At 67.1% G+C, this 120,042-nt stretch overlaps 24 non-coding genes across 24 annotated transcripts; 5 read left to right on the top strand and 19 right to left on the bottom strand.

The window, feature by feature from the left end:
* Positions 1–1,353: 1,353 nt before the first annotated feature.
* On the bottom strand, positions 1,354–1,424 carry TRNAG-GCC (transfer RNA glycine (anticodon GCC)). The gene has a single exon. It is a non-coding gene; the product is annotated as a tRNA-Gly (tRNA).
* Positions 1,425–2,444: 1,020 nt separating this feature from the next.
* Positions 2,445–2,527, bottom strand: TRNAL-CAG (transfer RNA leucine (anticodon CAG)). The gene has a single exon. It is a non-coding gene; the product is annotated as a tRNA-Leu (tRNA).
* Positions 2,528–7,754: 5,227 nt separating this feature from the next.
* Positions 7,755–7,825, bottom strand: TRNAG-GCC (transfer RNA glycine (anticodon GCC)). The gene has a single exon. It is a non-coding gene; the product is annotated as a tRNA-Gly (tRNA).
* A 1,020-nt stretch (positions 7,826–8,845) lies between these two features.
* On the bottom strand, positions 8,846–8,928 carry TRNAL-CAG (transfer RNA leucine (anticodon CAG)). The gene has a single exon. It is a non-coding gene; the product is annotated as a tRNA-Leu (tRNA).
* A 5,236-nt stretch (positions 8,929–14,164) lies between these two features.
* On the bottom strand, positions 14,165–14,235 carry TRNAG-GCC (transfer RNA glycine (anticodon GCC)). Its single transcript has one exon. It is a non-coding gene; the product is annotated as a tRNA-Gly (tRNA).
* Positions 14,236–15,255: 1,020 nt separating this feature from the next.
* On the bottom strand, positions 15,256–15,338 carry TRNAL-CAG (transfer RNA leucine (anticodon CAG)). The gene has a single exon. It is a non-coding gene; the product is annotated as a tRNA-Leu (tRNA).
* A 5,224-nt stretch (positions 15,339–20,562) lies between these two features.
* Positions 20,563–20,633, bottom strand: TRNAG-GCC (transfer RNA glycine (anticodon GCC)). The gene has a single exon. It is a non-coding gene; the product is annotated as a tRNA-Gly (tRNA).
* Positions 20,634–21,653: 1,020 nt separating this feature from the next.
* On the bottom strand, positions 21,654–21,736 carry TRNAL-CAG (transfer RNA leucine (anticodon CAG)). The gene has a single exon. It is a non-coding gene; the product is annotated as a tRNA-Leu (tRNA).
* Positions 21,737–26,977: 5,241 nt separating this feature from the next.
* TRNAG-GCC (transfer RNA glycine (anticodon GCC)) lies at positions 26,978–27,048 on the bottom strand. The gene has a single exon. It is a non-coding gene; the product is annotated as a tRNA-Gly (tRNA).
* A 1,020-nt stretch (positions 27,049–28,068) lies between these two features.
* TRNAL-CAG (transfer RNA leucine (anticodon CAG)) lies at positions 28,069–28,151 on the bottom strand. Its single transcript has one exon. It is a non-coding gene; the product is annotated as a tRNA-Leu (tRNA).
* A 6,318-nt stretch (positions 28,152–34,469) lies between these two features.
* Positions 34,470–34,552, bottom strand: TRNAL-CAG (transfer RNA leucine (anticodon CAG)). The gene has a single exon. It is a non-coding gene; the product is annotated as a tRNA-Leu (tRNA).
* Positions 34,553–40,879: 6,327 nt separating this feature from the next.
* On the bottom strand, positions 40,880–40,962 carry TRNAL-CAG (transfer RNA leucine (anticodon CAG)). Its single transcript has one exon. It is a non-coding gene; the product is annotated as a tRNA-Leu (tRNA).
* Positions 40,963–47,294: 6,332 nt separating this feature from the next.
* Positions 47,295–47,377, bottom strand: TRNAL-CAG (transfer RNA leucine (anticodon CAG)). The gene has a single exon. It is a non-coding gene; the product is annotated as a tRNA-Leu (tRNA).
* Positions 47,378–53,715: 6,338 nt separating this feature from the next.
* Positions 53,716–53,798, bottom strand: TRNAL-CAG (transfer RNA leucine (anticodon CAG)). The gene has a single exon. It is a non-coding gene; the product is annotated as a tRNA-Leu (tRNA).
* Positions 53,799–60,113: 6,315 nt separating this feature from the next.
* Positions 60,114–60,196, bottom strand: TRNAL-CAG (transfer RNA leucine (anticodon CAG)). The gene has a single exon. It is a non-coding gene; the product is annotated as a tRNA-Leu (tRNA).
* Positions 60,197–66,528: 6,332 nt separating this feature from the next.
* On the bottom strand, positions 66,529–66,611 carry TRNAL-CAG (transfer RNA leucine (anticodon CAG)). Its single transcript has one exon. It is a non-coding gene; the product is annotated as a tRNA-Leu (tRNA).
* Positions 66,612–72,951: 6,340 nt separating this feature from the next.
* Positions 72,952–73,034, bottom strand: TRNAL-CAG (transfer RNA leucine (anticodon CAG)). Its single transcript has one exon. It is a non-coding gene; the product is annotated as a tRNA-Leu (tRNA).
* A 6,273-nt stretch (positions 73,035–79,307) lies between these two features.
* TRNAL-CAG (transfer RNA leucine (anticodon CAG)) lies at positions 79,308–79,390 on the bottom strand. The gene has a single exon. It is a non-coding gene; the product is annotated as a tRNA-Leu (tRNA).
* Positions 79,391–85,718: 6,328 nt separating this feature from the next.
* On the bottom strand, positions 85,719–85,801 carry TRNAL-CAG (transfer RNA leucine (anticodon CAG)). The gene has a single exon. It is a non-coding gene; the product is annotated as a tRNA-Leu (tRNA).
* A 13,509-nt stretch (positions 85,802–99,310) lies between these two features.
* Positions 99,311–99,382, top strand: TRNAD-GUC (transfer RNA aspartic acid (anticodon GUC)). The gene has a single exon. It is a non-coding gene; the product is annotated as a tRNA-Asp (tRNA).
* A 6,341-nt stretch (positions 99,383–105,723) lies between these two features.
* Positions 105,724–105,795, top strand: TRNAD-GUC (transfer RNA aspartic acid (anticodon GUC)). Its single transcript has one exon. It is a non-coding gene; the product is annotated as a tRNA-Asp (tRNA).
* Positions 105,796–112,146: 6,351 nt separating this feature from the next.
* Positions 112,147–112,218, top strand: TRNAD-GUC (transfer RNA aspartic acid (anticodon GUC)). Its single transcript has one exon. It is a non-coding gene; the product is annotated as a tRNA-Asp (tRNA).
* Positions 112,219–118,530: 6,312 nt separating this feature from the next.
* Positions 118,531–118,602, top strand: TRNAD-GUC (transfer RNA aspartic acid (anticodon GUC)). The gene has a single exon. It is a non-coding gene; the product is annotated as a tRNA-Asp (tRNA).
* A 778-nt stretch (positions 118,603–119,380) lies between these two features.
* Positions 119,381–119,452, top strand: TRNAG-UCC (transfer RNA glycine (anticodon UCC)). Its single transcript has one exon. It is a non-coding gene; the product is annotated as a tRNA-Gly (tRNA).
* The last annotated feature ends 590 nt before the right edge of the window (positions 119,453–120,042 follow it).

Raw genomic sequence — 120,042 nt, 5'->3', positions numbered from 1 at the left:
TAGAAACGCATGGGTGGCCGGGCTCGGTATTTATTTGAGAGAGGTGCGAGTTAGCCGGTCACAGGCTGCAAAGTAGATGGCAAACCTGTCGGCTTAAGGTGGGCCCTCAAGACTAAGCCTCGAGAAAGGACCACAGCCCGGTCGTGTCTCTCCTGTGCCTTTCTGTCCCACTCCCCAGTCCCACATACTCTCTGGTACCTCTCAAACAGCCCCAAATCCCCCCCACCCCGCACCCCCACCGCCGCCCTACTTAGACTACTCCCACCACTACCAACCCCAGTCAAGCTGGCAACCAGGGCGTGTCACTGGGCAAGTAGCTCAGGTGAACCAGTGGGGGGCAGATGGAGGGCAAGGGAGCCCAAGGGGCATCAAGAATGAGAGTGAGATTCAGTGAGCTAGAGAGGCGCGGGAGCAAAGGCAGAAACAGTGGCGGAGATTGATGGGATGGGAAGGGAAGGGAAGGGGAGGAGAGGGGAGGGGAGGGGAGGGGAGGGCAGGGGAGGGAGAAAATATGAGGAAAGGGCAGGCAAGGGGTAGCACACACTCAACTGGCTGGAGTAGCGTGTGAGGCGGGTGCTTGGGATGGATGGGCGTCGGGCGTGGGGGCGGGTGGGCCTTGGGCAGACTCCGTGCAGGTTGAAATAGCCTCCCCCACCCCTCTCCTCCTTCAGCCCTCCACTCACGTGTGAACAAATGACCCCACAGACCGTCCACCCAAAGTCAGGCGAGGGGACCCAGGCACTATGGCAATGGGCAGATTGAAGAAGAGGTGGTGGCTAGGTGTGGCAGAGTGCCTCTGCAATAGGGACTGTCCTTGGTCTGTGGTGGGAGAGGGACCGTGATCAGCATGTAGCCCAAAGGACCGAATCTCTCTGTGGAGTTTGAGTGCGTGCGTGGGCCTTCCTGGGAAGGATGGGGTCGTTTTTTGCAGTGTGAGCAGGATTGCGCCGCGGAGATGGGAAGGGTGTCGAGCCCTGAAGGGCCGCTGCTTCAGAGTGTTTTAGCATGCTGTCTGGGACTGAAGGGAAACGTGAGGTGAAGGTTGTGTGGGATCCTGAAGACCAGAAAGGAAACGGGGAGGCTGGGCAGAAAGAAGGGTGGTTGGAGGTGGGGCGCGGCAGGGATGGCGGCGGGTGGAGCGTGCTGGCGAGGGGTGCGCTGGTAGGGCCTTTGGGTCCTTGGTCTCTGCAGAGGCGGGCGTCGTGGGCAGCGGGCAGCGGGCAGCGGGCAGCGGCAGCCAAGAGAAGGGGGTAAGCGAGACTGGGTGTGGGCTTGTCAGAGCTGAGCAGAGCTGAGGTCAGAGCAGCCCTCCGTGAGCCTTTGATGTGGCAGGACCAAAAGGGGACCGTGGGCTGCATGGGCCGGGAATCGAACCCGGGCCTCCCGCGTGGCAGGCGAGAATTCTACCACTGAACCACCCATGCGCTGCTACCTCCTCGACAGTCTGCCAGCTGCAGCCTGTGGGCCTGCCTCCTCCCGGCCGCCCCGCTGCCACTGGTGGAGGAGCGCCAGACACTGCTCACTGCCCGACTGGCCTACCGGGCGAGTTCTTGGGCGCGGGTGCGAGTGGTGGTGGGAGCGGGAGCGGAGCTGGCAGTGGGAGGGAGAGTGGGCGCGACATGGCGTGGGGACGTGGCGTTGGGACCCCCACTCCCCTTGAGTAGCAGTGCAGGCGACAGCCAGTGGTGCGCCGGGGTACAGGCGGCCCTGGAGCTTGGAGCCCAGGCATGCGCAGGGTCCCGACCTAGCGAGACCGAAGGGCAGTCTTGTGGCAGGCAGACGTTGGGAGGACGCCCAGAGTCGCAAGAAGACGGGTCCCGTGCGCGCGCGCTGCCGCTCGCCGGCTCGCTGGCGGAGCCCAAGCAGCGCGGCCAAGGTTCCCGCGGCGGTCCCAGCAGTGACCCCCCCGCCCCCAACAGCGACCGACCCACTTCGCTGGGGGCCGGGAGGGGGAGGGAACGGGTGGTGGCCGCGCCGATGCCCCTGTGCCCGTCGCTTCCCGAGGCGGCACGTCGGCAGAAGAAAGGCCCCAGCCCGCGCGTGAGCCGGGCGAGTGAGGTCCGGCCCACGCGCGCACTGGGGCTGTGCGATCCCGTGGGATCGGGTGGCGAGCGCTGCGGGGCCGAGCGCTCTGCGTGGACCCTTGCTAAGGATCCCCGGCTGAGGCTCCCCGGCTGAAGGTGGCGTGTGGCGCCCGCGGGGGTGGGGGTGGGGCTGGGGTCCTGGAGGGGCCTGTGGTTGTCCAAGCCAGAGGATTGAAGGTGTGCGGGAGCTGCAGTAGGAGCACATCTGTCAGCGCTGTGCAGATGGGGCGGCGAGACCCGCCCGTGGCCGGCGCTGGCGGCTGGAGAGGCGCAAGGAGCGCCAGTGGCCTGCCGGCCCGGAGAGGGGTGTGTGTGCGGCGGGTGGGTCCAGGCTGTTTGTTGTTGCCAAAAAGGCTGCTGTGTCAGGAGTGGGATTCGAACCCACGCCTCCAGGGGAGACTGCGACCTGAACGCAGCGCCTTAGACCGCTCGGCCATCCTGACGGCTCGCCCCAAGCGCCCACGGCCGCCTGGCTCGGCCAGGGGGCCCACACGGGTGCCGCTCCTGGGCGGCCCGAGTGGCGGCACCAAGGAAGCTGGGCTGGGGCGCCAGCACTGGAGCTGAGCCAGAACGTGGCCAGCGGAGCAGGCGACGTGCTTGAGCCCGGGCCCAGCGCCTCCAGGTGCGCTGCCTTTGGGTTGACGGGCTGCTGGGGCCCGCCCCCGACGCCGCATCCTGCACCGAGGCACTCTCCTCGCTCAGCTGGGCTTGCGCTCCAAACTGGTCCTCCTCCTCTGGCTGCCACCTGTGGCCTGCGCGCGGGAGTGGGGGCCGCCGGGCCTCTCTGCCGGAGCGACGGGCGGGCGGGCGCGCGCGCTGGCACTGGCGCTCGCCCTGGAGGCCCCAGGCAGCGGGTTGAGGCGGGCGCCAGTCGGCACGAGAGGCTGTGTCTCGCGGCGAGCGTCGCAAGCGGGTCGGGCTGGTGCGGGGCGAGGTGCGGGTTGAGGACTCTGCGCGGCGAGCCAGTGGGCCAAGGGGGAGGAGCAGTGTTGGGCGTGGGGGCGCAGCGACGGCGTCTGGGTGGGCGTCGGCGGTGGCGGTGGCGGTGGCGGTGGCGGTGGCGGCCGGAGAGAGGTCTGGCACCCAGACGGCAGCCGCCGTCCTCGTTAGTATAGTGGTGAGTATCCCCGCCTGTCACGCGGGAGACCGGGGTTCGATTCCCCGACGGGGAGGCACAGTCCCTTTTTTTGGGACTCTGCCACGGCCACCCACCAGCCCACCCGGTCCCCGCTCTCAGGCAGGCCCAGTGGCCGGCGCCCGCCAGCCGTTCTTGCCAAGCCGCCCGCCTGGCCTGCCCACCCTCCGGCCGCAGCTCCCCTGCCCTTCTTCCTGGTGCCCAGTCGCGCGCCCGCCCGCCACAGCAGCCTTCTTTCTCTGGCGTCCGAAGCGCCTGGCCAGCGGCCCGTCCCAAAGCTGTGTCTGCCTCCATCCGGCTCAGGCTGGCCGCGGGCCTCGCAGGGAGTCCCACACGCAGGTGCCAGGGCAGGTAGGGGGATCCCCCTGGTGGGCATCACCCTCCTGCTGCTCCTGAGTGCCGCCTGTGCCCTGGCTGAGGCCCGCGGAACTGGCGCGAGCCGACGCCGAAGGCAGGGAGGGCCTTGGAGAAACCCGGCGCTCCAAGTCGGGGTGTCGGGCGCCTCGGGTGCGGGGGTGCGCGGGGCTGCGGCGTCGCGGCAGCGAGAGCCCGGTCGGGCGCCCCCAGCGGCCGCGGCCGGGGCCGGGGCCGGGGCCGGGCGCGCGCTAGGTCCGCGAGAGCGAGCAGCGGGGCTTGGCTGGCCCGAGCGGCCGCTGCGGGTGGCACGGCGCCTGGCGTCCAGGAAGGACAGGGCTGCGCCGGGCGGCGGCTGCCGAGGCGCGAGCGGCGGTAGCGACGGCGGTAGTAGCAGCTGCCGCTGGCGGCGGGGAGCCTGCTGGCCGTGGTGTTGGTGGAGCCCGGGCTGTGCCGCGTTGGTGGTATAGTGGTGAGCATAGCTGCCTTCCAAGCAGTTGACCCGGGTTCGATTCCCGGCCAACGCAGTAGGTCGACCTTTTGCGGGGAAGCCCAGGGGCCTCCGTGCCAGGTGTGAGTGCGTTGCGTGTGGGAGCAGCTTGGGTCTGTGGCTCTGCCCGCGCCAGTTGCGTGGGAAGGCGGCGGGCGCGCAGTGTTTTGGGGGAGCTGCCTCCAAGTCGGAGAGGGCACCGTGCTCTCGTGGCGGGGAGGCCGCTGGCCAGGGCGCCCATGGGTGCGCGGGCTCCGAGTGCAGGTGGCATGGACGGGACAGGCGCTCCCACGTTCCCTGGTGGTCTAGTGGTTAGGATTCGGCGCTCTCACCGCCGCGGCCCGGGTTCGATTCCCGGTCAGGGAAGCTTTTCTTCTGCCTGGCGCTGCCCCCACACACACTTGCCACTCGCTCAACCTACCACTCTTTTACTCTCGCCAACGCTGGCTACCTTGAGCCACTTCACGGGCCCTGCCGCCGGCAAGGCCACGCACGTGCGCACCTGCTACGGTCCCCGGCCCCGGTGCCTATGCTCTCAGGATCCGCCCGCTCAGCCCTCAACACCACGCGCCAGGCTGACCTCCCTGCGCGTTCCCTCGACGATCACTGCCAGCGCTTGTGCCAGCAGGACAACACTAGCGAGGGAGAAAGATTCAGGAGCCCAAGGTGGCCCACCTGGGACGCGTGGACGCCGCCAGTTGGGAGGAAGGATGGTGGAAGGCTGGGGAGGGTGTGAGTGAGTGAGTGAGTGAGTGAGTGAGTGAGTTAGCTTTTGAGCGCTTGGGGGTGTGGGTGGGGAAGTGTTGGCTGCTGCGGTGGCAGCGGTGGTGGTGGTGGTGGTGGTGGTGGTGGTGGTGGTGGTGGTGGTGGTGGTGGTGGTGGTGGTGGCGGGAGGTTTTGGGATTTGGGGACAAAAGAAGGATGATGGGGAATTTGATCCGTGAGTGGCAGACAGGGTGTATGTAGGTCGCGAGTGTGGGGCGTGCAAGGAGAGGAAGCAGGTGTCTGGGGACACTGGTCTACAGGTGGCTTGGGGAGGGGTGTCAGGGAGCCGGGGACTGTTGGGTGGGAGAGGGTGCCAGCACTCACCTTTCCTCATCATTCTCACCACATCCCCTGAGCACTGCCCACACAGCTGTCCACCTAGAGAGAACGTTGCCCAGAGCACCCTTCTTGCCCTCCTCCAGACTGTCCCTCGGCCTTACTCAGCGGAAGGACGACGTGTTTCTCCCATTCCTGTCTAACTGGGGATCCTGGCACGAGTCCGAACACACTGCCACCGTGCGGTCCCAACGCCTGTAGCCAGCTCTGTAGAGACAGTCTCATGGTTGCTCCAAGGTGGTTTCCTTTGGCAATCCCATTTCCCGAAGGGGGTTGGGGCCGTGATGGGGCGGAGGGGGCTGAGGGGGGGGAAGGGTTTAGGGGGGGGTTGGGGGCGGCGATCTCACCCACAGACCTACCTCTGTGTCTCTGTTGTCCCATCTGTGTCTACTTGTGTGAAAATACACCTGAGGTCCAAGGGATCCCTACAGCCTTTTGCGAGTGCAGAACCCTGCGGTCTGACAGACAGGGTAGCATGCTGGGGCAAGCTTCACAGCGGGCAAAGCTCCTGCCAGGGGCCAGCCGAACCACACGTTTCCTGCTGCCTGACTGGCTCATTGACGTCACACACGTCTCCAAAGTGCATCCTCCCCTGAGGGTGGGCATGGGGATCAGAGCCCAGGGCACCGGGGCTTTGCATGGCCATTCCCCGGGTTCAGAGACAGAGGTTTTGGAAGGCCAGTGCGGTGGAGTGGATTCTGAGAGCCCGCGGCCCCTGGAATGGAAGAGCGGCCCTGCACCTCAGGGGGTTTCCTGGGCAGGAGGGCTCTCTCGGGAGGCGGGCAGGGCTCAGATCCTGAGAAGCACACACACACACACACACACACACACACACACACACACATTGAAGGGCGTGCAGACTCGCCTTGGGGTGCGGGCGGCCTGGTGGCGGTGGGGCACACAAGCGCACCATCTGCCCTGCAGTCAGTGCCCTCCATCGTCTTGGTGGGACCAGAGGGTGCCAGTGGGTGGGGGTGCTGTTCTGTCGTGCTCTTGGCTTGTGCCATGGGCTTGTGACAAGGGCCAGGAGGGCAAGGGTGCTGGTTGAGTGCTGGGGGGTGGGGAGTGGGGTGAGAGAAGGAGACCAGGGAGGCACAGCAGCCGCGAAGACAGCAAGGGCTAACAGAATTGTTTTTGCGCACCACTGGCACACTGGCTCTGTGGAGGCCGTGGGTTCATCGGGGCACGGTGGGGTAGGGGTGGGGAGGATTGCAGAGAGGGTGTCGGAGGGGTGGGGGCGAGGAGAGCATCTAGAAACGCATGGGGGGCCGGGCTCGGTATTTATTTGAGAGAGGTGCGAGTTAGCCGGTCACAGGCTGCAAAGTAGATGGCAAACCTGTCGGCTTAAGGTGGGCCCTCAAGACTAAGCCTCGAGAAAGGACCACAGCCCGGTCGTGTCTCTCCTGTGCCTTTCTGTCCCACTCCCCAGTCCCACATACTCTCTGGTACCTCTCAAACAGCCCCAAATCCCCCCCACCCCGCACCCCCACCGCCGCCCTACTTAGACTACTCCCACCACTACCAACCCCAGTCAAGCTGGCAACCAGGGCGTGTCACTGGGCAAGTAGCTCAGGTGAACCAGTGGGGGGCAGATGGAGGGCAAGGGAGCCCAAGGGGCATCAAGAATGAGAGTGAGATTCAGTGAGCTAGAGAGGCGCGGGAGCAAAGGCAGAAACAGTGGCGGAGATTGATGGGATGGGAAGGGAAGGGAAGGGGAGGAGAGGGGAGGGGAGGGGAGGGGAGGGCAGGGGAGGGAGAAAATATGAGGAAAGGGCAGGCAAGGGGTAGCACACACTCAACTGGCTGGAGTAGCGTGTGAGGCGGGTGCTTGGGATGGATGGGCGTCGGGCGTGGGGGCGGGTGGGCCTTGGGCAGACTCCGTGCAGGTTGAAATAGCCTCCCCCACCCCTCTCCTCCTTCAGCCCTCCACTCACGTGTGAACAAATGACCCCACAGACCGTCCACCCAAAGTCAGGCGAGGGGACCCAGGCACTATGGCAATGGGCAGATTGAAGAAGAGGTGGTGGCTAGGTGTGGCAGAGTGCCTCTGCAATAGGGACTGTCCTTGGTCTGTGGTGGGAGAGGGACCGTGATCAGCATGTAGCCCAAAGGACCGAATCTCTCTGTGGAGTTTGAGTGCGTGCGTGGGCCTTCCTGTGAAGGATGGGGTCGTTTTTTGCAGTGTGAGCAGGATTGCGCCGCGGAGATGGGAAGGGTGTCGAGCCCTGAAGGGCCGCTGCTTCAGAGTGTTTTAGCATGCTGTCTGGGACTGAAGGGAAACGTGAGGTGAAGGTTGTGTGGGATCCTGAAGACCAGAAAGGAAACGGGGAGGCTGGGCAGAAAGAAGGGTGGTTGGAGGTGGGGCGCGGCAGGGATGGCGGCGGGTGGAGCGTGCTGGCGAGGGGTGCGCTGGTAGGGCCTTTGGGTCCTTGGTCTCTGCAGAGGCGGGCGTCGTGGGCAGCGGGCAGCGGCAGCCAAGAGAAGGGGGTAAGCGAGACTGGGTGTGGGCTTGTCAGAGCTGAGCAGAGCTGAGGTCAGAGCAGCCCTCCGTGAGCCTTTGATGTGGCAGGACCAAAAGGGGACCGTGGGCTGCATGGGCCGGGAATCGAACCCGGGCCTCCCGCGTGGCAGGCGAGAATTCTACCACTGAACCACCCATGCGCTGCTACCTCCTCGACAGTCTGCCAGCTGCAGCCTGTGGGCCTGCCTCCTCCCGGCCGCCCCGCTGCCACTGGTGGAGGAGCGCCAGACACTGCTCACTGCCCGACTGGCCTACCGGGCGAGTTCTTGGGCGCGGGTGCGAGTGGTGGTGGGAGCGGGAGCGGAGCTGGCAGTGGGAGGGAGAGTGGGCGCGACATGGCGTGGGGACGTGGCGTTGGGACCCCCACTCCCCTTGAGTAGCAGTGCAGGCGACAGCCAGTGGTGCGCCGGGGTACAGGCGGCCCTGGAGCTTGGAGCCCAGGCATGCGCAGGGTCCCGACCTAGCGAGACCGAAGGGCAGTCTTGTGGCAGGCAGACGTTGGGAGGACGCCCAGAGTCGCAAGAAGACGGGTCCCGTGCGCGCGCGCTGCCGCTCGCCGGCTCGCTGGCGGAGCCCAAGCAGCGCGGCCAAGGTTCCCGCGGCGGTCCCAGCAGTGACCCCCCCGCCCCCAACAGCGACCGACCCACTTCGCTGGGGGCCGGGAGGGGGAGGGAACGGGTGGTGGCCGCGCCGATGCCCCTGTGCCCGTCGCTTCCCGAGGCGGCACGTCGGCAGAAGAAAGGCCCCAGCCCGCGCGTGAGCCGGGCGAGTGAGGTCCGGCCCACGCGCGCACTGGGGCTGTGCGATCCCGTGGGATCGGGTGGCGAGCGCTGCGGGGCCGAGCGCTCTGCGTGGACCCTTGCTAAGGATCCCCGGCTGAGGCTCCCCGGCTGAAGGTGGCGTGTGGCGCCCGCGGGGGTGGGGGTGGGGCTGGGGTCCTGGAGGGGCCTGTGGTTGTCCAAGCCAGAGGATTGAAGGTGTGCGGGAGCTGCAGTAGGAGCACATCTGTCAGCGCTGTGCAGATGGGGCGGCGAGACCCGCCCGTGGCCGGCGCTGGCGGCTGGAGAGGCGCAAGGAGCGCCAGTGGCCTGCCGGCTCGGAGAGGGGTGTGTGTGCGGCGGGTGGGTCCAGGCTGTTTGTTGTTGCCAAAAAGGCTGCTGTGTCAGGAGTGGGATTCGAACCCACGCCTCCAGGGGAGACTGCGACCTGAACGCAGCGCCTTAGACCGCTCGGCCATCCTGACGGCTCGCCCCAAGCGCCCACGGCCGCCTGGCTCGGCCAGGGGGCCCACACGGGTGCCGCTCCTGGGCGGCCCGAGTGGCGGCACCAAGGAAGCTGGGCTGGGGCGCCAGCACTGGAGCTGAGCCAGAACGTGGCCAGCGGAGCAGGCGACGTGCTTGAGCCCGGGCCCAGCGCCTCCAGGTGCGCTGCCTTTGGGTTGACGGGCTGCTGGGGCCCGCCCCCGACGCCGCATCCTGCACCGAGGCACTCTCCTCGCTCAGCTGGGCTTGCGCTCCAAACTGGTCCTCCTCCTCTGGCTGCCACCTGTGGCCTGCGCGCGGGAGTGGGGGCCGCCGGGCCTCTCTGCCGGAGCGACGGGCGGGCGGGCGCGCGCGCTGGCACTGGCGCTCGCCCTGGAGGCCCCAGGCAGCGGGTTGAGGCGGGCGCCAGTCGGCACGAGAGGCTGTGTCTCGCGGCGAGCGTCGCAAGCGGGTCGGGCTGGTGCGGGGCGAGGTGCGGGTTGAGGACTCTGCGCGGCGAGCCAGTGGGCCAAGGGGGAGGAGCAGTGTTGGGCGTGGGGGCGCAGCGACGGCGTCTGGGTGGGCGTCGGCGGTGGCGGTGGCGGTGGCGGTGGCGGTGGCGGTGGCGGCCGGAGAGAGGTCTGGCACCCAGACGGCAGCCGCCGTCCTCGTTAGTATAGTGGTGAGTATCCCCGCCTGTCACGCGGGAGACCGGGGTTCGATTCCCCGACGGGGAGGCACAGTCCCTTTTTTTGGGACTCTGCCACGGCCACCCACCAGCCCACCCGGTCCCCGCTCTCAGGCAGGCCCAGTGGCCGGCGCCCGCCAGCCGTTCTTGCCAAGCCGCCCGCCTGGCCTGCCCACCCTCCGGCCGCAGCTCCCCTGCCCTTCTTCCTGGTGCCCAGTCGCGCGCCCGCCCGCCACAGCAGCCTTCTTTCTCTGGCGTCCGAAGCGCCTGGCCAGCGGCCCGTCCCAAAGCTGTGTCTGCCTCCATCCGGCTCAGGCTGGCCGCGGGCCTCGCAGGGAGTCCCACACGCAGGTGCCAGGGCAGGTAGGGGGATCCCCCTGGTGGGCATCACCCTCCTGCTGCTCCTGAGTGCCGCCTGTGCCCTGGCTGAGGCCCGCGGAACTGGCGCGAGCCGACGCCGAAGGCAGGGAGGGCCTTGGAGAAACCCGGCGCTCCAAGTCGGGGTGTCGGGCGCCTCGGGTGCGGGGGTGCGCGGGGCTGCGGCGTCGCGGCAGCGAGAGCCCGGTCAGGCGCCCCCAGCGGCCGCGGCCGGGGCCGGGGCCGGGGCCGGGCGCGCGCTAGGTCCGCGAGAGCGAGCAGCGGGGCTTGGCTGGCCCGAGCGGCCGCTGCGGGTGGCACGGCGCCTGGCGTCCAGGAAGGACAGGGCTGCGCCGGGCGGCGGCTGCCGAGGCGCGAGCGGCGGTAGCGACGGCGGTAGTAGCAGCTGCCGCTGGCGGCGGGGAGCCTGCTGGCCGTGGTGTTGGTGGAGCCCGGGCTGTGCCGCGTTGGTGGTATAGTGGTGAGCATAGCTGCCTTCCAAGCAGTTGACCCGGGTTCGATTCCCGGCCAACGCAGTAGGTCGACCTTTTGCGGGGAAGCCCAGGGGCCTCCGTGCCAGGTGTGAGTGCGTTGCGTGTGGGAGCAGCTTGGGTCTGTGGCTCTGCCCGCGCCAGTTGCGTGGGAAGGCGGCGGGCGCGCAGTGTTTTGGGGGAGCTGCCTCCAAGTCGGAGAGGGCACCGTGCTCTCGTGGCGGGGAGGCCGCTGGCCAGGGCGCCCATGGGTGCGCGGGCTCCGAGTGCAGGTGGCATGGACGGGACAGGCGCTCCCACGTTCCCTGGTGGTCTAGTGGTTAGGATTCGGCGCTCTCACCGCCGCGGCCCGGGTTCGATTCCCGGTCAGGGAAGCTTTTCTTCTGCCTGGCGCTGCCCCCACACACACTTGCCACTCGCTCAACCTACCACTCTTTTACTCTCGCCAACGCTGGCTACCTTGAGCCACTTCACGGGCCCTGCCGCCGGCAAGGCCACGCACGTGCGCACCTGCTACGGTCCCCGGCCCCGGTGCCTATGCTCTCAGGATCTGCCCGCTCAGCCCTCAACACCACGCGCCAGGCTGACCTCCCTGCGCGTTCCCTCGACGATCACTGCCAGCGCTTGCGCCAGCAGGACAACGCTAGCGAGGGAGAAAGATTCAGGAGCCCAAGGTGGCCCACCTGGGACGCGTGGACGCCGCCAGTTGGGAGGAAGGATGGTGGAAGGCTGGGGAGGGTGTGAGTGAGTGAGTGAGTGAGTGAGTGAGTGAGTGAGTTAGCTTTTGAGCGCTTGGGGGTGTGGGTGGGGAAGTGTTGGCTGCTGCGGTGGCAGCGGTGGTGGTGGTGGTGGTGGTGGTGGTGGTGGTGGTGGTGGTGGTGGTGGTGGTGGTGGTGGTGGTGGTGGTGGTGGTGGTGGCGGGAGGTTTTGGGATTTGGGGACAAAAGAAGGATGATGGGGAATTTGATCCGTGAGTGGCAGACAGGGTGTATGTAGGTCGCGATTGTGGGGCGTGCAAGGAGAGGAAGCAGGTGTCTGGGGACACTGGTCTACAGGTGGCTTGGGGAGGGGTGTCAGGGAGCCGGGGACTGTTGGGTGGGAGAGGGTGCCAGCACTCACCTTTCCTCATCATTCTCACCACATCCCCTGAGCACTGCCCACACAGCTGTCCACCTAGAGAGAACGTTGCCCAGAGCACCCTTCTTGCCCTCCTCCAGACTGTCCCTCGGCCTTACTCAGCGGAAGGACGACGTGTTTCTCCCATTCCTGTCTAACTGGGGATCCTGGCACGAGTCCGAACACACTGCCACCGTGCGGTCCCAACGCCTGTAGCCAGCTCTGTAGAGACAGTCTCATGGTTGCTCCAAGGTGGTTTCCTTTGGCAATCCCATTTCCCGAAGGGGGTTGGGGCCGTGATGGGGCGGAGGGGGCTGAGGGGGGGGAAGGGTTTAGGGGGGGGTGGGGCGGCGATCTCACCCACAGACCTACCTCTGTGTCTCTGTTGTCCCATCTGTGTCTACTTGTGTGAAAATACACCTGAGGTCCAAGGGATCCCTACAGCCTTTTGCGAGTGCAGAACCCTGCGGTCTGACAGACAGGGTAGCATGCTGGGGCAAGCTTCACAGCGGGCAAAGCTCCTGCCGAACCACGCGTTTCCTGCTGCCTGACTGGCTCATTGACGTCACACACGTCTCCAAAGTGCATCCTCCCCTGAGGGTGGGCATGGGGATCAGAACCCAGGGCACGGGGGCTTTGCATGGCCATTCCCCGGGTTCAGAGACAGAGGTTTTGGAAGGCCAGTGCGGTGGAGTGGATTCTGAGAGCCCGTGGCCCCTGGAATGGGAGAGCGGCCCTGCACCTCATGGGGTTTCCTGGGCAGGAGGGCTCTCTCGGGAGGCGGGCAGGGCTCAGATCCTGAGAAGCACACACACACACACACACACACACACACACACATTGAAGGGCGTGCAGACTCGCCTTGGGGTGCGGGCGGCCTGGTGGCGGTGGGGCACACAAGCGCACCATCTGCCCTGCAGTCAGTGCCCTCCATCGTCTTGGTGGGACCAGAGGGTGCCAGTGGGTGGGGGTGCTGTTCTGTCGTGCTCTTGGCTTGTGCCATGGGCTTGTGACAAGGGCCAGGAGGGCAAGGGTGCTGGTTGAGTGCTGGGGGGTGGGGAGTGGGGTGAGAGAAGGAGACCAGGGAGGCACAGCAGCCGCGAAGACAGCAAGGGCTAACAGAATTGTTTTTGCGCACCACTGGCACACTGGCTCTGTGGAGGCCGTGGGTTCATCGGGGCACGGTGGGGTAGGGGTGGGGAGGATTGCAGAGAGGGTGTCGGAGGGGTGGGGGCGAGGAGAGCATCTAGAAACGCATGGGGGGCCGGGCTCGGTATTTATTTGAGAGAGGTGCGAGTTAGCCGGTCACAGGCTGCAAAGTAGATGGCAAACCTGTCGGCTTAAGGTGGGCCCTCAAGACTAAGCCTCGAGAAAGGACCACAGCCCGGTCGTGTCTCTCCTGTGCCTTTCTGTCCCACTCCCCAGTCCCACATACTCTCTGGTACCTCTCAAACAGCCCCAAATCCCCCCCACCCCGCACCCCCACCGCCGCCCTACTTAGACTACTCCCACCACTACCAACCCCAGTCAAGCTGGCAACCAGGGCGTGTCACTGGGCAAGTAGCTCAGGTGAACCAGTGGGGGGCAGATGGAGGGCAAGGGAGCCCAAGGGGCATCAAGAATGAGAGTGAGATTCAGTGAGCTAGAGAGGCGCGGGAGCAAAGGCAGAAACAGTGGCGGAGATTGATGGGATGGGAAGGGAAGGGAAGGGGAGGAGAGGGGAGGGGAGGGGAGGGGAGGGCAGGGGAGGGAGAAAATATGAGGAAAGGGCAGGCAAGGGGTAGCACACACTCAACTGGCTGGAGTAGCGTGTGAGGCGGGTGCTTGGGATGGATGGGCGTCGGGCGTGGGGGCGGGTGGGCCTTGGGCAGACTCCGTGCAGGTTGAAATAGCCTCCCCCACCCCTCTCCTCCTTCAGCCCTCCACTCACGTGTGAACAAATGACCCCACAGACCGTCCACCCAAAGTCAGGCGAGGGGACCCAGGCACTATGGCAATGGGCAGATTGAAGAAGAGGTGGTGGCTAGGTGTGGCAGAGTGCCTCTGCAATAGGGACTGTCCTTGGTCTGTGGTGGGAGAGGGACCGTGATCAGCATGTAGCCCAAAGGACCGAATCTCTCTGTGGAGTTTGAGTGCGTGCGTGGGCCTTCCTGGGAAGGATGGGGTCGTTTTTTGCAGTGTGAGCAGGATTGCGCCGCGGAGATGGGAAGGGTGTCGAGCCCTGAAGGGCCGCTGCTTCAGAGTGTTTTAGCATGCTGTCTGGGACTGAAGGGAAACGTGAGGTGAAGGTTGTGTGGGATCCTGAAGACCAGAAAGGAAACGGGGAGGCTGGGCAGAAAGAAGGGTGGTTGGAGGTGGGGCGCGGCAGGGATGGCGGCGGGTGGAGCGTGCTGGCGAGGGGTGCGCTGGTAGGGCCTTTGGGTCCTTGGTCTCTGCAGAGGCGGGCGTCGTGGGCAGCGGGCAGCGGCAGCCAAGAGAAGGGGGTAAGCGAGACTGGGTGTGGGCTTGTCAGAGCTGAGCAGAGCTGAGGTCAGAGCAGCCCTCCGTGAGCCTTTGATGTGGCAGGACCAAAAGGGGACCGTGGGCTGCATGGGCCGGGAATCGAACCCGGGCCTCCCGCGTGGCAGGCGAGAATTCTACCACTGAACCACCCATGCGCTGCTACCTCCTCGACAGTCTGCCAGCTGCAGCCTGTGGGCCTGCCTCCTCCCGGCCGCCCCGCTGCCACTGGTGGAGGAGCGCCAGACACTGCTCACTGCCCGACTGGCCTACCGGGCGAGTTCTTGGGCGCGGGTGCGAGTGGTGGTGGGAGCGGGAGCGGAGCTGGCAGTGGGAGGGAGAGTGGGCGCGACATGGCGTGGGGACGTGGCGTTGGGACCCCCACTCCCCTTGAGTAGCAGTGCAGGCGACAGCCAGTGGTGCGCCGGGGTACAGGCGGCCCTGGAGCTTGGAGCCCAGGCATGCGCAGGGTCCCGACCTAGCGAGACCGAAGGGCAGTCTTGTGGCAGGCAGACGTTGGGAGGACGCCCAGAGTCGCAAGAAGACGGGTCCCGTGCGCGCGCGCTGCCGCTCGCCGGCTCGCTGGCGGAGCCCAAGCAGCGCGGCCAAGGTTCCCGCGGCGGTCCCAGCAGTGACCCCCCCGCCCCCAACAGCGACCGACCCACTTCGCTGGGGGCCGGGAGGGGGAGGGAACGGGTGGTGGCCGCGCCGATGCCCCTGTGCCCGTCGCTTCCCGAGGCGGCACGTCGGCAGAAGAAAGGCCCCAGCCCGCGCGTGAGCCGGGCGAGTGAGGTCCGGCCCACGCGCGCACTGGGGCTGTGCGATCCCGTGGGATCGGGTGGCGAGCGCTGCGGGGCCGAGCGCTCTGCGTGGACCCTTGCTAAGGATCCCCGGCTGAGGCTCCCCGGCTGAAGGTGGCGTGTGGCGCCCGCGGGGGTGGGGGTGGGGCTGGGGTCCTGGAGGGGCCTGTGGTTGTCCAAGCCAGAGGATTGAAGGTGTGCGGGAGCTGCAGTAGGAGCACATCTGTCAGCGCTGTGCAGATGGGGCGGCGAGACCCGCCCGTGGCCGGCGCTGGCGGCTGGAGAGGCGCAAGGAGCGCCAGTGGCCTGCCGGCTCGGAGAGGGGTGTGTGTGCGGCGGGTGGGTCCAGGCTGTTTGTTGTTGCCAAAAAGGCTGCTGTGTCAGGAGTGGGATTCGAACCCACGCCTCCAGGGGAGACTGCGACCTGAACGCAGCGCCTTAGACCGCTCGGCCATCCTGACGGCTCGCCCCAAGCGCCCACGGCCGCCTGGCTCGGCCAGGGGGCCCACACGGGTGCCGCTCCTGGGCGGCCCGAGTGGCGGCACCAAGGAAGCTGGGCTGGGGCGCCAGCACTGGAGCTGAGCCAGAACGTGGCCAGCGGAGCAGGCGACGTGCTTGAGCCCGGGCCCAGCGCCTCCAGGTGCGCTGCCTTTGGGTTGACGGGCTGCTGGGGCCCGCCCCCGACGCCGCATCCTGCACCGAGGCACTCTCCTCGCTCAGCTGGGCTTGCGCTCCAAACTGGTCCTCCTCCTCTGGCTGCCACCTGTGGCCTGCGCGCGGGAGTGGGGGCCGCCGGGCCTCTCTGCCGGAGCGACGGGCGGGCGGGCGCGCGCGCTGGCACTGGCGCTCGCCCTGGAGGCCCCAGGCAGCGGGTTGAGGCGGGCGCCAGTCGGCACGAGAGGCTGTGTCTCGCGGCGAGCGTCGCAAGCGGGTCGGGCTGGTGCGGGGCGAGGTGCGGGTTGAGGACTCTGCGCGGCGAGCCAGTGGGCCAAGGGGGAGGAGCAGTGTTGGGCGTGGGGGCGCAGCGACGGCGTCTGGGTGGGCGTCGGCGGTGGCGGTGGCGGTGGCGGTGGCGGTGGCGGCCGGAGAGAGGTCTGGCACCCAGACGGCAGCCGCCGTCCTCGTTAGTATAGTGGTGAGTATCCCCGCCTGTCACGCGGGAGACCGGGGTTCGATTCCCCGACGGGGAGGCACAGTCCCTTTTTTTGGGACTCTGCCACGGCCACCCACCAGCCCACCCGGTCCCCGCTCTCAGGCAGGCCCAGTGGCCGGCGCCCGCCAGCCGTTCTTGCCAAGCCGCCCGCCTGGCCTGCCCACCCTCCGGCCGCAGCTCCCCTGCCCTTCTTCCTGGTGCCCAGTCGCGCGCCCGCCCGCCACAGCAGCCTTCTTTCTCTGGCGTCCGAAGCGCCTGGCCAGCGGCCCGTCCCAAAGCTGTGTCTGCCTCCATCCGGCTCAGGCTGGCCGCGGGCCTCGCAGGGAGTCCCACACGCAGGTGCCAGGGCAGGTAGGGGGATCCCCCTGGTGGGCATCACCCTCCTGCTGCTCCTGAGTGCCGCCTGTGCCCTGGCTGAGGCCCGCGGAACTGGCGCGAGCCGACGCCGAAGGCAGGGAGGGCCTTGGAGAAACCCGGCGCTCCAAGTCGGGGTGTCGGGCGCCTCGGGTGCGGGGGTGCGCGGGGCTGCGGCGTCGCGGCAGCGAGAGCCCGGTCAGGCGCCCCCAGCGGCCGCGGCCGGGGCCGGGGCCGGGGCCGGGCGCGCGCTAGGTCCGCGAGAGCGAGCAGCGGGGCTTGGCTGGCCCGAGCGGCCGCTGCGGGTGGCACGGCGCCTGGCGTCCAGGAAGGACAGGGCTGCGCCGGGCGGCGGCTGCCGAGGCGCGAGCGGCGGTAGCGACGGCGGTAGTAGCAGCTGCCGCTGGCGGCGGGGAGCCTGCTGGCCGTGGTGTTGGTGGAGCCCGGGCTGTGCCGCGTTGGTGGTATAGTGGTGAGCATAGCTGCCTTCCAAGCAGTTGACCCGGGTTCGATTCCCGGCCAACGCAGTAGGTCGACCTTTTGCGGGGAAGCCCAGGGGCCTCCGTGCCAGGTGTGAGTGCGTTGCGTGTGGGAGCAGCTTGGGTCTGTGGCTCTGCCCGCGCCAGTTGCGTGGGAAGGCGGCGGGCGCGCAGTGTTTTGGGGGAGCTGCCTCCAAGTCGGAGAGGGCACCGTGCTCTCGTGGCGGGGAGGCCGCTGGCCAGGGCGCCCATGGGTGCGCGGGCTCCGAGTGCAGGTGGCATGGACGGGACAGGCGCTCCCACGTTCCCTGGTGGTCTAGTGGTTAGGATTCGGCGCTCTCACCGCCGCGGCCCGGGTTCGATTCCCGGTCAGGGAAGCTTTTCTTCTGCCTGGCGCTGCCCCCACACACACTTGCCACTCGCTCAACCTACCACTCTTTTACTCTCGCCAACGCTGGCTACCTTGAGCCACTTCACGGGCCCTGCCGCCGGCAAGGCCACGCACGTGCGCACCTGCTACGGTCCCCGGCCCCGGTGCCTATGCTCTCAGGATCTGCCCGCTCAGCCCTCAACACCACGCGCCAGGCTGACCTCCCTGCGCGTTCCCTCGACGATCACTGCCAGCGCTTGCGCCAGCAGGACAACGCTAGCGAGGGAGAAAGATTCAGGAGCCCAAGGTGGCCCACCTGGGACGCGTGGACGCCGCCAGTTGGGAGGAAGGATGGTGGAAGGCTGGGGAGGGTGTGAGTGAGTGAGTGAGTGAGTGAGTGAGTGAGTGAGTTAGCTTTTGAGCGCTTGGGGGTGTGGGTGGGGAAGTGTTGGCTGCTGCGGTGGCAGCGGTGGTGGTGGTGGTGGTGGTGGTGGTGGTGGTGGTGGTGGTGGTGGTGGTGGTGGTGGTGGTGGTGGTGGTGGTGGCGGGAGGTTTTGGGATTTGGGGACAAAAGAAGGATGATGGGGAATTTGATCCGTGAGTGGCAGACAGGGTGTATGTAGGTCGCGATTGTGGGGCGTGCAAGGAGAGGAAGCAGGTGTCTGGGGACACTGGTCTACAGGTGGCTTGGGGAGGGGTGTCAGGGAGCCGGGGACTGTTGGGTGGGAGAGGGTGCCAGCACTCACCTTTCCTCATCATTCTCACCACATCCCCTGAGCACTGCCCACACAGCTGTCCACCTAGAGAGAACGTTGCCCAGAGCACCCTTCTTGCCCTCCTCCAGACTGTCCCTCGGCCTTACTCAGCGGAAGGACGACGTGTTTCTCCCATTCCTGTCTAACTGGGGATCCTGGCACGAGTCCGAACACACTGCCACCGTGCGGTCCCAACGCCTGTAGCCAGCTCTGTAGAGACAGTCTCATGGTTGCTCCAAGGTGGTTTCCTTTGGCAATCCCATTTCCCGAAGGGGGTTGGGGCCGTGATGGGGCGGAGGGGGCTGAGGGGGGGGAAGGGTTTAGGGGGGGGTGGGGCGGCGATCTCACCCACAGACCTACCTCTGTGTCTCTGTTGTCCCATCTGTGTCTACTTGTGTGAAAATACACCTGAGGTCCAAGGGATCCCTACAGCCTTTTGCGAGTGCAGAACCCTGCGGTCTGACAGACAGGGTAGCATGCTGGGGCAAGCTTCACAGCGGGCAAAGCTCCTGCCGAACCACGCGTTTCCTGCTGCCTGACTGGCTCATTGACGTCACACACGTCTCCAAAGTGCATCCTCCCCTGAGGGTGGGCATGGGGATCAGAACCCAGGGCACGGGGGCTTTGCATGGCCATTCCCCGGGTTCAGAGACAGAGGTTTTGGAAGGCCAGTGCGGTGGAGTGGATTCTGAGAGCCCGTGGCCCCTGGAATGGGAGAGCGGCCCTGCACCTCATGGGGTTTCCTGGGCAGGAGGGCTCTCTCGGGAGGCGGGCAGGGCTCAGATCCTGAGAAGCACACACACACACACACACACACACACACACACATTGAAGGGCGTGCAGACTCGCCTTGGGGTGCGGGCGGCCTGGTGGCGGTGGGGCACACAAGCGCACCATCTGCCCTGCAGTCAGTGCCCTCCATCGTCTTGGTGGGACCAGAGGGTGCCAGTGGGTGGGGGTGCTGTTCTGTCGTGCTCTTGGCTTGTGCCATGGGCTTGTGACAAGGGCCAGGAGGGCAAGGGTGCTGGTTGAGTGCTGGGGGGTGGGGAGTGGGGTGAGAGAAGGAGACCAGGGAGGCACAGCAGCCGCGAAGACAGCAAGGGCTAACAGAATTGTTTTTGCGCACCACTGGCACACTGGCTCTGTGGAGGCCGTGGGTTCATCGGGGCACGGTGGGGTAGGGGTGGGGAGGATTGCAGAGAGGGTGTCGGAGGGGTGGGGGCGAGGAGAGCATCTAGAAACGCATGGGGGGCCGGGCTCGGTATTTATTTGAGAGAGGTGCGAGTTAGCCGGTCACAGGCTGCAAAGTAGATGGCAAACCTGTCGGCTTAAGGTGGGCCCTCAAGACTAAGCCTCGAGAAAGGACCACAGCCCGGTCGTGTCTCTCCTGTGCCTTTCTGTCCCACTCCCCAGTCCCACATACTCTCTGGTACCTCTCAAACAGCCCCAAATCCCCCCCACCCCGCACCCCCACCGCCGCCCTACTTAGACTACTCCCACCACTACCAACCCCAGTCAAGCTGGCAACCAGGGCGTGTCACTGGGCAAGTAGCTCAGGTGAACCAGTGGGGGGCAGATGGAGGGCAAGGGAGCCCAAGGGGCATCAAGAATGAGAGTGAGATTCAGTGAGCTAGAGAGGCGCGGGAGCAAAGGCAGAAACAGTGGCGGAGATTGATGGGATGGGAAGGGAAGGGAAGGGGAGGAGAGGGGAGGGGAGGGGAGGGGAGGGCAGGGGAGGGAGAAAATATGAGGAAAGGGCAGGCAAGGGGTAGCACACACTCAACTGGCTGGAGTAGCGTGTGAGGCGGGTGCTTGGGATGGATGGGCGTCGGGCGTGGGGGCGGGTGGGCCTTGGGCAGACTCCGTGCAGGTTGAAATAGCCTCCCCCACCCCTCTCCTCCTTCAGCCCTCCACTCACGTGTGAACAAATGACCCCACAGACCGTCCACCCAAAGTCAGGCGAGGGGACCCAGGCACTATGGCAATGGGCAGATTGAAGAAGAGGTGGTGGCTAGGTGTGGCAGAGTGCCTCTGCAATAGGGACTGTCCTTGGTCTGTGGTGGGAGAGGGACCGTGATCAGCATGTAGCCCAAAGGACCGAATCTCTCTGTGGAGTTTGAGTGCGTGCGTGGGCCTTCCTGGGAAGGATGGGGTCGTTTTTTGCAGTGTGAGCAGGATTGCGCCGCGGAGATGGGAAGGGTGTCGAGCCCTGAAGGGCCGCTGCTTCAGAGTGTTTTAGCATGCTGTCTGGGACTGAAGGGAAACGTGAGGTGAAGGTTGTGTGGGATCCTGAAGACCAGAAAGGAAACGGGGAGGCTGGGCAGAAAGAAGGGTGGTTGGAGGTGGGGCGCGGCAGGGATGGCGGCGGGTGGAGCGTGCTGGCGAGGGGTGCGCTGGTAGGGCCTTTGGGTCCTTGGTCTCTGCAGAGGCGGGCGTCGTGGGCAGCGGGCAGCGGCAGCCAAGAGAAGGGGGTAAGCGAGACTGGGTGTGGGCTTGTCAGAGCTGAGCAGAGCTGAGGTCAGAGCAGCCCTCCGTGAGCCTTTGATGTGGCAGGACCAAAAGGGGACCGTGGGCTGCATGGGCCGGGAATCGAACCCGGGCCTCCCGCGTGGCAGGCGAGAATTCTACCACTGAACCACCCATGCGCTGCTACCTCCTCGACAGTCTGCCAGCTGCAGCCTGTGGGCCTGCCTCCTCCCGGCCGCCCCGCTGCCACTGGTGGAGGAGCGCCAGACACTGCTCACTGCCCGACTGGCCTACCGGGCGAGTTCTTGGGCGCGGGTGCGAGTGGTGGTGGGAGCGGGAGCGGAGCTGGCAGTGGGAGGGAGAGTGGGCGCGACATGGCGTGGGGACGTGGCGTTGGGACCCCCACTCCCCTTGAGTAGCAGTGCAGGCGACAGCCAGTGGTGCGCCGGGGTACAGGCGGCCCTGGAGCTTGGAGCCCAGGCATGCGCAGGGTCCCGACCTAGCGAGACCGAAGGGCAGTCTTGTGGCAGGCAGACGTTGGGAGGACGCCCAGAGTCGCAAGAAGACGGGTCCCGTGCGCGCGCGCTGCCGCTCGCCGGCTCGCTGGCGGAGCCCAAGCAGCGCGGCCAAGGTTCCCGCGGCGGTCCCAGCAGTGACCCCCCCGCCCCCAACAGCGACCGACCCACTTCGCTGGGGGCCGGGAGGGGGAGGGAACGGGTGGTGGCCGCGCCGATGCCCCTGTGCCCGTCGCTTCCCGAGGCGGCACGTCGGCAGAAGAAAGGCCCCAGCCCGCGCGTGAGCCGGGCGAGTGAGGTCCGGCCCACGCGCGCACTGGGGCTGTGCGATCCCGTGGGATCGGGTGGCGAGCGCTGCGGGGCCGAGCGCTCTGCGTGGACCCTTGCTAAGGATCCCCGGCTGAGGCTCCCCGGCTGAAGGTGGCGTGTGGCGCCCGCGGGGGTGGGGGTGGGGCTGGGGTCCTGGAGGGGCCTGTGGTTGTCCAAGCCAGAGGATTGAAGGTGTGCGGGAGCTGCAGTAGGAGCACATCTGTCAGCGCTGTGCAGATGGGGCGGCGAGACCCGCCCGTGGCCGGCGCTGGCGGCTGGAGAGGCGCAAGGAGCGCCAGTGGCCTGCCGGCCCGGAGAGGGGTGTGTGTGCGGCGGGTGGGTCCAGGCTGTTTGTTGTTGCCAAAAAGGCTGCTGTGTCAGGAGTGGGATTCGAACCCACGCCTCCAGGGGAGACTGCGACCTGAACGCAGCGCCTTAGACCGCTCGGCCATCCTGACGGCTCGCCCCAAGCGCCCACGGCCGCCTGGCTCGGCCAGGGGGCCCACACGGGTGCCGCTCCTGGGCGGCCCGAGTGGCGGCACCAAGGAAGCTGGGCTGGGGCGCCAGCACTGGAGCTGAGCCAGAACGTGGCCAGCGGAGCAGGCGACGTGCTTGAGCCCGGGCCCAGCGCCTCCAGGTGCGCTGCCTTTGGGTTGACGGGCTGCTGGGGCCCGCCCCCGACGCCGCATCCTGCACCGAGGCACTCTCCTCGCTCAGCTGGGCTTGCGCTCCAAACTGGTCCTCCTCCTCTGGCTGCCACCTGTGGCCTGCGCGCGGGAGTGGGGGCCGCCGGGCCTCTCTGCCGGAGCGACGGGCGGGCGGGCGCGCGCGCTGGCACTGGCGCTCGCCCTGGAGGCCCCAGGCAGCGGGTTGAGGCGGGCGCCAGTCGGCACGAGAGGCTGTGTCTCGCGGCGAGCGTCGCAAGCGGGTCGGGCTGGTGCGGGGCGAGGTGCGGGTTGAGGACTCTGCGCGGCGAGCCAGTGGGCCAAGGGGGAGGAGCAGTGTTGGGCGTGGGGGCGCAGCGACGGCGTCTGGGTGGGCGTCGGCGGTGGCGGTGGCGGTGGCGGTGGCGGTGGCGGCCGGAGAGAGGTCTGGCACCCAGACGGCAGCCGCCGTCCTCGTTAGTATAGTGGTGAGTATCCCCGCCTGTCACGCGGGAGACCGGGGTTCGATTCCCCGACGGGGAGGCACAGTCCCTTTTTTTGGGACTCTGCCACGGCCACCCACCAGCCCACCCGGTCCCCGCTCTCAGGCAGGCCCAGTGGCCGGCGCCCGCCAGCCGTTCTTGCCAAGCCGCCCGCCTGGCCTGCCCACCCTCCGGCCGCAGCTCCCCTGCCCTTCTTCCTGGTGCCCAGTCGCGCGCCCGCCCGCCACAGCAGCCTTCTTTCTCTGGCGTCCGAAGCGCCTGGCCAGCGGCCCGTCCCAAAGCTGTGTCTGCCTCCATCCGGCTCAGGCTGGCCGCGGGCCTCGCAGGGAGTCCCACACGCAGGTGCCAGGGCAGGTAGGGGGATCCCCCTGGTGGGCATCACCCTCCTGCTGCTCCTGAGTGCCGCCTGTGCCCTGGCTGAGGCCCGCGGAACTGGCGCGAGCCGACGCCGAAGGCAGGGAGGGCCTTGGAGAAACCCGGCGCTCCAAGTCGGGGTGTCGGGCGCCTCGGGTGCGGGGGTGCGCGGGGCTGCGGCGTCGCGGCAGCGAGAGCCCGGTCGGGCGCCCCCAGCGGCCGCGGCCGGGGCCGGGGCCGGGGCCGGGCGCGCGCTAGGTCCGCGAGAGCGAGCAGCGGGGCTTGGCTGGCCCGAGCGGCCGCTGCGGGTGGCACGGCGCCTGGCGTCCAGGAAGGACAGGGCTGCGCCGGGCGGCGGCTGCCGAGGCGCGAGCGGCGGTAGCGACGGCGGTAGTAGCAGCTGCCGCTGGCGGCGGGGAGCCTGCTGGCCGTGGTGTTGGTGGAGCCCGGGCTGTGCCGCGTTGGTGGTATAGTGGTGAGCATAGCTGCCTTCCAAGCAGTTGACCCGGGTTCGATTCCCGGCCAACGCAGTAGGTCGACCTTTTGCGGGGAAGCCCAGGGGCCTCCGTGCCAGGTGTGAGTGCGTTGCGTGTGGGAGCAGCTTGGGTCTGTGGCTCTGCCCGCGCCAGTTGCGTGGGAAGGCGGCGGGCGCGCAGTGTTTTGGGGGAGCTGCCTCCAAGTCGGAGAGGGCACCGTGCTCTCGTGGCGGGGAGGCCGCTGGCCAGGGCGCCCATGGGTGCGCGGGCTCCGAGTGCAGGTGGCATGGACGGGACAGGCGCTCCCACGTTCCCTGGTGGTCTAGTGGTTAGGATTCGGCGCTCTCACCGCCGCGGCCCGGGTTCGATTCCCGGTCAGGGAAGCTTTTCTTCTGCCTGGCGCTGCCCCCACACACACTTGCCACTCGCTCAACCTACCACTCTTTTACTCTCGCCAACGCTGGCTACCTTGAGCCACTTCACGGGCCCTGCCGCCGGCAAGGCCACGCACGTGCGCACCTGCTACGGTCCCCGGCCCCGGTGCCTATGCTCTCAGGATCCGCCCGCTCAGCCCTCAACACCACGCGCCAGGCTGACCTCCCTGCGCGTTCCCTCGACGATCACTGCCAGCGCTTGTGCCAGCAGGACAACACTAGCGAGGGAGAAAGATTCAGGAGCCCAAGGTGGCCCACCTGGGACGCGTGGACGCCGCCAGTTGGGAGGAAGGATGGTGGAAGGCTGGGGAGGGTGTGAGTGAGTGAGTGAGTGAGTGAGTGAGTGAGTTAGCTTTTGAGCGCTTGGGGGTGTGGGTGGGGAAGTGTTGGCTGCTGCGGTGGCAGCGGTGGTGGTGGTGGTGGTGGTGGTGGTGGTGGTGGTGGTGGTGGTGGTGGTGGTGGTGGTGGTGGCGGGAGGTTTTGGGATTTGGGGACAAAAGAAGGATGATGGGGAATTTGATCCGTGAGTGGCAGACAGGGTGTATGTAGGTCGCGAGTGTGGGGCGTGCAAGGAGAGGAAGCAGGTGTCTGGGGACACTGGTCTACAGGTGGCTTGGGGAGGGGTGTCAGGGAGCCGGGGACTGTTGGGTGGGAGAGGGTGCCAGCACTCACCTTTCCTCATCATTCTCACCACATCCCCTGAGCACTGCCCACACAGCTGTCCACCTAGAGAGAACGTTGCCCAGAGCACCCTTCTTGCCCTCCTCCAGACTGTCCCTCGGCCTTACTCAGCGGAAGGACGACGTGTTTCTCCCATTCCTGTCTAACTGGGGATCCTGGCACGAGTCCGAACACACTGCCACCGTGCGGTCCCAACGCCTGTAGCCAGCTCTGTAGAGACAGTCTCATGGTTGCTCCAAGGTGGTTTCCTTTGGCAATCCCATTTCCCGAAGGGGGTTGGGGCCGTGATGGGGCGGAGGGGGCTGAGGGGGGGGAAGGGTTTAGGGGGGGGTTGGGGGCGGCGATCTCACCCACAGACCTACCTCTGTGTCTCTGTTGTCCCATCTGTGTCTACTTGTGTGAAAATACACCTGAGGTCCAAGGGATCCCTACAGCCTTTTGCGAGTGCAGAACCCTGCGGTCTGACAGACAGGGTAGCATGCTGGGGCAAGCTTCACAGCGGGCAAAGCTCCTGCCAGGGGCCAGCCGAACCACACGTTTCCTGCTGCCTGACTGGCTCATTGACGTCACACACGTCTCCAAAGTGCATCCTCCCCTGAGGGTGGGCATGGGGATCAGAGCCCAGGGCACCGGGGCTTTGCATGGCCATTCCCCGGGTTCAGAGACAGAGGTTTTGGAAGGCCAGTGCGGTGGAGTGGATTCTGAGAGCCCGCGGCCCCTGGAATGGAAGAGCGGCCCTGCACCTCAGGGGGTTTCCTGGGCAGGAGGGCTCTCTCGGGAGGCGGGCAGGGCTCAGATCCTGAGAAGCACACACACACACACACACACACACACACACACACACACATTGAAGGGCGTGCAGACTCGCCTTGGGGTGCGGGCGGCCTGGTGGCGGTGGGGCACACAAGCGCACCATCTGCCCTGCAGTCAGTGCCCTCCATCGTCTTGGTGGGACCAGAGGGTGCCAGTGGGTGGGGGTGCTGTTCTGTCGTGCTCTTGGCTTGTGCCATGGGCTTGTGACAAGGGCCAGGAGGGCAAGGGTGCTGGTTGAGTGCTGGGGGGTGGGGAGTGGGGTGAGAGAAGGAGACCAGGGAGGCACAGCAGCCGCGAAGACAGCAAGGGCTAACAGAATTGTTCTTGCGCACCACTGGCACACTGGCTCTGTGGAGGCCGTGGGTTCATCGGGGCACGGTGGGGTAGGGGTGGGGAGGATTGCAGAGAGGGTGTCGGAGGGGTGGGGGCGAGGAGAGCATCTAGAAACGCATGGGTGGCCGGGCTCGGTATTTATTTGAGAGAGGTGCGAGTTAGCCGGTCACAGGCTGCAAAGTAGATGGCAAACCTGTCGGCTTAAGGTGGGCCCTCAAGACTAAGCCTCGAGAAAGGACCACAGCCCGGTCGTGTCTCTCCTGTGCCTTTCTGTCCCACTCCCCAGTCCCACATACTCTCTGGTACCTCTCAAACAGCCCCAAATCCCCCCCACCCCGCACCCCCACCGCCGCCCTACTTAGACTACTCCCACCACTACCAACCCCAGTCAAGCTGGCAACCAGGGCGTGTCACTGGGCAAGTAGCTCAGGTGAACCAGTGGGGGGCAGATGGAGGGCAAGGGAGCCCAAGGGGCATCAAGAATGAGAGTGAGATTCAGTGAGCTAGAGAGGCGCGGGAGCAAAGGCAGAAACAGTGGCGGAGATTGATGGGATGGGAAGGGAAGGGAAGGGGAGGAGAGGGGAGGGGAGGGGAGGGGAGGGCAGGGGAGGGAGAAAATATGAGGAAAGGGCAGGCAAGGGGTAGCACACACTCAACTGGCTGGAGTAGCGTGTGAGGCGGGTGCTTGGGATGGATGGGCGTCGGGCGTGGGGGCGGGTGGGCCTTGGGCAGACTCCGTGCAGGTTGAAATAGCCTCCCCCACCCCTCTCCTCCTTCAGCCCTCCACTCACGTGTGAACAAATGACCCCACAGACCGTCCACCCAAAGTCAGGCGAGGGGACCCAGGCACTATGGCAATGGGCAGATTGAAGAAGAGGTGGTGGCTAGGTGTGGCAGAGTGCCTCTGCAATAGGGACTGTCCTTGGTCTGTGGTGGGAGAGGGACCGTGATCAGCATGTAGCCCAAAGGACCGAATCTCTCTGTGGAGTTTGAGTGCGTGCGTGGGCCTTCCTGGGAAGGATGGGGTCGTTTTTTGCAGTGTGAGCAGGATTGCGCCGCGGAGATGGGAAGGGTGTCGAGCCCTGAAGGGCCGCTGCTTCAGAGTGTTTTAGCATGCTGTCTGGGACTGAAGGGAAACGTGAGGTGAAGGTTGTGTGGGATCCTGAAGACCAGAAAGGAAACGGGGAGGCTGGGCAGAAAGAAGGGTGGTTGGAGGTGGGGCGCGGCAGGGATGGCGGCGGGTGGAGCGTGCTGGCGAGGGGTGCGCTGGTAGGGCCTTTGGGTCCTTGGTCTCTGCAGAGGCGGGCGTCGTGGGCAGCGGGCAGCGGGCAGCGGGCAGCGGCAGCCAAGAGAAGGGGGTAAGCGAGACTGGGTGTGGGCTTGTCAGAGCTGAGCAGAGCTGAGGTCAGAGCAGCCCTCCGTGAGCCTTTGATGTGGCAGGACCAAAAGGGGACCGTGGGCTGCATGGGCCGGGAATCGAACCCGGGCCTCCCGCGTGGCAGGCGAGAATTCTACCACTGAACCACCCATGCGCTGCTACCTCCTCGACAGTCTGCCAGCTGCAGCCTGTGGGCCTGCCTCCTCCCGGCCGCCCCGCTGCCACTGGTGGAGGAGCGCCAGACACTGCTCACTGCCCGACTGGCCTACCGGGCGAGTTCTTGGGCGCGGGTGCGAGTGGTGGTGGGAGCGGGAGCGGAGCTGGCAGTGGGAGGGAGAGTGGGCGCGACATGGCGTGGGGACGTGGCGTTGGGACCCCCACTCCCCTTGAGTAGCAGTGCAGGCGACAGCCAGTGGTGCGCCGGGGTACAGGCGGCCCTGGAGCTTGGAGCCCAGGCATGCGCAGGGTCCCGACCTAGCGAGACCGAAGGGCAGTCTTGTGGCAGGCAGACGTTGGGAGGACGCCCAGAGTCGCAAGAAGACGGGTCCCGTGCGCGCGCGCTGCCGCTCGCCGGCTCGCTGGCGGAGCCCAAGCAGCGCGGCCAAGGTTCCCGCGGCGGTCCCAGCAGTGACCCCCCCGCCCCCAACAGCGACCGACCCACTTCGCTGGGGGCCGGGAGGGGGAGGGAACGGGTGGTGGCCGCGCCGATGCCCCTGTGCCCGTCGCTTCCCGAGGCGGCACGTCGGCAGAAGAAAGGCCCCAGCCCGCGCGTGAGCCGGGCGAGTGAGGTCCGGCCCACGCGCGCACTGGGGCTGTGCGATCCCGTGGGATCGGGTGGCGAGCGCTGCGGGGCCGAGCGCTCTGCGTGGACCCTTGCTAAGGATCCCCGGCTGAGGCTCCCCGGCTGAAGGTGGCGTGTGGCGCCCGCGGGGGTGGGGGTGGGGCTGGGGTCCTGGAGGGGCCTGTGGTTGTCCAAGCCAGAGGATTGAAGGTGTGCGGGAGCTGCAGTAGGAGCACATCTGTCAGCGCTGTGCAGATGGGGCGGCGAGACCCGCCCGTGGCCGGCGCTGGCGGCTGGAGAGGCGCAAGGAGCGCCAGTGGCCTGCCGGCCCGGAGAGGGGTGTGTGTGCGGCGGGTGGGTCCAGGCTGTTTGTTGTTGCCAAAAAGGCTGCTGTGTCAGGAGTGGGATTCGAACCCACGCCTCCAGGGGAGACTGCGACCTGAACGCAGCGCCTTAGACCGCTCGGCCATCCTGACGGCTCGCCCCAAGCGCCCACGGCCGCCTGGCTCGGCCAGGGGGCCCACACGGGTGCCGCTCCTGGGCGGCCCGAGTGGCGGCACCAAGGAAGCTGGGCTGGGGCGCCAGCACTGGAGCTGAGCCAGAACGTGGCCAGCGGAGCAGGCGACGTGCTTGAGCCCGGGCCCAGCGCCTCCAGGTGCGCTGCCTTTGGGTTGACGGGCTGCTGGGGCCCGCCCCCGACGCGGCATCCTGCACCGAGGCACTCTCCTCGCTCAGCTGGGCTTGCGCTCCAAACTGGTCCTCCTCCTCTGGCTGCCACCTGTGGCCTGCGCGCGGGAGTGGGGGCCGCCGGGCCTCTCTGCCGGAGCGACGGGCGGGCGGGCGCGCGCGCTGGCACTGGCGCTCGCCCTGGAGGCCCCAGGCAGCGGGTTGAGGCGGGCGCCAGTCGGCACGAGAGGCTGTGTCTCGCGGCGAGCGTCGCAAGCGGGTCGGGCTGGTGCGGGGCGAGGTGCGGGTTGAGGACTCTGCGCGGCGAGCCAGTGGGCCAAGGGGGAGGAGCAGTGTTGGGCGTGGGGGCGCAGCGACGGCGTCTGGGTGGGCGTCGGCGGTGGCGGTGGCGGTGGCGGTGGCGGTGGCGGCCGGAGAGAGGTCTGGCACCCAGACGGCAGCCGCCGTCCTCGTTAGTATAGTGGTGAGTATCCCCGCCTGTCACGCGGGAGACCGGGGTTCGATTCCCCGACGGGGAGGCACAGTCCCTTTTTTTGGGACTCTGCCACGGCCACCCACCAGCCCACCCGGTCCCCGCTCTCAGGCAGGCCCAGTGGCCGGCGCCCGCCAGCCGTTCTTGCCAAGCCGCCCGCCTGGCCTGCCCACCCTCCGGCCGCAGCTCCCCTGCCCTTCTTCCTGGTGCCCAGTCGCGCGCCCGCCCGCCACAGCAGCCTTCTTTCTCTGGCGTCCGAAGCGCCTGGCCAGCGGCCCGTCCCAAAGCTGTGTCTGCCTCCATCCGGCTCAGGCTGGCCGCGGGCCTCGCAGGGAGTCCCACACGCAGGTGCCAGGGCAGGTAGGGGGATCCCCCTGGTGGGCATCACCCTCCTGCTGCTCCTGAGTGCCGCCTGTGCCCTGGCTGAGGCCCGCGGAACTGGCGCGAGCCGACGCCGAAGGCAGGGAGGGCCTTGGAGAAACCCGGCGCTCCAAGTCGGGGTGTCGGGCGCCTCGGGTGCGGGGGTGCGCGGGGCTGCGGCGTCGCGGCAGCGAGAGCCCGGTCGGGCGCCCCCAGCGGCCGCGGCCGGGGCCGGGGCCGGGGCCGGGCGCGCGCTAGGTCCGCGAGAGCGAGCAGCGGGGCTTGGCTGGCCCGAGCGGCCGCTGCGGGTGGCACGGCGCCTGGCGTCCAGGAAGGACAGGGCTGCGCCGGGCGGCGGCTGCCGAGGCGCGAGCGGCGGTAGCGACGGCGGTAGTAGCAGCTGCCGCTGGCGGCGGGGAGCCTGCTGGCCGTGGTGTTGGTGGAGCCCGGGCTGTGCCGCGTTGGTGGTATAGTGGTGAGCATAGCTGCCTTCCAAGCAGTTGACCCGGGTTCGATTCCCGGCCAACGCAGTAGGTCGACCTTTTGCGGGGAAGCCCAGGGGCCTCCGTGCCAGGTGTGAGTGCGTTGCGTGTGGGAGCAGCTTGGGTCTGTGGCTCTGCCCGCGCCAGTTGCGTGGGAAGGCGGCGGGCGCGCAGTGTTTTGGGGGAGCTGCCTCCAAGTCGGAGAGGGCACCGTGCTCTCGTGGCGGGGAGGCCGCTGGCCAGGGCGCCCATGGGTGCGCGGGCTCCGAGTGCAGGTGGCATGGACGGGACAGGCGCTCCCACGTTCCCTGGTGGTCTAGTGGTTAGGATTCGGCGCTCTCACCGCCGCGGCCCGGGTTCGATTCCCGGTCAGGGAAGCTTTTCTTCTGCCTGGCGCTGCCCCCACACACACTTGCCACTCGCTCAACCTACCACTCTTTTACTCTCGCCAACGCTGGCTACCTTGAGCCACTTCACGGGCCCTGCCGCCGGCAAGGCCACGCACGTGCGCACCTGCTACGGTCCCCGGCCCCGGTGCCTATGCTCTCAGGATCCGCCCGCTCAGCCCTCAACACCACGCGCCAGGCTGACCTCCCTGCGCGTTCCCTCGACGATCACTGCCAGCGCTTGTGCCAGCAGGACAACACTAGCGAGGGAGAAAGATTCAGGAGCCCAAGGTGGCCCACCTGGGACGCGTGGACGCCGCCAGTTGGGAGGAAGGATGGTGGAAGGCTGGGGAGGGTGTGAGTGAGTGAGTGAGTGAGTGAGTGAGTGAGTTAGCTTTTGAGCGCTTGGGGGTGTGGGTGGGGAAGTGTTGGCTGCTGCGGTGGCAGCGGTGGTGGTGGTGGTGGTGGTGGTGGTGGTGGTGGTGGTGGTGGTGGTGGTGGTGGTGGTGGTGGCGGGAGGTTTTGGGATTTGGGGACAAAAGAAGGATGATGGGGAATTTGATCCGTGAGTGGCAGACAGGGTGTATGTAGGTCGCGAGTGTGGGGCGTGCAAGGAGAGGAAGCAGGTGTCTGGGGACACTGGTCTACAGGTGGCTTGGGGAGGGGTGTCAGGGAGCCGGGGACTGTTGGGTGGGAGAGGGTGCCAGCACTCACCTTTCCTCATCATTCTCACCACATCCCCTGAGCACTGCCCACACAGCTGTCCACCTAGAGAGAACGTTGCCCAGAGCACCCTTCTTGCCCTCCTCCAGACTGTCCCTCGGCCTTACTCAGCGGAAGGACGACGTGTTTCTCCCATTCCTGTCTAACTGGGGATCCTGGCACGAGTCCGAACACACTGCCACCGTGCGGTCCCAACGCCTGTAGCCAGCTCTGTAGAGACAGTCTCATGGTTGCTCCAAGGTGGTTTCCTTTGGCAATCCCATTTCCCGAAGGGGGTTGGGGCCGTGATGGGGCGGAGGGGGCTGAGGGGGGGGAAGGGTTTAGGGGGGGGTTGGGGGCGGCGATCTCACCCACAGACCTACCTCTGTGTCTCTGTTGTCCCATCTGTGTCTACTTGTGTGAAAATACACCTGAGGTCCAAGGGATCCCTACAGCCTTTTGCGAGTGCAGAACCCTGCGGTCTGACAGACAGGGTAGCATGCTGGGGCAAGCTTCACAGCGGGCAAAGCTCCTGCCAGGGGCCAGCCGAACCACACGTTTCCTGCTGCCTGACTGGCTCATTGACGTCACACACGTCTCCAAAGTGCATCCTCCCCTGAGGGTGGGCATGGGGATCAGAGCCCAGGGCACCGGGGCTTTGCATGGCCATTCCCCGGGTTCAGAGACAGAGGTTTTGGAAGGCCAGTGCGGTGGAGTGGATTCTGAGAGCCCGCGGCCCCTGGAATGGAAGAGCGGCCCTGCACCTCAGGGGGTTTCCTGGGCAGGAGGGCTCTCTCGGGAGGCGGGCAGGGCTCAGATCCTGAGAAGCACACACACACACACACACACACACACACACACACACACATTGAAGGGCGTGCAGACTCGCCTTGGGGTGCGGGCGGCCTGGTGGCGGTGGGGCACACAAGCGCACCATCTGCCCTGCAGTCAGTGCCCTCCATCGTCTTGGTGGGACCAGAGGGTGCCAGTGGGTGGGGGTGCTGTTCTGTCGTGCTCTTGGCTTGTGCCATGGGCTTGTGACAAGGGCCAGGAGGGCAAGGGTGCTGGTTGAGTGCTGGGGGGTGGGGAGTGGGGTGAGAGAAGGAGACCAGGGAGGCACAGCAGCCGCGAAGACAGCAAGGGCTAACAGAATTGTTTTTGCGCACCACTGGCACACTGGCTCTGTGGAGGCCGTGGGTTCATCGGGGCACGGTGGGGTAGGGGTGGGGAGGATTGCAGAGAGGGTGTCGGAGGGGTGGGGGCGAGGAGAGCATCTAGAAACGCATGGGGGGCCGGGCTCGGTATTTATTTGAGAGAGGTGCGAGTTAGCCGGTCACAGGCTGCAAAGTAGATGGCAAACCTGTCGGCTTAAGGTGGGCCCTCAAGACTAAGCCTCGAGAAAGGACCACAGCCCGGTCGTGTCTCTCCTGTGCCTTTCTGTCCCACTCCCCAGTCCCACATACTCTCTGGTACCTCTCAAACAGCCCCAAATCCCCCCCACCCCGCACCCCCACCGCCGCCCTACTTAGACTACTCCCACCACTACCAACCCCAGTCAAGCTGGCAACCAGGGCGTGTCACTGGGCAAGTAGCTCAGGTGAACCAGTGGGGGGCAGATGGAGGGCAAGGGAGCCCAAGGGGCATCAAGAATGAGAGTGAGATTCAGTGAGCTAGAGAGGCGCGGGAGCAAAGGCAGAAACAGTGGCGGAGATTGATGGGATGGGAAGGGAAGGGAAGGGGAGGAGAGGGGAGGGGAGGGGAGGGGAGGGCAGGGGAGGGAGAAAATATGAGGAAAGGGCAGGCAAGGGGTAGCACACACTCAACTGGCTGGAGTAGCGTGTGAGGCGGGTGCTTGGGATGGATGGGCGTCGGGCGTGGGGGCGGGTGGGCCTTGGGCAGACTCCGTGCAGGTTGAAATAGCCTCCCCCACCCCTCTCCTCCTTCAGCCCTCCACTCACGTGTGAACAAATGACCCCACAGACCGTCCACCCAAAGTCAGGCGAGGGGACCCAGGCACTATGGCAATGGGCAGATTGAAGAAGAGGTGGTGGCTAGGTGTGGCAGAGTGCCTCTGCAATAGGGACTGTCCTTGGTCTGTGGTGGGAGAGGGACCGTGATCAGCATGTAGCCCAAAGGACCGAATCTCTCTGTGGAGTTTGAGTGCGTGCGTGGGCCTTCCTGTGAAGGATGGGGTCGTTTTTTGCAGTGTGAGCAGGATTGCGCCGCGGAGATGGGAAGGGTGTCGAGCCCTGAAGGGCCGCTGCTTCAGAGTGTTTTAGCATGCTGTCTGGGACTGAAGGGAAACGTGAGGTGAAGGTTGTGTGGGATCCTGAAGACCAGAAAGGAAACGGGGAGGCTGGGCAGAAAGAAGGGTGGTTGGAGGTGGGGCGCGGCAGGGATGGCGGCGGGTGGAGCGTGCTGGCGAGGGGTGCGCTGGTAGGGCCTTTGGGTCCTTGGTCTCTGCAGAGGCGGGCGTCGTGGGCAGCGGGCAGCGGCAGCCAAGAGAAGGGGGTAAGCGAGACTGGGTGTGGGCTTGTCAGAGCTGAGCAGAGCTGAGGTCAGAGCAGCCCTCCGTGAGCCTTTGATGTGGCAGGACCAAAAGGGGACCGTGGGCTGCATGGGCCGGGAATCGAACCCGGGCCTCCCGCGTGGCAGGCGAGAATTCTACCACTGAACCACCCATGCGCTGCTACCTCCTCGACAGTCTGCCAGCTGCAGCCTGTGGGCCTGCCTCCTCCCGGCCGCCCCGCTGCCACTGGTGGAGGAGCGCCAGACACTGCTCACTGCCCGACTGGCCTACCGGGCGAGTTCTTGGGCGCGGGTGCGAGTGGTGGTGGGAGCGGGAGCGGAGCTGGCAGTGGGAGGGAGAGTGGGCGCGACATGGCGTGGGGACGTGGCGTTGGGACCCCCACTCCCCTTGAGTAGCAGTGCAGGCGACAGCCAGTGGTGCGCCGGGGTACAGGCGGCCCTGGAGCTTGGAGCCCAGGCATGCGCAGGGTCCCGACCTAGCGAGACCGAAGGGCAGTCTTGTGGCAGGCAGACGTTGGGAGGACGCCCAGAGTCGCAAGAAGACGGGTCCCGTGCGCGCGCGCTGCCGCTCGCCGGCTCGCTGGCGGAGCCCAAGCAGCGCGGCCAAGGTTCCCGCGGCGGTCCCAGCAGTGACCCCCCCGCCCCCAACAGCGACCGACCCACTTCGCTGGGGGCCGGGAGGGGGAGGGAACGGGTGGTGGCCGCGCCGATGCCCCTGTGCCCGTCGCTTCCCGAGGCGGCACGTCGGCAGAAGAAAGGCCCCAGCCCGCGCGTGAGCCGGGCGAGTGAGGTCCGGCCCACGCGCGCACTGGGGCTGTGCGATCCCGTGGGATCGGGTGGCGAGCGCTGCGGGGCCGAGCGCTCTGCGTGGACCCTTGCTAAGGATCCCCGGCTGAGGCTCCCCGGCTGAAGGTGGCGTGTGGCGCCCGCGGGGGTGGGGGTGGGGCTGGGGTCCTGGAGGGGCCTGTGGTTGTCCAAGCCAGAGGATTGAAGGTGTGCGGGAGCTGCAGTAGGAGCACATCTGTCAGCGCTGTGCAGATGGGGCGGCGAGACCCGCCCGTGGCCGGCGCTGGCGGCTGGAGAGGCGCAAGGAGCGCCAGTGGCCTGCCGGCTCGGAGAGGGGTGTGTGTGCGGCGGGTGGGTCCAGGCTGTTTGTTGTTGCCAAAAAGGCTGCTGTGTCAGGAGTGGGATTCGAACCCACGCCTCCAGGGGAGACTGCGACCTGAACGCAGCGCCTTAGACCGCTCGGCCATCCTGACGGCTCGCCCCAAGCGCCCACGGCCGCCTGGCTCGGCCAGGGGGCCCACACGGGTGCCGCTCCTGGGCGGCCCGAGTGGCGGCACCAAGGAAGCTGGGCTGGGGCGCCAGCACTGGAGCTGAGCCAGAACGTGGCCAGCGGAGCAGGCGACGTGCTTGAGCCCGGGCCCAGCGCCTCCAGGTGCGCTGCCTTTGGGTTGACGGGCTGCTGGGGCCCGCCCCCGACGCCGCATCCTGCACCGAGGCACTCTCCTCGCTCAGCTGGGCTTGCGCTCCAAACTGGTCCTCCTCCTCTGGCTGCCACCTGTGGCCTGCGCGCGGGAGTGGGGGCCGCCGGGCCTCTCTGCCGGAGCGACGGGCGGGCGGGCGCGCGCGCTGGCACTGGCGCTCGCCCTGGAGGCCCCAGGCAGCGGGTTGAGGCGGGCGCCAGTCGGCACGAGAGGCTGTGTCTCGCGGCGAGCGTCGCAAGCGGGTCGGGCTGGTGCGGGGCGAGGTGCGGGTTGAGGACTCTGCGCGGCGAGCCAGTGGGCCAAGGGGGAGGAGCAGTGTTGGGCGTGGGGGCGCAGCGACGGCGTCTGGGTGGGCGTCGGCGGTGGCGGTGGCGGTGGCGGTGGCGGTGGCGGTGGCGGCCGGAGAGAGGTCTGGCACCCAGACGGCAGCCGCCGTCCTCGTTAGTATAGTGGTGAGTATCCCCGCCTGTCACGCGGGAGACCGGGGTTCGATTCCCCGACGGGGAGGCACAGTCCCTTTTTTTGGGACTCTGCCACGGCCACCCACCAGCCCACCCGGTCCCCGCTCTCAGGCAGGCCCAGTGGCCGGCGCCCGCCAGCCGTTCTTGCCAAGCCGCCCGCCTGGCCTGCCCACCCTCCGGCCGCAGCTCCCCTGCCCTTCTTCCTGGTGCCCAGTCGCGCGCCCGCCCGCCACAGCAGCCTTCTTTCTCTGGCGTCCGAAGCGCCTGGCCAGCGGCCCGTCCCAAAGCTGTGTCTGCCTCCATCCGGCTCAGGCTGGCCGCGGGCCTCGCAGGGAGTCCCACACGCAGGTGCCAGGGCAGGTAGGGGGATCCCCCTGGTGGGCATCACCCTCCTGCTGCTCCTGAGTGCCGCCTGTGCCCTGGCTGAGGCCCGCGGAACTGGCGCGAGCCGACGCCGAAGGCAGGGAGGGCCTTGGAGAAACCCGGCGCTCCAAGTCGGGGTGTCGGGCGCCTCGGGTGCGGGGGTGCGCGGGGCTGCGGCGTCGCGGCAGCGAGAGCCCGGTCAGGCGCCCCCAGCGGCCGCGGCCGGGGCCGGGGCCGGGGCCGGGCGCGCGCTAGGTCCGCGAGAGCGAGCAGCGGGGCTTGGCTGGCCCGAGCGGCCGCTGCGGGTGGCACGGCGCCTGGCGTCCAGGAAGGACAGGGCTGCGCCGGGCGGCGGCTGCCGAGGCGCGAGCGGCGGTAGCGACGGCGGTAGTAGCAGCTGCCGCTGGCGGCGGGGAGCCTGCTGGCCGTGGTGTTGGTGGAGCCCGGGCTGTGCCGCGTTGGTGGTATAGTGGTGAGCATAGCTGCCTTCCAAGCAGTTGACCCGGGTTCGATTCCCGGCCAACGCAGTAGGTCGACCTTTTGCGGGGAAGCCCAGGGGCCTCCGTGCCAGGTGTGAGTGCGTTGCGTGTGGGAGCAGCTTGGGTCTGTGGCTCTGCCCGCGCCAGTTGCGTGGGAAGGCGGCGGGCGCGCAGTGTTTTGGGGGAGCTGCCTCCAAGTCGGAGAGGGCACCGTGCTCTCGTGGCGGGGAGGCCGCTGGCCAGGGCGCCCATGGGTGCGCGGGCTCCGAGTGCAGGTGGCATGGACGGGACAGGCGCTCCCACGTTCCCTGGTGGTCTAGTGGTTAGGATTCGGCGCTCTCACCGCCGCGGCCCGGGTTCGATTCCCGGTCAGGGAAGCTTTTCTTCTGCCTGGCGCTGCCCCCACACACACTTGCCACTCGCTCAACCTACCACTCTTTTACTCTCGCCAACGCTGGCTACCTTGAGCCACTTCACGGGCCCTGCCGCCGGCAAGGCCACGCACGTGCGCACCTGCTACGGTCCCCGGCCCCGGTGCCTATGCTCTCAGGATCTGCCCGCTCAGCCCTCAACACCACGCGCCAGGCTGACCTCCCTGCGCGTTCCCTCGACGATCACTGCCAGCGCTTGCGCCAGCAGGACAACGCTAGCGAGGGAGAAAGATTCAGGAGCCCAAGGTGGCCCACCTGGGACGCGTGGACGCCGCCAGTTGGGAGGAAGGATGGTGGAAGGCTGGGGAGGGTGTGAGTGAGTGAGTGAGTGAGTGAGTGAGTGAGTGAGTTAGCTTTTGAGCGCTTGGGGGTGTGGGTGGGGAAGTGTTGGCTGCTGCGGTGGCAGCGGTGGTGGTGGTGGTGGTGGTGGTGGTGGTGGTGGTGGTGGTGGTGGTGGTGGTGGTGGTGGTGGTGGTGGTGGTGGTGGTGGCGGGAGGTTTTGGGATTTGGGGACAAAAGAAGGATGATGGGGAATTTGATCCGTGAGTGGCAGACAGGGTGTATGTAGGTCGCGATTGTGGGGCGTGCAAGGAGAGGAAGCAGGTGTCTGGGGACACTGGTCTACAGGTGGCTTGGGGAGGGGTGTCAGGGAGCCGGGGACTGTTGGGTGGGAGAGGGTGCCAGCACTCACCTTTCCTCATCATTCTCACCACATCCCCTGAGCACTGCCCACACAGCTGTCCACCTAGAGAGAACGTTGCCCAGAGCACCCTTCTTGCCCTCCTCCAGACTGTCCCTCGGCCTTACTCAGCGGAAGGACGACGTGTTTCTCCCATTCCTGTCTAACTGGGGATCCTGGCACGAGTCCGAACACACTGCCACCGTGCGGTCCCAACGCCTGTAGCCAGCTCTGTAGAGACAGTCTCATGGTTGCTCCAAGGTGGTTTCCTTTGGCAATCCCATTTCCCGAAGGGGGTTGGGGCCGTGATGGGGCGGAGGGGGCTGAGGGGGGGGAAGGGTTTAGGGGGGGGTGGGGCGGCGATCTCACCCACAGACCTACCTCTGTGTCTCTGTTGTCCCATCTGTGTCTACTTGTGTGAAAATACACCTGAGGTCCAAGGGATCCCTACAGCCTTTTGCGAGTGCAGAACCCTGCGGTCTGACAGACAGGGTAGCATGCTGGGGCAAGCTTCACAGCGGGCAAAGCTCCTGCCGAACCACGCGTTTCCTGCTGCCTGACTGGCTCATTGACGTCACACACGTCTCCAAAGTGCATCCTCCCCTGAGGGTGGGCATGGGGATCAGAACCCAGGGCACGGGGGCTTTGCATGGCCATTCCCCGGGTTCAGAGACAGAGGTTTTGGAAGGCCAGTGCGGTGGAGTGGATTCTGAGAGCCCGTGGCCCCTGGAATGGGAGAGCGGCCCTGCACCTCATGGGGTTTCCTGGGCAGGAGGGCTCTCTCGGGAGGCGGGCAGGGCTCAGATCCTGAGAAGCACACACACACACACACACACACACACACACACATTGAAGGGCGTGCAGACTCGCCTTGGGGTGCGGGCGGCCTGGTGGCGGTGGGGCACACAAGCGCACCATCTGCCCTGCAGTCAGTGCCCTCCATCGTCTTGGTGGGACCAGAGGGTGCCAGTGGGTGGGGGTGCTGTTCTGTCGTGCTCTTGGCTTGTGCCATGGGCTTGTGACAAGGGCCAGGAGGGCAAGGGTGCTGGTTGAGTGCTGGGGGGTGGGGAGTGGGGTGAGAGAAGGAGACCAGGGAGGCACAGCAGCCGCGAAGACAGCAAGGGCTAACAGAATTGTTTTTGCGCACCACTGGCACACTGGCTCTGTGGAGGCCGTGGGTTCATCGGGGCACGGTGGGGTAGGGGTGGGGAGGATTGCAGAGAGGGTGTCGGAGGGGTGGGGGCGAGGAGAGCATCTAGAAACGCATGGGGGGCCGGGCTCGGTATTTATTTGAGAGAGGTGCGAGTTAGCCGGTCACAGGCTGCAAAGTAGATGGCAAACCTGTCGGCTTAAGGTGGGCCCTCAAGACTAAGCCTCGAGAAAGGACCACAGCCCGGTCGTGTCTCTCCTGTGCCTTTCTGTCCCACTCCCCAGTCCCACATACTCTCTGGTACCTCTCAAACAGCCCCAAATCCCCCCCACCCCGCACCCCCACCGCCGCCCTACTTAGACTACTCCCACCACTACCAACCCCAGTCAAGCTGGCAACCAGGGCGTGTCACTGGGCAAGTAGCTCAGGTGAACCAGTGGGGGGCAGATGGAGGGCAAGGGAGCCCAAGGGGCATCAAGAATGAGAGTGAGATTCAGTGAGCTAGAGAGGCGCGGGAGCAAAGGCAGAAACAGTGGCGGAGATTGATGGGATGGGAAGGGAAGGGAAGGGGAGGAGAGGGGAGGGGAGGGGAGGGGAGGGCAGGGGAGGGAGAAAATATGAGGAAAGGGCAGGCAAGGGGTAGCACACACTCAACTGGCTGGAGTAGCGTGTGAGGCGGGTGCTTGGGATGGATGGGCGTCGGGCGTGGGGGCGGGTGGGCCTTGGGCAGACTCCGTGCAGGTTGAAATAGCCTCCCCCACCCCTCTCCTCCTTCAGCCCTCCACTCACGTGTGAACAAATGACCCCACAGACCGTCCACCCAAAGTCAGGCGAGGGGACCCAGGCACTATGGCAATGGGCAGATTGAAGAAGAGGTGGTGGCTAGGTGTGGCAGAGTGCCTCTGCAATAGGGACTGTCCTTGGTCTGTGGTGGGAGAGGGACCGTGATCAGCATGTAGCCCAAAGGACCGAATCTCTCTGTGGAGTTTGAGTGCGTGCGTGGGCCTTCCTGGGAAGGATGGGGTCGTTTTTTGCAGTGTGAGCAGGATTGCGCCGCGGAGATGGGAAGGGTGTCGAGCCCTGAAGGGCCGCTGCTTCAGAGTGTTTTAGCATGCTGTCTGGGACTGAAGGGAAACGTGAGGTGAAGGTTGTGTGGGATCCTGAAGACCAGAAAGGAAACGGGGAGGCTGGGCAGAAAGAAGGGTGGTTGGAGGTGGGGCGCGGCAGGGATGGCGGCGGGTGGAGCGTGCTGGCGAGGGGTGCGCTGGTAGGGCCTTTGGGTCCTTGGTCTCTGCAGAGGCGGGCGTCGTGGGCAGCGGGCAGCGGCAGCCAAGAGAAGGGGGTAAGCGAGACTGGGTGTGGGCTTGTCAGAGCTGAGCAGAGCTGAGGTCAGAGCAGCCCTCCGTGAGCCTTTGATGTGGCAGGACCAAAAGGGGACCGTGGGCTGCATGGGCCGGGAATCGAACCCGGGCCTCCCGCGTGGCAGGCGAGAATTCTACCACTGAACCACCCATGCGCTGCTACCTCCTCGACAGTCTGCCAGCTGCAGCCTGTGGGCCTGCCTCCTCCCGGCCGCCCCGCTGCCACTGGTGGAGGAGCGCCAGACACTGCTCACTGCCCGACTGGCCTACCGGGCGAGTTCTTGGGCGCGGGTGCGAGTGGTGGTGGGAGCGGGAGCGGAGCTGGCAGTGGGAGGGAGAGTGGGCGCGACATGGCGTGGGGACGTGGCGTTGGGACCCCCACTCCCCTTGAGTAGCAGTGCAGGCGACAGCCAGTGGTGCGCCGGGGTACAGGCGGCCCTGGAGCTTGGAGCCCAGGCATGCGCAGGGTCCCGACCTAGCGAGACCGAAGGGCAGTCTTGTGGCAGGCAGACGTTGGGAGGACGCCCAGAGTCGCAAGAAGACGGGTCCCGTGCGCGCGCGCTGCCGCTCGCCGGCTCGCTGGCGGAGCCCAAGCAGCGCGGCCAAGGTTCCCGCGGCGGTCCCAGCAGTGACCCCCCCGCCCCCAACAGCGACCGACCCACTTCGCTGGGGGCCGGGAGGGGGAGGGAACGGGTGGTGGCCGCGCCGATGCCCCTGTGCCCGTCGCTTCCCGAGGCGGCACGTCGGCAGAAGAAAGGCCCCAGCCCGCGCGTGAGCCGGGCGAGTGAGGTCCGGCCCACGCGCGCACTGGGGCTGTGCGATCCCGTGGGATCGGGTGGCGAGCGCTGCGGGGCCGAGCGCTCTGCGTGGACCCTTGCTAAGGATCCCCGGCTGAGGCTCCCCGGCTGAAGGTGGCGTGTGGCGCCCGCGGGGGTGGGGGTGGGGCTGGGGTCCTGGAGGGGCCTGTGGTTGTCCAAGCCAGAGGATTGAAGGTGTGCGGGAGCTGCAGTAGGAGCACATCTGTCAGCGCTGTGCAGATGGGGCGGCGAGACCCGCCCGTGGCCGGCGCTGGCGGCTGGAGAGGCGCAAGGAGCGCCAGTGGCCTGCCGGCCCGGAGAGGGGTGTGTGTGCGGCGGGTGGGTCCAGGCTGTTTGTTGTTGCCAAAAAGGCTGCTGTGTCAGGAGTGGGATTCGAACCCACGCCTCCAGGGGAGACTGCGACCTGAACGCAGCGCCTTAGACCGCTCGGCCATCCTGACGGCTCGCCCCAAGCGCCCACGGCCGCCTGGCTCGGCCAGGGGGCCCACACGGGTGCCGCTCCTGGGCGGCCCGAGTGGCGGCACCAAGGAAGCTGGGCTGGGGCGCCAGCACTGGAGCTGAGCCAGAACGTGGCCAGCGGAGCAGGCGACGTGCTTGAGCCCGGGCCCAGCGCCTCCAGGTGCGCTGCCTTTGGGTTGACGGGCTGCTGGGGCCCGCCCCCGACGCCGCATCCTGCACCGAGGCACTCTCCTCGCTCAGCTGGGCTTGCGCTCCAAACTGGTCCTCCTCCTCTGGCTGCCACCTGTGGCCTGCGCGCGGGAGTGGGGGCCGCCGGGCCTCTCTGCCGGAGCGACGGGCGGGCGGGCGCGCGCGCTGGCACTGGCGCTCGCCCTGGAGGCCCCAGGCAGCGGGTTGAGGCGGGCGCCAGTCGGCACGAGAGGCTGTGTCTCGCGGCGAGCGTCGCAAGCGGGTCGGGCTGGTGCGGGGCGAGGTGCGGGTTGAGGACTCTGCGCGGCGAGCCAGTGGGCCAAGGGGGAGGAGCAGTGTTGGGCGTGGGGGCGCAGCGACGGCGTCTGGGTGGGCGTCGGCGGTGGCGGTGGCGGTGGCGGTGGCGGTGGCGGCCGGAGAGAGGTCTGGCACCCAGACGGCAGCCGCCGTCCTCGTTAGTATAGTGGTGAGTATCCCCGCCTGTCACGCGGGAGACCGGGGTTCGATTCCCCGACGGGGAGGCACAGTCCCTTTTTTTGGGACTCTGCCACGGCCACCCACCAGCCCACCCGGTCCCCGCTCTCAGGCAGGCCCAGTGGCCGGCGCCCGCCAGCCGTTCTTGCCAAGCCGCCCGCCTGGCCTGCCCACCCTCCGGCCGCAGCTCCCCTGCCCTTCTTCCTGGTGCCCAGTCGCGCGCCCGCCCGCCACAGCAGCCTTCTTTCTCTGGCGTCCGAAGCGCCTGGCCAGCGGCCCGTCCCAAAGCTGTGTCTGCCTCCATCCGGCTCAGGCTGGCCGCGGGCCTCGCAGGGAGTCCCACACGCAGGTGCCAGGGCAGGTAGGGGGATCCCCCTGGTGGGCATCACCCTCCTGCTGCTCCTGAGTGCCGCCTGTGCCCTGGCTGAGGCCCGCGGAACTGGCGCGAGCCGACGCCGAAGGCAGGGAGGGCCTTGGAGAAACCCGGCGCTCCAAGTCGGGGTGTCGGGCGCCTCGGGTGCGGGGGTGCGCGGGGCTGCGGCGTCGCGGCAGCGAGAGCCCGGTCGGGCGCCCCCAGCGGCCGCGGCCGGGGCCGGGGCCGGGGCCGGGCGCGCGCTAGGTCCGCGAGAGCGAGCAGCGGGGCTTGGCTGGCCCGAGCGGCCGCTGCGGGTGGCACGGCGCCTGGCGTCCAGGAAGGACAGGGCTGCGCCGGGCGGCGGCTGCCGAGGCGCGAGCGGCGGTAGCGACGGCGGTAGTAGCAGCTGCCGCTGGCGGCGGGGAGCCTGCTGGCCGTGGTGTTGGTGGAGCCCGGGCTGTGCCGCGTTGGTGGTATAGTGGTGAGCATAGCTGCCTTCCAAGCAGTTGACCCGGGTTCGATTCCCGGCCAACGCAGTAGGTCGACCTTTTGCGGGGAAGCCCAGGGGCCTCCGTGCCAGGTGTGAGTGCGTTGCGTGTGGGAGCAGCTTGGGTCTGTGGCTCTGCCCGCGCCAGTTGCGTGGGAAGGCGGCGGGCGCGCAGTGTTTTGGGGGAGCTGCCTCCAAGTCGGAGAGGGCACCGTGCTCTCGTGGCGGGGAGGCCGCTGGCCAGGGCGCCCATGGGTGCGCGGGCTCCGAGTGCAGGTGGCATGGACGGGACAGGCGCTCCCACGTTCCCTGGTGGTCTAGTGGTTAGGATTCGGCGCTCTCACCGCCGCGGCCCGGGTTCGATTCCCGGTCAGGGAAGCTTTTCTTCTGCCTGGCGCTGCCCCCACACACACTTGCCACTCGCTCAACCTACCACTCTTTTACTCTCGCCAACGCTGGCTACCTTGAGCCACTTCACGGGCCCTGCCGCCGGCAAGGCCACGCACGTGCGCACCTGCTACGGTCCCCGGCCCCGGTGCCTATGCTCTCAGGATCCGCCCGCTCAGCCCTCAACACCACGCGCCAGGCTGACCTCCCTGCGCGTTCCCTCGACGATCACTGCCAGCGCTTGTGCCAGCAGGACAACACTAGCGAGGGAGAAAGATTCAGGAGCCCAAGGTGGCCCACCTGGGACGCGTGGACGCCGCCAGTTGGGAGGAAGGATGGTGGAAGGCTGGGGAGGGTGTGAGTGAGTGAGTGAGTGAGTGAGTGAGTGAGTTAGCTTTTGAGCGCTTGGGGGTGTGGGTGGGGAAGTGTTGGCTGCTGCGGTGGCAGCGGTGGTGGTGGTGGTGGTGGTGGTGGTGGTGGTGGTGGTGGTGGTGGTGGTGGTGGTGGTGGTGGCGGGAGGTTTTGGGATTTGGGGACAAAAGAAGGATGATGGGGAATTTGATCCGTGAGTGGCAGACAGGGTGTATGTAGGTCGCGAGTGTGGGGCGTGCAAGGAGAGGAAGCAGGTGTCTGGGGACACTGGTCTACAGGTGGCTTGGGGAGGGGTGTCAGGGAGCCGGGGACTGTTGGGTGGGAGAGGGTGCCAGCACTCACCTTTCCTCATCATTCTCACCACATCCCCTGAGCACTGCCCACACAGCTGTCCACCTAGAGAGAACGTTGCCCAGAGCACCCTTCTTGCCCTCCTCCAGACTGTCCCTCGGCCTTACTCAGCGGAAGGACGACGTGTTTCTCCCATTCCTGTCTAACTGGGGATCCTGGCACGAGTCCGAACACACTGCCACCGTGCGGTCCCAACGCCTGTAGCCAGCTCTGTAGAGACAGTCTCATGGTTGCTCCAAGGTGGTTTCCTTTGGCAATCCCATTTCCCGAAGGGGGTTGGGGCCGTGATGGGGCGGAGGGGGCTGAGGGGGGGGAAGGGTTTAGGGGGGGGTTGGGGGCGGCGATCTCACCCACAGACCTACCTCTGTGTCTCTGTTGTCCCATCTGTGTCTACTTGTGTGAAAATACACCTGAGGTCCAAGGGATCCCTACAGCCTTTTGCGAGTGCAGAACCCTGCGGTCTGACAGACAGGGTAGCATGCTGGGGCAAGCTTCACAGCGGGCAAAGCTCCTGCCAGGGGCCAGCCGAACCACACGTTTCCTGCTGCCTGACTGGCTCATTGACGTCACACACGTCTCCAAAGTGCATCCTCCCCTGAGGGTGGGCATGGGGATCAGAGCCCAGGGCACCGGGGCTTTGCATGGCCATTCCCCGGGTTCAGAGACAGAGGTTTTGGAAGGCCAGTGCGGTGGAGTGGATTCTGAGAGCCCGCGGCCCCTGGAATGGAAGAGCGGCCCTGCACCTCAGGGGGTTTCCTGGGCAGGAGGGCTCTCTCGGGAGGCGGGCAGGGCTCAGATCCTGAGAAGCACACACACACACACACACACACACACACACACACACACATTGAAGGGCGTGCAGACTCGCCTTGGGGTGCGGGCGGCCTGGTGGCGGTGGGGCACACAAGCGCACCATCTGCCCTGCAGTCAGTGCCCTCCATCGTCTTGGTGGGACCAGAGGGTGCCAGTGGGTGGGGGTGCTGTTCTGTCGTGCTCTTGGCTTGTGCCATGGGCTTGTGACAAGGGCCAGGAGGGCAAGGGTGCTGGTTGAGTGCTGGGGGGTGGGGAGTGGGGTGAGAGAAGGAGACCAGGGAGGCACAGCAGCCGCGAAGACAGCAAGGGCTAACAGAATTGTTCTTGCGCACCACTGGCACACTGGCTCTGTGGAGGCCGTGGGTTCATCGGGGCACGGTGGGGTAGGGGTGGGGAGGATTGCAGAGAGGGTGTCGGAGGGGTGGGGGCGAGGAGAGCATCTAGAAACGCATGGGTGGCCGGGCTCGGTATTTATTTGAGAGAGGTGCGAGTTAGCCGGTCACAGGCTGCAAAGTAGATGGCAAACCTGTCGGCTTAAGGTGGGCCCTCAAGACTAAGCCTCGAGAAAGGACCACAGCCCGGTCGTGTCTCTCCTGTGCCTTTCTGTCCCACTCCCCAGTCCCACATACTCTCTGGTACCTCTCAAACAGCCCCAAATCCCCCCCACCCCGCACCCCCACCGCCGCCCTACTTAGACTACTCCCACCACTACCAACCCCAGTCAAGCTGGCAACCAGGGCGTGTCACTGGGCAAGTAGCTCAGGTGAACCAGTGGGGGGCAGATGGAGGGCAAGGGAGCCCAAGGGGCATCAAGAATGAGAGTGAGATTCAGTGAGCTAGAGAGGCGCGGGAGCAAAGGCAGAAACAGTGGCGGAGATTGATGGGATGGGAAGGGAAGGGAAGGGGAGGAGAGGGGAGGGGAGGGGAGGGGAGGGCAGGGGAGGGAGAAAATATGAGGAAAGGGCAGGCAAGGGGTAGCACACACTCAACTGGCTGGAGTAGCGTGTGAGGCGGGTGCTTGGGATGGATGGGCGTCGGGCGTGGGGGCGGGTGGGCCTTGGGCAGACTCCGTGCAGGTTGAAATAGCCTCCCCCACCCCTCTCCTCCTTCAGCCCTCCACTCACGTGTGAACAAATGACCCCACAGACCGTCCACCCAAAGTCAGGCGAGGGGACCCAGGCACTATGGCAATGGGCAGATTGAAGAAGAGGTGGTGGCTAGGTGTGGCAGAGTGCCTCTGCAATAGGGACTGTCCTTGGTCTGTGGTGGGAGAGGGACCGTGATCAGCATGTAGCCCAAAGGACCGAATCTCTCTGTGGAGTTTGAGTGCGTGCGTGGGCCTTCCTGGGAAGGATGGGGTCGTTTTTTGCAGTGTGAGCAGGATTGCGCCGCGGAGATGGGAAGGGTGTCGAGCCCTGAAGGGCCGCTGCTTCAGAGTGTTTTAGCATGCTGTCTGGGACTGAAGGGAAACGTGAGGTGAAGGTTGTGTGGGATCCTGAAGACCAGAAAGGAAACGGGGAGGCTGGGCAGAAAGAAGGGTGGTTGGAGGTGGGGCGCGGCAGGGATGGCGGCGGGTGGAGCGTGCTGGCGAGGGGTGCGCTGGTAGGGCCTTTGGGTCCTTGGTCTCTGCAGAGGCGGGCGTCGTGGGCAGCGGGCAGCGGGCAGCGGGCAGCGGCAGCCAAGAGAAGGGGGTAAGCGAGACTGGGTGTGGGCTTGTCAGAGCTGAGCAGAGCTGAGGTCAGAGCAGCCCTCCGTGAGCCTTTGATGTGGCAGGACCAAAAGGGGACCGTGGGCTGCATGGGCCGGGAATCGAACCCGGGCCTCCCGCGTGGCAGGCGAGAATTCTACCACTGAACCACCCATGCGCTGCTACCTCCTCGACAGTCTGCCAGCTGCAGCCTGTGGGCCTGCCTCCTCCCGGCCGCCCCGCTGCCACTGGTGGAGGAGCGCCAGACACTGCTCACTGCCCGACTGGCCTACCGGGCGAGTTCTTGGGCGCGGGTGCGAGTGGTGGTGGGAGCGGGAGCGGAGCTGGCAGTGGGAGGGAGAGTGGGCGCGACATGGCGTGGGGACGTGGCGTTGGGACCCCCACTCCCCTTGAGTAGCAGTGCAGGCGACAGCCAGTGGTGCGCCGGGGTACAGGCGGCCCTGGAGCTTGGAGCCCAGGCATGCGCAGGGTCCCGACCTAGCGAGACCGAAGGGCAGTCTTGTGGCAGGCAGACGTTGGGAGGACGCCCAGAGTCGCAAGAAGACGGGTCCCGTGCGCGCGCGCTGCCGCTCGCCGGCTCGCTGGCGGAGCCCAAGCAGCGCGGCCAAGGTTCCCGCGGCGGTCCCAGCAGTGACCCCCCCGCCCCCAACAGCGACCGACCCACTTCGCTGGGGGCCGGGAGGGGGAGGGAACGGGTGGTGGCCGCGCCGATGCCCCTGTGCCCGTCGCTTCCCGAGGCGGCACGTCGGCAGAAGAAAGGCCCCAGCCCGCGCGTGAGCCGGGCGAGTGAGGTCCGGCCCACGCGCGCACTGGGGCTGTGCGATCCCGTGGGATCGGGTGGCGAGCGCTGCGGGGCCGAGCGCTCTGCGTGGACCCTTGCTAAGGATCCCCGGCTGAGGCTCCCCGGCTGAAGGTGGCGTGTGGCGCCCGCGGGGGTGGGGGTGGGGCTGGGGTCCTGGAGGGGCCTGTGGTTGTCCAAGCCAGAGGATTGAAGGTGTGCGGGAGCTGCAGTAGGAGCACATCTGTCAGCGCTGTGCAGATGGGGCGGCGAGACCCGCCCGTGGCCGGCGCTGGCGGCTGGAGAGGCGCAAGGAGCGCCAGTGGCCTGCCGGCCCGGAGAGGGGTGTGTGTGCGGCGGGTGGGTCCAGGCTGTTTGTTGTTGCCAAAAAGGCTGCTGTGTCAGGAGTGGGATTCGAACCCACGCCTCCAGGGGAGACTGCGACCTGAACGCAGCGCCTTAGACCGCTCGGCCATCCTGACGGCTCGCCCCAAGCGCCCACGGCCGCCTGGCTCGGCCAGGGGGCCCACACGGGTGCCGCTCCTGGGCGGCCCGAGTGGCGGCACCAAGGAAGCTGGGCTGGGGCGCCAGCACTGGAGCTGAGCCAGAACGTGGCCAGCGGAGCAGGCGACGTGCTTGAGCCCGGGCCCAGCGCCTCCAGGTGCGCTGCCTTTGGGTTGACGGGCTGCTGGGGCCCGCCCCCGACGCCGCATCCTGCACCGAGGCACTCTCCTCGCTCAGCTGGGCTTGCGCTCCAAACTGGTCCTCCTCCTCTGGCTGCCACCTGTGGCCTGCGCGCGGGAGTGGGGGCCGCCGGGCCTCTCTGCCGGAGCGACGGGCGGGCGGGCGCGCGCGCTGGCACTGGCGCTCGCCCTGGAGGCCCCAGGCAGCGGGTTGAGGCGGGCGCCAGTCGGCACGAGAGGCTGTGTCTCGCGGCGAGCGTCGCAAGCGGGTCGGGCTGGTGCGGGGCGAGGTGCGGGTTGAGGACTCTGCGCGGCGAGCCAGTGGGCCAAGGGGGAGGAGCAGTGTTGGGCGTGGGGGCGCAGCGACGGCGTCTGGGTGGGCGTCGGCGGTGGCGGTGGCGGTGGCGGTGGCGGTGGCGGCCGGAGAGAGGTCTGGCACCCAGACGGCAGCCGCCGTCCTCGTTAGTATAGTGGTGAGTATCCCCGCCTGTCACGCGGGAGACCGGGGTTCGATTCCCCGACGGGGAGGCACAGTCCCTTTTTTTGGGACTCTGCCACGGCCACCCACCAGCCCACCCGGTCCCCGCTCTCAGGCAGGCCCAGTGGCCGGCGCCCGCCAGCCGTTCTTGCCAAGCCGCCCGCCTGGCCTGCCCACCCTCCGGCCGCAGCTCCCCTGCCCTTCTTCCTGGTGCCCAGTCGCGCGCCCGCCCGCCACAGCAGCCTTCTTTCTCTGGCGTCCGAAGCGCCTGGCCAGCGGCCCGTCCCAAAGCTGTGTCTGCCTCCATCCGGCTCAGGCTGGCCGCGGGCCTCGCAGGGAGTCCCACACGCAGGTGCCAGGGCAGGTAGGGGGATCCCCCTGGTGGGCATCACCCTCCTGCTGCTCCTGAGTGCCGCCTGTGCCCTGGCTGAGGCCCGCGGAACTGGCGCGAGCCGACGCCGAAGGCAGGGAGGGCCTTGGAGAAACCCGGCGCTCCAAGTCGGGGTGTCGGGCGCCTCGGGTGCGGGGGTGCGCGGGGCTGCGGCGTCGCGGCAGCGAGAGCCCGGTCGGGCGCCCCCAGCGGCCGCGGCCGGGGCCGGGGCCGGGGCCGGGCGCGCGCTAGGTCCGCGAGAGCGAGCAGCGGGGCTTGGCTGGCCCGAGCGGCCGCTGCGGGTGGCACGGCGCCTGGCGTCCAGGAAGGACAGGGCTGCGCCGGGCGGCGGCTGCCGAGGCGCGAGCGGCGGTAGCGACGGCGGTAGTAGCAGCTGCCGCTGGCGGCGGGGAGCCTGCTGGCCGTGGTGTTGGTGGAGCCCGGGCTGTGCCGCGTTGGTGGTATAGTGGTGAGCATAGCTGCCTTCCAAGCAGTTGACCCGGGTTCGATTCCCGGCCAACGCAGTAGGTCGACCTTTTGCGGGGAAGCCCAGGGGCCTCCGTGCCAGGTGTGAGTGCGTTGCGTGTGGGAGCAGCTTGGGTCTGTGGCTCTGCCCGCGCCAGTTGCGTGGGAAGGCGGCGGGCGCGCAGTGTTTTGGGGGAGCTGCCTCCAAGTCGGAGAGGGCACCGTGCTCTCGTGGCGGGGAGGCCGCTGGCCAGGGCGCCCATGGGTGCGCGGGCTCCGAGTGCAGGTGGCATGGACGGGACAGGCGCTCCCACGTTCCCTGGTGGTCTAGTGGTTAGGATTCGGCGCTCTCACCGCCGCGGCCCGGGTTCGATTCCCGGTCAGGGAAGCTTTTCTTCTGCCTGGCGCTGCCCCCACACACACTTGCCACTCGCTCAACCTACCACTCTTTTACTCTCGCCAACGCTGGCTACCTTGAGCCACTTCACGGGCCCTGCCGCCGGCAAGGCCACGCACGTGCGCACCTGCTACGGTCCCCGGCCCCGGTGCCTATGCTCTCAGGATCCGCCCGCTCAGCCCTCAACACCACGCGCCAGGCTGACCTCCCTGCGCGTTCCCTCGACGATCACTGCCAGCGCTTGTGCCAGCAGGACAACACTAGCGAGGGAGAAAGATTCAGGAGCCCAAGGTGGCCCACCTGGGACGCGTGGACGCCGCCAGTTGGGAGGAAGGATGGTGGAAGGCTGGGGAGGGTGTGAGTGAGTGAGTGAGTGAGTGAGTGAGTGAGTGAGTTAGCTTTTGAGCGCTTGGGGGTGTGGGTGGGGAAGTGTTGGCTGCTGCGGTGGCAGCGGTGGTGGTGGTGGTGGTGGTGGTGGTGGTGGTGGTGGTGGTGGTGGTGGTGGTGGTGGTGGTGGCGGGAGGTTTTGGGATTTGGGGACAAAAGAAGGATGATGGGGAATTTGATCCGTGAGTGGCAGACAGGGTGTATGTAGGTCGCGAGTGTGGGGCGTGCAAGGAGAGGAAGCAGGTGTCTGGGGACACTGGTCTACAGGTGGCTTGGGGAGGGGTGTCAGGGAGCCGGGGACTGTTGGGTGGGAGAGGGTGCCAGCACTCACCTTTCCTCATCATTCTCACCACATCCCCTGAGCACTGCCCACACAGCTGTCCACCTAGAGAGAACGTTGCCCAGAGCACCCTTCTTGCCCTCCTCCAGACTGTCCCTCGGCCTTACTCAGCGGAAGGACGACGTGTTTCTCCCATTCCTGTCTAACTGGGGATCCTGGCACGAGTCCGAACACACTGCCACCGTGCGGTCCCAACGCCTGTAGCCAGCTCTGTAGAGACAGTCTCATGGTTGCTCCAAGGTGGTTTCCTTTGGCAATCCCATTTCCCGAAGGGGGTTGGGGCCGTGATGGGGCGGAGGGGGCTGAGGGGGGGGAAGGGTTTAGGGGGGGGTTGGGGGCGGCGATCTCACCCACAGACCTACCTCTGTGTCTCTGTTGTCCCATCTGTGTCTACTTGTGTGAAAATACACCTGAGGTCCAAGGGATCCCTACAGCCTTTTGCGAGTGCAGAACCCTGCGGTCTGACAGACAGGGTAGCATGCTGGGGCAAGCTTCACAGCGGGCAAAGCTCCTGCCAGGGGCCAGCCGAACCACACGTTTCCTGCTGCCTGACTGGCTCATTGACGTCACACACGTCTCCAAAGTGCATCCTCCCCTGAGGGTGGGCATGGGGATCAGAGCCCAGGGCACCGGGGCTTTGCATGGCCATTCCCCGGGTTCAGAGACAGAGGTTTTGGAAGGCCAGTGCGGTGGAGTGGATTCTGAGAGCCCGCGGCCCCTGGAATGGAAGAGCGGCCCTGCACCTCAGGGGGTTTCCTGGGCAGGAGGGCTCTCTCGGGAGGCGGGCAGGGCTCAGATCCTGAGAAGCACACACACACACACACACACACACACACACACACACACACATTGAAGGGCGTGCAGACTCGCCTTGGGGTGCGGGCGGCCTGGTGGCGGTGGGGCACACAAGCGCACCATCTGCCCTGCAGTCAGTGCCCTCCATCGTCTTGGTGGGACCAGAGGGTGCCAGTGGGTGGGGGTGCTGTTCTGTCGTGCTCTTGGCTTGTGCCATGGGCTTGTGACAAGGGCCAGGAGGGCAAGGGTGCTGGTTGAGTGCTGGGGGGTGGGGAGTGGGGTGAGAGAAGGAGACCAGGGAGGCACAGCAGCCGCGAAGACAGCAAGGGCTAACAGAATTGTTCTTGCGCACCACTGGCACACTGGCTCTGTGGAGGCCGTGGGTTCATCGGGGCACGGTGGGGTAGGGGTGGGGAGGATTGCAGAGAGGGTGTCGGAGGGGTGGGGGCGAGGAGAGCATCTAGAAACGCATGGGTGGCCGGGCTCGGTATTTATTTGAGAGAGGTGCGAGTTAGCCGGTCACAGGCTGCAAAGTAGATGGCAAACCTGTCGGCTTAAGGTGGGCCCTCAAGACTAAGCCTCGAGAAAGGACCACAGCCCGGTCGTGTCTCTCCTGTGCCTTTCTGTCCCACTCCCCAGTCCCACATACTCTCTGGTACCTCTCAAACAGCCCCAAATCCCCCCCACCCCGCACCCCCACCGCCGCCCTACTTAGACTACTCCCACCACTACCAACCCCAGTCAAGCTGGCAACCAGGGCGTGTCACTGGGCAAGTAGCTCAGGTGAACCAGTGGGGGGCAGATGGAGGGCAAGGGAGCCCAAGGGGCATCAAGAATGAGAGTGAGATTCAGTGAGCTAGAGAGGCGCGGGAGCAAAGGCAGAAACAGTGGCGGAGATTGATGGGATGGGAAGGGAAGGGAAGGGGAGGAGAGGGGAGGGGAGGGGAGGGGAGGGCAGGGGAGGGAGAAAATATGAGGAAAGGGCAGGCAAGGGGTAGCACACACTCAACTGGCTGGAGTAGCGTGTGAGGCGGGTGCTTGGGATGGATGGGCGTCGGGCGTGGGGGCGGGTGGGCCTTGGGCAGACTCCGTGCAGGTTGAAATAGCCTCCCCCACCCCTCTCCTCCTTCAGCCCTCCACTCACGTGTGAACAAATGACCCCACAGACCGTCCACCCAAAGTCAGGCGAGGGGACCCAGGCACTATGGCAATGGGCAGATTGAAGAAGAGGTGGTGGCTAGGTGTGGCAGAGTGCCTCTGCAATAGGGACTGTCCTTGGTCTGTGGTGGGAGAGGGACCGTGATCAGCATGTAGCCCAAAGGACCGAATCTCTCTGTGGAGTTTGAGTGCGTGCGTGGGCCTTCCTGGGAAGGATGGGGTCGTTTTTTGCAGTGTGAGCAGGATTGCGCCGCGGAGATGGGAAGGGTGTCGAGCCCTGAAGGGCCGCTGCTTCAGAGTGTTTTAGCATGCTGTCTGGGACTGAAGGGAAACGTGAGGTGAAGGTTGTGTGGGATCCTGAAGACCAGAAAGGAAACGGGGAGGCTGGGCAGAAAGAAGGGTGGTTGGAGGTGGGGCGCGGCAGGGATGGCGGCGGGTGGAGCGTGCTGGCGAGGGGTGCGCTGGTAGGGCCTTTGGGTCCTTGGTCTCTGCAGAGGCGGGCGTCGTGGGCAGCGGGCAGCGGGCAGCGGGCAGCGGCAGCCAAGAGAAGGGGGTAAGCGAGACTGGGTGTGGGCTTGTCAGAGCTGAGCAGAGCTGAGGTCAGAGCAGCCCTCCGTGAGCCTTTGATGTGGCAGGACCAAAAGGGGACCGTGGGCTGCATGGGCCGGGAATCGAACCCGGGCCTCCCGCGTGGCAGGCGAGAATTCTACCACTGAACCACCCATGCGCTGCTACCTCCTCGACAGTCTGCCAGCTGCAGCCTGTGGGCCTGCCTCCTCCCGGCCGCCCCGCTGCCACTGGTGGAGGAGCGCCAGACACTGCTCACTGCCCGACTGGCCTACCGGGCGAGTTCTTGGGCGCGGGTGCGAGTGGTGGTGGGAGCGGGAGCGGAGCTGGCAGTGGGAGGGAGAGTGGGCGCGACATGGCGTGGGGACGTGGCGTTGGGACCCCCACTCCCCTTGAGTAGCAGTGCAGGCGACAGCCAGTGGTGCGCCGGGGTACAGGCGGCCCTGGAGCTTGGAGCCCAGGCATGCGCAGGGTCCCGACCTAGCGAGACCGAAGGGCAGTCTTGTGGCAGGCAGACGTTGGGAGGACGCCCAGAGTCGCAAGAAGACGGGTCCCGTGCGCGCGCGCTGCCGCTCGCCGGCTCGCTGGCGGAGCCCAAGCAGCGCGGCCAAGGTTCCCGCGGCGGTCCCAGCAGTGACCCCCCCGCCCCCAACAGCGACCGACCCACTTCGCTGGGGGCCGGGAGGGGGAGGGAACGGGTGGTGGCCGCGCCGATGCCCCTGTGCCCGTCGCTTCCCGAGGCGGCACGTCGGCAGAAGAAAGGCCCCAGCCCGCGCGTGAGCCGGGCGAGTGAGGTCCGGCCCACGCGCGCACTGGGGCTGTGCGATCCCGTGGGATCGGGTGGCGAGCGCTGCGGGGCCGAGCGCTCTGCGTGGACCCTTGCTAAGGATCCCCGGCTGAGGCTCCCCGGCTGAAGGTGGCGTGTGGCGCCCGCGGGGGTGGGGGTGGGGCTGGGGTCCTGGAGGGGCCTGTGGTTGTCCAAGCCAGAGGATTGAAGGTGTGCGGGAGCTGCAGTAGGAGCACATCTGTCAGCGCTGTGCAGATGGGGCGGCGAGACCCGCCCGTGGCCGGCGCTGGCGGCTGGAGAGGCGCAAGGAGCGCCAGTGGCCTGCCGGCCCGGAGAGGGGTGTGTGTGCGGCGGGTGGGTCCAGGCTGTTTGTTGTTGCCAAAAAGGCTGCTGTGTCAGGAGTGGGATTCGAACCCACGCCTCCAGGGGAGACTGCGACCTGAACGCAGCGCCTTAGACCGCTCGGCCATCCTGACGGCTCGCCCCAAGCGCCCACGGCCGCCTGGCTCGGCCAGGGGGCCCACACGGGTGCCGCTCCTGGGCGGCCCGAGTGGCGGCACCAAGGAAGCTGGGCTGGGGCGCCAGCACTGGAGCTGAGCCAGAACGTGGCCAGCGGAGCAGGCGACGTGCTTGAGCCCGGGCCCAGCGCCTCCAGGTGCGCTGCCTTTGGGTTGACGGGCTGCTGGGGCCCGCCCCCGACGCCGCATCCTGCACCGAGGCACTCTCCTCGCTCAGCTGGGCTTGCGCTCCAAACTGGTCCTCCTCCTCTGGCTGCCACCTGTGGCCTGCGCGCGGGAGTGGGGGCCGCCGGGCCTCTCTGCCGGAGCGACGGGCGGGCGGGCGCGCGCGCTGGCACTGGCGCTCGCCCTGGAGGCCCCAGGCAGCGGGTTGAGGCGGGCGCCAGTCGGCACGAGAGGCTGTGTCTCGCGGCGAGCGTCGCAAGCGGGTCGGGCTGGTGCGGGGCGAGGTGCGGGTTGAGGACTCTGCGCGGCGAGCCAGTGGGCCAAGGGGGAGGAGCAGTGTTGGGCGTGGGGGCGCAGCGACGGCGTCTGGGTGGGCGTCGGCGGTGGCGGTGGCGGTGGCGGTGGCGGTGGCGGCCGGAGAGAGGTCTGGCACCCAGACGGCAGCCGCCGTCCTCGTTAGTATAGTGGTGAGTATCCCCGCCTGTCACGCGGGAGACCGGGGTTCGATTCCCCGACGGGGAGGCACAGTCCCTTTTTTTGGGACTCTGCCACGGCCACCCACCAGCCCACCCGGTCCCCGCTCTCAGGCAGGCCCAGTGGCCGGCGCCCGCCAGCCGTTCTTGCCAAGCCGCCCGCCTGGCCTGCCCACCCTCCGGCCGCAGCTCCCCTGCCCTTCTTCCTGGTGCCCAGTCGCGCGCCCGCCCGCCACAGCAGCCTTCTTTCTCTGGCGTCCGAAGCGCCTGGCCAGCGGCCCGTCCCAAAGCTGTGTCTGCCTCCATCCGGCTCAGGCTGGCCGCGGGCCTCGCAGGGAGTCCCACACGCAGGTGCCAGGGCAGGTAGGGGGATCCCCCTGGTGGGCATCACCCTCCTGCTGCTCCTGAGTGCCGCCTGTGCCCTGGCTGAGGCCCGCGGAACTGGCGCGAGCCGACGCCGAAGGCAGGGAGGGCCTTGGAGAAACCCGGCGCTCCAAGTCGGGGTGTCGGGCGCCTCGGGTGCGGGGGTGCGCGGGGCTGCGGCGTCGCGGCAGCGAGAGCCCGGTCGGGCGCCCCCAGCGGCCGCGGCCGGGGCCGGGGCCGGGGCCGGGCGCGCGCTAGGTCCGCGAGAGCGAGCAGCGGGGCTTGGCTGGCCCGAGCGGCCGCTGCGGGTGGCACGGCGCCTGGCGTCCAGGAAGGACAGGGCTGCGCCGGGCGGCGGCTGCCGAGGCGCGAGCGGCGGTAGCGACGGCGGTAGTAGCAGCTGCCGCTGGCGGCGGGGAGCCTGCTGGCCGTGGTGTTGGTGGAGCCCGGGCTGTGCCGCGTTGGTGGTATAGTGGTGAGCATAGCTGCCTTCCAAGCAGTTGACCCGGGTTCGATTCCCGGCCAACGCAGTAGGTCGACCTTTTGCGGGGAAGCCCAGGGGCCTCCGTGCCAGGTGTGAGTGCGTTGCGTGTGGGAGCAGCTTGGGTCTGTGGCTCTGCCCGCGCCAGTTGCGTGGGAAGGCGGCGGGCGCGCAGTGTTTTGGGGGAGCTGCCTCCAAGTCGGAGAGGGCACCGTGCTCTCGTGGCGGGGAGGCCGCTGGCCAGGGCGCCCATGGGTGCGCGGGCTCCGAGTGCAGGTGGCATGGACGGGACAGGCGCTCCCACGTTCCCTGGTGGTCTAGTGGTTAGGATTCGGCGCTCTCACCGCCGCGGCCCGGGTTCGATTCCCGGTCAGGGAAGCTTTTCTTCTGCCTGGCGCTGCCCCCACACACACTTGCCACTCGCTCAACCTACCACTCTTTTACTCTCGCCAACGCTGGCTACCTTGAGCCACTTCACGGGCCCTGCCGCCGGCAAGGCCACGCACGTGCGCACCTGCTACGGTCCCCGGCCCCGGTGCCTATGCTCTCAGGATCTGCCCGCTCAGCCCTCAACACCACGCGCCAGGCTGACCTCCCTGCGCGTTCCCTCGACGATCACTGCCAGCGCTTGCGCCAGCAGGACAACGCTAGCGAGGGAGAAAGATTCAGGAGCCCAAGGTGGCCCACCTGGGACGCGTGGACGCCGCCAGTTGGGAGGAAGGATGGTGGAAGGCTGGGGAGGGTGTGAGTGAGTGAGTGAGTGAGTGAGTGAGTGAGTGAGTTAGCTTTTGAGCGCTTGGGGGTGTGGGTGGGGAAGTGTTGGCTGCTGCGGTGGCAGCGGTGGTGGTGGTGGTGGTGGTGGTGGTGGTGGTGGTGGTGGTGGTGGTGGTGGTGGTGGTGGTGGTGGTGGTGGTGGCGGGAGGTTTTGGGATTTGGGGACAAAAGAAGGATGATGGGGAATTTGATCCGTGAGTGGCAGACAGGGTGTATGTAGGTCGCGATTGTGGGGCGTGCAAGGAGAGGAAGCAGGTGTCTGGGGACACTGGTCTACAGGTGGCTTGGGGAGGGGTGTCAGGGAGCCGGGGACTGTTGGGTGGGAGAGGGTGCCAGCACTCACCTTTCCTCATCATTCTCACCACATCCCCTGAGCACTGCCCACACAGCTGTCCACCTAGAGAGAACGTTGCCCAGAGCACCCTTCTTGCCCTCCTCCAGACTGTCCCTCGGCCTTACTCAGCGGAAGGACGACGTGTTTCTCCCATTCCTGTCTAACTGGGGATCCTGGCACGAGTCCGAACACACTGCCACCGTGCGGTCCCAACGCCTGTAGCCAGCTCTGTAGAGACAGTCTCATGGTTGCTCCAAGGTGGTTTCCTTTGGCAATCCCATTTCCCGAAGGGGGTTGGGGCCGTGATGGGGCGGAGGGGGCTGAGGGGGGGGAAGGGTTTAGGGGGGGGTGGGGCGGCGATCTCACCCACAGACCTACCTCTGTGTCTCTGTTGTCCCATCTGTGTCTACTTGTGTGAAAATACACCTGAGGTCCAAGGGATCCCTACAGCCTTTTGCGAGTGCAGAACCCTGCGGTCTGACAGACAGGGTAGCATGCTGGGGCAAGCTTCACAGCGGGCAAAGCTCCTGCCGAACCACGCGTTTCCTGCTGCCTGACTGGCTCATTGACGTCACACACGTCTCCAAAGTGCATCCTCCCCTGAGGGTGGGCATGGGGATCAGAACCCAGGGCACGGGGGCTTTGCATGGCCATTCCCCGGGTTCAGAGACAGAGGTTTTGGAAGGCCAGTGCGGTGGAGTGGATTCTGAGAGCCCGTGGCCCCTGGAATGGGAGAGCGGCCCTGCACCTCATGGGGTTTCCTGGGCAGGAGGGCTCTCTCGGGAGGCGGGCAGGGCTCAGATCCTGAGAAGCACACACACACACACACACACACACACACACACATTGAAGGGCGTGCAGACTCGCCTTGGGGTGCGGGCGGCCTGGTGGCGGTGGGGCACACAAGCGCACCATCTGCCCTGCAGTCAGTGCCCTCCATCGTCTTGGTGGGACCAGAGGGTGCCAGTGGGTGGGGGTGCTGTTCTGTCGTGCTCTTGGCTTGTGCCATGGGCTTGTGACAAGGGCCAGGAGGGCAAGGGTGCTGGTTGAGTGCTGGGGGGTGGGGAGTGGGGTGAGAGAAGGAGACCAGGGAGGCACAGCAGCCGCGAAGACAGCAAGGGCTAACAGAATTGTTTTTGCGCACCACTGGCACACTGGCTCTGTGGAGGCCGTGGGTTCATCGGGGCACGGTGGGGTAGGGGTGGGGAGGATTGCAGAGAGGGTGTCGGAGGGGTGGGGGCGAGGAGAGCATCTAGAAACGCATGGGGGGCCGGGCTCGGTATTTATTTGAGAGAGGTGCGAGTTAGCCGGTCACAGGCTGCAAAGTAGATGGCAAACCTGTCGGCTTAAGGTGGGCCCTCAAGACTAAGCCTCGAGAAAGGACCACAGCCCGGTCGTGTCTCTCCTGTGCCTTTCTGTCCCACTCCCCAGTCCCACATACTCTCTGGTACCTCTCAAACAGCCCCAAATCCCCCCCACCCCGCACCCCCACCGCCGCCCTACTTAGACTACTCCCACCACTACCAACCCCAGTCAAGCTGGCAACCAGGGCGTGTCACTGGGCAAGTAGCTCAGGTGAACCAGTGGGGGGCAGATGGAGGGCAAGGGAGCCCAAGGGGCATCAAGAATGAGAGTGAGATTCAGTGAGCTAGAGAGGCGCGGGAGCAAAGGCAGAAACAGTGGCGGAGATTGATGGGATGGGAAGGGAAGGGAAGGGGAGGAGAGGGGAGGGGAGGGGAGGGGAGGGCAGGGGAGGGAGAAAATATGAGGAAAGGGCAGGCAAGGGGTAGCACACACTCAACTGGCTGGAGTAGCGTGTGAGGCGGGTGCTTGGGATGGATGGGCGTCGGGCGTGGGGGCGGGTGGGCCTTGGGCAGACTCCGTGCAGGTTGAAATAGCCTCCCCCACCCCTCTCCTCCTTCAGCCCTCCACTCACGTGTGAACAAATGACCCCACAGACCGTCCACCCAAAGTCAGGCGAGGGGACCCAGGCACTATGGCAATGGGCAGATTGAAGAAGAGGTGGTGGCTAGGTGTGGCAGAGTGCCTCTGCAATAGGGACTGTCCTTGGTCTGTGGTGGGAGAGGGACCGTGATCAGCATGTAGCCCAAAGGACCGAATCTCTCTGTGGAGTTTGAGTGCGTGCGTGGGCCTTCCTGGGAAGGATGGGGTCGTTTTTTGCAGTGTGAGCAGGATTGCGCCGCGGAGATGGGAAGGGTGTCGAGCCCTGAAGGGCCGCTGCTTCAGAGTGTTTTAGCATGCTGTCTGGGACTGAAGGGAAACGTGAGGTGAAGGTTGTGTGGGATCCTGAAGACCAGAAAGGAAACGGGGAGGCTGGGCAGAAAGAAGGGTGGTTGGAGGTGGGGCGCGGCAGGGATGGCGGCGGGTGGAGCGTGCTGGCGAGGGGTGCGCTGGTAGGGCCTTTGGGTCCTTGGTCTCTGCAGAGGCGGGCGTCGTGGGCAGCGGGCAGCGGCAGCCAAGAGAAGGGGGTAAGCGAGACTGGGTGTGGGCTTGTCAGAGCTGAGCAGAGCTGAGGTCAGAGCAGCCCTCCGTGAGCCTTTGATGTGGCAGGACCAAAAGGGGACCGTGGGCTGCATGGGCCGGGAATCGAACCCGGGCCTCCCGCGTGGCAGGCGAGAATTCTACCACTGAACCACCCATGCGCTGCTACCTCCTCGACAGTCTGCCAGCTGCAGCCTGTGGGCCTGCCTCCTCCCGGCCGCCCCGCTGCCACTGGTGGAGGAGCGCCAGACACTGCTCACTGCCCGACTGGCCTACCGGGCGAGTTCTTGGGCGCGGGTGCGAGTGGTGGTGGGAGCGGGAGCGGAGCTGGCAGTGGGAGGGAGAGTGGGCGCGACATGGCGTGGGGACGTGGCGTTGGGACCCCCACTCCCCTTGAGTAGCAGTGCAGGCGACAGCCAGTGGTGCGCCGGGGTACAGGCGGCCCTGGAGCTTGGAGCCCAGGCATGCGCAGGGTCCCGACCTAGCGAGACCGAAGGGCAGTCTTGTGGCAGGCAGACGTTGGGAGGACGCCCAGAGTCGCAAGAAGACGGGTCCCGTGCGCGCGCGCTGCCGCTCGCCGGCTCGCTGGCGGAGCCCAAGCAGCGCGGCCAAGGTTCCCGCGGCGGTCCCAGCAGTGACCCCCCCGCCCCCAACAGCGACCGACCCACTTCGCTGGGGGCCGGGAGGGGGAGGGAACGGGTGGTGGCCGCGCCGATGCCCCTGTGCCCGTCGCTTCCCGAGGCGGCACGTCGGCAGAAGAAAGGCCCCAGCCCGCGCGTGAGCCGGGCGAGTGAGGTCCGGCCCACGCGCGCACTGGGGCTGTGCGATCCCGTGGGATCGGGTGGCGAGCGCTGCGGGGCCGAGCGCTCTGCGTGGACCCTTGCTAAGGATCCCCGGCTGAGGCTCCCCGGCTGAAGGTGGCGTGTGGCGCCCGCGGGGGTGGGGGTGGGGCTGGGGTCCTGGAGGGGCCTGTGGTTGTCCAAGCCAGAGGATTGAAGGTGTGCGGGAGCTGCAGTAGGAGCACATCTGTCAGCGCTGTGCAGATGGGGCGGCGAGACCCGCCCGTGGCCGGCGCTGGCGGCTGGAGAGGCGCAAGGAGCGCCAGTGGCCTGCCGGCCCGGAGAGGGGTGTGTGTGCGGCGGGTGGGTCCAGGCTGTTTGTTGTTGCCAAAAAGGCTGCTGTGTCAGGAGTGGGATTCGAACCCACGCCTCCAGGGGAGACTGCGACCTGAACGCAGCGCCTTAGACCGCTCGGCCATCCTGACGGCTCGCCCCAAGCGCCCACGGCCGCCTGGCTCGGCCAGGGGGCCCACACGGGTGCCGCTCCTGGGCGGCCCGAGTGGCGGCACCAAGGAAGCTGGGCTGGGGCGCCAGCACTGGAGCTGAGCCAGAACGTGGCCAGCGGAGCAGGCGACGTGCTTGAGCCCGGGCCCAGCGCCTCCAGGTGCGCTGCCTTTGGGTTGACGGGCTGCTGGGGCCCGCCCCCGACGCCGCATCCTGCACCGAGGCACTCTCCTCGCTCAGCTGGGCTTGCGCTCCAAACTGGTCCTCCTCCTCTGGCTGCCACCTGTGGCCTGCGCGCGGGAGTGGGGGCCGCCGGGCCTCTCTGCCGGAGCGACGGGCGGGCGGGCGCGCGCGCTGGCACTGGCGCTCGCCCTGGAGGCCCCAGGCAGCGGGTTGAGGCGGGCGCCAGTCGGCACGAGAGGCTGTGTCTCGCGGCGAGCGTCGCAAGCGGGTCGGGCTGGTGCGGGGCGAGGTGCGGGTTGAGGACTCTGCGCGGCGAGCCAGTGGGCCAAGGGGGAGGAGCAGTGTTGGGCGTGGGGGCGCAGCGACGGCGTCTGGGTGGGCGTCGGCGGTGGCGGTGGCGGTGGCGGTGGCGGTGGCGGCCGGAGAGAGGTCTGGCACCCAGACGGCAGCCGCCGTCCTCGTTAGTATAGTGGTGAGTATCCCCGCCTGTCACGCGGGAGACCGGGGTTCGATTCCCCGACGGGGAGGCACAGTCCCTTTTTTTGGGACTCTGCCACGGCCACCCACCAGCCCACCCGGTCCCCGCTCTCAGGCAGGCCCAGTGGCCGGCGCCCGCCAGCCGTTCTTGCCAAGCCGCCCGCCTGGCCTGCCCACCCTCCGGCCGCAGCTCCCCTGCCCTTCTTCCTGGTGCCCAGTCGCGCGCCCGCCCGCCACAGCAGCCTTCTTTCTCTGGCGTCCGAAGCGCCTGGCCAGCGGCCCGTCCCAAAGCTGTGTCTGCCTCCATCCGGCTCAGGCTGGCCGCGGGCCTCGCAGGGAGTCCCACACGCAGGTGCCAGGGCAGGTAGGGGGATCCCCCTGGTGGGCATCACCCTCCTGCTGCTCCTGAGTGCCGCCTGTGCCCTGGCTGAGGCCCGCGGAACTGGCGCGAGCCGACGCCGAAGGCAGGGAGGGCCTTGGAGAAACCCGGCGCTCCAAGTCGGGGTGTCGGGCGCCTCGGGTGCGGGGGTGCGCGGGGCTGCGGCGTCGCGGCAGCGAGAGCCCGGTCGGGCGCCCCCAGCGGCCGCGGCCGGGGCCGGGGCCGGGGCCGGGCGCGCGCTAGGTCCGCGAGAGCGAGCAGCGGGGCTTGGCTGGCCCGAGCGGCCGCTGCGGGTGGCACGGCGCCTGGCGTCCAGGAAGGACAGGGCTGCGCCGGGCGGCGGCTGCCGAGGCGCGAGCGGCGGTAGCGACGGCGGTAGTAGCAGCTGCCGCTGGCGGCGGGGAGCCTGCTGGCCGTGGTGTTGGTGGAGCCCGGGCTGTGCCGCGTTGGTGGTATAGTGGTGAGCATAGCTGCCTTCCAAGCAGTTGACCCGGGTTCGATTCCCGGCCAACGCAGTAGGTCGACCTTTTGCGGGGAAGCCCAGGGGCCTCCGTGCCAGGTGTGAGTGCGTTGCGTGTGGGAGCAGCTTGGGTCTGTGGCTCTGCCCGCGCCAGTTGCGTGGGAAGGCGGCGGGCGCGCAGTGTTTTGGGGGAGCTGCCTCCAAGTCGGAGAGGGCACCGTGCTCTCGTGGCGGGGAGGCCGCTGGCCAGGGCGCCCATGGGTGCGCGGGCTCCGAGTGCAGGTGGCATGGACGGGACAGGCGCTCCCACGTTCCCTGGTGGTCTAGTGGTTAGGATTCGGCGCTCTCACCGCCGCGGCCCGGGTTCGATTCCCGGTCAGGGAAGCTTTTCTTCTGCCTGGCGCTGCCCCCACACACACTTGCCACTCGCTCAACCTACCACTCTTTTACTCTCGCCAACGCTGGCTACCTTGAGCCACTTCACGGGCCCTGCCGCCGGCAAGGCCACGCACGTGCGCACCTGCTACGGTCCCCGGCCCCGGTGCCTATGCTCTCAGGATCCGCCCGCTCAGCCCTCAACACCACGCGCCAGGCTGACCTCCCTGCGCGTTCCCTCGACGATCACTGCCAGCGCTTGTGCCAGCAGGACAACACTAGCGAGGGAGAAAGATTCAGGAGCCCAAGGTGGCCCACCTGGGACGCGTGGACGCCGCCAGTTGGGAGGAAGGATGGTGGAAGGCTGGGGAGGGTGTGAGTGAGTGAGTGAGTGAGTGAGTGAGTGAGTTAGCTTTTGAGCGCTTGGGGGTGTGGGTGGGGAAGTGTTGGCTGCTGCGGTGGCAGCGGTGGTGGTGGTGGTGGTGGTGGTGGTGGTGGTGGTGGTGGTGGTGGTGGTGGTGGTGGTGGTGGCGGGAGGTTTTGGGATTTGGGGACAAAAGAAGGATGATGGGGAATTTGATCCGTGAGTGGCAGACAGGGTGTATGTAGGTCGCGAGTGTGGGGCGTGCAAGGAGAGGAAGCAGGTGTCTGGGGACACTGGTCTACAGGTGGCTTGGGGAGGGGTGTCAGGGAGCCGGGGACTGTTGGGTGGGAGAGGGTGCCAGCACTCACCTTTCCTCATCATTCTCACCACATCCCCTGAGCACTGCCCACACAGCTGTCCACCTAGAGAGAACGTTGCCCAGAGCACCCTTCTTGCCCTCCTCCAGACTGTCCCTCGGCCTTACTCAGCGGAAGGACGACGTGTTTCTCCCATTCCTGTCTAACTGGGGATCCTGGCACGAGTCCGAACACACTGCCACCGTGCGGTCCCAACGCCTGTAGCCAGCTCTGTAGAGACAGTCTCATGGTTGCTCCAAGGTGGTTTCCTTTGGCAATCCCATTTCCCGAAGGGGGTTGGGGCCGTGATGGGGCGGAGGGGGCTGAGGGGGGGGAAGGGTTTAGGGGGGGGTTGGGGGCGGCGATCTCACCCACAGACCTACCTCTGTGTCTCTGTTGTCCCATCTGTGTCTACTTGTGTGAAAATACACCTGAGGTCCAAGGGATCCCTACAGCCTTTTGCGAGTGCAGAACCCTGCGGTCTGACAGACAGGGTAGCATGCTGGGGCAAGCTTCACAGCGGGCAAAGCTCCTGCCAGGGGCCAGCCGAACCACACGTTTCCTGCTGCCTGACTGGCTCATTGACGTCACACACGTCTCCAAAGTGCATCCTCCCCTGAGGGTGGGCATGGGGATCAGAGCCCAGGGCACCGGGGCTTTGCATGGCCATTCCCCGGGTTCAGAGACAGAGGTTTTGGAAGGCCAGTGCGGTGGAGTGGATTCTGAGAGCCCGCGGCCCCTGGAATGGAAGAGCGGCCCTGCACCTCAGGGGGTTTCCTGGGCAGGAGGGCTCTCTCGGGAGGCGGGCAGGGCTCAGATCCTGAGAAGCACACACACACACACACACACACACACACACACACACACATTGAAGGGCGTGCAGACTCGCCTTGGGGTGCGGGCGGCCTGGTGGCGGTGGGGCACACAAGCGCACCATCTGCCCTGCAGTCAGTGCCCTCCATCGTCTTGGTGGGACCAGAGGGTGCCAGTGGGTGGGGGTGCTGTTCTGTCGTGCTCTTGGCTTGTGCCATGGGCTTGTGACAAGGGCCAGGAGGGCAAGGGTGCTGGTTGAGTGCTGGGGGGTGGGGAGTGGGGTGAGAGAAGGAGACCAGGGAGGCACAGCAGCCGCGAAGACAGCAAGGGCTAACAGAATTGTTCTTGCGCACCACTGGCACACTGGCTCTGTGGAGGCCGTGGGTTCATCGGGGCACGGTGGGGTAGGGGTGGGGAGGATTGCAGAGAGGGTGTCGGAGGGGTGGGGGCGAGGAGAGCATCTAGAAACGCATGGGTGGCCGGGCTCGGTATTTATTTGAGAGAGGTGCGAGTTAGCCGGTCACAGGCTGCAAAGTAGATGGCAAACCTGTCGGCTTAAGGTGGGCCCTCAAGACTAAGCCTCGAGAAAGGACCACAGCCCGGTCGTGTCTCTCCTGTGCCTTTCTGTCCCACTCCCCAGTCCCACATACTCTCTGGTACCTCTCAAACAGCCCCAAATCCCCCCCACCCCGCACCCCCACCGCCGCCCTACTTAGACTACTCCCACCACTACCAACCCCAGTCAAGCTGGCAACCAGGGCGTGTCACTGGGCAAGTAGCTCAGGTGAACCAGTGGGGGGCAGATGGAGGGCAAGGGAGCCCAAGGGGCATCAAGAATGAGAGTGAGATTCAGTGAGCTAGAGAGGCGCGGGAGCAAAGGCAGAAACAGTGGCGGAGATTGATGGGATGGGAAGGGAAGGGAAGGGGAGGAGAGGGGAGGGGAGGGGAGGGGAGGGCAGGGGAGGGAGAAAATATGAGGAAAGGGCAGGCAAGGGGTAGCACACACTCAACTGGCTGGAGTAGCGTGTGAGGCGGGTGCTTGGGATGGATGGGCGTCGGGCGTGGGGGCGGGTGGGCCTTGGGCAGACTCCGTGCAGGTTGAAATAGCCTCCCCCACCCCTCTCCTCCTTCAGCCCTCCACTCACGTGTGAACAAATGACCCCACAGACCGTCCACCCAAAGTCAGGCGAGGGGACCCAGGCACTATGGCAATGGGCAGATTGAAGAAGAGGTGGTGGCTAGGTGTGGCAGAGTGCCTCTGCAATAGGGACTGTCCTTGGTCTGTGGTGGGAGAGGGACCGTGATCAGCATGTAGCCCAAAGGACCGAATCTCTCTGTGGAGTTTGAGTGCGTGCGTGGGCCTTCCTGGGAAGGATGGGGTCGTTTTTTGCAGTGTGAGCAGGATTGCGCCGCGGAGATGGGAAGGGTGTCGAGCCCTGAAGGGCCGCTGCTTCAGAGTGTTTTAGCATGCTGTCTGGGACTGAAGGGAAACGTGAGGTGAAGGTTGTGTGGGATCCTGAAGACCAGAAAGGAAACGGGGAGGCTGGGCAGAAAGAAGGGTGGTTGGAGGTGGGGCGCGGCAGGGATGGCGGCGGGTGGAGCGTGCTGGCGAGGGGTGCGCTGGTAGGGCCTTTGGGTCCTTGGTCTCTGCAGAGGCGGGCGTCGTGGGCAGCGGGCAGCGGGCAGCGGGCAGCGGCAGCCAAGAGAAGGGGGTAAGCGAGACTGGGTGTGGGCTTGTCAGAGCTGAGCAGAGCTGAGGTCAGAGCAGCCCTCCGTGAGCCTTTGATGTGGCAGGACCAAAAGGGGACCGTGGGCTGCATGGGCCGGGAATCGAACCCGGGCCTCCCGCGTGGCAGGCGAGAATTCTACCACTGAACCACCCATGCGCTGCTACCTCCTCGACAGTCTGCCAGCTGCAGCCTGTGGGCCTGCCTCCTCCCGGCCGCCCCGCTGCCACTGGTGGAGGAGCGCCAGACACTGCTCACTGCCCGACTGGCCTACCGGGCGAGTTCTTGGGCGCGGGTGCGAGTGGTGGTGGGAGCGGGAGCGGAGCTGGCAGTGGGAGGGAGAGTGGGCGCGACATGGCGTGGGGACGTGGCGTTGGGACCCCCACTCCCCTTGAGTAGCAGTGCAGGCGACAGCCAGTGGTGCGCCGGGGTACAGGCGGCCCTGGAGCTTGGAGCCCAGGCATGCGCAGGGTCCCGACCTAGCGAGACCGAAGGGCAGTCTTGTGGCAGGCAGACGTTGGGAGGACGCCCAGAGTCGCAAGAAGACGGGTCCCGTGCGCGCGCGCTGCCGCTCGCCGGCTCGCTGGCGGAGCCCAAGCAGCGCGGCCAAGGTTCCCGCGGCGGTCCCAGCAGTGACCCCCCCGCCCCCAACAGCGACCGACCCACTTCGCTGGGGGCCGGGAGGGGGAGGGAACGGGTGGTGGCCGCGCCGATGCCCCTGTGCCCGTCGCTTCCCGAGGCGGCACGTCGGCAGAAGAAAGGCCCCAGCCCGCGCGTGAGCCGGGCGAGTGAGGTCCGGCCCACGCGCGCACTGGGGCTGTGCGATCCCGTGGGATCGGGTGGCGAGCGCTGCGGGGCCGAGCGCTCTGCGTGGACCCTTGCTAAGGATCCCCGGCTGAGGCTCCCCGGCTGAAGGTGGCGTGTGGCGCCCGCGGGGGTGGGGGTGGGGCTGGGGTCCTGGAGGGGCCTGTGGTTGTCCAAGCCAGAGGATTGAAGGTGTGCGGGAGCTGCAGTAGGAGCACATCTGTCAGCGCTGTGCAGATGGGGCGGCGAGACCCGCCCGTGGCCGGCGCTGGCGGCTGGAGAGGCGCAAGGAGCGCCAGTGGCCTGCCGGCCCGGAGAGGGGTGTGTGTGCGGCGGGTGGGTCCAGGCTGTTTGTTGTTGCCAAAAAGGCTGCTGTGTCAGGAGTGGGATTCGAACCCACGCCTCCAGGGGAGACTGCGACCTGAACGCAGCGCCTTAGACCGCTCGGCCATCCTGACGGCTCGCCCCAAGCGCCCACGGCCGCCTGGCTCGGCCAGGGGGCCCACACGGGTGCCGCTCCTGGGCGGCCCGAGTGGCGGCACCAAGGAAGCTGGGCTGGGGCGCCAGCACTGGAGCTGAGCCAGAACGTGGCCAGCGGAGCAGGCGACGTGCTTGAGCCCGGGCCCAGCGCCTCCAGGTGCGCTGCCTTTGGGTTGACGGGCTGCTGGGGCCCGCCCCCGACGCCGCATCCTGCACCGAGGCACTCTCCTCGCTCAGCTGGGCTTGCGCTCCAAACTGGTCCTCCTCCTCTGGCTGCCACCTGTGGCCTGCGCGCGGGAGTGGGGGCCGCCGGGCCTCTCTGCCGGAGCGACGGGCGGGCGGGCGCGCGCGCTGGCACTGGCGCTCGCCCTGGAGGCCCCAGGCAGCGGGTTGAGGCGGGCGCCAGTCGGCACGAGAGGCTGTGTCTCGCGGCGAGCGTCGCAAGCGGGTCGGGCTGGTGCGGGGCGAGGTGCGGGTTGAGGACTCTGCGCGGCGAGCCAGTGGGCCAAGGGGGAGGAGCAGTGTTGGGCGTGGGGGCGCAGCGACGGCGTCTGGGTGGGCGTCGGCGGTGGCGGTGGCGGTGGCGGTGGCGGTGGCGGCCGGAGAGAGGTCTGGCACCCAGACGGCAGCCGCCGTCCTCGTTAGTATAGTGGTGAGTATCCCCGCCTGTCACGCGGGAGACCGGGGTTCGATTCCCCGACGGGGAGGCACAGTCCCTTTTTTTGGGACTCTGCCACGGCCACCCACCAGCCCACCCGGTCCCCGCTCTCAGGCAGGCCCAGTGGCCGGCGCCCGCCAGCCGTTCTTGCCAAGCCGCCCGCCTGGCCTGCCCACCCTCCGGCCGCAGCTCCCCTGCCCTTCTTCCTGGTGCCCAGTCGCGCGCCCGCCCGCCACAGCAGCCTTCTTTCTCTGGCGTCCGAAGCGCCTGGCCAGCGGCCCGTCCCAAAGCTGTGTCTGCCTCCATCCGGCTCAGGCTGGCCGCGGGCCTCGCAGGGAGTCCCACACGCAGGTGCCAGGGCAGGTAGGGGGATCCCCCTGGTGGGCATCACCCTCCTGCTGCTCCTGAGTGCCGCCTGTGCCCTGGCTGAGGCCCGCGGAACTGGCGCGAGCCGACGCCGAAGGCAGGGAGGGCCTTGGAGAAACCCGGCGCTCCAAGTCGGGGTGTCGGGCGCCTCGGGTGCGGGGGTGCGCGGGGCTGCGGCGTCGCGGCAGCGAGAGCCCGGTCGGGCGCCCCCAGCGGCCGCGGCCGGGGCCGGGGCCGGGGCCGGGCGCGCGCTAGGTCCGCGAGAGCGAGCAGCGGGGCTTGGCTGGCCCGAGCGGCCGCTGCGGGTGGCACGGCGCCTGGCGTCCAGGAAGGACAGGGCTGCGCCGGGCGGCGGCTGCCGAGGCGCGAGCGGCGGTAGCGACGGCGGTAGTAGCAGCTGCCGCTGGCGGCGGGGAGCCTGCTGGCCGTCGTGTTGGTGGAGCCCGGGCTGTGCCGCGTTGGTGGTATAGTGGTGAGCATAGCTGCCTTCCAAGCAGTTGACCCGGGTTCGATTCCCGGCCAACGCAGTAGGTCGACCTTTTGCGGGGAAGCCCAGGGGCCTCCGTGCCAGGTGTGAGTGCGTTGCGTGTGGGAGCAGCTTGGGTCTGTGGCTCTGCCCGCGCCAGTTGCGTGGGAAGGCGGCGGGCGCGCAGTGTTTTGGGGGAGCTGCCTCCAAGTCGGAGAGGGCACCGTGCTCTCGTGGCGGGGAGGCCGCTGGCCAGGGCGCCCATGGGTGCGCGGGCTCCGAGTGCAGGTGGCATGGACGGGACAGGCGCTCCCACGTTCCCTGGTGGTCTAGTGGTTAGGATTCGGCGCTCTCACCGCCGCGGCCCGGGTTCGATTCCCGGTCAGGGAAGCTTTTCTTCTGCCTGGCGCTGCCCCCACACACACTTGCCACTCGCTCAACCTACCACTCTTTTACTCTCGCCAACGCTGGCTACCTTGAGCCACTTCACGGGCCCTGCCGCCGGCAAGGCCACGCACGTGCGCACCTGCTACGATCCCCGGCCCCGGTGCCTATGCTCTCAGGATCCGCCCGCTCAGCCCTCAACACCACGCGCCAGGCTGACCTCCCTGCGCGTTCCCTCGACGATCACTGCCAGCGCTTGCGCCAGCAGGACAACGCTAGCGAGGGAGAAAGATTCAGGAGCCCAAGGTGGCCCACCTGGGACGCGTGGACGCCGCCAGTTGGGAGGAAGGATGGTGGAAGGCTGGGGAGGGTGTGAGTGAGTGAGTGAGTGAGTGAGTGAGTGAGTGAGTTAGCTTTTGAGCGCTTGGGGGTGTGGGTGGGGAAGTGTTGGCTGCTGCGGTGGCAGCGGTGGTGGTGGTGGTGGTGGTGGTGGTGGTGGTGGTGGTGGTGGTGGTGGTGGTGGTGGTGGTGGTGGTGGCGGGAGGTTTTGGGATTTGGGGACAAAAGAAGGATGATGGGGAATTTGATCCGTGAGTGGCAGACAGGGTGTATGTAGGTCGCGAGTGTGGGGCGTGCAAGGAGAGGAAGCAGGTGTCTGGGGACACTGGTCTACAGGTGGCTTGGGGAGGGGTGTCAGGGAGCCGGGGACTGTTGGGTGGGAGAGGGTGCCAGCACTCACCTTTCCTCATCATTCTCACCACATCCCCTGAGCACTGCCCACACAGCTGTCCACCTAGAGAGAACGTTGCCCAGAGCACCCTTCTTGCCCTCCTCCAGACTGTCCCTCGGCCTTACTCAGCGGAAGGACGACGTGTTTCTCCCATTCCTGTCTAACTGGGGATCCTGGCACGAGTCCGAACACACTGCCACCGTGCGGTCCCAACGCCTGTAGCCAGCTCTGTAGAGACAGTCTCATGGTTGCTCCAAGGTGGTTTCCTTTGGCAATCCCATTTCCCGAAGGGGGTTGGGGCCGTGATGGGGCGGAGGGGGCTGAGGGGGGGGAAGGGTTTAGGGGGGGGTTGGGGGCGGCGATCTCACCCACAGACCTACCTCTGTGTCTCTGTTGTCCCATCTGTGTCTACTTGTGTGAAAATACACCTGAGGTCCAAGGGATCCCTACAGCCTTTTGCGAGTGCAGAACCCTGCGGTCTGACAGACAGGGTAGCATGCTGGGGCAAGCTTCACAGCGGGCAAAGCTCCTGCCAGGGGCCAGCCGAACCACACGTTTCCTGCTGCCTGACTGGCTCATTGACGTCACACACGTCTCCAAAGTGCATCCTCCCCTGAGGGTGGGCATGGGGATCAGAGCCCAGGGCACCGGGGCTTTGCATGGCCATTCCCCGGGTTCAGAGACAGAGGTTTTGGAAGGCCAGTGCGGTGGAGTGGATTCTGAGAGCCCGCGGCCCCTGGAATGGGAGAGCGGCCCTGCACCTCACGGGGTTTCCTGGGCAGGAGGGCTCTCTCGGGAGGCGGGCAGGGCTCAGATCCTGAGAAGCACACACACACACACACACACACACACACACACACACATTGAAGGGCGTGCAGACTCGCCTTGGGGTGCGGGCGGCCTGGTGGCGGTGGGGCACACAAGCGCACCATCTGCCCTGCAGTCAGTGCCCTCCATCGTCTTGGTGGGACCAGAGGGTGCCAGTGGGTGGGGGTGCTGTTCTGTCGTGCTCTTGGCTTGTGCCATGGGCTTGTGACAAGGGCCAGGAGGGCAAGGGTGCTGGTTGAGTGCTGGGGGGTGGGGAGTGGGGTGAGAGAAGGAGACCAGGGAGGCACAGCAGCCGCGAAGACAGCAAGGGCTAACAGAATTGTTCTTGCGCACCACTGGCACACTGGCTCTGTGGAGGCCGTGGGTTCATCGGGGCACGGTGGGGTAGGGGTGGGGAGGATTGCAGAGAGGGTGTCGGAGGGGTGGGGGCGAGGAGAGCATCTAGAAACGCATGGGTGGCCGGGCTCGGTATTTATTTGAGAGAGGTGCGAGTTAGCCGGTCACAGGCTGCAAAGTAGATGGCAAACCTGTCGGCTTAAGGTGGGCCCTCAAGACTAAGCCTCGAGAAAGGACCACAGCCCGGTCGTGTCTCTCCTGTGCCTTTCTGTCCCACTCCCCAGTCCCACATACTCTCTGGTACCTCTCAAACAGCCCCAAATCCCCCCCACCCCGCACCCCCACCGCCGCCCTACTTAGACTACTCCCACCACTACCAACCCCAGTCAAGCTGGCAACCAGGGCGTGTCACTGGGCAAGTAGCTCAGGTGAACCAGTGGGGGGCAGATGGAGGGCAAGGGAGCCCAAGGGGCATCAAGAATGAGAGTGAGATTCAGTGAGCTAGAGAGGCGCGGGAGCAAAGGCAGAAACAGTGGCGGAGATTGATGGGATGGGAAGGGAAGGGAAGGGGAGGAGAGGGGAGGGGAGGGGAGGGGAGGGCAGGGGAGGGAGAAAATATGAGGAAAGGGCAGGCAAGGGGTAGCACACACTCAACTGGCTGGAGTAGCGTGTGAGGCGGGTGCTTGGGATGGATGGGCGTCGGGCGTGGGGGCGGGTGGGCCTTGGGCAGACTCCGTGCAGGTTGAAATAGCCTCCCCCACCCCTCTCCTCCTTCAGCCCTCCACTCACGTGTGAACAAATGACCCCACAGACCGTCCACCCAAAGTCAGGCGAGGGGACCCAGGCACTATGGCAATGGGCAGATTGAAGAAGAGGTGGTGGCTAGGTGTGGCAGAGTGCCTCTGCAATAGGGACTGTCCTTGGTCTGTGGTGGGAGAGGGACCGTGATCAGCATGTAGCCCAAAGGACCGAATCTCTCTGTGGAGTTTGAGTGCGTGCGTGGGCCTTCCTGGGAAGGATGGGGTCGTTTTTTGCAGTGTGAGCAGGATTGCGCCGCGGAGATGGGAAGGGTGTCGAGCCCTGATGGGCCGCTGCTTCAGAGTGTTTTAGCATGCTGTCTGGGACTGAAGGGAAACGTGAGGTGAAGGTTGTGTGGGATCCTGAAGACCAGAAAGGAAACGGGGAGGCTGGGCAGAAAGAAGGGTGGTTGGAGGTGGGGCGCGGCAGGGATGGCGGCGGGTGGAGCGTGCTGGCGAGGGGTGCGCTGGTAGGGCCTTTGGGTCCTTGGTCTCTGCAGAGGCGGGCGTCGTGGGCAGCGGGCAGCTGGCAGCGGGCAGCGGCAGCCAAGAGAAGGGGGTAAGCGAGACTGGGTGTGGGCTTGTCAGAGCTGAGCAGAGCTGAGGTCAGAGCAGCCCTCCGTGAGCCTTTGATGTGGCAGGACCAAAAGGGGACCGTGGGCTGCATGGGCCGGGAATCGAACCCGGGCCTCCCGCGTGGCAGGCGAGAATTCTACCACTGAACCACCCATGCGCTGCTACCTCCTCGACAGTCTGCCAGCTGCAGCCTGTGGGCCTGCCTCCTCCCGGCCGCCCCGCTGCCACTGGTGGAGGAGCGCCAGACACTGCTCACTGCCCGACTGGCCTACCGGGCGAGTTCTTGGGCGCGGGTGCGAGTGGTGGTGGGAGCGGGAGCGGAGCTGGCAGTGGGAGGGAGAGTGGGCGCGACATGGCGTGGGGACGTGGCGTTGGGACCCCCACTCCCCTTGAGTAGCAGTGCAGGCGACAGCCAGTGGTGCGCCGGGGTACAGGCGGCCCTGGAGCTTGGAGCCCAGGCATGCGCAGGGTCCCGACCTAGCGAGACCGAAGGGCAGTCTTGTGGCAGGCAGACGTTGGGAGGACGCCCAGAGTCGCAAGAAGACGGGTCCCGTGCGCGCGCGCTGCCGCTCGCCGGCTCGCTGGCGGAGCCCAAGCAGCGCGGCCAAGGTTCCCGCGGCGGTCCCAGCAGTGACCCCCCCGCCCCCAACAGCGACCGACCCACTTCGCTGGGGGCCGGGAGGGGGAGGGAACGGGTGGTGGCCGCGCCGATGCCCCTGTGCCCGTCGCTTCCCGAGGCGGCACGTCGGCAGAAGAAAGGCCCCAGCCCGCGCGTGAGCCGGGCGAGTGAGGTCCGGCCCACGCGCGCACTGGGGCTGTGCGATCCCGTGGGATCGGGTGGCGAGCGCTGCGGGGCCGAGCGCTCTGCGTGGACCCTTGCTAAGGATCCCCGGCTGAGGCTCCCCGGCTGAAGGTGGCGTGTGGCGCCCGCGGGGGTGGGGGTGGGGCTGGGGTCCTGGAGGGGCCTGTGGTTGTCCAAGCCAGAGGATTGAAGGTGTGCGGGAGCTGCAGTAGGAGCACATCTGTCAGCGCTGTGCAGATGGGGCGGCGAGACCCGCCCGTGGCCGGCGCTGGCGGCTGGAGAGGCGCAAGGAGCGCCAGTGGCCTGCCGGCCCGGAGAGGGGTGTGTGTGCGGCGGGTGGGTCCAGGCTGTTTGTTGTTGCCAAAAAGGCTGCTGTGTCAGGAGTGGGATTCGAACCCACGCCTCCAGGGGAGACTGCGACCTGAACGCAGCGCCTTAGACCGCTCGGCCATCCTGACGGCTCGCCCCAAGCGCCCACGGCCGCCTGGCTCGGCCAGGGGGCCCACACGGGTGCCGCTCCTGGGCGGCCCGAGTGGCGGCACCAAGGAAGCTGGGCTGGGGCGCCAGCACTGGAGCTGAGCCAGAACGTGGCCAGCGGAGCAGGCGACGTGCTTGAGCCCGGGCCCAGCGCCTCCAGGTGCGCTGCCTTTGGGTTGACGGGCTGCTGGGGCCCGCCCCCGACGCCGCATCCTGCACCGAGGCACTCTCCTCGCTCAGCTGGGCTTGCGCTCCAAACTGGTCCTCCTCCTCTGGCTGCCACCTGTGGCCTGCGCGCGGGAGTGGGGGCCGCCGGGCCTCTCTGCCGGAGCGACGGGCGGGCGGGCGCGCGCGCTGGCACTGGCGCTCGCCCTGGAGGCCCCAGGCAGCGGGTTGAGGCGGGCGCCAGTCGGCACGAGAGGCTGTGTCTCGCGGCGAGCGTCGCAAGCGGGTCGGGCTGGTGCGGGGCGAGGTGCGGGTTGAGGACTCTGCGCGGCGAGCCAGTGGGCCAAGGGGGAGGAGCAGTGTTGGGCGTGGGGGCGCAGCGACGGCGTCTGGGTGGGCGTCGGCGGTGGCGGTGGCGGTGGCGGTGGCGGTGGCGGCCGGAGAGAGGTCTGGCACCCAGACGGCAGCCGCCGTCCTCGTTAGTATAGTGGTGAGTATCCCCGCCTGTCACGCGGGAGACCGGGGTTCGATTCCCCGACGGGGAGGCACAGTCCCTTTTTTTGGGACTCTGCCACGGCCACCCACCAGCCCACCCGGTCCCCGCTCTCAGGCAGGCCCAGTGGCCGGCGCCCGCCAGCCGTTCTTGCCAAGCCGCCCGCCTGGCCTGCCCACCCTCCGGCCGCAGCTCCCCTGCCCTTCTTCCTGGTGCCCAGTCGCGCGCCCGCCCGCCACAGCAGCCTTCTTTCTCTGGCGTCCGAAGCGCCTGGCCAGCGGCCCGTCCCAAAGCTGTGTCTGCCTCCATCCGGCTCAGGCTGGCCGCGGGCCTCGCAGGGAGTCCCACACGCAGGTGCCAGGGCAGGTAGGGGGATCCCCCTGGTGGGCATCACCCTCCTGCTGCTCCTGAGTGCCGCCTGTGCCCTGGCTGAGGCCCGCGGAACTGGCGCGAGCCGACGCCGAAGGCAGGGAGGGCCTTGGAGAAACCCGGCGCTCCAAGTCGGGGTGTCGGGCGCCTCGGGTGCGGGGGTGCGCGGGGCTGCGGCGTCGGGGCAGCGAGAGCCCGGTCGGGCGCCCCCAGCGGCCGCGGCCGGGGCCGGGGCCGGGGCCGGGGCCGGGCGCGCGCTAGGTCCGCGAGAGCGAGCAGCGGGGCTTGGCTGGCCCGAGCGGCCGCTGCGGGTGGCACGGCGCCTGGCGTCCAGGAAGGACAGGGCTGCGCCGGGCGGCGGCTGCCGAGGCGCGAGCGGCGGTAGCGACGGCGGTAGTAGCAGCTGCCGCTGGCGGCGGGGAGCCTGCTGGCCGTGGTGTTGGTGGAGCCCGGGCTGTGCCGCGTTGGTGGTATAGTGGTGAGCATAGCTGCCTTCCAAGCAGTTGACCCGGGTTCGATTCCCGGCCAACGCAGTAGGTCGACCTTTTGCGGGGAAGCCCAGGGGCCTCCGTGCCAGGTGTGAGTGCGTTGCGTGTGGGAGCAGCTTGGGTCTGTGGCTCTGCCCGCGCCAGTTGCGTGGGAAGGCGGCGGGCGCGCAGTGTTTTGGGGGAGCTGCCTCCAAGTCGGAGAGGGCACCGTGCTCTCGTGGCGGGGAGGCCGCTGGCCAGGGCGCCCATGGGTGCGCGGGCTCCGAGTGCAGGTGGCATGGACGGGACAGGCGCTCCCACGCTCCCTGGTGGTCTAGTGGTTAGGATTCGGCGCTCTCACCGCCGCGGCCCGGGTTCGATTCCCGGTCAGGGAAGCTTTTCTTCTGCCTGGCGCTGCCCCCACACACACTTGCCACTCGCTCAACCTACCACTCTTTTACTCTCGCCAACGCTGGCTACCTTGAGCCACTTCACGGGCCCTGCCGCCGGCAAGGCCACGCACGTGCGCACCTGCTACGGTCCCCGGCCCCGGTGCCTATGCTCTCAGGATCCGCCCGCTCAGCCCTCAACACCACGCGCCAGGCTGACCTCCCTGCGCGTTCCCTCGACGATCACTGCCAGCGCTTGCGCCAGCAGGACAACGCTAGCGAGGGAGAAAGATTCAGGAGCCCAAGGTGGCCCACCTGGGACGCGTGGACGCCGGCAGTTGGGAGGAAGGATGGTGGAAGGCTGGGGAGGGTGTGAGTGAGTGAGTGAGTGAGTGAGTGAGTGAGTGAGTGAGTTAGCTTTTGAGCGCTTGGGGGTGTGGGTGGGGAAGTGTTGGCTGCTGCGGTGGCAGCGGTGGTGGTGGTGGTGGTGGTGGCGGGAGGTTTTGGGATTTGGGGACAAAAGAAGGATGATGGGGAATTTGATCCGTGAGTGGCAGACAGGGTGTATGTAGGTCGCGATTGTGGGGCGTGCAAGGAGAGGAAGCAGGTGTCTGGGGACACTGGTCTACAGGTGGCTTGGGGAGGGGTGTCAGGGAGCCGGGGACTGTTGGGTGGGAGAGGGTGCCAGCACTCACCTTTCCTCATCATTCTCACCACATCCCCTGAGCACTGCCCACACAGCTGTCCACCTAGAGAGAACGTTGCCCAGAGCACCCTTCTTGCCCTCCTCCAGACTGTCCCTCGGCCTTACTCAGCGGAAGGACGACGTGTTTCTCCCATTCCTGTCTAACTGGGGATCCTGGCACGAGTCCGAACACACTGCCACCGTGCGGTCCCAACGCCTGTAGCCAGCTCTGTAGAGACAGTCTCATGGTTGCTCCAAGGTGGTTTCCTTTGGCAATCCCATTTCCCGAAGGGGGTTGGGGCCGTGATGGGGCGGAGGGGGCTGAGGGGGGGGAAGGGTTTAGGGGGGGTTGGGGCGGCGATCTCACCCACAGACCTACCTCTGTGTCTCTGTTGTCCCATCTGTGTCTACTTGTGTGAAAATACACCTGAGGTCCAAGGGATCCCTACAGCCTTTTGCGAGTGCAGAACCCTGCGGTCTGACAGACAGGGTAGCATGCTGGGGCAAGCTTCACAGCGGGCAAAGCTCCTGCCGAACCACGCGTTTCCTGCTGCCTGACTGGCTCATTGACGTCACACACGTCTCCAAAGTGCATCCTCCCCTGAGGGTGGGCATGGGGATCAGAGCCCAGGGCACCGGGGCTTTGCATGGCCATTCCCCGGGTTCAGAGACAGAGGTTTTGGAAGGCCAGTGCGGTGGAGTGGATTCTGAGAGCCCGCGGCCCCTGGAATGGGAGAGCGGCCCTGCACCTCACGGGGTTTCCTGGGCAGGAGGGCTCTCTCGGGAGGCGGGCAGGGCTCAGATCCTGAGAAGCACACACACACACACACACACACACACACACACATTGAAGGGCGTGCAGACTCGCCTTGGGGTGCGGGCGGCCTGGTGGCGGTGGGGCACACAAGCGCACCATCTGCCCTGCAGTCAGTGCCCTCCATCGTCTTGGTGGGACCAGAGGGTGCCAGTGGGTGGGGGTGCTGTTCTGTCGTGCTCTTGGCTTGTGCCATGGGCTTGTGACAAGGGCCAGGAGGGCAAGGGTGCTGGTTGAGTGCTGGGGGGTGGGGAGTGGGGTGAGAGAAGGAGACCAGGGAGGCACAGCAGCCGCGAAGACAGCAAGGGCTAACAGAATTGTTCTTGCGCACCACTGGCACACTGGCTCTGTGGAGGCCGTGGGTTCATCGGGGCACGGTGGGGTAGGGGTGGGGAGGATTGCAGAGAGGGTGTCGGAGGGGTGGGGGCGAGGAGAGCATCTAGAAACGCATGGGTGGCCGGGCTCGGTATTTATTTGAGAGAGGTGCGAGTTAGCCGGTCACAGGCTGCAAAGTAGATGGCAAACCTGTCGGCTTAAGGTGGGCCCTCAAGACTAAGCCTCGAGAAAGGACCACAGCCCGGTCGTGTCTCTCCTGTGCCTTTCTGTCCCACTCCCCAGTCCCACATACTCTCTGGTACCTCTCAAACAGCCCCAAATCCCCCCCACCCCGCACCCCCACCGCCGCCCTACTTAGACTACTCCCACCACTACCAACCCCAGTCAAGCTGGCAACCAGGGCGTGTCACTGGGCAAGTAGCTCAGGTGAACCAGTGGGGGGCAGATGGAGGGCAAGGGAGCCCAAGGGGCATCAAGAATGAGAGTGAGATTCAGTGAGCTAGAGAGGCGCGGGAGCAAAGGCAGAAACAGTGGCGGAGATTGATGGGATGGGAAGGGAAGGGAAGGGGAGGGGAGGGGAGGGGAGGGCAGGGGAGGGAGAAAATATGAGGAAAGGGCAGGCAAGGGGTAGCACACACTCAACTGGCTGGAGTAGCGTGTGAGGCGGGTGCTTGGGATGGATGGGCGTCGGGCGTGGGGGCGGGTGGGCCTTGGGCAGACTCCGTGCAGGTTGAAATAGCCTCCCCCACCCCTCTCCTCCTTCAGCCCTCCACTCACGTGTGAACAAATGACCCCACAGACCGTCCACCCAAAGTCAGGCGAGGGGACCCAGGCACTATGGCAATGGGCAGATTGAAGAAGAGGTGGTGGCTAGGTGTGGCAGAGTGCCTCTGCAATAGGGACTGTCCTTGGTCTGTGGTGGGAGAGGGACCGTGATCAGCATGTAGCCCAAAGGACCGAATCTCTCTGTGGAGTTTGAGTGCGTGCGTGGGCCTTCCTGGGAAGGATGGGGTCGTTTTTTGCAGTGTGAGCAGGATTGCGCCGCGGAGATGGGAAGGGTGTCGAGCCCTGAAGGGCCGCTGCTTCAGAGTGTTTTAGCATGCTGTCTGGGACTGAAGGGAAACGTGAGGTGAAGGTTGTGTGGGATCCTGAAGACCAGAAAGGAAACGGGGAGGCTGGGCAGAAAGAAGGGTGGTTGGAGGTGGGGCGCGGCAGGGATGGCGGCGGGTGGAGCGTGCTGGCGAGGGGTGCGCTGGTAGGGCCTTTGGGTCCTTGGTCTCTGCAGAGGCGGGCGTCGTGGGCAGCGGGCAGCGGCAGCCAAGAGAAGGGGGTAAGCGAGACTGGGTGTGGGCTTGTCAGAGCTGAGCAGAGCTGAGGTCAGAGCAGCCCTCCGTGAGCCTTTGATGTGGCAGGACCAAAAGGGGACCGTGGGCTGCATGGGCCGGGAATCGAACCCGGGCCTCCCGCGTGGCAGGCGAGAATTCTACCACTGAACCACCCATGCGCTGCTACCTCCTCGACAGTCTGCCAGCTGCAGCCTGTGGGCCTGCCTCCTCCCGGCCGCCCCGCTGCCACTGGTGGAGGAGCGCCAGACACTGCTCACTGCCCGACTGGCCTACCGGGCGAGTTCTTGGGCGCGGGTGCGAGTGGTGGTGGGAGCGGGAGCGGAGCTGGCAGTGGGAGGGAGAGTGGGCGCGACATGGCGTGGGGACGTGGCGTTGGGACCCCCACTCCCCTTGAGTAGCAGTGCAGGCGACAGCCAGTGGTGCGCCGGGGTACAGGCGGCCCTGGAGCTTGGAGCCCAGGCATGCGCAGGGTCCCGACCTAGCGAGACCGAAGGGCAGTCTTGTGGCAGGCAGACGTTGGGAGGACGCCCAGAGTCGCAAGAAGACGGGTCCCGTGCGCGCGCGCGCGCGCGCGCGCTGCCGCTCGCCGGCTCGCTGGCGGAGCCCAAGCAGCGCGGCCAAGGTTCCCGCGGCGGTCCCAGCAGTGACCCCCCCGCCCCCAACAGCGACCGACCCACTTCGCTGGGGGCCGGGAGGGGGAGGGAACGGGTGGTGGCCGCGCCGATGCCCCTGTGCCCGTCGCTTCCCGAGGCGGCACGTCGGCAGAAGAAAGGCCCCAGCCCGCGCGTGAGCCGGGCGAGTGAGGTCCGGCCCACGCGCGCACTGGGGCTGTGCGATCCCGTGGGATCGGGTGGCGAGCGCTGCGGGGCCGAGCGCTCTGCGTGGACCCTTGCTAAGGATCCCCGGCTGAGGCTCCCCGGCTGAAGGTGGCGTGTGGCGCCCGCGGGGGTGGGGGTGGGGCTGGGGTCCTGGAGGGGCCTGTGGTTGTCCAAGCCAGAGGATTGAAGGTGTGCGGGAGCTGCAGTAGGAGCACATCTGTCAGCGCTGTGCAGATGGGGCGGCGAGACCCGCCCGTGGCCGGCGCTGGCGGCTGGAGAGGCGCAAGGAGCGCCAGTGGCCTGCCGGCCCGGAGAGGGGTGTGTGTGCGGCGGGTGGGTCCAGGCTGTTTGTTGTTGCCAAAAAGGCTGCTGTGTCAGGAGTGGGATTCGAACCCACGCCTCCAGGGGAGACTGCGACCTGAACGCAGCGCCTTAGACCGCTCGGCCATCCTGACGGCTCGCCCCAAGCGCCCACGGCCGCCTGGCTCGGCCAGGGGGCCCACACGGGTGCCGCTCCTGGGCGGCCCGAGTGGCGGCACCAAGGAAGCTGGGCTGGGGCGCCAGCACTGGAGCTGAGCCAGAACGTGGCCAGCGGAGCAGGCGACGTGCTTGAGCCCGGGCCCAGCGCCTCCAGGTGCGCTGCCTTTGGGTTGACGGGCTGCTGGGGCCCGCCCCCGACGCCGCATCCTGCACCGAGGCACTCTCCTCGCTCAGCTGGGCTTGCGCTCCAAACTGGTCCTCCTCCTCTGGCTGCCACCTGTGGCCTGCGCGCGGGAGTGGGGGCCGCCGGGCCTCTCTGCCGGAGCGACGGGCGGGCGGGCGCGCGCGCTGGCACTGGCGCTCGCCCTGGAGGCCCCAGGCAGCGGGTTGAGGCGGGCGCCAGTCGGCACGAGAGGCTGTGTCTCGCGGCGAGCGTCGCAAGCGGGTCGGGCTGGTGCGGGGCGAGGTGCGGGTTGAGGACTCTGCGCGGCGAGCCAGTGGGCCAAGGGGGAGGAGCAGTGTTGGGCGTGGGGGCGCAGCGACGGCGTCTGGGTGGGCGTCGGCGGTGGCGGTGGCGGTGGCGGTGGCGGTGGCGGCCGGAGAGAGGTCTGGCACCCAGACGGCAGCCGCCGTCCTCGTTAGTATAGTGGTGAGTATCCCCGCCTGTCACGCGGGAGACCGGGGTTCGATTCCCCGACGGGGAGGCACAGTCCCTTTTTTTGGGACTCTGCCACGGCCACCCACCAGCCCACCCGGTCCCCGCTCTCAGGCAGGCCCAGTGGCCGGCGCCCGCCAGCCGTTCTTGCCAAGCCGCCCGCCTGGCCTGCCCACCCTCCGGCCGCAGCTCCCCTGCCCTTCTTCCTGGTGCCCAGTCGCGCGCCCGCCCGCCACAGCAGCCTTCTTTCTCTGGCGTCCGAAGCTCCTGGCCAGCGGCCCGTCCCAAAGCTGTGTCTGCCTCCATCCGGCTCAGGCTGGCCGCGGGCCTCGCAGGGAGTCCCACACGCAGGTGCCAGGGCAGGTAGGGGGATCCCCCTGGTGGGCATCACCCTCCTGCTGCTCCTGAGTGCCGCCTGTGCCCTGGCTGAGGCCCGCGGAACTGGCGCGAGCCGACGCCGAAGGCAGGGAGGGCCTTGGAGAAACCCGGCGCTCCAAGTCGGGGTGTCGGGCGCCTCGGGTGCGGGGGTGCGCGGGGCTGCGGCGTCGGGGCAGCGAGAGCCCGGTCGGGCGCCCCCAGCGGCCGCGGCCGGGGCCGGGGCCGGGGCCGGGGCCGGGCGCGCGCTAGGTCCGCGAGAGCGAGCAGCGGGGCTTGGCTGGCCCGAGCGGCCGCTGCGGGTGGCACGGCGCCTGGCGTCCAGGAAGGACAGGGCTGCGCCGGGCGGCGGCTGCCGAGGCGCGAGCGGCGGTAGCGACGGCGGTAGTAGCAGCTGCCGCTGGCGGCGGGGAGCCTGCTGGCCGTGGTGTTGGTGGAGCCCGGGCTGTGCCGCGTTGGTGGTATAGTGGTGAGCATAGCTGCCTTCCAAGCAGTTGACCCGGGTTCGATTCCCGGCCAACGCAGTAGGTCGACCTTTTGCGGGGAAGCCCAGGGGCCTCCGTGCCAGGTGTGAGTGCGTTGCATGTGGGAGCAGCTTGGGTCTGTGGCTTTGCCCGCGCCAGTTGCGTGGGAAGGCGGCGGGCGCGCAGTGTTTTGGGGGAGCTGCCTCCAAGTCGGAGAGGGCACCGTGCTCTCGTGGCGGGGAGGCCGCTGGCCAGGGCGCCCATGGGTGCGCGGGCTCCGAGTGCAGGTGGCATGGACGGGACAGGCGCTCCCACGCTCCCTGGTGGTCTAGTGGTTAGGATTCGGCGCTCTCACCGCCGCGGCCCGGGTTCGATTCCCGGTCAGGGAAGCTTTTCTTCTGCCTGGCGCTGCCCCCACACACACTTGCCACTCGCTCAACCTACCACTCTTTTACTCTCGCCAACGCTGGCTACCTTGAGCCACTTCACGGGCCCTGCCGCCGGCAAGGCCACGCACGTGCGCACCTGCTACGGTCCCCGGCCCCGGTGCCTATGCTCTCAGGATCTGCCCGCTCAGCCCTCAACACCACGCGCCAGGCTGACCTCCCTGCGCGTTCCCTCGACGATCACTGCCAGCGCTTGCGCCAGCAGGACAACGCTAGCGAGGGAGAAAGATTCAGGAGCCCAAGGTGGCCCACCTGGGACGCGTGGACGCCGCCAGTTGGGAGGAAGGATGGTGGAAGGCTGGGGAGGGTGTGAGTGAGTGAGTGAGTGAGTGAGTGAGTGAGTTAGCTTTTGAGCGCTTGGGGGTGTGGGTGGGGAAGTGTTGGCTGCTGCGGTGGCAGCGGTGGTGGTGGTGGTGGTGGTGGTGGTGGTGGTGGTGGTGGTGGTGGTGGTGGTGATGGTGGTGGTGGTGGTGGTGGTGGGAGGTTTTGGGATTTGGGGACAAAAGAAGGATGATGGGGAATTTGATCCGTGAGTGGCAGACAGGGTGTATGTAGGTCGCGATTGTGGGGCGTGCAAGGAGAGGAAGCAGGTGTCTGGGGACACTGGTCTACAGGTGGCTTGGGGAGGGGTGTCAGGGAGCCGGGGACTGTTGGGTGGGAGAGGGTGCCAGCACTCACCTTTCCTCATCATTCTCACCACATCCCCTGAGCACTGCCCACACAGCTGTCCACCTAGAGAGAACGTTGCCCAGAGCACCCTTCTTGCCCTCCTCCAGACTGTCCCTCGGCCTTACTCAGCGGAAGGACGACGTGTTTCTCCCATTCCTGTCTAACTGGGGATCCTGGCACGAGTCCGAACACACTGCCACCGTGCGGTCCCAACGCCTGTAGCCAGCTCTGTAGAGACAGTCTCATGGTTGCTCCAAGGTGGTTTCCTTTGGCAATCCCATTTCCCGAAGGGGGTTGGGGCCGTGATGGGGCGGAGGGGGCTGAGGGGGGGGAAGGGTTTAGGGGGGGTTGGGGCGGCGATCTCACCCACAGACCTACCTCTGTGTCTCTGTTGTCCCATCTGTGTCTACTTGTGTGAAAATACACCTGAGGTCCAAGGGATCCCTACAGCCTTTTGCGAGTGCAGAACCCTGCGGTCTGACAGACAGGGTAGCATGCTGGGGCAAGCTTCACAGCGGGCAAAGCTCCTGCCGAACCACGCGTTTCCTGCTGCCTGACTGGCTCATTGACGTCACACACGTCTCCAAAGTGCATCCTCCCCTGAGGGTGGGCATGGGGATCAGAGCCCAGGGCACCGGGGCTTTGCATGGCCATTCCCCGGGTTCAGAGACAGAGGTTTTGGAAGGCCAGTGCGGTGGAGTGGATTCTGAGAGCCCGCGGCCCCTGGAATGGGAGAGCGGCCCTGCACCTCACGGGGTTTCCTGGGCAGGAGGGCTCTCTCGGGAGGCGGGCAGGGCTCAGATCCTGAGAAGCACACACACACACACACACACACACACACACACACACATTGAAGGGCGTGCAGACTCGCCTTGGGGTGCGGGCGGCCTGGTGGCGGTGGGGCACACAAGCGCACCATCTGCCCTGCAGTCAGTGCCCTCCATCGTCTTGGTGGGACCAGAGGGTGCCAGTGGGTGGGGGTGCTGTTCTGTCGTGCTCTTGGCTTGTGCCATGGGCTTGTGACAAGGGCCAGGAGGGCAAGGGTGCTGGTTGAGTGCTGGGGGGTGGGGAGTGGGGTGAGAGAAGGAGACCAGGGAGGCACAGCAGCCGCGAAGACAGCAAGGGCTAACAGAATTGTTCTTGCGCACCACTGGCACACTGGCTCTGTGGAGGCCGTGGGTTCATCGGGGCACGGTGGGGTAGGGGTGGGGAGGATTGCAGAGAGGGTGTCGGAGGGGTGGGGGCGAGGAGAGCATCTAGAAACGCATGGGTGGCCGGGCTCGGTATTTATTTGAGAGAGGTGCGAGTTAGCCGGTCACAGGCTGCAAAGTAGATGGCAAACCTGTCGGCTTAAGGTGGGCCCTCAAGACTAAGCCTCGAGAAAGGACCACAGCCCGGTCGTGTCTCTCCTGTGCCTTTCTGTCCCACTCCCCAGTCCCACATACTCTCTGGTACCTCTCAAACAGCCCCAAATCCCCCCCACCCCGCACCCCCACCGCCGCCCTACTTAGACTACTCCCACCACTACCAACCCCAGTCAAGCTGGCAACCAGGGCGTGTCACTGGGCAAGTAGCTCAGGTGAACCAGTGGGGGGCAGATGGAGGGCAAGGGAGCCCAAGGGGCATCAAGAATGAGAGTGAGATTCAGTGAGCTAGAGAGGCGCGGGAGCAAAGGCAGAAACAGTGGCGGAGATTGATGGGATGGGAAGGGAAGGGAAGGGGAGGAGAGGGGAGGGGAGGGGAGGGGAGGGCAGGGGAGGGAGAAAATATGAGGAAAGGGCAGGCAAGGGGTAGCACACACTCAACTGGCTGGAGTAGCGTGTGAGGCGGGTGCTTGGGATGGATGGGCGTCGGGCGTGGGGGCGGGTGGGCCTTGGGCAGACTCCGTGCAGGTTGAAATAGCCTCCCCCACCCCTCTCCTCCTTCAGCCCTCCACTCACGTGTGAACAAATGACCCCACAGACCGTCCACCCAAAGTCAGGCGAGGGGACCCAGGCACTATGGCAATGGGCAGATTGAAGAAGAGGTGGTGGCTAGGTGTGGCAGAGTGCCTCTGCAATAGGGACTGTCCTTGGTCTGTGGTGGGAGAGGGACCGTGATCAGCATGTAGCCCAAAGGACCGAATCTCTCTGTGGAGTTTGAGTGCGTGCGTGGGCCTTCCTGGGAAGGATGGGGTCGTTTTTTGCAGTGTGAGCAGGATTGCGCCGCGGAGATGGGAAGGGTGTCGAGCCCTGAAGGGCCGCTGCTTCAGAGTGTTTTAGCATGCTGTCTGGGACTGAAGGGAAACGTGAGGTGAAGGTTGTGTGGGATCCTGAAGACCAGAAAGGAAACGGGGAGGCTGGGCAGAAAGAAGGGTGGTTGGAGGTGGGGCGCGGCAGGGATGGCGGCGGGTGGAGCGTGCTGGCGAGGGGTGCGCTGGTAGGGCCTTTGGGTCCTTGGTCTCTGCAGAGGCGGGCGTCGTGGGCAGCGGGCAGCGGGCAGCGGCAGCCAAGAGAAGGGGGTAAGCGAGACTGGGTGTGGGCTTGTCAGAGCTGAGCAGAGCTGAGGTCAGAGCAGCCCTCCGTGAGCCTTTGATGTGGCAGGACCAAAAGGGGACCGTGGGCTGCATGGGCCGGGAATCGAACCCGGGCCTCCCGCGTGGCAGGCGAGAATTCTACCACTGAACCACCCATGCGCTGCTACCTCCTCGACAGTCTGCCAGCTGCAGCCTGTGGGCCTGCCTCCTCCCGGCCGCCCCGCTGCCACTGGTGGAGGAGCGCCAGACACTGCTCACTGCCCGACTGGCCTACCGGGCGAGTTCTTGGGCGCGGGTGCGAGTGGTGGTGGGAGCGGGAGCGGAGCTGGCAGTGGGAGGGAGAGTGGGCGCGACATGGCGTGGGGACGTGGCGTTGGGACCCCCACTCCCCTTGAGTAGCAGTGCAGGCGACAGCCAGTGGTGCGCCGGGGTACAGGCGGCCCTGGAGCTTGGAGCCCAGGCATGCGCAGGGTCCCGACCTAGCGAGACCGAAGGGCAGTCTTGTGGCAGGCAGACGTTGGGAGGACGCCCAGAGTCGCAAGAAGACGGGTCCCGTGCGCGCGCGCTGCCGCTCGCCGGCTCGCTGGCGGAGCCCAAGCAGCGCGGCCAAGGTTCCCGCGGCGGTCCCAGCAGTGACCCCCCCGCCCCCAACAGCGACCGACCCACTTCGCTGGGGGCCGGGAGGGGGAGGGAACGGGTGGTGGCCGCGCCGATGCCCCTGTGCCCGTCGCTTCCCGAGGCGGCACGTCGGCAGAAGAAAGGCCCCAGCCCGCGCGTGAGCCGGGCGAGTGAGGTCCGGCCCACGCGCGCACTGGGGCTGTGCGATCCCGTGGGATCGGGTGGCGAGCGCTGCGGGGCCGAGCGCTCTGCGTGGACCCTTGCTAAGGATCCCCGGCTGAGGCTCCCCGGCTGAAGGTGGCGTGTGGCGCCCGCGGGGGTGGGGGTGGGGCTGGGGTCCTGGAGGGGCCTGTGGTTGTCCAAGCCAGAGGATTGAAGGTGTGCGGGAGCTGCAGTAGGAGCACATCTGTCAGCGCTGTGCAGATGGGGCGGCGAGACCCGCCCGTGGCCGGCGCTGGCGGCTGGAGAGGCGCAAGGAGCGCCAGTGGCCTGCCGGCCCGGAGAGGGGTGTGTGTGCGGCGGGTGGGTCCAGGCTGTTTGTTGTTGCCAAAAAGGCTGCTGTGTCAGGAGTGGGATTCGAACCCACGCCTCCAGGGGAGACTGCGACCTGAACGCAGCGCCTTAGACCGCTCGGCCATCCTGACGGCTCGCCCCAAGCGCCCACGGCCGCCTGGCTCGGCCAGGGGGCCCACACGGGTGCCGCTCCTGGGCGGCCCGAGTGGCGGCACCAAGGAAGCTGGGCTGGGGCGCCAGCACTGGAGCTGAGCCAGAACGTGGCCAGCGGAGCAGGCGACGTGCTTGAGCCCGGGCCCAGCGCCTCCAGGTGCGCTGCCTTTGGGTTGACGGGCTGCTGGGGCCCGCCCCCGACGCCGCATCCTGCACCGAGGCACTCTCCTCGCTCAGCTGGGCTTGCGCTCCAAACTGGTCCTCCTCCTCTGGCTGCCACCTGTGGCCTGCGCGCGGGAGTGGGGGCCGCCGGGCCTCTCTGCCGGAGCGACGGGCGGGCGGGCGCGCGCGCTGGCACTGGCGCTCGCCCTGGAGGCCCCAGGCAGCGGGTTGAGGCGGGCGCCAGTCGGCACGAGAGGCTGTGTCTCGCGGCGAGCGTCGCAAGCGGGTCGGGCTGGTGCGGGGCGAGGTGCGGGTTGAGGACTCTGCGCGGCGAGCCAGTGGGCCAAGGGGGAGGAGCAGTGTTGGGCGTGGGGGCGCAGCGACGGCGTCTGGGTGGGCGTCGGCGGTGGCGGTGGCGGTGGCGGTGGCGGTGGCGGCCGGAGAGAGGTCTGGCACCCAGACGGCAGCCGCCGTCCTCGTTAGTATAGTGGTGAGTATCCCCGCCTGTCACGCGGGAGACCGGGGTTCGATTCCCCGACGGGGAGGCACAGTCCCTTTTTTTGGGACTCTGCCACGGCCACCCACCAGCCCACCCGGTCCCCGCTCTCAGGCAGGCCCAGTGGCCGGCGCCCGCCAGCCGTTCTTGCCAAGCCGCCCGCCTGGCCTGCCCACCCTCCGGCCGCAGCTCCCCTGCCCTTCTTCCTGGTGCCCAGTCGCGCGCCCGCCCGCCCGCCACAGCAGCCTTCTTTCTCTGGCGTCCGAAGCGCCTGGCCAGCGGCCCGTCCCAAAGCTGTGTCTGCCTCCATCCGGCTCAGGCTGGCCGCGGGCCTCGCAGGGAGTCCCACACGCAGGTGCCAGGGCAGGTAGGGGGATCCCCCTGGTGGGCATCACCCTCCTGCTGCTCCTGAGTGCCGCCTGTGCCCTGGCTGAGGCCCGCGGAACTGGCGCGAGCCGACGCCGAAGGCAGGGAGGGCCTTGGAGAAACCCGGCGCTCCAAGTCGGGGTGTCGGGCGCCTCGGGTGCGGGGGTGCGCGGGGCTGCGGCGTCGGGGCAGCGAGAGCCCGGTCGGGCGCCCCCAGCGGCCGCGGCCGGGGCCGGGGCCGGGGCCGGGGCCGGGCGCGCGCTAGGTCCGCGAGAGCGAGCAGCGGGGCTTGGCTGGCCCGAGCGGCCGCTGCGGGTGGCACGGCGCCTGGCGTCCAGGAAGGACAGGGCTGCGCCGGGCGGCGGCTGCCGAGGCGCGAGCGGCGGTAGCGACGGCGGTAGTAGCAGCTGCCGCTGGCGGCGGGGAGCCTGCTGGCCGTGGTGTTGGTGGAGCCCGGGCTGTGCCGCGTTGGTGGTATAGTGGTGAGCATAGCTGCCTTCCAAGCAGTTGACCCGGGTTCGATTCCCGGCCAACGCAGTAGGTCGACCTTTTGCGGGGAAGCCCAGGGGCCTCCGTGCCAGGTGTGAGTGCGTTGCATGTGGGAGCAGCTTGGGTCTGTGGCTTTGCCCGCGCCAGTTGCGTGGGAAGGCGGCGGGCGCGCAGTGTTTTGGGGGAGCTGCCTCCAAGTCGGAGAGGGCACCGTGCTCTCGTGGCGGGGAGGCCGCTGGCCAGGGCGCCCATGGGTGCGCGGGCTCCGAGTGCAGGTGGCATGGACGGGACAGGCGCTCCCACGCTCCCTGGTGGTCTAGTGGTTAGGATTCGGCGCTCTCACCGCCGCGGCCCGGGTTCGATTCCCGGTCAGGGAAGCTTTTCTTCTGCCTGGCGCTGCCCCCACACACACTTGCCACTCGCTCAACCTACCACTCTTTTACTCTCGCCAACGCTGGCTACCTTGAGCCACTTCACGGGCCCTGCCGCCGGCAAGGCCACGCACGTGCGCACCTGCTACGGTCCCCGGCCCCGGTGCCTATGCTCTCAGGATCTGCCCGCTCAGCCCTCAACACCACGCGCCAGGCTGACCTCCCTGCGCGTTCCCTCGACGATCACTGCCAGCGCTTGCGCCAGCAGGACAACGCTAGCGAGGGAGAAAGATTCAGGAGCCCAAGGTGGCCCACCTGGGACGCGTGGACGCCGCCAGTTGGGAGGAAGGATGGTGGAAGGCTGGGGAGGGTGTGAGTGAGTGAGTGAGTGAGTGAGTGAGTGAGTTAGCTTTTGAGCGCTTGGGGGTGTGGGTGGGGAAGTGTTGGCTGCTGCGGTGGCAGCGGTGGTGGTGGTGGTGGTGGTGGTGGTGGTGGTGGTGGTGGTGGTGGTGGTGGTGGTGGTGGTGGTGGTGGTGGTGGCGGGAGGTTTTGGGATTTGGGGACAAAAGAAGGATGATGGGGAATTTGATCCGTGAGTGGCAGACAGGGTGTATGTAGGTCGCGATTGTGGGGCGTGCAAGGAGAGGAAGCAGGTGTCTGGGGACACTGGTCTACAGGTGGCTTGGGGAGGGGTGTCAGGGAGCCGGGGACTGTTGGGTGGGAGAGGGTGCCAGCACTCACCTTTCCTCATCATTCTCACCACATCCCCTGAGCACTGCCCACACAGCTGTCCACCTAGAGAGAACGTTGCCCAGAGCACCCTTCTTGCCCTCCTCCAGACTGTCCCTCGGCCTTACTCAGCGGAAGGACGACGTGTTTCTCCCATTCCTGTCTAACTGGGGATCCTGGCACGAGTCCGAACACACTGCCACCGTGCGGTCCCAACGCCTGTAGCCAGCTCTGTAGAGACAGTCTCATGGTTGCTCCAAGGTGGTTTCCTTTGGCAATCCCATTTCCCGAAGGGGGTTGGGGCCGTGATGGGGCGGAGGGGGCTGAGGGGGGGGAAGGGTTTAGGGGGGGTTGGGGCGGCGATCTCACCCACAGACCTACCTCTGTGTCTCTGTTGTCCCATCTGTGTCTACTTGTGTGAAAATACACCTGAGGTCCAAGGGATCCCTACAGCCTTTTGCGAGTGCAGAACCCTGCGGTCTGACAGACAGGGTAGCATGCTGGGGCAAGCTTCACAGCGGGCAAAGCTCCTGCCGAACCACGCGTTTCCTGCTGCCTGACTGGCTCATTGACGTCACACACGTCTCCAAAGTGCATCCTCCCCTGAGGGTGGGCATGGGGATCAGAGCCCAGGGCACCGGGGCTTTGCATGGCCATTCCCCGGGTTCAGAGACAGAGGTTTTGGAAGGCCAGTGCGGTGGAGTGGATTCTGAGAGCCCGCGGCCCCTGGAATGGGAGAGCGGCCCTGCACCTCACGGGGTTTCCTGGGCAGGAGGGCTCTCTCGGGAGGCGGGCAGGGCTCAGATCCTGAGAAGCACACACACACACACACACACACACACACACACACACATTGAAGGGCGTGCAGACTCGCCTTGGGGTGCGGGCGGCCTGGTGGCGGTGGGGCACACAAGCGCACCATCTGCCCTGCAGTCAGTGCCCTCCATCGTCTTGGTGGGACCAGAGGGTGCCAGTGGGTGGGGGTGCTGTTCTGTCGTGCTCTTGGCTTGTGCCATGGGCTTGTGACAAGGGCCAGGAGGGCAAGGGTGCTGGTTGAGTGCTGGGGGGTGGGGAGTGGGGTGAGAGAAGGAGACCAGGGAGGCACAGCAGCCGCGAAGACAGCAAGGGCTAACAGAATTGTTCTTGCGCACCACTGGCACACTGGCTCTGTGGAGGCCGTGGGTTCATCGGGGCACGGTGGGGTAGGGGTGGGGAGGATTGCAGAGAGGGTGTCGGAGGGGTGGGGGCGAGGAGAGCATCTAGAAACGCATGGGTGGCCGGGCTCGGTATTTATTTGAGAGAGGTGCGAGTTAGCCGGTCACAGGCTGCAAAGTAGATGGCAAACCTGTCGGCTTAAGGTGGGCCCTCAAGACTAAGCCTCGAGAAAGGACCACAGCCCGGTCGTGTCTCTCCTGTGCCTTTCTGTCCCACTCCCCAGTCCCACATACTCTCTGGTACCTCTCAAACAGCCCCAAATCCCCCCCACCCCGCACCCCCACCGCCGCCCTACTTAGACTACTCCCACCACTACCAACCCCAGTCAAGCTGGCAACCAGGGCGTGTCACTGGGCAAGTAGCTCAGGTGAACCAGTGGGGGGCAGATGGAGGGCAAGGGAGCCCAAGGGGCATCAAGAATGAGAGTGAGATTCAGTGAGCTAGAGAGGCGCGGGAGCAAAGGCAGAAACAGTGGCGGAGATTGATGGGATGGGAAGGGAAGGGAAGGGGAGGAGAGGGGAGGGGAGGGGAGGGGAGGGCAGGGGAGGGAGAAAATATGAGGAAAGGGCAGGCAAGGGGTAGCACACACTCAACTGGCTGGAGTAGCGTGTGAGGCGGGTGCTTGGGATGGATGGGCGTCGGGCGTGGGGGCGGGTGGGCCTTGGGCAGACTCCGTGCAGGTTGAAATAGCCTCCCCCACCCCTCTCCTCCTTCAGCCCTCCACTCACGTGTGAACAAATGACCCCACAGACCGTCCACCCAAAGTCAGGCGAGGGGACCCAGGCACTATGGCAATGGGCAGATTGAAGAAGAGGTGGTGGCTAGGTGTGGCAGAGTGCCTCTGCAATAGGGACTGTCCTTGGTCTGTGGTGGGAGAGGGACCGTGATCAGCATGTAGCCCAAAGGACCGAATCTCTCTGTGGAGTTTGAGTGCGTGCGTGGGCCTTCCTGGGAAGGATGGGGTCGTTTTTTGCAGTGTGAGCAGGATTGCGCCGCGGAGATGGGAAGGGTGTCGAGCCCTGAAGGGCCGCTGCTTCAGAGTGTTTTAGCATGCTGTCTGGGACTGAAGGGAAACGTGAGGTGAAGGTTGTGTGGGATCCTGAAGACCAGAAAGGAAACGGGGAGGCTGGGCAGAAAGAAGGGTGGTTGGAGGTGGGGCGCGGCAGGGATGGCGGCGGGTGGAGCGTGCTGGCGAGGGGTGCGCTGGTAGGGCCTTTGGGTCCTTGGTCTCTGCAGAGGCGGGCGTCGTGGGCAGCGGGCAGCGGGCAGCGGCAGCCAAGAGAAGGGGGTAAGCGAGACTGGGTGTGGGCTTGTCAGAGCTGAGCAGAGCTGAGGTCAGAGCAGCCCTCCGTGAGCCTTTGATGTGGCAGGACCAAAAGGGGACCGTGGGCTGCATGGGCCGGGAATCGAACCCGGGCCTCCCGCGTGGCAGGCGAGAATTCTACCACTGAACCACCCATGCGCTGCTACCTCCTCGACAGTCTGCCAGCTGCAGCCTGTGGGCCTGCCTCCTCCCGGCCGCCCCGCTGCCACTGGTGGAGGAGCGCCAGACACTGCTCACTGCCCGACTGGCCTACCGGGCGAGTTCTTGGGCGCGGGTGCGAGTGGTGGTGGGAGCGGGAGCGGAGCTGGCAGTGGGAGGGAGAGTGGGCGCGACATGGCGTGGGGACGTGGCGTTGGGACCCCCACTCCCCTTGAGTAGCAGTGCAGGCGACAGCCAGTGGTGCGCCGGGGTACAGGCGGCCCTGGAGCTTGGAGCCCAGGCATGCGCAGGGTCCCGACCTAGCGAGACCGAAGGGCAGTCTTGTGGCAGGCAGACGTTGGGAGGACGCCCAGAGTCGCAAGAAGACGGGTCCCGTGCGCGCGCGCTGCCGCTCGCCGGCTCGCTGGCGGAGCCCAAGCAGCGCGGCCAAGGTTCCCGCGGCGGTCCCAGCAGTGACCCCCCCGCCCCCAACAGCGACCGACCCACTTCGCTGGGGGCCGGGAGGGGGAGGGAACGGGTGGTGGCCGCGCCGATGCCCCTGTGCCCGTCGCTTCCCGAGGCGGCACGTCGGCAGAAGAAAGGCCCCAGCCCGCGCGTGAGCCGGGCGAGTGAGGTCCGGCCCACGCGCGCACTGGGGCTGTGCGATCCCGTGGGATCGGGTGGCGAGCGCTGCGGGGCCGAGCGCTCTGCGTGGACCCTTGCTAAGGATCCCCGGCTGAGGCTCCCCGGCTGAAGGTGGCGTGTGGCGCCCGCGGGGGTGGGGGTGGGGCTGGGGTCCTGGAGGGGCCTGTGGTTGTCCAAGCCAGAGGATTGAAGGTGTGCGGGAGCTGCAGTAGGAGCACATCTGTCAGCGCTGTGCAGATGGGGCGGCGAGACCCGCCCGTGGCCGGCGCTGGCGGCTGGAGAGGCGCAAGGAGCGCCAGTGGCCTGCCGGCCCGGAGAGGGGTGTGTGTGCGGCGGGTGGGTCCAGGCTGTTTGTTGTTGCCAAAAAGGCTGCTGTGTCAGGAGTGGGATTCGAACCCACGCCTCCAGGGGAGACTGCGACCTGAACGCAGCGCCTTAGACCGCTCGGCCATCCTGACGGCTCGCCCCAAGCGCCCACGGCCGCCTGGCTCGGCCAGGGGGCCCACACGGGTGCCGCTCCTGGGCGGCCCGAGTGGCGGCACCAAGGAAGCTGGGCTGGGGCGCCAGCACTGGAGCTGAGCCAGAACGTGGCCAGCGGAGCAGGCGACGTGCTTGAGCCCGGGCCCAGCGCCTCCAGGTGCGCTGCCTTTGGGTTGACGGGCTGCTGGGGCCCGCCCCCGACGCCGCATCCTGCACCGAGGCACTCTCCTCGCTCAGCTGGGCTTGCGCTCCAAACTGGTCCTCCTCCTCTGGCTGCCACCTGTGGCCTGCGCGCGGGAGTGGGGGCCGCCGGGCCTCTCTGCCGGAGCGACGGGCGGGCGGGCGCGCGCGCTGGCACTGGCGCTCGCCCTGGAGGCCCCAGGCAGCGGGTTGAGGCGGGCGCCAGTCGGCACGAGAGGCTGTGTCTCGCGGCGAGCGTCGCAAGCGGGTCGGGCTGGTGCGGGGCGAGGTGCGGGTTGAGGACTCTGCGCGGCGAGCCAGTGGGCCAAGGGGGAGGAGCAGTGTTGGGCGTGGGGGCGCAGCGACGGCGTCTGGGTGGGCGTCGGCGGTGGCGGTGGCGGTGGCGGTGGCGGTGGCGGTGGCGGCCGGAGAGAGGTCTGGCACCCAGACGGCAGCCGCCGTCCTCGTTAGTATAGTGGTGAGTATCCCCGCCTGTCACGCGGGAGACCGGGGTTCGATTCCCCGACGGGGAGGCACAGTCCCTTTTTTTGGGACTCTGCCACGGCCACCCACCAGCCCACCCGGTCCCCGCTCTCAGGCAGGCCCAGTGGCCGGCGCCCGCCAGCCGTTCTTGCCAAGCCGCCCGCCTGGCCTGCCCACCCTCCGGCCGCAGCTCCCCTGCCCTTCTTCCTGGTGCCCAGTCGCGCGCCCGCCCGCCCGCCACAGCAGCCTTCTTTCTCTGGCGTCCGAAGCGCCTGGCCAGCGGCCCGTCCCAAAGCTGTGTCTGCCTCCATCCGGCTCAGGCTGGCCGCGGGCCTCGCAGGGAGTCCCACACGCAGGTGCCAGGGCAGGTAGGGGGATCCCCCTGGTGGGCATCACCCTCCTGCTGCTCCTGAGTGCCGCCTGTGCCCTGGCTGAGGCCCGCGGAACTGGCGCGAGCCGACGCCGAAGGCAGGGAGGGCCTTGGAGAAACCCGGCGCTCCAAGTCGGGGTGTCGGGCGCCTCGGGTGCGGGGGTGCGCGGGGCTGCGGCGTCGGGGCAGCGAGAGCCCGGTCGGGCGCCCCCAGCGGCCGCGGCCGGGGCCGGGGCCGGGGCCGGGGCCGGGCGCGCGCTAGGTCCGCGAGAGCGAGCAGCGGGGCTTGGCTGGCCCGAGCGGCCGCTGCGGGTGGCACGGCGCCTGGCGTCCAGGAAGGACAGGGCTGCGCCGGGCGGCGGCTGCCGAGGCGCGAGCGGCGGTAGCGACGGCGGTAGTAGCAGCTGCCGCTGGCGGCGGGGAGCCTGCTGGCCGTGGTGTTGGTGGAGCCCGGGCTGTGCCGCGTTGGTGGTATAGTGGTGAGCATAGCTGCCTTCCAAGCAGTTGACCCGGGTTCGATTCCCGGCCAACGCAGTAGGTCGACCTTTTGCGGGGAAGCCCAGGGGCCTCCGTGCCAGGTGTGAGTGCGTTGCATGTGGGAGCAGCTTGGGTCTGTGGCTTTGCCCGCGCCAGTTGCGTGGGAAGGCGGCGGGCGCGCAGTGTTTTGGGGGAGCTGCCTCCAAGTCGGAGAGGGCACCGTGCTCTCGTGGCGGGGAGGCCGCTGGCCAGGGCGCCCATGGGTGCGCGGGCTCCGAGTGCAGGTGGCATGGACGGGACAGGCGCTCCCACGCTCCCTGGTGGTCTAGTGGTTAGGATTCGGCGCTCTCACCGCCGCGGCCCGGGTTCGATTCCCGGTCAGGGAAGCTTTTCTTCTGCCTGGCGCTGCCCCCACACACACTTGCCACTCGCTCAACCTACCACTCTTTTACTCTCGCCAACGCTGGCTACCTTGAGCCACTTCACGGGCCCTGCCGCCGGCAAGGCCACGCACGTGCGCACCTGCTACGGTCCCCGGCCCCGGTGCCTATGCTCTCAGGATCTGCCCGCTCAGCCCTCAACACCACGCGCCAGGCTGACCTCCCTGCGCGTTCCCTCGACGATCACTGCCAGCGCTTGCGCCAGCAGGACAACGCTAGCGAGGGAGAAAGATTCAGGAGCCCAAGGTGGCCCACCTGGGACGCGTGGACGCCGCCAGTTGGGAGGAAGGATGGTGGAAGGCTGGGGAGGGTGTGAGTGAGTGAGTGAGTGAGTGAGTGAGTGAGTTAGCTTTTGAGCGCTTGGGGGTGTGGGTGGGGAAGTGTTGGCTGCTGCGGTGGCAGCGGTGGTGGTGGTGGTGGTGGTGGTGGTGGTGGTGGTGGTGGTGGTGGTGGTGGTGGTGGTGGTGGTGGTGGTGGTGGTGGTGGCGGGAGGTTTTGGGATTTGGGGACAAAAGAAGGATGATGGGGAATTTGATCCGTGAGTGGCAGACAGGGTGTATGTAGGTCGCGATTGTGGGGCGTGCAAGGAGAGGAAGCAGGTGTCTGGGGACACTGGTCTACAGGTGGCTTGGGGAGGGGTGTCAGGGAGCCGGGGACTGTTGGGTGGGAGAGGGTGCCAGCACTCACCTTTCCTCATCATTCTCACCACATCCCCTGAGCACTGCCCACACAGCTGTCCACCTAGAGAGAACGTTGCCCAGAGCACCCTTCTTGCCCTCCTCCAGACTGTCCCTCGGCCTTACTCAGCGGAAGGACGACGTGTTTCTCCCATTCCTGTCTAACTGGGGATCCTGGCACGAGTCCGAACACACTGCCACCGTGCGGTCCCAACGCCTGTAGCCAGCTCTGTAGAGACAGTCTCATGGTTGCTCCAAGGTGGTTTCCTTTGGCAATCCCATTTCCCGAAGGGGGTTGGGGCCGTGATGGGGCGGAGGGGGCTGAGGGGGGGGAAGGGTTTAGGGGGGGTTGGGGCGGCGATCTCACCCACAGACCTACCTCTGTGTCTCTGTTGTCCCATCTGTGTCTACTTGTGTGAAAATACACCTGAGGTCCAAGGGATCCCTACAGCCTTTTGCGAGTGCAGAACCCTGCGGTCTGACAGACAGGGTAGCATGCTGGGGCAAGCTTCACAGCGGGCAAAGCTCCTGCCGAACCACGCGTTTCCTGCTGCCTGACTGGCTCATTGACGTCACACACGTCTCCAAAGTGCATCCTCCCCTGAGGGTGGGCATGGGGATCAGAGCCCAGGGCACCGGGGCTTTGCATGGCCATTCCCCGGGTTCAGAGACAGAGGTTTTGGAAGGCCAGTGCGGTGGAGTGGATTCTGAGAGCCCGCGGCCCCTGGAATGGGAGAGCGGCCCTGCACCTCACGGGGTTTCCTGGGCAGGAGGGCTCTCTCGGGAGGCGGGCAGGGCTCAGATCCTGAGAAGCACACACACACACACACACACACACACACACACATTGAAGGGCGTGCAGACTCGCCTTGGGGTGCGGGCGGCCTGGTGGCGGTGGGGCACACAAGCGCACCATCTGCCCTGCAGTCAGTGCCCTCCATCGTCTTGGTGGGACCAGAGGGTGCCAGTGGGTGGGGGTGCTGTTCTGTCGTGCTCTTGGCTTGTGCCATGGGCTTGTGACAAGGGCCAGGAGGGCAAGGGTGCTGGTTGAGTGCTGGGGGGTGGGGAGTGGGGTGAGAGAAGGAGACCAGGGAGGCACAGCAGCCGCGAAGACAGCAAGGGCTAACAGAATTGTTCTTGCGCACCACTGGCACACTGGCTCTGTGGAGGCCGTGGGTTCATCGGGGCACGGTGGGGTAGGGGTGGGGAGGATTGCAGAGAGGGTGTCGGAGGGGTGGGGGCGAGGAGAGCATCTAGAAACGCATGGGTGGCCGGGCTCGGTATTTATTTGAGAGAGGTGCGAGTTAGCCGGTCACAGGCTGCAAAGTAGATGGCAAACCTGTCGGCTTAAGGTGGGCCCTCAAGACTAAGCCTCGAGAAAGGACCACAGCCCGGTCGTGTCTCTCCTGTGCCTTTCTGTCCCACTCCCCAGTCCCACATACTCTCTGGTACCTCTCAAACAGCCCCAAATCCCCCCCACCCCGCACCCCCACCGCCGCCCTACTTAGACTACTCCCACCACTACCAACCCCAGTCAAGCTGGCAACCAGGGCGTGTCACTGGGCAAGTAGCTCAGGTGAACCAGTGGGGGGCAGATGGAGGGCAAGGGAGCCCAAGGGGCATCAAGAATGAGAGTGAGATTCAGTGAGCTAGAGAGGCGCGGGAGCAAAGGCAGAAACAGTGGCGGAGATTGATGGGATGGGAAGGGAAGGGAAGGGGAGGAGAGGGGAGGGGAGGGGAGGGCAGGGGAGGGAGAAAATATGAGGAAAGGGCAGGCAAGGGGTAGCACACACTCAACTGGCTGGAGTAGCGTGTGAGGCGGGTGCTTGGGATGGATGGGCGTCGGGCGTGGGGGCGGGTGGGCCTTGGGCAGACTCCGTGCAGGTTGAAATAGCCTCCCCCACCCCTCTCCTCCTTCAGCCCTCCACTCACGTGTGAACAAATGACCCCACAGACCGTCCACCCAAAGTCAGGCGAGGGGACCCAGGCACTATGGCAATGGGCAGATTGAAGAAGAGGTGGTGGCTAGGTGTGGCAGAGTGCCTCTGCAATAGGGACTGTCCTTGGTCTGTGGTGGGAGAGGGACCGTGATCAGCATGTAGCCCAAAGGACCGAATCTCTCTGTGGAGTTTGAGTGCGTGCGTGGGCCTTCCTGGGAAGGATGGGGTCGTTTTTTGCAGTGTGAGCAGGATTGCGCCGCGGAGATGGGAAGGGTGTCGAGCCCTGAAGGGCCGCTGCTTCAGAGTGTTTTAGCATGCTGTCTGGGACTGAAGGGAAACGTGAGGTGAAGGTTGTGTGGGATCCTGAAGACCAGAAAGGAAACGGGGAGGCTGGGCAGAAAGAAGGGTGGTTGGAGGTGGGGCGCGGCAGGGATGGCGGCGGGTGGAGCGTGCTGGCGAGGGGTGCGCTGGTAGGGCCTTTGGGTCCTTGGTCTCTGCAGAGGCGGGCGTCGTGGGCAGCGGGCAGCGGGCAGCGGGCAGCGGCAGCCAAGAGAAGGGGGTAAGCGAGACTGGGTGTGGGCTTGTCAGAGCTGAGCAGAGCTGAGGTCAGAGCAGCCCTCCGTGAGCCTTTGATGTGGCAGGACCAAAAGGGGACCGTGGGCTGCATGGGCCGGGAATCGAACCCGGGCCTCCCGCGTGGCAGGCGAGAATTCTACCACTGAACCACCCATGCGCTGCTACCTCCTTGACAGTCTGCCAGCTGCAGCCTGTGGGCCTGCCTCCTCCCGGCCGCCCCGCTGCCACTGGTGGAGGAGCGCCAGACACTGCTCACTGCCCGACTGGCCTACCGGGCGAGTTCTTGGGCGCGGGTGCGAGTGGTGGTGGGAGCGGGAGCGGAGCTGGCAGTGGGAGGGAGAGTGGGCGCGACATGGCGTGGGGACGTGGCGTTGGGACCCCCACTCCCCTTGAGTAGCAGTGCAGGCGACAGCCAGTGGTGCGCCGGGGTACAGGCGGCCCTGGAGCTTGGAGCCCAGGCATGCGCAGGGTCCCGACCTAGCGAGACCGAAGGGCAGTCTTGTGGCAGGCAGACGTTGGGAGGACGCCCAGAGTCGCAAGAAGACGGGTCCCGTGCGCGCGCGCGCGCGCGCGCGGTGCCGCTCGCCGGCTCGCTGGCGGAGCCCAAGCAGCGCGGCCAAGGTTCCCGCGGCGGTCCCAGCAGTGACCCCCCCGCCCCCAACAGCGACCGACCCACTTCGCTGGGGGCCGGGAGGGGGAGGGAACGGGTGGTGGCCGCGCCGATGCCCCTGTGCCCGTCGCTTCCCGAGGCGGCACGTCGGCAGAAGAAAGGCCCCAGCCCGCGCGTGAGCCGGGCGAGTGAGGTCCGGCCCACGCGCGCACTGGGGCTGTGCGATCCCGTGGGATCGGGTGGCGAGCGCTGCGGGGCCGAGCGCTCTGCGTGGACCCTTGCTAAGGATCCCCGGCTGAGGCTCCCCGGCTGAAGGTGGCGTGTGGCGCCCGCGGGGGTGGGGGTGGGGCTGGGGTCCTGGAGGGGCCTGTGGTTGTCCAAGCCAGAGGATTGAAGGTGTGCGGGAGCTGCAGTAGGAGCACATCTGTCAGCGCTGTGCAGATGGGGCGGCGAGACCCGCCCGTGGCCGGCGCTGGCGGCTGGAGAGGCGCAAGGAGCGCCAGTGGCCTGCCGGCCCGGAGAGGGGTGTGTGTGCGGCGGGTGGGTCCAGGCTGTTTGTTGTTGCCAAAAAGGCTGCTGTGTCAGGAGTGGGATTCGAACCCACGCCTCCAGGGGAGACTGCGACCTGAACGCAGCGCCTTAGACCGCTCGGCCATCCTGACGGCTCGCCCCAAGCGCCCACGGCCGCCTGGCTCGGCCAGGGGGCCCACACGGGTGCCGCTCCTGGGCGGCCCGAGTGGCGGCACCAAGGAAGCTGGGCTGGGGCGCCAGCACTGGAGCTGAGCCAGAACGTGGCCAGCGGAGCAGGCGACGTGCTTGAGCCCGGGCCCAGCGCCTCCAGGTGCGCTGCCTTTGGGTTGACGGGCTGCTGGGGCCCGCCCCCGACGCCGCATCCTGCACCGAGGCACTCTCCTCGCTCAGCTGGGCTTGCGCTCCAAACTGGTCCTCCTCCTCTGGCTGCCACCTGTGGCCTGCGCGCGGGAGTGGGGGCCGCCGGGCCTCTCTGCCGGAGCGACGGGCGGGCGGGCGCGCGCGCTGGCACTGGCGCTCGCCCTGGAGGCCCCAGGCAGCGGGTTGAGGCGGGCGCCAGTCGGCACGAGAGGCTGTGTCTCGCGGCGAGCGTCGCAAGCGGGTCGGGCTGGTGCGGGGCGAGGTGCGGGTTGAGGACTCTGCGCGGCGAGCCAGTGGGCCAAGGGGGAGGAGCAGTGTTGGGCGTGGGGGCGCAGCGACGGCGTCTGGGTGGGCGTCGGCGGTGGCGGTGGCGGTGGCGGTGGCGGTGGCGGCCGGAGAGAGGTCTGGCACCCAGACGGCAGCCGCCGTCCTCGTTAGTATAGTGGTGAGTATCCCCGCCTGTCACGCGGGAGACCGGGGTTCGATTCCCCGACGGGGAGGCACAGTCCCTTTTTTTGGGACTCTGCCACGGCCACCCACCAGCCCACCCGGTCCCCGCTCTCAGGCAGGCCCAGTGGCCGGCGCCCGCCAGCCGTTCTTGCCAAGCCGCCCGCCTGGCCTGCCCACCCTCCGGCCGCAGCTCCCCTGCCCTTCTTCCTGGTGCCCAGTCGCGCGCCCGCCCGCCACAGCAGCCTTCTTTCTCTGGCGTCCGAAGCGCCTGGCCAGCGGCCCGTCCCAAAGCTGTGTCTGCCTCCATCCGGCTCAGGCTGGCCGCGGGCCTCGCAGGGAGTCCCACACGCAGGTGCCAGGGCAGGTAGGGGGATCCCCCTGGTGGGCATCACCCTCCTGCTGCTCCTGAGTGCCGCCTGTGCCCTGGCTGAGGCCCGCGGAACTGGCGCGAGCCGACGCCGAAGGCAGGGAGGGCCTTGGAGAAACCCGGCGCTCCAAGTCGGGGTGTCGGGCGCCTCGGGTGCGGGGGTGCGCGGGGCTGCGGCGTCGGGGCAGCGAGAGCCCGGTCGGGCGCCCCCAGCGGCCGCGGCCGGGGCCGGGGCCGGGGCCGGGGCCGGGCGCGCGCTAGGTCCGCGAGAGCGAGCAGCGGGGCTTGGCTGGCCCGAGCGGCCGCTGCGGGTGGCACGGCGCCTGGCGTCCAGGAAGGACAGGGCTGCGCCGGGCGGCGGCTGCCGAGGCGCGAGCGGCGGTAGCGACGGCGGTAGTAGCAGCTGCCGCTGGCGGCGGGGAGCCTGCTGGCCGTGGTGTTGGTGGAGCCCGGGCTGTGCCGCGTTGGTGGTATAGTGGTGAGCATAGCTGCCTTCCAAGCAGTTGACCCGGGTTCGATTCCCGGCCAACGCAGTAGGTCGACCTTTTGCGGGGAAGCCCAGGGGCCTCCGTGCCAGGTGTGAGTGCGTTGCATGTGGGAGCAGCTTGGGTCTGTGGCTTTGCCCGCGCCAGTTGCGTGGGAAGGCGGCGGGCGCGCAGTGTTTTGGGGGAGCTGCCTCCAAGTCGGAGAGGGCACCGTGCTCTCGTGGCGGGGAGGCCGCTGGCCAGGGCGCCCATGGGTGCGCGGGCTCCGAGTGCAGGTGGCATGGACGGGACAGGCGCTCCCACGCTCCCTGGTGGTCTAGTGGTTAGGATTCGGCGCTCTCACCGCCGCGGCCCGGGTTCGATTCCCGGTCAGGGAAGCTTTTCTTCTGCCTGGCGCTGCCCCCACACACACTTGCCACTCGCTCAACCTACCACTCTTTTACTCTCGCCAACGCTGGCTACCTTGAGCCACTTCACGGGCCCTGCCGCCGGCAAGGCCACGCACGTGCGCACCTGCTACGGTCCCCGGCCCCGGTGCCTATGCTCTCAGGATCTGCCCGCTCAGCCCTCAACACCACGCGCCAGGCTGACCTCCCTGCGCGTTCCCTCGACGATCACTGCCAGCGCTTGCGCCAGCAGGACAACGCTAGCGAGGGAGAAAGATTCAGGAGCCCAAGGTGGCCCACCTGGGACGCGTGGACGCCGCCAGTTGGGAGGAAGGATGGTGGAAGGCTGGGGAGGGTGTGAGTGAGTGAGTGAGTGAGTGAGTGAGTGAGTTAGCTTTTGAGCGCTTGGGGGTGTGGGTGGGGAAGTGTTGGCTGCTGCGGTGGCAGCGGTGGTGGTGGTGGTGGTGGTGGTGGTGGTGGTGGTGGTGGTGGTGGTGGTGGTGGTGGTGGTGGTGGTGGTGGTGGTGGGAGGTTTTGGGATTTGGGGACAAAAGAAGGATGATGGGGAATTTGATCCGTGAGTGGCAGACAGGGTGTATGTAGGTCGCGATTGTGGGGCGTGCAAGGAGAGGAAGCAGGTGTCTGGGGACACTGGTCTACAGGTGGCTTGGGGAGGGGTGTCAGGGAGCCGGGGACTGTTGGGTGGGAGAGGGTGCCAGCACTCACCTTTCCTCATCATTCTCACCACATCCCCTGAGCACTGCCCACACAGCTGTCCACCTAGAGAGAACGTTGCCCAGAGCACCCTTCTTGCCCTCCTCCAGACTGTCCCTCGGCCTTACTCAGCGGAAGGACGACGTGTTTCTCCCATTCCTGTCTAACTGGGGATCCTGGCACGAGTCCGAACACACTGCCACCGTGCGGTCCCAACGCCTGTAGCCAGCTCTGTAGAGACAGTCTCATGGTTGCTCCAAGGTGGTTTCCTTTGGCAATCCCATTTCCCGAAGGGGGTTGGGGCCGTGATGGGGCGGAGGGGGCTGAGGGGGGGGAAGGGTTTAGGGGGGGTTGGGGCGGCGATCTCACCCACAGACCTACCTCTGTGTCTCTGTTGTCCCATCTGTGTCTACTTGTGTGAAAATACACCTGAGGTCCAAGGGATCCCTACAGCCTTTTGCGAGTGCAGAACCCTGCGGTCTGACAGACAGGGTAGCATGCTGGGGCAAGCTTCACAGCGGGCAAAGCTCCTGCCGAACCACGCGTTTCCTGCTGCCTGACTGGCTCATTGACGTCACACACGTCTCCAAAGTGCATCCTCCCCTGAGGGTGGGCATGGGGATCAGAGCCCAGGGCACCGGGGCTTTGCATGGCCATTCCCCGGGTTCAGAGACAGAGGTTTTGGAAGGCCAGTGCGGTGGAGTGGATTCTGAGAGCCCGCGGCCCCTGGAATGGGAGAGCGGCCCTGCACCTCACGGGGTTTCCTGGGCAGGAGGGCTCTCTCGGGAGGCGGGCAGGGCTCAGATCCTGAGAAGCACACACACACACACACACACACACACACACACACACACATTGAAGGGCGTGCAGACTCGCCTTGGGGTGCGGGCGGCCTGGTGGCGGTGGGGCACACAAGCGCACCATCTGCCCTGCAGTCAGTGCCCTCCATCGTCTTGGTGGGACCAGAGGGTGCCAGTGGGTGGGGGTGCTGTTCTGTCGTGCTCTTGGCTTGTGCCATGGGCTTGTGACAAGGGCCAGGAGGGCAAGGGTGCTGGTTGAGTGCTGGGGGGTGGGGAGTGGGGTGAGAGAAGGAGACCAGGGAGGCACAGCAGCCGCGAAGACAGCAAGGGCTAACAGAATTGTTCTTGCGCACCACTGGCACACTGGCTCTGTGGAGGCCGTGGGTTCATCGGGGCACGGTGGGGTAGGGGTGGGGAGGATTGCAGAGAGGGTGTCGGAGGGGTGGGGGCGAGGAGAGCATCTAGAAACGCATGGGTGGCCGGGCTCGGTATTTATTTGAGAGAGGTGCGAGTTAGCCGGTCACAGGCTGCAAAGTAGATGGCAAACCTGTCGGCTTAAGGTGGGCCCTCAAGACTAAGCCTCGAGAAAGGACCACAGCCCGGTCGTGTCTCTCCTGTGCCTTTCTGTCCCACTCCCCAGTCCCACATACTCTCTGGTACCTCTCAAACAGCCCCAAATCCCCCCCACCCCGCACCCCCACCGCCGCCCTACTTAGACTACTCCCACCACTACCAACCCCAGTCAAGCTGGCAACCAGGGCGTGTCACTGGGCAAGTAGCTCAGGTGAACCAGTGGGGGGCAGATGGAGGGCAAGGGAGCCCAAGGGGCATCAAGAATGAGAGTGAGATTCAGTGAGCTAGAGAGGCGCGGGAGCAAAGGCAGAAACAGTGGCGGAGATTGATGGGATGGGAAGGGAAGGGAAGGGGAGGAGAGGGGAGGGGAGGGGAGGGGAGGGCAGGGGAGGGAGAAAATATGAGGAAAGGGCAGGCAAGGGGTAGCACACACTCAACTGGCTGGAGTAGCGTGTGAGGCGGGTGCTTGGGATGGATGGGCGTCGGGCGTGGGGGCGGGTGGGCCTTGGGCAGACTCCGTGCAGGTTGAAATAGCCTCCCCCACCCCTCTCCTCCTTCAGCCCTCCACTCACGTGTGAACAAATGACCCCACAGACCGTCCACCCAAAGTCAGGCGAGGGGACCCAGGCACTATGGCAATGGGCAGATTGAAGAAGAGGTGGTGGCTAGGTGTGGCAGAGTGCCTCTGCAATAGGGACTGTCCTTGGTCTGTGGTGGGAGAGGGACCGTGATCAGCATGTAGCCCAAAGGACCGAATCTCTCTGTGGAGTTTGAGTGCGTGCGTGGGCCTTCCTGGGAAGGATGGGGTCGTTTTTTGCAGTGTGAGCAGGATTGCGCCGCGGAGATGGGAAGGGTGTCGAGCCCTGAAGGGCCGCTGCTTCAGAGTGTTTTAGCATGCTGTCTGGGACTGAAGGGAAACGTGAGGTGAAGGTTGTGTGGGATCCTGAAGACCAGAAAGGAAACGGGGAGGCTGGGCAGAAAGAAGGGTGGTTGGAGGTGGGGCGCGGCAGGGATGGCGGCGGGTGGAGCGTGCTGGCGAGGGGTGCGCTGGTAGGGCCTTTGGGTCCTTGGTCTCTGCAGAGGCGGGCGTCGTGGGCAGCGGGCAGCGGGCAGCGGCAGCCAAGAGAAGGGGGTAAGCGAGACTGGGTGTGGGCTTGTCAGAGCTGAGCAGAGCTGAGGTCAGAGCAGCCCTCCGTGAGCCTTTGATGTGGCAGGACCAAAAGGGGACCGTGGGCTGCATGGGCCGGGAATCGAACCCGGGCCTCCCGCGTGGCAGGCGAGAATTCTACCACTGAACCACCCATGCGCTGCTACCTCCTCGACAGTCTGCCAGCTGCAGCCTGTGGGCCTGCCTCCTCCCGGCCGCCCCGCTGCCACTGGTGGAGGAGCGCCAGACACTGCTCACTGCCCGACTGGCCTACCGGGCGAGTTCTTGGGCGCGGGTGCGAGTGGTGGTGGGAGCGGGAGCGGAGCTGGCAGTGGGAGGGAGAGTGGGCGCGACATGGCGTGGGGACGTGGCGTTGGGACCCCCACTCCCCTTGAGTAGCAGTGCAGGCGACAGCCAGTGGTGCGCCGGGGTACAGGCGGCCCTGGAGCTTGGAGCCCAGGCATGCGCAGGGTCCCGACCTAGCGAGACCGAAGGGCAGTCTTGTGGCAGGCAGACGTTGGGAGGACGCCCAGAGTCGCAAGAAGACGGGTCCCGTGCGCGCGCGCTGCCGCTCGCCGGCTCGCTGGCGGAGCCCAAGCAGCGCGGCCAAGGTTCCCGCGGCGGTCCCAGCAGTGACCCCCCCGCCCCCAACAGCGACCGACCCACTTCGCTGGGGGCCGGGAGGGGGAGGGAACGGGTGGTGGCCGCGCCGATGCCCCTGTGCCCGTCGCTTCCCGAGGCGGCACGTCGGCAGAAGAAAGGCCCCAGCCCGCGCGTGAGCCGGGCGAGTGAGGTCCGGCCCACGCGCGCACTGGGGCTGTGCGATCCCGTGGGATCGGGTGGCGAGCGCTGCGGGGCCGAGCGCTCTGCGTGGACCCTTGCTAAGGATCCCCGGCTGAGGCTCCCCGGCTGAAGGTGGCGTGTGGCGCCCGCGGGGGTGGGGGTGGGGCTGGGGTCCTGGAGGGGCCTGTGGTTGTCCAAGCCAGAGGATTGAAGGTGTGCGGGAGCTGCAGTAGGAGCACATCTGTCAGCGCTGTGCAGATGGGGCGGCGAGACCCGCCCGTGGCCGGCGCTGGCGGCTGGAGAGGCGCAAGGAGCGCCAGTGGCCTGCCGGCCCGGAGAGGGGTGTGTGTGCGGCGGGTGGGTCCAGGCTGTTTGTTGTTGCCAAAAAGGCTGCTGTGTCAGGAGTGGGATTCGAACCCACGCCTCCAGGGGAGACTGCGACCTGAACGCAGCGCCTTAGACCGCTCGGCCATCCTGACGGCTCGCCCCAAGCGCCCACGGCCGCCTGGCTCGGCCAGGGGGCCCACACGGGTGCCGCTCCTGGGCGGCCCGAGTGGCGGCACCAAGGAAGCTGGGCTGGGGCGCCAGCACTGGAGCTGAGCCAGAACGTGGCCAGCGGAGCAGGCGACGTGCTTGAGCCCGGGCCCAGCGCCTCCAGGTGCGCTGCCTTTGGGTTGACGGGCTGCTGGGGCCCGCCCCCGACGCCGCATCCTGCACCGAGGCACTCTCCTCGCTCAGCTGGGCTTGCGCTCCAAACTGGTCCTCCTCCTCTGGCTGCCACCTGTGGCCTGCGCGCGGGAGTGGGGGCCGCCGGGCCTCTCTGCCGGAGCGACGGGCGGGCGGGCGCGCGCGCTGGCACTGGCGCTCGCCCTGGAGGCCCCAGGCAGCGGGTTGAGGCGGGCGCCAGTCGGCACGAGAGGCTGTGTCTCGCGGCGAGCGTCGCAAGCGGGTCGGGCTGGTGCGGGGCGAGGTGCGGGTTGAGGACTCTGCGCGGCGAGCCAGTGGGCCAAGGGGGAGGAGCAGTGTTGGGCGTGGGGGCGCAGCGACGGCGTCTGGGTGGGCGTCGGCGGTGGCGGTGGCGGTGGCGGTGGCGGTGGCGGCCGGAGAGAGGTCTGGCACCCAGACGGCAGCCGCCGTCCTCGTTAGTATAGTGGTGAGTATCCCCGCCTGTCACGCGGGAGACCGGGGTTCGATTCCCCGACGGGGAGGCACAGTCCCTTTTTTTGGGACTCTGCCACGGCCACCCACCAGCCCACCCGGTCCCCGCTCTCAGGCAGGCCCAGTGGCCGGCGCCCGCCAGCCGTTCTTGCCAAGCCGCCCGCCTGGCCTGCCCACCCTCCGGCCGCAGCTCCCCTGCCCTTCTTCCTGGTGCCCAGTCGCGCGCCCGCCCGCCACAGCAGCCTTCTTTCTCTGGCGTCCGAAGCGCCTGGCCAGCGGCCCGTCCCAAAGCTGTGTCTGCCTCCATCCGGCTCAGGCTGGCCGCGGGCCTCGCAGGGAGTCCCACACGCAGGTGCCAGGGCAGGTAGGGGGATCCCCCTGGTGGGCATCACCCTCCTGCTGCTCCTGAGTGCCGCCTGTGCCCTGGCTGAGGCCCGCGGAACTGGCGCGAGCCGACGCCGAAGGCAGGGAGGGCCTTGGAGAAACCCGGCGCTCCAAGTCGGGGTGTCGGGCGCCTCGGGTGCGGGGGTGCGCGGGGCTGCGGCGTCGCGGCAGCGAGAGCCCGGTCGGGCGCCCCCAGCGGCCGCGGCCGGGGCCGGGGCCGGGGCCGGGCGCGCGCTAGGTCCGCGAGAGCGAGCAGCGGGGCTTGGCTGGCCCGAGCGGCCGCTGCGGGTGGCACGGCGCCTGGCGTCCAGGAAGGACAGGGCTGCGCCGGGCGGCGGCTGCCGAGGCGCGAGCGGCGGTAGCGACGGCGGTAGTAGCAGCTGCCGCTGGCGGCGGGGAGCCTGCTGGCCGTCGTGTTGGTGGAGCCCGGGCTGTGCCGCGTTGGTGGTATAGTGGTGAGCATAGCTGCCTTCCAAGCAGTTGACCCGGGTTCGATTCCCGGCCAACGCAGTAGGTCGACCTTTTGCGGGGAAGCCCAGGGGCCTCCGTGCCAGGTGTGAGTGCGTTGCGTGTGGGAGCAGCTTGGGTCTGTGGCTCTGCCCGCGCCAGTTGCGTGGGAAGGCGGCGGGCGCGCAGTGTTTTGGGGGAGCTGCCTCCAAGTCGGAGAGGGCACCGTGCTCTCGTGGCGGGGAGGCCGCTGGCCAGGGCGCCCATGGGTGCGCGGGCTCCGAGTGCAGGTGGCATGGACGGGACAGGCGCTCCCACGTTCCCTGGTGGTCTAGTGGTTAGGATTCGGCGCTCTCACCGCCGCGGCCCGGGTTCGATTCCCGGTCAGGGAAGCTTTTCTTCTGCCTGGCGCTGCCCCCACACACACTTGCCACTCGCTCAACCTACCACTCTTTTACTCTCGCCAACGCTGGCTACCTTGAGCCACTTCACGGGCCCTGCCGCCGGCAAGGCCACGCACGTGCGCACCTGCTACGATCCCCGGCCCCGGTGCCTATGCTCTCAGGATCCGCCCGCTCAGCCCTCAACACCACGCGCCAGGCTGACCTCCCTGCGCGTTCCCTCGACGATCACTGCCAGCGCTTGCGCCAGCAGGACAACGCTAGCGAGGGAGAAAGATTCAGGAGCCCAAGGTGGCCCACCTGGGACGCGTGGACGCCGCCAGTTGGGAGGAAGGATGGTGGAAGGCTGGGGAGGGTGTGAGTGAGTGAGTGAGTGAGTGAGTGAGTGAGTGAGTTAGCTTTTGAGCGCTTGGGGGTGTGGGTGGGGAAGTGTTGGCTGCTGCGGTGGCAGCGGTGGTGGTGGTGGTGGTGGTGGTGGTGGTGGTGGTGGTGGTGGTGGTGGTGGTGGTGGTGGTGGTGGTGGCGGGAGGTTTTGGGATTTGGGGACAAAAGAAGGATGATGGGGAATTTGATCCGTGAGTGGCAGACAGGGTGTATGTAGGTCGCGAGTGTGGGGCGTGCAAGGAGAGGAAGCAGGTGTCTGGGGACACTGGTCTACAGGTGGCTTGGGGAGGGGTGTCAGGGAGCCGGGGACTGTTGGGTGGGAGAGGGTGCCAGCACTCACCTTTCCTCATCATTCTCACCACATCCCCTGAGCACTGCCCACACAGCTGTCCACCTAGAGAGAACGTTGCCCAGAGCACCCTTCTTGCCCTCCTCCAGACTGTCCCTCGGCCTTACTCAGCGGAAGGACGACGTGTTTCTCCCATTCCTGTCTAACTGGGGATCCTGGCACGAGTCCGAACACACTGCCACCGTGCGGTCCCAACGCCTGTAGCCAGCTCTGTAGAGACAGTCTCATGGTTGCTCCAAGGTGGTTTCCTTTGGCAATCCCATTTCCCGAAGGGGGTTGGGGCCGTGATGGGGCGGAGGGGGCTGAGGGGGGGGAAGGGTTTAGGGGGGGGTTGGGGGCGGCGATCTCACCCACAGACCTACCTCTGTGTCTCTGTTGTCCCATCTGTGTCTACTTGTGTGAAAATACACCTGAGGTCCAAGGGATCCCTACAGCCTTTTGCGAGTGCAGAACCCTGCGGTCTGACAGACAGGGTAGCATGCTGGGGCAAGCTTCACAGCGGGCAAAGCTCCTGCCAGGGGCCAGCCGAACCACACGTTTCCTGCTGCCTGACTGGCTCATTGACGTCACACACGTCTCCAAAGTGCATCCTCCCCTGAGGGTGGGCATGGGGATCAGAGCCCAGGGCACCGGGGCTTTGCATGGCCATTCCCCGGGTTCAGAGACAGAGGTTTTGGAAGGCCAGTGCGGTGGAGTGGATTCTGAGAGCCCGCGGCCCCTGGAATGGGAGAGCGGCCCTGCACCTCACGGGGTTTCCTGGGCAGGAGGGCTCTCTCGGGAGGCGGGCAGGGCTCAGATCCTGAGAAGCACACACACACACACACACACACACACACACACACACATTGAAGGGCGTGCAGACTCGCCTTGGGGTGCGGGCGGCCTGGTGGCGGTGGGGCACACAAGCGCACCATCTGCCCTGCAGTCAGTGCCCTCCATCGTCTTGGTGGGACCAGAGGGTGCCAGTGGGTGGGGGTGCTGTTCTGTCGTGCTCTTGGCTTGTGCCATGGGCTTGTGACAAGGGCCAGGAGGGCAAGGGTGCTGGTTGAGTGCTGGGGGGTGGGGAGTGGGGTGAGAGAAGGAGACCAGGGAGGCACAGCAGCCGCGAAGACAGCAAGGGCTAACAGAATTGTTCTTGCGCACCACTGGCACACTGGCTCTGTGGAGGCCGTGGGTTCATCGGGGCACGGTGGGGTAGGGGTGGGGAGGATTGCAGAGAGGGTGTCGGAGGGGTGGGGGCGAGGAGAGCATCTAGAAACGCATGGGTGGCCGGGCTCGGTATTTATTTGAGAGAGGTGCGAGTTAGCCGGTCACAGGCTGCAAAGTAGATGGCAAACCTGTCGGCTTAAGGTGGGCCCTCAAGACTAAGCCTCGAGAAAGGACCACAGCCCGGTCGTGTCTCTCCTGTGCCTTTCTGTCCCACTCCCCAGTCCCACATACTCTCTGGTACCTCTCAAACAGCCCCAAATCCCCCCCACCCCGCACCCCCACCGCCGCCCTACTTAGACTACTCCCACCACTACCAACCCCAGTCAAGCTGGCAACCAGGGCGTGTCACTGGGCAAGTAGCTCAGGTGAACCAGTGGGGGGCAGATGGAGGGCAAGGGAGCCCAAGGGGCATCAAGAATGAGAGTGAGATTCAGTGAGCTAGAGAGGCGCGGGAGCAAAGGCAGAAACAGTGGCGGAGATTGATGGGATGGGAAGGGAAGGGAAGGGGAGGAGAGGGGAGGGGAGGGGAGGGGAGGGCAGGGGAGGGAGAAAATATGAGGAAAGGGCAGGCAAGGGGTAGCACACACTCAACTGGCTGGAGTAGCGTGTGAGGCGGGTGCTTGGGATGGATGGGCGTCGGGCGTGGGGGCGGGTGGGCCTTGGGCAGACTCCGTGCAGGTTGAAATAGCCTCCCCCACCCCTCTCCTCCTTCAGCCCTCCACTCACGTGTGAACAAATGACCCCACAGACCGTCCACCCAAAGTCAGGCGAGGGGACCCAGGCACTATGGCAATGGGCAGATTGAAGAAGAGGTGGTGGCTAGGTGTGGCAGAGTGCCTCTGCAATAGGGACTGTCCTTGGTCTGTGGTGGGAGAGGGACCGTGATCAGCATGTAGCCCAAAGGACCGAATCTCTCTGTGGAGTTTGAGTGCGTGCGTGGGCCTTCCTGGGAAGGATGGGGTCGTTTTTTGCAGTGTGAGCAGGATTGCGCCGCGGAGATGGGAAGGGTGTCGAGCCCTGATGGGCCGCTGCTTCAGAGTGTTTTAGCATGCTGTCTGGGACTGAAGGGAAACGTGAGGTGAAGGTTGTGTGGGATCCTGAAGACCAGAAAGGAAACGGGGAGGCTGGGCAGAAAGAAGGGTGGTTGGAGGTGGGGCGCGGCAGGGATGGCGGCGGGTGGAGCGTGCTGGCGAGGGGTGCGCTGGTAGGGCCTTTGGGTCCTTGGTCTCTGCAGAGGCGGGCGTCGTGGGCAGCGGGCAGCTGGCAGCGGGCAGCGGCAGCCAAGAGAAGGGGGTAAGCGAGACTGGGTGTGGGCTTGTCAGAGCTGAGCAGAGCTGAGGTCAGAGCAGCCCTCCGTGAGCCTTTGATGTGGCAGGACCAAAAGGGGACCGTGGGCTGCATGGGCCGGGAATCGAACCCGGGCCTCCCGCGTGGCAGGCGAGAATTCTACCACTGAACCACCCATGCGCTGCTACCTCCTCGACAGTCTGCCAGCTGCAGCCTGTGGGCCTGCCTCCTCCCGGCCGCCCCGCTGCCACTGGTGGAGGAGCGCCAGACACTGCTCACTGCCCGACTGGCCTACCGGGCGAGTTCTTGGGCGCGGGTGCGAGTGGTGGTGGGAGCGGGAGCGGAGCTGGCAGTGGGAGGGAGAGTGGGCGCGACATGGCGTGGGGACGTGGCGTTGGGACCCCCACTCCCCTTGAGTAGCAGTGCAGGCGACAGCCAGTGGTGCGCCGGGGTACAGGCGGCCCTGGAGCTTGGAGCCCAGGCATGCGCAGGGTCCCGACCTAGCGAGACCGAAGGGCAGTCTTGTGGCAGGCAGACGTTGGGAGGACGCCCAGAGTCGCAAGAAGACGGGTCCCGTGCGCGCGCGCTGCCGCTCGCCGGCTCGCTGGCGGAGCCCAAGCAGCGCGGCCAAGGTTCCCGCGGCGGTCCCAGCAGTGACCCCCCCGCCCCCAACAGCGACCGACCCACTTCGCTGGGGGCCGGGAGGGGGAGGGAACGGGTGGTGGCCGCGCCGATGCCCCTGTGCCCGTCGCTTCCCGAGGCGGCACGTCGGCAGAAGAAAGGCCCCAGCCCGCGCGTGAGCCGGGCGAGTGAGGTCCGGCCCACGCGCGCACTGGGGCTGTGCGATCCCGTGGGATCGGGTGGCGAGCGCTGCGGGGCCGAGCGCTCTGCGTGGACCCTTGCTAAGGATCCCCGGCTGAGGCTCCCCGGCTGAAGGTGGCGTGTGGCGCCCGCGGGGGTGGGGGTGGGGCTGGGGTCCTGGAGGGGCCTGTGGTTGTCCAAGCCAGAGGATTGAAGGTGTGCGGGAGCTGCAGTAGGAGCACATCTGTCAGCGCTGTGCAGATGGGGCGGCGAGACCCGCCCGTGGCCGGCGCTGGCGGCTGGAGAGGCGCAAGGAGCGCCAGTGGCCTGCCGGCCCGGAGAGGGGTGTGTGTGCGGCGGGTGGGTCCAGGCTGTTTGTTGTTGCCAAAAAGGCTGCTGTGTCAGGAGTGGGATTCGAACCCACGCCTCCAGGGGAGACTGCGACCTGAACGCAGCGCCTTAGACCGCTCGGCCATCCTGACGGCTCGCCCCAAGCGCCCACGGCCGCCTGGCTCGGCCAGGGGGCCCACACGGGTGCCGCTCCTGGGCGGCCCGAGTGGCGGCACCAAGGAAGCTGGGCTGGGGCGCCAGCACTGGAGCTGAGCCAGAACGTGGCCAGCGGAGCAGGCGACGTGCTTGAGCCCGGGCCCAGCGCCTCCAGGTGCGCTGCCTTTGGGTTGACGGGCTGCTGGGGCCCGCCCCCGACGCCGCATCCTGCACCGAGGCACTCTCCTCGCTCAGCTGGGCTTGCGCTCCAAACTGGTCCTCCTCCTCTGGCTGCCACCTGTGGCCTGCGCGCGGGAGTGGGGGCCGCCGGGCCTCTCTGCCGGAGCGACGGGCGGGCGGGCGCGCGCGCTGGCACTGGCGCTCGCCCTGGAGGCCCCAGGCAGCGGGTTGAGGCGGGCGCCAGTCGGCACGAGAGGCTGTGTCTCGCGGCGAGCGTCGCAAGCGGGTCGGGCTGGTGCGGGGCGAGGTGCGGGTTGAGGACTCTGCGCGGCGAGCCAGTGGGCCAAGGGGGAGGAGCAGTGTTGGGCGTGGGGGCGCAGCGACGGCGTCTGGGTGGGCGTCGGCGGTGGCGGTGGCGGTGGCGGTGGCGGTGGCGGCCGGAGAGAGGTCTGGCACCCAGACGGCAGCCGCCGTCCTCGTTAGTATAGTGGTGAGTATCCCCGCCTGTCACGCGGGAGACCGGGGTTCGATTCCCCGACGGGGAGGCACAGTCCCTTTTTTTGGGACTCTGCCACGGCCACCCACCAGCCCACCCGGTCCCCGCTCTCAGGCAGGCCCAGTGGCCGGCGCCCGCCAGCCGTTCTTGCCAAGCCGCCCGCCTGGCCTGCCCACCCTCCGGCCGCAGCTCCCCTGCCCTTCTTCCTGGTGCCCAGTCGCGCGCCCGCCCGCCACAGCAGCCTTCTTTCTCTGGCGTCCGAAGCGCCTGGCCAGCGGCCCGTCCCAAAGCTGTGTCTGCCTCCATCCGGCTCAGGCTGGCCGCGGGCCTCGCAGGGAGTCCCACACGCAGGTGCCAGGGCAGGTAGGGGGATCCCCCTGGTGGGCATCACCCTCCTGCTGCTCCTGAGTGCCGCCTGTGCCCTGGCTGAGGCCCGCGGAACTGGCGCGAGCCGACGCCGAAGGCAGGGAGGGCCTTGGAGAAACCCGGCGCTCCAAGTCGGGGTGTCGGGCGCCTCGGGTGCGGGGGTGCGCGGGGCTGCGGCGTCGGGGCAGCGAGAGCCCGGTCGGGCGCCCCCAGCGGCCGCGGCCGGGGCCGGGGCCGGGGCCGGGGCCGGGCGCGCGCTAGGTCCGCGAGAGCGAGCAGCGGGGCTTGGCTGGCCCGAGCGGCCGCTGCGGGTGGCACGGCGCCTGGCGTCCAGGAAGGACAGGGCTGCGCCGGGCGGCGGCTGCCGAGGCGCGAGCGGCGGTAGCGACGGCGGTAGTAGCAGCTGCCGCTGGCGGCGGGGAGCCTGCTGGCCGTGGTGTTGGTGGAGCCCGGGCTGTGCCGCGTTGGTGGTATAGTGGTGAGCATAGCTGCCTTCCAAGCAGTTGACCCGGGTTCGATTCCCGGCCAACGCAGTAGGTCGACCTTTTGCGGGGAAGCCCAGGGGCCTCCGTGCCAGGTGTGAGTGCGTTGCGTGTGGGAGCAGCTTGGGTCTGTGGCTCTGCCCGCGCCAGTTGCGTGGGAAGGCGGCGGGCGCGCAGTGTTTTGGGGGAGCTGCCTCCAAGTCGGAGAGGGCACCGTGCTCTCGTGGCGGGGAGGCCGCTGGCCAGGGCGCCCATGGGTGCGCGGGCTCCGAGTGCAGGTGGCATGGACGGGACAGGCGCTCCCACGCTCCCTGGTGGTCTAGTGGTTAGGATTCGGCGCTCTCACCGCCGCGGCCCGGGTTCGATTCCCGGTCAGGGAAGCTTTTCTTCTGCCTGGCGCTGCCCCCACACACACTTGCCACTCGCTCAACCTACCACTCTTTTACTCTCGCCAACGCTGGCTACCTTGAGCCACTTCACGGGCCCTGCCGCCGGCAAGGCCACGCACGTGCGCACCTGCTACGGTCCCCGGCCCCGGTGCCTATGCTCTCAGGATCCGCCCGCTCAGCCCTCAACACCACGCGCCAGGCTGACCTCCCTGCGCGTTCCCTCGACGATCACTGCCAGCGCTTGCGCCAGCAGGACAACGCTAGCGAGGGAGAAAGATTCAGGAGCCCAAGGTGGCCCACCTGGGACGCGTGGACGCCGGCAGTTGGGAGGAAGGATGGTGGAAGGCTGGGGAGGGTGTGAGTGAGTGAGTGAGTGAGTGAGTGAGTGAGTGAGTGAGTGAGTTAGCTTTTGAGCGCTTGGGGGTGTGGGTGGGGAAGTGTTGGCTGCTGCGGTGGCAGCGGTGGTGGTGGTGGTGGTGGTGGCGGGAGGTTTTGGGATTTGGGGACAAAAGAAGGATGATGGGGAATTTGATCCGTGAGTGGCAGACAGGGTGTATGTAGGTCGCGATTGTGGGGCGTGCAAGGAGAGGAAGCAGGTGTCTGGGGACACTGGTCTACAGGTGGCTTGGGGAGGGGTGTCAGGGAGCCGGGGACTGTTGGGTGGGAGAGGGTGCCAGCACTCACCTTTCCTCATCATTCTCACCACATCCCCTGAGCACTGCCCACACAGCTGTCCACCTAGAGAGAACGTTGCCCAGAGCACCCTTCTTGCCCTCCTCCAGACTGTCCCTCGGCCTTACTCAGCGGAAGGACGACGTGTTTCTCCCATTCCTGTCTAACTGGGGATCCTGGCACGAGTCCGAACACACTGCCACCGTGCGGTCCCAACGCCTGTAGCCAGCTCTGTAGAGACAGTCTCATGGTTGCTCCAAGGTGGTTTCCTTTGGCAATCCCATTTCCCGAAGGGGGTTGGGGCCGTGATGGGGCGGAGGGGGCTGAGGGGGGGGAAGGGTTTAGGGGGGGTTGGGGCGGCGATCTCACCCACAGACCTACCTCTGTGTCTCTGTTGTCCCATCTGTGTCTACTTGTGTGAAAATACACCTGAGGTCCAAGGGATCCCTACAGCCTTTTGCGAGTGCAGAACCCTGCGGTCTGACAGACAGGGTAGCATGCTGGGGCAAGCTTCACAGCGGGCAAAGCTCCTGCCGAACCACGCGTTTCCTGCTGCCTGACTGGCTCATTGACGTCACACACGTCTCCAAAGTGCATCCTCCCCTGAGGGTGGGCATGGGGATCAGAGCCCAGGGCACCGGGGCTTTGCATGGCCATTCCCCGGGTTCAGAGACAGAGGTTTTGGAAGGCCAGTGCGGTGGAGTGGATTCTGAGAGCCCGCGGCCCCTGGAATGGGAGAGCGGCCCTGCACCTCACGGGGTTTCCTGGGCAGGAGGGCTCTCTCGGGAGGCGGGCAGGGCTCAGATCCTGAGAAGCACACACACACACACACACACACACACACACACATTGAAGGGCGTGCAGACTCGCCTTGGGGTGCGGGCGGCCTGGTGGCGGTGGGGCACACAAGCGCACCATCTGCCCTGCAGTCAGTGCCCTCCATCGTCTTGGTGGGACCAGAGGGTGCCAGTGGGTGGGGGTGCTGTTCTGTCGTGCTCTTGGCTTGTGCCATGGGCTTGTGACAAGGGCCAGGAGGGCAAGGGTGCTGGTTGAGTGCTGGGGGGTGGGGAGTGGGGTGAGAGAAGGAGACCAGGGAGGCACAGCAGCCGCGAAGACAGCAAGGGCTAACAGAATTGTTCTTGCGCACCACTGGCACACTGGCTCTGTGGAGGCCGTGGGTTCATCGGGGCACGGTGGGGTAGGGGTGGGGAGGATTGCAGAGAGGGTGTCGGAGGGGTGGGGGCGAGGAGAGCATCTAGAAACGCATGGGTGGCCGGGCTCGGTATTTATTTGAGAGAGGTGCGAGTTAGCCGGTCACAGGCTGCAAAGTAGATGGCAAACCTGTCGGCTTAAGGTGGGCCCTCAAGACTAAGCCTCGAGAAAGGACCACAGCCCGGTCGTGTCTCTCCTGTGCCTTTCTGTCCCACTCCCCAGTCCCACATACTCTCTGGTACCTCTCAAACAGCCCCAAATCCCCCCCACCCCGCACCCCCACCGCCGCCCTACTTAGACTACTCCCACCACTACCAACCCCAGTCAAGCTGGCAACCAGGGCGTGTCACTGGGCAAGTAGCTCAGGTGAACCAGTGGGGGGCAGATGGAGGGCAAGGGAGCCCAAGGGGCATCAAGAATGAGAGTGAGATTCAGTGAGCTAGAGAGGCGCGGGAGCAAAGGCAGAAACAGTGGCGGAGATTGATGGGATGGGAAGGGAAGGGAAGGGGAGGAGAGGGGAGGGGAGGGGAGGGGAGGGCAGGGGAGGGAGAAAATATGAGGAAAGGGCAGGCAAGGGGTAGCACACACTCAACTGGCTGGAGTAGCGTGTGAGGCGGGTGCTTGGGATGGATGGGCGTCGGGCGTGGGGGCGGGTGGGCCTTGGGCAGACTCCGTGCAGGTTGAAATAGCCTCCCCCACCCCTCTCCTCCTTCAGCCCTCCACTCACGTGTGAACAAATGACCCCACAGACCGTCCACCCAAAGTCAGGCGAGGGGACCCAGGCACTATGGCAATGGGCAGATTGAAGAAGAGGTGGTGGCTAGGTGTGGCAGAGTGCCTCTGCAATAGGGACTGTCCTTGGTCTGTGGTGGGAGAGGGACCGTGATCAGCATGTAGCCCAAAGGACCGAATCTCTCTGTGGAGTTTGAGTGCGTGCGTGGGCCTTCCTGGGAAGGATGGGGTCGTTTTTTGCAGTGTGAGCAGGATTGCGCCGCGGAGATGGGAAGGGTGTCGAGCCCTGATGGGCCGCTGCTTCAGAGTGTTTTAGCATGCTGTCTGGGACTGAAGGGAAACGTGAGGTGAAGGTTGTGTGGGATCCTGAAGACCAGAAAGGAAACGGGGAGGCTGGGCAGAAAGAAGGGTGGTTGGAGGTGGGGCGCGGCAGGGATGGCGGCGGGTGGAGCGTGCTGGCGAGGGGTGCGCTGGTAGGGCCTTTGGGTCCTTGGTCTCTGCAGAGGCGGGCGTCGTGGGCAGCGGGCAGCTGGCAGCGGGCAGCGGCAGCCAAGAGAAGGGGGTAAGCGAGACTGGGTGTGGGCTTGTCAGAGCTGAGCAGAGCTGAGGTCAGAGCAGCCCTCCGTGAGCCTTTGATGTGGCAGGACCAAAAGGGGACCGTGGGCTGCATGGGCCGGGAATCGAACCCGGGCCTCCCGCGTGGCAGGCGAGAATTCTACCACTGAACCACCCATGCGCTGCTACCTCCTCGACAGTCTGCCAGCTGCAGCCTGTGGGCCTGCCTCCTCCCGGCCGCCCCGCTGCCACTGGTGGAGGAGCGCCAGACACTGCTCACTGCCCGACTGGCCTACCGGGCGAGTTCTTGGGCGCGGGTGCGAGTGGTGGTGGGAGCGGGAGCGGAGCTGGCAGTGGGAGGGAGAGTGGGCGCGACATGGCGTGGGGACGTGGCGTTGGGACCCCCACTCCCCTTGAGTAGCAGTGCAGGCGACAGCCAGTGGTGCGCCGGGGTACAGGCGGCCCTGGAGCTTGGAGCCCAGGCATGCGCAGGGTCCCGACCTAGCGAGACCGAAGGGCAGTCTTGTGGCAGGCAGACGTTGGGAGGACGCCCAGAGTCGCAAGAAGACGGGTCCCGTGCGCGCGCGCGCGCGCGCGCGCTGCCGCTCGCCGGCTCGCTGGCGGAGCCCAAGCAGCGCGGCCAAGGTTCCCGCGGCGGTCCCAGCAGTGACCCCCCCGCCCCCAACAGCGACCGACCCACTTCGCTGGGGGCCGGGAGGGGGAGGGAACGGGTGGTGGCCGCGCCGATGCCCCTGTGCCCGTCGCTTCCCGAGGCGGCACGTCGGCAGAAGAAAGGCCCCAGCCCGCGCGTGAGCCGGGCGAGTGAGGTCCGGCCCACGCGCGCACTGGGGCTGTGCGATCCCGTGGGATCGGGTGGCGAGCGCTGCGGGGCCGAGCGCTCTGCGTGGACCCTTGCTAAGGATCCCCGGCTGAGGCTCCCCGGCTGAAGGTGGCGTGTGGCGCCCGCGGGGGTGGGGGTGGGGCTGGGGTCCTGGAGGGGCCTGTGGTTGTCCAAGCCAGAGGATTGAAGGTGTGCGGGAGCTGCAGTAGGAGCACATCTGTCAGCGCTGTGCAGATGGGGCGGCGAGACCCGCCCGTGGCCGGCGCTGGCGGCTGGAGAGGCGCAAGGAGCGCCAGTGGCCTGCCGGCCCGGAGAGGGGTGTGTGTGCGGCGGGTGGGTCCAGGCTGTTTGTTGTTGCCAAAAAGGCTGCTGTGTCAGGAGTGGGATTCGAACCCACGCCTCCAGGGGAGACTGCGACCTGAACGCAGCGCCTTAGACCGCTCGGCCATCCTGACGGCTCGCCCCAAGCGCCCACGGCCGCCTGGCTCGGCCAGGGGGCCCACACGGGTGCCGCTCCTGGGCGGCCCGAGTGGCGGCACCAAGGAAGCTGGGCTGGGGCGCCAGCACTGGAGCTGAGCCAGAACGTGGCCAGCGGAGCAGGCGACGTGCTTGAGCCCGGGCCCAGCGCCTCCAGGTGCGCTGCCTTTGGGTTGACGGGCTGCTGGGGCCCGCCCCCGACGCCGCATCCTGCACCGAGGCACTCTCCTCGCTCAGCTGGGCTTGCGCTCCAAACTGGTCCTCCTCCTCTGGCTGCCACCTGTGGCCTGCGCGCGGGAGTGGGGGCCGCCGGGCCTCTCTGCCGGAGCGACGGGCGGGCGGGCGCGCGCGCTGGCACTGGCGCTCGCCCTGGAGGCCCCAGGCAGCGGGTTGAGGCGGGCGCCAGTCGGCACGAGAGGCTGTGTCTCGCGGCGAGCGTCGCAAGCGGGTCGGGCTGGTGCGGGGCGAGGTGCGGGTTGAGGACTCTGCGCGGCGAGCCAGTGGGCCAAGGGGGAGGAGCAGTGTTGGGCGTGGGGGCGCAGCGACGGCGTCTGGGTGGGCGTCGGCGGTGGCGGTGGCGGTGGCGGTGGCGGTGGCGGCCGGAGAGAGGTCTGGCACCCAGACGGCAGCCGCCGTCCTCGTTAGTATAGTGGTGAGTATCCCCGCCTGTCACGCGGGAGACCGGGGTTCGATTCCCCGACGGGGAGGCACAGTCCCTTTTTTTGGGACTCTGCCACGGCCACCCACCAGCCCACCCGGTCCCCGCTCTCAGGCAGGCCCAGTGGCCGGCGCCCGCCAGCCGTTCTTGCCAAGCCGCCCGCCTGGCCTGCCCACCCTCCGGCCGCAGCTCCCCTGCCCTTCTTCCTGGTGCCCAGTCGCGCGCCCGCCCGCCACAGCAGCCTTCTTTCTCTGGCGTCCGAAGCGCCTGGCCAGCGGCCCGTCCCAAAGCTGTGTCTGCCTCCATCCGGCTCAGGCTGGCCGCGGGCCTCGCAGGGAGTCCCACACGCAGGTGCCAGGGCAGGTAGGGGGATCCCCCTGGTGGGCATCACCCTCCTGCTGCTCCTGAGTGCCGCCTGTGCCCTGGCTGAGGCCCGCGGAACTGGCGCGAGCCGACGCCGAAGGCAGGGAGGGCCTTGGAGAAACCCGGCGCTCCAAGTCGGGGTGTCGGGCGCCTCGGGTGCGGGGGTGCGCGGGGCTGCGGCGTCGGGGCAGCGAGAGCCCGGTCGGGCGCCCCCAGCGGCCGCGGCCGGGGCCGGGGCCGGGGCCGGGGCCGGGCGCGCGCTAGGTCCGCGAGAGCGAGCAGCGGGGCTTGGCTGGCCCGAGCGGCCGCTGCGGGTGGCACGGCGCCTGGCGTCCAGGAAGGACAGGGCTGCGCCGGGCGGCGGCTGCCGAGGCGCGAGCGGCGGTAGCGACGGCGGTAGTAGCAGCTGCCGCTGGCGGCGGGGAGCCTGCTGGCCGTGGTGTTGGTGGAGCCCGGGCTGTGCCGCGTTGGTGGTATAGTGGTGAGCATAGCTGCCTTCCAAGCAGTTGACCCGGGTTCGATTCCCGGCCAACGCAGTAGGTCGACCTTTTGCGGGGAAGCCCAGGGGCCTCCGTGCCAGGTGTGAGTGCGTTGCATGTGGGAGCAGCTTGGGTCTGTGGCTTTGCCCGCGCCAGTTGCGTGGGAAGGCGGCGGGCGCGCAGTGTTTTGGGGGAGCTGCCTCCAAGTCGGAGAGGGCACCGTGCTCTCGTGGCGGGGAGGCCGCTGGCCAGGGCGCCCATGGGTGCGCGGGCTCCGAGTGCAGGTGGCATGGACGGGACAGGCGCTCCCACGCTCCCTGGTGGTCTAGTGGTTAGGATTCGGCGCTCTCACCGCCGCGGCCCGGGTTCGATTCCCGGTCAGGGAAGCTTTTCTTCTGCCTGGCGCTGCCCCCACACACACTTGCCACTCGCTCAACCTACCACTCTTTTACTCTCGCCAACGCTGGCTACCTTGAGCCACTTCACGGGCCCTGCCGCCGGCAAGGCCACGCACGTGCGCACCTGCTACGGTCCCCGGCCCCGGTGCCTATGCTCTCAGGATCTGCCCGCTCAGCCCTCAACACCACGCGCCAGGCTGACCTCCCTGCGCGTTCCCTCGACGATCACTGCCAGCGCTTGCGCCAGCA

This window comes from Tenrec ecaudatus, chromosome 1, assembly GCF_050624435.1.
Source record: "Tenrec ecaudatus isolate mTenEca1 chromosome 1, mTenEca1.hap1, whole genome shotgun sequence".
NCBI lineage: Eukaryota > Metazoa > Chordata > Mammalia > Afrosoricida > Tenrecidae > Tenrec > Tenrec ecaudatus.
Note: the sequence above shows the minus strand (reverse complement) of the source record. Positions and strands in the feature narration are given on the sequence as shown.